The sequence below is a fragment of the Astyanax mexicanus genome, chromosome 7, assembly GCF_023375975.1.
Source record: "Astyanax mexicanus isolate ESR-SI-001 chromosome 7, AstMex3_surface, whole genome shotgun sequence".
In the NCBI taxonomy this organism is placed as follows: domain Eukaryota; kingdom Metazoa; phylum Chordata; class Actinopteri; order Characiformes; family Acestrorhamphidae; genus Astyanax; species Astyanax mexicanus.
The window spans coordinates 52,989,817-53,133,995 of record NC_064414.1 but is presented as its reverse complement, the minus strand read 5'-3'; the positions used below and the strand labels follow the sequence as shown (position 1 = coordinate 53,133,995).

The following is a 144,179-nucleotide window of genomic DNA, read 5'->3' as shown; positions in this document are numbered from 1 at the left end:
CTCGAGCTACAGTATCTACAGCTAGTTTAGATCACTCCCAGAACATGTGCGTGGAAATTACACTGGGAGAAGAGTATTGCACAATTATTGTGCAATGTTTTCACTGATGAGCTCATAATTTAGATGATCCAGGTAATATATACACAGGATTATTCACATCAGATTAATGTTTTGTTTACCACAGGCTGAGGAGGAGTTTCCCTATAATAAAGTTCAGTAGGGTGGGAATCATGCTGAACACAATCCGGGGCACGACTTCAGAGACTTGTTTAAAATGTTTCTCATCGTTTAGCACACTGCCAAACTATTACTGATGATTTATTGAGGAGATTTTAAGATTTTCTTTTTCTTTTTAATCAAATTTAATTAAGAAACAGCTCTAGACTGAAGGAGAGTGAGCCTTAACCTTTTAAAGACCATTTTTTAAAGTTTTCTAATCAGAAATACTGATTTTTCTGCCCACAATACAATGTGTGATGGTCCATTATCCCTTCCAGACTTTTCTGTGTGGTTGGTGTGGTGTAGTGGATAACACCACTGCCTGCTAGTGCGCTGCCACATCACTGGGGTTCAATTCCTGCTCTAGGTGACTATACTGCTCTACAGTCCCTGGGCAAGACTCCTAACACTCATTTTCAATGCAGACGAGCATTTACAACTTAAAGGGACTGAAAAATAAATAAAAATTAAAATCTAGTATTTAATCAGGTGGGCTAAAATAACGAACTTCATAAACAAAACAATAATAACTGAAATTCATTTTGGCCAGAGCTTTAGAAAATCAAGCAAAAAATACAAGATTTAAATAATAATAAATCAAATAATTCAGAATAAAATGATAAGTGGACAGGCTAAAATGTAAAGGAATAAAGAGATAAACAATTAGCATAATAAAACATATACACATAAATAAAAGAAAGAGGAATGAAAAATTAAGTAGCTAAAATAACACCAAGATTATAAAGAAAGGGATGGAAATAAAACACAAAGATAAAGGAGAGGATAGAATTAGTATTTACCTTGTTTTTGTTTGATGGATCAGGATTTAAAGAGTTAAAGAAACTTCACGTCACTTTGTCATCAGGGAATCGGCCTGAACCACTTCTTTTAACTCTCCGATTGCTGAGTATAATATATTATTCGGCCCAAGCCACTTGTGCCAACACCCCGGTTGCAGAGTATAATAAGGAAATCGGACCGGACCATTTATGTTAACTCTCCGGTGGCGAAGTATAATATATGAATCAGCCCATGCACCTTGTGCCAACACCCCGGTTGCGGAGTATAATAAGGGAATCGGGCCAAACCACTTTTGCCAACTATCCGGTTGGCAAGTATTATATATGATTTGGCCCAAGCCCTTTGTGCCAACACCCCGGTTGCGGAGTATAATAAGGGAATCGACCTGAACCACTTCTGCCAACTCTCCAGTTGCGGAGTATAATATATGATTTGGCCCAAGCCCCTTGTGCCAACTCTCTGGTTGCAGAGTATAATAAAGGAATCGGCCCAAACCACTTCTGCCAACTCTATGGTTGCCAAGTATTATATTTGATTTGGCCCAAGCCCCTAGTGCTAACACCCTGTTTGCACCGTATAATGAGAGAATTGGCCCGAACCACTTCTGCCAACTCTCCGGTTGCCAAGTTTTACATTACATTACATTACATTTGGCAGACGCTTTTGTCCAAAGCGACTTACAATAGTCAAGTACAATGTAAAATAAGTTTAAAGGAAAAACATCTTTGGATAGGGATAAAAGGAGGACAAAGGGGAATAATAGGATAGAGGAGTGAAGGAGGGGAAGAAGGAAATGAGGTTAGAAGTACTTAGTGTGTTAGAGGTGTTAAGAGAGTAAGTGCTCTTTGAAGAGCTCTGTCTTCAGGAGTTTCTTAAAGATAGCGAGAGATTCTCCTGATCTGCTAGTGGAGGGTAGTTTGTTCCACCATTGGGGAACTCTGTATGAGAACAGTCTGGATTGCTTTGTGTGAATGTTTGGCCAAGTATTATATATGATTTGGCCCAAGCCCCTAGAGCTAACACCCCGTTTGTACAGTATAATGAGAGAATTGGCCCGAACCACTTCTGCCAACTTTCCGGTTGCAGAGTGTTATATATGATTATACTCTGTTTCCTGAGTATAATCACTTTGTCACATGGCACAAAAATGTATGCAATGCGTTTGGTCCGACCCGAGGTGGTCCGAACCCCCCGGGCTTGGATTTCAGAATTTCAGGATCTTTAGGATCGCGCTTGTTGTGAGAGGAGCAGGAGCTTCACATGCTCGTCCACCAACACCAACAAACAGCACTCCGGCCATTCAGCACCGAGCCTTACACACACAAACACACTGAAACCCGAGCAGAAAGACCCTCGGCCCGAAGCGGCGGCCGCAGCAGAGGGATGCGCTAACGGTCGCCGTGCTTTATCCTGACGGGCCCCGCGGGCCACAGCGCTGTTTATGAGCCGGGGTTATTCATGCGTGCTGAAAATGAAGAGCAGATGCTTGGAGGAAAGATGCAGAATGAGGGTGAATGTGAAGAATGCCGGCGCACTGGTTAAGAGCTCCCAAAAGGAGCTTTATTCTGAAACTGCAAAGTTTCCGCCGCTCTTCAAAACACCTCGGGACAATGGAGGACAACACGCAGGCATGCTCAGTATTACACTGACGCATTGTTTATAAAAGCGCAGCAAGGCCAGTGACTCGCTTAAAGAATGCAAGGAATTATTTCTCTTTTTTAACGTTTGCTTTGTTTGTTTTCACCAGTGGTCACAATGCAGAGTGAAGTGAGTGTGTTTTCGGTTTATCCAAGCAGTGTGTATCCAAGCTTTTCATAATAGTAACGGTTGCTATGTAAGTGACACATGGATTTAAGAGCAGAAGTATGACATTTACAGAGAATGGGCTTTTCTGGTAGAGAGTTTGTGTGTGTTGGGGGGGGAGGGGGAGGGGGGGGGGTGCATTTTTTAGACCCCTGTTAAGAAACAGCCAAAGCCAATTTAGTCTGGTTAAGATGGTTAACAAGTGTAGCTTCTGATTAGTGTAGGATAGGTTTTTGTTTTAGCTAGATGATTTAGGTGGTCTACAAAAACCTGGGTTTCTTAGTATAGTATGACAATCGTACGAAGTGATGTGAAAATAGGCCCGAACTGCTTTTGTAAACTCTCTCCAGTTGCTGAGTGTAATATATCAAATAGCCCAAGTCACCTGTGCCAACACCCCGGCTGCAGAGTGTAATATATGATCTGACTCAAGCCGTTTGTGCCATCACCCTGCCTTCTGAGAATAATTTTGGAATTAGCCCGAAATGCTTTTACCAACTCTTCATTTGTGTAGTATATGAAATCTCCCACGTCACCTGTGCTAACACCCCGGCTCCTGAAGACTGAGCTCTTCAAAGAGCACTTACTCTCCTAACACCTCTAACTAACTACCTTCCACTACCAGATCAGGAGAATCTCTCACTATCTTTAATAAACTCCTGAAGACAGAGCTCTTCAAAGAGCACTTACTCTCCTAACACCTCTAACTAACTACCTTCCACTACCAGATCAGAAGAATATCTCACTATCTTTAATAAACTCCTGAAGACAGAGCTCTTCAAAGAGCACTTACTCTCCTAACACCTCTAACTAACTACCTTCCACTACCAGATCAGGAGAATCTCTCACTATCTTTAATAAACTCCTGAAGACAGAGCTCTTCAAAGAGCACTTACTCTCCTAACACCTCTAACTAACTACCTTCTACAACCAGATCAGGAGCGTCTCTCGCTATCTTTAATAAAGTCCTGAAGACTGAGCTCTTCAAAGAGCACTTACTCTCCTAACACCTCTAACTAACTACCTTCTACTACCAGATCAGGAGAATCTCTCACTATCTTTAATAAACTCCTGAAGACAGAGCTCTTCAAAGAGCACTTACTCTCCTAACACCTCTAACTAACTACCTTCTACTACCAGATCAGAAGAATATCTCACTATCTTTAATAAACTCCTGAAGACAGAGCTCTTCAAAGAGCACTTACTCTCCTAACACCTCTAACACACTAACTACTTCTAACCTCATTTCCTTCTTCCCCTCCTTCACTTCTCTATCCCCTTATTTCCCTTCGACCTCCTTTAGGCCCTATCTAAAAAATGTTTTACCTTTAACTTCTATTACTTTTGTACTTCACTAATGTAAGTCGCTTTGGACAAAAGCGTCTGCCAAATGTAATGTAATATCAAATTGCCCAAGTCACCTGTGCCAACACCCCAGCTGCAGAGTGTAATATATGATCTGACTCAAGCCGTTTGTGCCATCACCCTGCATTCTGAAAATAAAATTGGAATAAAATCAGCCTGAAACACTTTTACCAACTCTCCAATTGTTTAGTATATGAAATCGCTCAAGTCACCTGTGCTAACATCCCAGCTGCAGAGTATAATATATTATTTGACTCCCTGCATTCTGCACATAATATGGAAATCAGCCCAAACCACTTTTGCCAACACCCCGGTTGCCAAGTGTAATATATTGTTCGACCCAAGCCATTTGTGCAATCCTCCTGCATTCTGAGTATAATATATGAATCAGCCTGAGCCACTTGTGCCAACTCTCCAATTGCTGAGTATAATATACGAAATCACCAAACTCACCTGTGCCAACACCCCGGTTGCCAAGTATAATGTATTTTTTTTTTTTTTATCTAAGCCGCTTGTGCAAACACTCTTGCTAAGTATAATATGGGAACCAGCCCGAACTGCTTTTTTGCTAACTCTCCAATTGTCAAGTATATTATATGACTCACCCAAGTTACCTGTGCCAACACCCCGGTTGCCAGGTATAAAATATTGTTCGACCAAAGCCATTTGTGCAATTCCCCTGCATTCGGAGTAAAATATAAGACATGAATCAGCCTGAGCCACTTGTGCCAACTCTCCAGTTCCTGAGTACAATATACGAAATCACCAAACTCACCTGTGCCAACACCCCGGTTGCCAAGTATAATGTATAATTTAAACCAAGCCGCTTGTGCAAACACTCTACTTGCTGAGTATAATATATGAAATCACCAAATTCACCTGTGCCGACACACCGGTTGCCAAGTATTATGTATAATTTGAACCAAGTCGCTTGTGCAAACACTCTACTTGCTGAGTATAATATATGAAATCACCAAATTCACCTGTGCCGACACACCGGTTGCCAAGTATTATGTATAATTTGAACCAAGTCGCTTGTGCAAACACGCTACTTGCTGAGTATAATATGGGAACTGGCCCGTAACGCTTTTGCAAACTCTCCATTTGCTGAGTATAATACTGTAGATGAAATCGCCCAAGTCACCTGTGCCAATACCCCGGTTGCCAGGTATAATATATCATTCGAGATATATTATAGATTTACCTGTAAAAAAATATATATATGCACGCGTTAATCTGTGGGAGGCGCCAATAACCAAGGTAAGACAGATAAACACTTCAGAAATGAGTAGCGTTTTGAGATATTTTAGATTAAAAGATGTAAATTCGCGATTACCCCACTTTGAAAATCGCATTAAAAACGAATTAGAATTAACCAAATTACACTACCAGCTTACACTAGTATGACCAAACTGGTTGGCATGACCAGCATAATCTGAAACCAGCTACCAGAAAAGGCTGGTGTTCATATATGTCACATTTTACTATTATTTCCTTCACAAATGTATTTAAAATAACTCACAATAGTAAAGAAAATTACAGAAATGTATTAAAAGAGAAAAATGGATAGAACAGTATGACCAGCTGGCTGAACGCACTGGATGATTCAGCGATAAACGCTCTGAAAGGAATGATTTGTCACTGTAAATGAAAACACGCTAATCTGAAACATATCCAAATCCCAAAGCAGATTCCATAACACATAAAATCTGTTCTACTGTGGGAGCATTATGGATCATATTAACATACACACACACACACACACACACACACACACACAGCTACAAACACTAAACACTGCAGTCATAAAGAACATATGTAATACGTTATTTCCACATTCATCCCAGTAATCAAACTCTGAACCACTGCACAGGATTTACAGCTCAGACTCATACAGACAATGTACAAATTATTTCTCCTGACTTACAGAATAAAACATGTTTTACAGAGTTCAAGCAGAAGCATAAAAATCGCTGCTGTGTAATATCTGATAACCTGGCCTAGATAGGAGCTTTTTTTAATGTCTGTGCTGTAAATAATTTAAAAAAAAACACGTATACAACACTGATTTTGATATTTATAGGTTTATATTTGAGTAAAATAAACATTGTTGTTTTATTCTATAAACTACAGACAACATTTCTCTTAAATTTCAAATAAAAAATATTGTCATTTAGAGCATTTATTTGCAGAAAATGAGAAATGGCTGAAATAACAAAAAAGATGCAGAGCTTTCAGACCTCAAATAATGCAAAGAAAACAAACAAGTTCATATTCATAAAGTTTTAAGTTTTAAGAGTTCAGAAATCAATATTTGGTGGAATAACCCTGGTGGTTTTTAATCAGAGTTTTTTTTTCATGCATCTTGGCATCATGTTCTCCTCCACCAGTCTTACACACTGCTTTTGGATAACTTTATGCTGCTTTACCTCTGGTGCACAAATTCAAGCAGTTCAGCTTGGTTGGTTTGATTTAATTATTTGATTTAATTATATTACAGAGGTTTTCAATTTGGTAAAATTAAAGAAACTCATCATTTTCAGGTGGTCTTTTACTTTTTTTCAGAGCTGTATATTACTAGGTATATCAGGTTCTTCAGCGTGAATTGTGGCGCCTCTGTTGATGATGTATGATGTGAAGTTTTGACGGTTCCACTAAAGCTAGAGCACCACGGTTCTTATAAACCAGGACGGAACTGGTTTAAGAACCAAAGTTCTTTTAGTGGAAAAGCGCCAAAGGAGAACATGGAAACACACACACACACACTCAGCGCAGAGCACAAATCAGAAGGAGTTTAATGTCATGTTGGAATAAAAGGAAAGCTGCAGTGAAACCATGCCAAATATATACCTGTTCCATATGTTGGAGATATGCTGGGACAGCTTTCCCAGGTCTGAAGCGAATTTGGCCACTGTGAGTATTAATGCTGTTAGCTCACTACCCAATAATCCCCAGGGTGATACAGGAACTGGTTTCAGTCAATCAATCAATTAACTAATTAAGCAATCAATCAATCAACCTACCTTCATTTCCACTCATAAATTCTACAGAAAATTCAACACAGTTAAAATGAAGTATTTAATCAGGTAAAGCTACAATAAGGAACTTTATCAACAAAATAAAAAAATAAAATAAAAAAAATCGCAAAAGCATTAGAAACATTAAGAAGAAATAAAATTATTCAGAATGAAAGGATAAGTGGACAGGCTAAAATAAAATAAAAAAGCAGTCAAATAAAGAGAAAATTTATTATAATAATAAAACTAATAATAACTACTAAAAAATAAGTCGCTAAAAACATAGATTATAATGTAGAACAGTAAAAACTAAATAAAAAGGGAAAACAGAAAATAAAACAGTAAAAAGTTATAACATCACTGGAGGCTTTAGTATATAAAATAAAAATATCTACATCTCATATGTAGATAAACATTTAATATCTAACCACCTTCAGACAGCCTGTACCTGTTTTACTTAATCTTATTTATTCTTAACCTTCATTTTTAGTTCTTTTAGTTTTTTATTTCCTTATTTTATTATTATTATTATTATTATTATTATTATTATTATTATTATTATTATTATTATTATTATTATCATCATTTTTAATAGTTTTGTATTATTGCTTTTTAACTTTTTTATTTTCTTTTACTATTATTACTATTATTTTAATTATTATTATTGCTTTTATTTATTTTTTTTAGCTTATTTATTTATTTGTATTTTTATTGTATTATGTAAATGTTCGTTTTAGCTAATTTTAACTCATTTTTGTTGTATTAGTCTTATTTTCTTTTGATCTTAATTTTTTATCAATTAAACCATACTTTAGTATAATCATTAATTTTATTTTTATTCTAATTCTATTTTTATTTTTTAGCTATTTTTATATTTGATTTACTGCTATTTTACAATCATTAAATTTAGCTATTATTTTCTCTGTCATGTTAATCCCTCTTTTTGTAAATGCTCGGCGACATTGAAAATGAGGGTTGCCCTCAATGTATATCCGAGTCAAAATAAAGGTTGATTGATTGATTGATTGATTGATTGATTGAGATCATATATATCTGAACAGAGTTATCTTGCACTGTATGTCCAGATGTTTGTGGACATCCTGATATAAGGTTCTTACTGGTTCTGCCAATATACAGATTTTGTTTAATACTTCTTATTATTAGATATACAGTATATTCTAAAAACATATTTCATAATGTATTACCAAAACTTTTGTTTTGTTGTTACTATGAATGACAAAAAACACAAATGTTGTGGTCCAATTTTCAATTTCCTTCTGTTCTATGGAGAAGAAGCCAGAAATATCTGTAAAAAAAATGTCTCAGACTGCCTTCATTGAGTTTATAGCATAGCCTAAAGGTTAATGTAAGTTCCACAACAACTCAAATCCTCTGCGTAATGTTGAAAATAGTCACTAGAGATTAAAAAAACAGTTTGGAGTAGAAATATATGATTGAAAATCAACGTCACTGAAACATATGCGGCTCAGCGGAGCTACACATTATACTGCAACCAGCCAGCAGAGGCGCTAGACCTGTATGGTGCTTCATCTGTAAGAAATGTTTCATTGTCTGAGTAGTGATGAATCAGGATTAATGAACATGGAGAAACATGATCCAACACTACGTGAATCAGAACCTGATGTTGAGCTGATGTTTCCAGTAGGGTTGTCACGATTCTCTAAATCCTCGATTCGATTTTATTTCCGATTTTAGGGTCACGATTCGATTCGATTCTCGATTTTATTTATTTATTTATTTTTTTACAGCAGAGAGGCCTATGCCAGTTTTAGATTAGTCTTTGGTCATTCATTGGTTTGATTAATAAAATTTAAAATATCTTATTTCAAAAGGTGGGCTTGATATAAGTGATGCAAAGTGATACAAGTGATCTGTAATACACCACATTAGGCACTAATGGTCAAATTTAAATAATTTAATTAACATATATATGTAATGCCATCTAGTGGCTTTTTTGGTAGCAGTAGTGCGCACTATTAAAACAGCAATGTGCAACATAACAAAATAAATAATAAAAAAAATACAGGAACAGTCATGTACAAAATAATAGAACAATTAGAGCCTTTTTTTCTTAACAAAGATATATTATTAACTTTATCTGAGAGAAAGATGCTCCTTAATGTACCAAAACTATTAACATATTTGAGGCTAGACAAAACAACTGTTATTTTTATATTTTCAAGTTTTTCTTTAAGAAGATGAAATTGTCCACATTCTCTGGAGTAGGGGTGGGCAATATTATATCGTATACAATATATCGTGACACAGAAATATCATGATATTAAAAATCCATATCGTGATAATAGGGCTGTTCTGTCTTAAAAGTAGTCTATTATTTACTGTGATAATTATACTGTGTATAATATTATTTGCTGCATTATATTATTTTATCCTATATTATTTATTTTGCCACATTATGATTATTCTGTTATACTATTATACTATATTCCTGAAATGAATTAATTATTTTAGTTTTCCTATATCGCCAAGTATATCGTTATCACAAAAATACCCTGAAATATCGTGATATTATTTTAGAGCCATATCGCCCACCCCTACTCTGGAGAAAGAGCTGCTCTTTGAGCAGTCACAATGTCCACGGCGTTGGCTACAGTGTGCTGCGCCATTTGCGTAGCGTGTGTGCTTACTTAGCTTAGAGGGAGGGATTGTCGATCCTCTTTTGGACTTCGAGGCTCGAGACCATGACAATTTCGATTGATTTCAATGAAATATCGAAATCGTGACACCCCTAGTTTCCAGACCACAGATCTCTGTAAAACAAGGTCCTGACAGCTCGCTACTGCACCTTCTCTCATCATACAGTCTACGATTTATGAGAAATCACTGTGAACGGCATTTTTATAAACTCACACGTACACACTGACGACACACCAGCATGATAAATCACTCACCTCTCACAAAACAGGTAGGAGCTTCAGCCACTGCTATTTACATTATCACACACTGGCTTTAGATAGGTCTGCCTGCAGAGATATGCACACTATACACTGTAAAACTTGACAAGTTAAATAAACTCAAACGATTTGAGGAAACCGACTGCTACAAACCATTTAAGTTTAATAACTCAAACAATTTGAGCAAATAATTGTTTATTTAAATGGAGTATGCGAAAAAAGTGTTTGCCAGGAGCCAATGGAAAAGAAGCTGTTAATGGCAGCAGACTAAACTCAGTTATTATAAGTTCAACTCAAAGTTCTCCGTTTGGATGTATATAATAGTTGTGCCGACTTAACAGCTTAAATTCACTGTTTTTACACAACTCCAGCAAATCAAGTTGAGCTAACTCATTTACAACTAATAAAGTAATATAAACACGCAAAACTTCCTATCAAACAACTTATTTCATTTGAGGAAACCGATTGCCTTAAATGATTTAAGTTACACTCAAAACTCAAATCAAACACTTAAACACTTTTTTTAAAGAGCAGCTATAAATGCAAGAAGGCAACACATACTTTTTGAGTTAGTTTGACTTTAGCAGCATAAGTGATGCCAAGTTTCTGTAATATTTAAGTTATGTTAACTTAATTAGTTCAGTAAGAAATGCAGTTAGTTTTTACAGAGTTCAGACAAGAGTATATTCACTGAGTATGAGGTTCATCCTTCTTTTATTAGAGTAACTGTTTCTACTTTCCAGAACTATTCTAGCCTACTAACTGTCATTAGGATCCCTAGCATCCTTAACTAAACCTTACCACTGTATAGTTATTTAATATTAATAATTTTAAGTGAACATAATAAAATATCAGTGGTAAATTTAGTGTGCTCCGTCAAAACATGATAAATATTGCAATTTGGACTCACCTAAAATTATTATTTATCTTTTTTCATCTTTTGTTTTGAAGCAATAGAAAACACTAGAAATCATTAACTAATTGATTAATTGGAAAAATAATCATAAGATTGGTTGACTACCAAAATAATCATTAGTTGCAGCCTCAGTAATAACTAGAAAAACACTATAATTATACTTATGAGCAGTCATAATAAATTAATCATATAATCAGTTTCTCAGTTTAGGAAAAACACACCGAAACAGGCTGAAACACAACCACATTTACATATGATTAGCACAAGGGTATGTGCAACAGAGCTAAATAAACTCAATCACATTGAAACAAATCAATAAGGAACCACCAATCACAGTTTACAGGTTCTTTAAACCAAATAAAGTCCAGATATATATCACAACAAAAACAGCCATGTAAAGTGTCCCAACTGTTTTGACACGACCCCTAATCCTGTTTGACTCGTGTGCGTTTTGTAGGCATTTCACAGAGATTAGATTTCCTTGTGTTTCATTAAGTTCATTAAAGGGTCAAAAGGGGTTCAAGTGCTGAAGCCAGTTGATCCCTGCTGATAAGTCTGCATTTCTGAGTTACAACAGCCTTAACATCAACCAAACACAGCATCAACCGAACACAGCATCAACCGAACACAGCATCAAGCAACCTAACACAGTATCAAGCAAACAAAGTATCAACTGAACACAGAATTAAGCAAACACAGCATCATCCAAGCACAAAATCAATTGAACATTGAATTGACCAAACACAGAATCAATCAAACACAGCATTAAGCAAAACATAGCATCAACCAAACACAGCATCACCCGAACAAAGAATTAAGCAAACACAGCATCAACCAAACACAGGATCAATTAAAAACAGAATTAACCAAACACAGGATCAAACGAACACAGCATCAACTGAACACAGAATCAAGCAAACATAGCATTAACTAAATATAGCATGAGCCGAACACAGCATGAACCAAACACATGAACCGAACATAGAATAGCAATCAAACACAGCGTCAACTGAACATAGCATTAACCAAATTCATAATCATTCGAATACACAATTAAGCAAATACAGCATTAACCAAACACAGCATCAGTCAAAAACAGAAATAACCAAACACAGCATCAATCAAAAACAGAAATAACCAAACACAGCATCAATCAAAAACAGAAATAACCAAACACAGCAGCAGCCAAACACAAAAGCACACTGTTTGTACCATTAGTAATAAAAAGAGCCCTATTACTTAAAACATCACAATAATCCAGATGAAATGAAAGAACCAATATTAGACTACCTTGAAGGACCAGTGCAAAACTACATCCTTTCAAATCAGTAAAAGCAGCCCCATCAAAATGAAATGTGCTTTATGATATTTTAAGAAACCAGCTTTAAGAAAATAACCTAGCCATGTCACTCACCAACTGAAGAGCTGCTTGAAGATGAAATCCATCCTTCAGTCGTTCTTTGTGGAGTGATTGATAGCAGCATCACACAGTCTGTCTTTTGAGTTTTTTTTTCAGTTGCTGTGATTGTGATGATCACAGTGTTGGTATCAAGACTTCTGTCATAATCAGCCAAAACTCAAGCATCTCATGGTAGTTCTGATTATTCTCTGAATCTGTGCTTCATCCTGTGTTCGGAAGGCTGGTTCTCACTTTAACAATACACAGAAAAGTTTATAAAACGCTGCACAGTCTCTCTGTTCTGCCGCACTTTGTGCGCTGGTTGTGCGGCAGTTTGGTTATAACGCTGGTCTTTGAGCTGCGGGTATTTTGCGGTATTTGCGGCTGTTTTCACAAGGTTTTGAGCTCACCTTACCTTGCAGGTACGCTGTGGAGTGTTGGAGAGGTGTGGCTGATTTAGATAAATTGGTAAAGCTAATAAATAATCCATCACTGCTCCAGAAATGCAAACAATTCCAACAATACAGCTTAATTGCGTTTAATTGCGTCCAGTTATCCAGGTGTAGCGCTGATAGTTTTCTCTGTTTTTAAATGCATTTCCACACTTTTCACCTTTTTCCACCAGTTCCAGAGCTGCTGTTAGCATAAAACTCTAAATAATTCACTGCTTTTCACTGAAAGTCCGTCGTAAATAAGGTAAAACTAGTAACTTAGCCACCAAATCGCTTGTATCTGCCGCTGCTGCTGCTTCAGATTGAGTAAAATAAAAACACAGCTGCTATTAATTAACAGCCTGCTTACCTCTATGTTAACCCCTCCCCCATGAAATAAGCCGCGCCCACTGCAAGTTAAACAGTGATTGGTCAATTCCACTGTCACTTTGTAATTGTTTATAACTACGTTTTTTGGATAAATAGGCTGTTAGGGGTGCCGACATGGGAATTGGTACTCAAATATAACTTCTCACCTCATGGGTATTTATTTAATTTGTAATAATAAAGACATATTATTAAAAAAAAACGAATCCCTGTTTTATCATGGGTTGGGTTGATGCTGGAATTCTTCTGGTGGGAAGAAATTAATGTAAATTGTTAATTGTTATCATAGTCTGAGTTTTTTATTTTTTTTCAGACACCAGTAGAACCACAAGCATTTTTATATTATACATATTTTTGTTGTTTAAAATGTTAAAAATGTTGAACAAAATATGAATTCACTGATAAGGTAAATATAAATGTTCTTTGTGATGTGATATTCCTTGCTGCATTGTCATTATTTGATAACATACAATAAAAAAGGATAGAAAATCACAAGTTCTGTATTAATAATAGGGTGAAAGAAGTGTAAGTGTTTAAGGTAATACACATCATTTATCCAGTTAAACATGTTTTAGAAAAAAAAATAATGTACCTTATTTTTTGAACCGTTAACTTATTTTAATAATGTTTTGGGGGAAAACTTGAGAGTGTCATATGGATTTATATATTTGATATTCTTAAAATTGTTTGATAATGGTTAAAATTGAGGTAATACTTTTTATAATCTTTATAATTCTATTGTTTCTGATATTAAGGAAATTTCATATATATTAACAAACTGAAATGGTTTCCTCAAAACTGAATTTCATATATATATATATATATATATATATATATATATATATATATATATATATATATATATATATATTTTTTTTTTTTTTTTTTATTACATCCTGTTAATAAAATATTCAATTAAAGGCAATAAAACAATCAATATGATGAAAGAATTTAATAAAATGAAATGAAAATATATTTTTTCTCTTATATCGCTCTTATACACGTTTTTTATACGTGCCCCTGTGATGAGTATGTATCTTTGATTCCTAAGTTAAAGACAAATAAAGGCTGTTCAATCTAGAACCTGAAAGCTCAACCAATCAGAAAGCATTAGCCGCTAACTGCAGTTCCTGTTCTGGTAACCCAGGGTGCTATCAGTCAACGGTTCCTCCACATAGCAAACATGCAGACTATAGTCTAATGTACTTACCTCTAAACAGTAATAGAGCTAGTGCTGCGGTTAGCCATTAATGCTAATGCTGCTGCTTTTAGCCTTAGTGCTGGAGAAACTTCACTGAAAACTCACTCTTATAACGTTGTACTTCAGCCCTTTAGTGGTTTTACTTCTCCTTCCGGATTATAAGGCACACTGTCAATTTTTTAATAATCTGGTGTGCCTTATGTATGAATTCTACTGCTGCTGCATCCAGCCTTAGTGCTGGAGAAACTTCACTGAAAACTCACCCTTACACAAAATGTGGGAAATTTTAGCTTTCTGTAAATAAACAGAAGTTTTTTACTCACCCAAATAAACAGTTTTCAGGACAGAAAAAGTGGCATTACTATTGTAACAAGTTTGGTATAACTGTGTAACCACTTCTGGGGACTTTGAGGCAGAGCCTGGCTGCTGCTGGATTAGCCCCTGTCTGGATTCCAGCCAGATCAGCTCCTTCTGTAGGCCTTTACTGAACTGCACTGACATCATCTGACTAAGATCAGTGATTAATTGTGTGCTAATGTGTGTAAATCGTATGGAATACTCGACTGAGACAGACGCTGCCCATCCTGATAAAAAAACATTAGAATAAAAATATATATCAATAAAGAAAAGTAAAAAAAAAATAAATAAAAAGAAAGAAAATGATAAGAAATGATAAAATGAATAATAGAACTAAGAACAAGGATGAAAATATAAAACAATAGAATAAAAAACATATATAAATAAATAAAAGTAATAATAAATAAATAAATAAGAAAAAAATAAGAATGATAAGAAATGATAAAATGAATAATAATAGAGCTAAGAACAAGAATGAAAATATAAAACATTAGAATAAAAAACATATATAAATAAATAAGGGTAATAATAAATAAAGAAAGAAAGAAAAAAAAGAATGATAAGAAATGATACAATTAATAATAGAACTAAGAACAAGATTGAAAATATAAAACATTAGAATAAAAAAAATCTATAAATAAATAAAAATAATAATAAATAAATACAAATAAAAAAAGGACGATAAGAAATGATAAAATGAATAATAGAACTAAGAACAAGAATAAAAAAACATTAGAATAAAAACCTTTATTAATAAATAAAAGTAATAAGAAATAAATAAATAAGAAATATATATATATATAAATAAATAAAAGTAATTAAAAAATGATAAGAAATGATAAAATGAATAATGGAACTAAGAACAAGAATGAAAATATAAAACATTAGAATACAAAGTACATAAATAAATAAAAGCAATAATAAATAAATAAAAATAAAAGAGAATGGTAAGAAATGAGAAAATGAATAATGGAACTAAGAACAAGAATGAACATATAAAACATTCGAATAAAAAAATATATAAATAAATAAAAGTAAGAATAATAAATACAAATAAATAAAATAAATTCAAAATTAAAATAAGAAAAAGATAAACTAATAAAAAAATTATAATTTAAAACAATCACAGGCTTTCTGATGGTGATTAGAAAGTAAAAACTAAAAAGGGTTCCAGGCCAGAATTCCTCGTTACTTAAGCAGAGCTCTGAAACACACTGGGCCTGTTTCTCCCACAGGATTAAACCCACAGAACCTGGCAAACGTTCATGGGAAATGGCCTACATACCTCCTCCCTCCCTCCCGCCCTCTCTCTCTCTCCATCTCTCTCTCTCCCTCTTTCGCTCATTCGCTCATTCCCTCGCTCTCCTCAGTCATTCTGGTGGGGTCACTTTCCCCCCATTCACACGGGCGCTGCTGCAGGACCAGACCAGCACTTTGAACAGCACCAGTTGTTTTGTATGTGCCTCTGAGTGTGTGTGTGTGTGTGTGTGTGTGTGTGTGTGTGTGTGTGTGCCTGGCAGGACACAACCACCTCCCAAGAGTTCGCTCATAATGATATGCAGTCCATTAAAGCTTCAGTGTGGCTAATGAGACATTGCCTAACTCTCAGTGTGGACTTTATGTGGTCCTGAGAGACTCGTGAAAACACACATTGGCCCTCTGAGCTCCGTACTGTAGCATATGGTCCTACCCGCCACGCACGAGGACCTCGCACGGCCAGCCCAGGTCCGCCCAGGCTCCAGCTCTCCATCCACTGAACTCTGAGGAAGGCTGAATCCCAGAGCAGCACTGAAATTTAAAGACTAGAGCCCGTCACACACCAAACACTACACAAATAAACAGCAGGGCAATAGAAAAGTGTCATAAATTACAACAAACTACATAAAAAGATGATTCATGGGCGCTCTGAGTGGCCGAGAAGACTGAGGTGCTGTCATTGTGATTGATTGTGACCGAACACAGCATCAACCGAACACAGCATCAAACAAACACAGCATTAATTAAACACAGCATTAACCAAACACAGCCTTAATACAACACAGCATTAATCAAATAGAGCAGCAATCAAATAGAGCATCAATCAAACAGAGCATCAATTAAACACAGCATCAACCAAACACAGCATCAATCAAACAGAAAATCAATCCAACAGAGCATCAACCAAAAAAACACAGCATCAATAAAACACAGCATCAGCCAAAGACAACACAAACCAAACACAGCATCAAGCAACCACAGCACCAACCAATCATAGCATCAAACAAAAACAGCATGAAACAAACTCAATAATGACAACATATAGCACCAACCAAATACAGCATCAACCAAATAAACACAGCTTTAATACAACACAGCATCGACCAAACAGAGCATCAATCAAAAACAGCATCAATAAAACACAGCATCAATAAAACACAGCATCAATAAAACACAGCATCAATACAACACATTGCCAACCACACACAGTATCAATCAAATACAGCATCAGTAAAAAACAGAACCAAAAAACAGCATCAACCAAACACAGCACTAACTAAACCCAATAACAACTAAACCCAGCATCAGCAAAAAAAAAAACAGCATTAAAAGTGCACAGCATCAACAAGAGCATCAGTAAAACACAGCATCCATCAAGCACAGCATCATTTAAACAAAACACCGCTCAGTTTTGGGCAACCCTGCTAACAAATGTTACTTTTTCAGGAGAAGATGAAAAATTAATTTGGACATTTTTCAAACTGCGTTGATCAGTAAATTGATCAGTAAGATGTAAAAGGTATAAAAATATGAACTTCATAAAGATATCTATAAGAAATAAAGAGAGGTTTTTCAGGATTTGATGTAACAGCAGTAAATCTTTGGTTTCTGTGTTTCTGCAACATATGCAGACCATACTCTCTGTCACCATATGTTTAAAGCCAGTATTAAATGTATTAAAACAATATTTATTATTATTAGAATTATGGTTCCGGTTTGGTGAAGCTTATGTTCTTCGGTGTCCATTAGTGGCTAAAATAACAGTATTTAAAGGATTTTAACTCCTATCAAATTCTAAAATAGATAACAAACCCCGTCCATTTCCTTCCTCAAACAGAAAGATATTCATACAAATATATATGTTAATATAAATAAATAAATGCAGCTTTCTGGGGGCGTGTTCACCGCGCCACCACAGGGAGCTGTCAATCACGCGGCAGTGAGGAGTAGCAGTGCTGATACAGCTGTGGAGCTGAGGATTATCTGAAGCTCGGCTGTTTTACAGAAGGTTCAGGCGTGAATCGATGCTCTGATGCTGTACTGAGATCTGTCCTGTGGTGCGGAATCGGGTTTAATGGTTTTCTTTGGCAGGAGTTGGTCTGATTTCACTGGATATTTCCTAAATATTTCTAAACCCTGCTTTCTCAACTTTTATATAAAGTGATGACGCCACAGTTTCTCCCCCCGAGAACATTCCCGCCGTCCCTCTCTCTGCTGTACAGTGGTGAAACTTCTGGCACTGGAGGTGGAGCAGCTGAACTGGGGCCTGTAGACCTGTGACCAATACTACAAATAGTGCAGGGGTGTCCAAACTTTTTTGTTGGGGGCCAGAAGGAGAACTATATTTTAAGTCAAGGGCCACAGACTCTATAATAAAACAAATAATAAAATATACCACTTTAAATATTACATTTTCCTGATTACTTTCATTTACACACCATTTTACTTGACTTACTATCTTTATCTTTGACAGTGTTGTGTAAACAAAATTTTTTCAAATTGATGTTTAATTTCATGATGTCTCTTAATATAAAACATCTTAATTACGGCAACTTTTAGACTCGTTGGCCAGTTTTCTGCGCTAGAAATGCGCACTCTCTCCGCTTTTAGACTTTTTGGCCCGTATTTCTGTGCTAGAAATATGCACTCTCTCCGCTTTTAGACTCTTTGGCCCAGTTTTCTGCGCTAGAAATGTGCACTCTCTCCGCTTTTAGACTCTTTGGCCCGTATTTCTGTGCTAGAAATATGCACTCTCTCCGCTTTTAGACTCTTTGGCCCAGTTTTCTGCGCTAGAAATGTGCACTCTCTCCGCTTTTAGACTCTTTGCCCCTTTTTTCTGCGCTAGAAATGCGCACTCTCTCCGCTTTTAGACTCTTTGGCCCGTTTTTCTGCGCTAGAAATGCGCACTCTCTCCGCTTTTAGACTCTTTGGCCCGTATTTCTGTGCTAGAAATATGCACTCTCTCCGCTTTTAGACTCTTTGGCCCAGTTTTCTGCGCTAGAAATGTGCACTCTCTCCGCTTTTAGACTCTTTGGCCCGTTTTTCTGCGCTAGAAATGCGCACCCTCTCCGCTTTTAGACTCTTTGGCCCGTTTCTGACACCTAGCTTTCAAACTTTGAATCTCACATTATAAAAACCTGCTTAACAGCGGGCCAACTTTCATTGTATTTCTAAAATACCTCGCCGTAGTTTGGACACCCCTGCAATAGTGGAATCAAGTAGTTTTAGGCCCAATTCAATTTGACCCCTTGACCCTACCACTTACCACTACCCCTTTTTTCAAGTTTTTGAGTGTAACCCTTCCAGTTGAAACTGATTTACAAGGAAAAAGGGTTAAAATTCTCCATCTAAGAATTGGGAAACTCTTCAAGAACCCAATACGTCATCAGAAGCACTTCAGTAAAGTTCAGTAACCTAACTGCTGCTGGTTAACCCTTTGAACTCTAGGCTGTTTTGGTGTGTTTTCTCTCTGTTTTTGTTTTCAGTTCCTCTTTCAGGTCTTATAACACAGTAATTATATCAGACAGAGAAATGCCCTGATCTCTTTTACTCCAGAAGACATACGGCTGCTCAAAAATATAATCATTTAAAATGTAAAATGTAAAATTTTCCTTGAATTGGCCATTTTTTTTGCATATTTTTGAATATATGGACTTTAAATATATCCACACCTAAGATATATTTTCAAAAATGTTTAGACTAGAGTGTTTATGAGTTGAAAGCGTGAGAATGTTGATGATTTGAGTTCATTACATGGTTTATTAATTATTACTTTGATAAAATACATGGAGAAACAGCATCAGGCGGAATTATTTATTTTTCTTGATAATCAATAATCACACCTCTAGGATACATGTAGATACTAAAAACCACCTGACACTCAGAGCAGCCTATACCTTTCAGTATTTTAATCAGGAAACACAAATAAAACTAAACGCAAAAATGTACTCTTTGGTAAAATAAAATAAAAATGTTTAGTGTAAAATAACTACTTAGTAAAAATGTGCAAGTAAAATAAAAACTACATGAAGTAGTGCGCACAATATACCTAGCATTAGTTTGAGTAAAGCAGGTAGTTTCACACTTTTTCTGTGGATGCTTTTGAGTCTTTATTTACTGATATTATTTGGTTTGAAACATCATATAAATATGTTTGAAGCACTAAAGGTAAATAATATTGGTTGGGGAAGGAGATTTCACTTTTTTAGGTGTTTTTCTCAATGGGTAGATGCTTTTGCTCTTGTAGATTTAGCTTTATTGCACTATGTTGTGAGTGAAAGAGTAAGTTCCGCTCTTTTAGATCATATATGGATTATGTTTATGTGTGAAGCGATTCCTGAGTAATTAAGTTGAGAACACAAGGTGCGATTTTGGACGGAAAATCTGTCCGTTGGAATCTTTAATTAGCTTTTATTTTATATTATTTTTCCATTTCTGGTTTTCCTTAAATGCTGCAGCCCCTGATAACTGTTGTACCATTTAAGGTGGAACGGGAAAGTTAGCTAGCTAGTTATCTACTGAAACTGAGGAAGTACTAGAGATCTTTTTTTATGCTTGTTATGAAGAATTTAGCCATAAAACATTGAAGCTACTTATTAAACTTTGGTAATACAGTGATAATCATCACTTTTAACAAGGAAAATACTTTTTTTACATTTGTGGGTTTCTTTGGTCAGTTATTACACTTCATCTTACCAGTGATTCTCAATTACCTCGGTTTTAAGTGTGCCTCTATAAAAATGTCTGTCAAATAAAATAGACACTAAACAAGGTCAGCAGGGTAAGATCACAGTTTTGCTCAAAATACTGCAATGCACACAACATTAAGGGCGACATACCAGAGTTCAAAAGAGGACAAATTGTTGGTGCACGTCTTGCTGGAGCATCTGTGACCAAGACAGCAAGTCTTTGTGATGCATCAAGAGCCACGGTATCCAGGGTAATGTCAGCATTAACCACCAAGAAGGACCAACCACATCTAACAGGATTAACTGTGGACGCTGTAAGAGGAAGCTGTCTGAAAGGGATGTTCGGGTGCTAACCCGGATTGTATCCAAAAAACATAAAACCACGGCTGATCAAATCACGCAGAATTCAATGTACACCTCAACTCTCCTGTTTCCACCAGAACTGTCCGTCACCACAATTATTAATAATTATTGTGCTCTAAAACCAGGTGTTTCAGTTTCATTGTCCAACCCCTGTAGGTGTTTGGTGTAATCCAATATGGGTTTGATTCGGCTTTTTAGCATTCTTTAATCCTCCAGAACTCATCTTTACCTGCTCTTTTCTCTTTTTTGCACTTTTTTTCTTAGCAATGCCTCTTTTAGTTTTTGCTCAGTGATCACACTTCTAATCCAGCCCAACTTTAATAAGCCCAGCCTCTGAAAACCAGGCTTAATGTCAGGACGTCTGGTTCAGGCAGCAGTCTGGAGTCAGTGTGTCATTAGATGTGTAATTCTTGTGTGCACCATTATGTAGGCTTTAGTGATATAATGGTGCAAATCCAGCGACACGCCGTGTTGGCTTCTGACCCAATGAGCTATTGCTAAGATCTCCTGCTGGACAGGAATGTCCTCTGTGAAATCTGCAAGTCACCATCACTGCAGGGACGGCCTGGTTGCTGCCACTGCAGTTTCATAAGATCTGGGTATTGTTAACTGTTGAGTTAACAATTATTTTATAGAAATTTAAAACTTGAGTACACTAAAACCTACACCCAGACTTCTGCAGAACTCAACATTATACAATTATATCTCAGGCAGGGATGTAAATGATTACAGGTGTGGTTAGATATATGATTTATGTCTGATTAGACACTGGGGGCTCTATCTTAGACCCAGCACAAAGCATGCCTTGATGCTCATTGCTATCTTACACCCCGCCAACAGTCTATTGGCACATCTTTCTTTTTTGTTATCTTTGCAACAGAAAACACAGGTTTACCATTGACTGTCGCCAACAGTCAGAAATTCATTGCTATCTTGGCAGTGCACAAACCCTTAGTGTCTCGTAGCATACCTGTTATGCGTACCATATCAACAAATAACAAAATGAACGAGTGTAAACGAGCAGGTCAGTTTTCTCTGCTGAGAAGCATTGGACACATCCAGGTAGCTGCACCGTTAAAATAGCAATCTGCCAAAGCCAGAGCCAGAATCAGAGCACACCTGCTTCTTAAAGGGAATGGCAAGTGAAACACTGATTGGTTTAATTTACACTACACCCAAAACACACCCATGATTAATTGAGAGAATTAATACATGCCTTTTCTGTTTTTTAAGCCGCGCAAGGCGAAATTTTCCTGTTGTTACAATAGCAAAGACATTCTCACGTGCCCTAAATCAAGCTGCATGGTGCACTGTTGGTGCACATGGTGCATGCCTACTAGAACTAAGATCGTGCTCAAAAAATACAGCCTGGCCCGAGCCCAACTCGCCCCCTAAACTGTCATTATCATTACATTTATTTTTTGTAAGTAGAAAGTTAAAACTGAGCTTTTGAAAAATGTTTTTGGGCTGTCTGTATGAGCGAAATCTGTTCAGAATGATGTTTATTAACATTGCAACACTGTAGAAGCATAGACCAATTATTTAATAAAAAAGTATTTATTAAGAACAGATCTCTGAAGTATTAAAACTCAAATAATGTGAACAATGATCTACAGCCATAAACATCAGTAAATTTGGCTACAAAGGAATGATGTCTGAATGACTTTCTTTAATCAAATAAAAATATTATTTAACATGGTTTAAAAATATAAAATACTTTCTAAACTCTATTGAGCTTTTAGCCTAAGTGCATAAACATAAAAAAACAGCAATACTCTAAACTCTAATGCCTATAGATCAGAAGTGTCCAAACTACGGCCCGCGGGCCATTTGCGGCCCGTTTTCTTTTTTGGAGCGGCCCGTGAGCTATTTTAGAAATAGAAAGAAAGTTGGCCTGCTGTTAAGCAGGTTTTTATAATGTGAGATTCAAAGTTATGTGTCAGAAACGGGCCAAAGAGTCAAAAGTAGAGAGGGTGCGCATTTCTACCGCAGAAAAAGGGGGCAAAAGAGTCTAAAAGCGGAGAGGGTGCGCATTTCTAGTGCAGAAAACGGGGCAAAGAGTCTTAAAGCAGAGAGAGTGCACATTTCTAGCGCAGAAAAACATGCCAAAGAGTCTAAAAGCGGAGAGAGTGCGCATTTCTAGCGCAGAAAAACGGGCCAAAGAGTCTAAAGGCGGAGAGAGTGCGCATTTCTAGCCCAGAAAAATGGGCCAAAGAGTCTAAAAGTTGAGTTTAAGTTGAGTTAAGGAGTTTAATATTAAGAGACATCATGAAACGAAACATCAATTCGAAAAATCTTAGTTTACACAACACTGTCAAAGATAAAGATAGTAAGTCACGTAAAATGGTGTGTAAATGAAAGTAATCAGGAAAATATATTATTTAAAGTGGTATATTTCATTTTTTGTTTTATTACAGAGTCTGTGGCCCGTGACTTCAAATATATTTCTCCTTCTGGCCCCCAACAAAAAAAGTTTGGACACCCCTGATGTAGATCATAAAAATAGGGCCATGGGTTTTATCTATAATCAAGCATTTATGCTTCATCTTCAGCAACCAGCAACAAGTGTACTGAATACATATGAACGTAGTCTCAGGATCTGGCACATTCCTCCTGTTCTGTTCCTCTGAAGGCAGTAATAATCAGGTTTGGATCAGGTTTGGGGTGGATTAGGACTGGATCCAGCATCTGCTGAAAGGTACAGTATCTCTCTCTCTCTCTCTTTATACAGGGTAGAGTCTGGAAACCGCTGCTGTAACTCAGGAGGCAGGTGTGATTATCCTGCATCACACTCATATAACTGCAGATCAGTAGAGCAGCAGCTGCAGGCTGGGGTTTCAGGCCGGATGGGAGTTTTTTATGGGATATATATCGTGTGCTTACTTGCACATTCAGTGTATGGCAGGCAGCTTCCAGTCCTGCCAGCTGAGCTACCAGAAACTGCTTAGTCAGATAATTGGAGGAGGAAATCAGCTGCAGACAGTTAACAGGGTGGTATTATGTGGGGAAAGTAAAGCATTTTCTTTTCTTCTTTTTAGTTTAAGAGTTTGGGGTTTCGACACATGTGTTGCGCTGGCTGTCCTGAGAAGTTTTGAGGTTATATTGAGGAAAGTAACAAGGAAAATGGTTATTAATTAAGTTAAACACCAGTGTAAACACATATAGCTTACTAAATGTTGGGGAGTCCAACAAGGTTCTATTTTAGGGCCAATTAAACTCATGTAAATACGGACAGAGATTGAGAGGTTGAACAGGACAGGTTTCAGGGGTTAAAGAATGGTTTTATAGAAACAGAACACTAAATCGGATTAGATTAGATTAAAATTCACTTTCAATATGTGGACATAAAGGTTGTGATGCTCATAACTTCTTAATGAGCATCGCTGTGAGGATTTGATTGCATTCAGTGACAAGAACAGGTCAGGATATTGGATCATCCACATGCCACATCATCCCCAACTCTAATGAAGGCATTTAAATACATTAGGTTGCACCCATTGCTGACAAAGACGTGCAAATACACACGAACGTCCAGTCCCTGTAGAGTCCCATTAAGCGATTGGCACCTAATGTCTAATGCCAGGTGCGATTGGTATAGAGGGGTGTAAAACTCCAAGGTAAAATCCTTCCTTGGTTCTCTGTAGTGATGGAGCTCCATCCAATACTTTTGCATTATGGATGTATTGGGATGTACGGAGCCCCTAAGGTGACATCATATTAAAAATATATATATATATATATATATAAGGCGTGGCCATGACTTATTAAGACGTGTGAATGAGATAATTAAGTTGTGGCCACAACTTATTAAGGCGATGTAATGAAATTATTATGTCATAGCCAGAAAATAATAATATCTTCAAGATAATAAAGATAGTAATATCTTAAACATAATAATATCTTTTCCTAAATTTCCTTTGGGATAAATAAAGTATCTATCTAATAAAAGATCTATCTATCTATCTGTCTGTCTGTCTGTCTGTCTGTCTGTCTGTCTAAAGCTTGTTTTTTTGTAAATTAATGTACATGATGTTTCCACACCTTAATTAGCTTGTCCCTGAGGTTCTCATAAGGTTCTCATTCCCACATCTTAATAAGTCATATCCATATCTTCGGATCTCATTCCCACCCTATAATAAGTCATGGCCATGCCTTAGGATCTGATCTCCACACCTTATTAAGTCATAGCCATGCCTTAGAATCTCTTTTCCTTGCCTTAATTATATTGTTCCCAAGCATTAGAATCTTGTTGTAATGTCTTAATTATTTTGTTCCCACACATTAAAATCTCGTTCCCACATCCTTAATTATCTCGTTCCCAGCATTAGAATAATAACCTTAATAAGTTGTAGGCCATGCCTTAGGATCTCATTCCCACACCCTAATTGTCTTGTTCCTATGCATAAGGTTCTTAATCCTATGCCTTAATAAATTGTGGCCAGGCCTAGGATCTCATTCCCACATCTTAATAAGTCTTGCTTCGACTTTGGATCTCATACCCATGCCTTAATAAGTCTTGGCCACTCCTTAGGATCTCGCTCCCATGTCTTAATTATCTTGTTCCCACACATAAGGATCTCGTTCCCACACCCTTAATTATCTCGTTCCCGAGCTTTAGAATAATAACCTTAATAAGTTGTAGGCCACGCCTTAGGATCTCATTCCCACGCCCTAATTATCTTGTTCCTATGCATAAGGTTCTTAATCCCATGCCTTAATAAATTGTGGCCAGGCCTAGGATCTCATTCCCACTTCTTAATACGTCTTGCTACGACTTCGGGTCTCATTCCCTTGCCTTATTAAGTCGTGGCCACGCCTTAGGAACTGATTTCCATACCTAAATAAGTCATGGCCATGCCTTAGAATCTTAATTATCTTGTTCCCGAACATTAGAATCTCGTTCCCATGTTTTAATTATCTTGTTCCCACACATTAGGATCTCGTTCCCACACCCTTAATTATCTCGTTCCCGAGCATTACAATAATAACCTTAATAAGTTGTGGGCCACGCCTTAGGATCTCATTCCCACACCCTTATTATCTTGTTCCTATGCATAAGGTTCTTAATCCTATGCCTTAATAAATTGTGGCCAGGCCTAGGATCTCATTCCCACATCTTAATAAGTCTTGCTACGACTTCGGATCTCATTCCCATGCCTTAATAAGTCGTGGCCACGCCTTAGGATCTTATTCCCATGTCTTAATTATCTTGTTCCCACACATTAGGATCTCGTTCCCACACCCTTAATTATCTTGTTCCCGAGCATTAGAATAATAACCTTAATAAGTTGTGGGCCACGCCTTAGGATCTCATTCCCACGCCCTAATTATCTTGTTCCTATGCATAAGGTTCTTAATCCTATGCCTTAATAAATTGTGGCCAGGCCTAGGATCTCATTCCCACATCTTAATAAGTCTTGCTTCGACTTTGGATCTCATACCCATGCCTTAATAAGTCTTGGCCACTCCTTAGGATCTCGCTCCCATGTCTTAATTATCTTGTTCCCACACATTAGGATCTCGTTCTCACACCCTTAATTATCTCGTTCCCGAGCATTAGAATAATAACCTTAATAAGTTGTAGGCCACGCCTTAGGATCTCATTCCCACGCCCTAATTATCTTGTTCCTATGCATAAGGTTCTTAATCCTATGCCTTAATAAATTGTGGCCAGGCCTAGGATCACATTCCCACATCTTAATACGTCTTGCTACGACTTCGGATCTCATTCCCATGCCTTAATTGGTCATGGCCATGCCTTAGGATCTGATTTTCATACCTAAATAAGTCATGGCCATGCCTTAGAATCTTAATTATCTTGTTCCCGAATATTAGAACCTCGTTCCCATATCTTAATTATCTTGTTCCCTCACATTAGGATCTCATTCCCACACCCTTAATTATCTCGTTCCCGAGCATTACAATAATAACCTTAATAAGTTGTGGGCCACGCCTTAGGATCTCATTCCCACGCCCTAATTATCTTGTTCCTATGCATAAGGTTCTTAATCCTATGCCTTATTAAATTGTGGCCAGGCCTAGGATCTCATTCCCACATCTTAATAAGTCTTGCTTCGACTTTGGATCTCATACCCATGCCTTAATAAGTCGTGGCCACGCCTTAGGATCTTATTCCCATGTCTTAATTATCTTGTTCCCACACATTAGGATCTCGTTCCCACACCCTTAGTTATCTCGTTCCCGAGCATTAGAATAATAACCTTAATAAGTTGTGGGCCACGCCTTAGGATCTCATTCCCACGCCCTAATTATCTTGTTCCTATGCATAAGGTTCTTAATCCTATGCCTTAATAAATTGTGGCCAGGCCTAGGATCTCATTCCCACATCTTAATAAGTCTTGCTACGACTTCGGATCTCATTCCCATGCCTTAATAAGTCGTGGCCACGCCTTAGGATCTTATTCCCATGTCTTAATTATCTTGTTACCACGCATTAGGTTCTCATTACGACACCATAATAGGTCGTGGTCACGCCTTTTTTTTTTTTTTTACATTGTCATTTTAGGGGCTCAGTTTTACTATATTTTTTACAAAATATAGTAAAAAGAAAAACAGGATGAACTCTCTTTTAAAATATCCTTTATTTTGGGATAAACAATATATGAGCAATGTATCAGAAAGTGTTCCGACACTTTTGTAGCACAGAAGTGGAAAAAGATTGGTTTTATGGAGAGGAACCTGAGAGGAATCTGCTGTGATTTGCTCTGATTGGTTCCTGGCTCTGGAAGAAGGTGGGTGGGAGGGTGGGGGAGCACCAGCGATTTCTTTTTATAGCTATAATATTTATGCTAATGAGGAAATTCTATGAAAACCAAATGTAATGAAATACTCCAGAACTCATAATCCAAAAATAAGACATGCTTCATCCATTTAGAACAAAAGAACAAAAGAAACTGAATATCAGAACCATCATGTAGATGGACTGTCTGGCAGATGACACACTGATTGGTGCAGAAAGTACAAACAGTTCTTTTTAATTGAATAAAGAAAGCATTGTATGATAATGGGGGGTGGGGGAATGTTGGTTCTGAAGGGCTTCATTACTGCACGGTTTTGTGCTTGTCCTGCTCAAACTGCTTAAATACACCTGACTCAGGTATTTTTATGATGCCAGGTAGACAAGGTGTGTTTTGCTTTTTCAATGCGTTTTCTTTATTTCCATGACTATTTACATTGTAGATTCTCACTGAAGCATCAAAACTATGAATGAACACGTGTGGAGTTTTATACTTAACAAAAAATGAGCTGAACCTCCACAGTCACCGGACCTGAACCCAATCCAGATTTGAGGTTTGGGGTGAGCTGGAGCACAAAGTGAAGAAGACAAAAAGGAGCAACAAGTGCTAATAAACACCTCTGGGAACTCCTTCCTTCCTTCAAGACTGTTGGAAAACTTTTCATTTCAGGTGGCCACCTCTTGAAGCTCATTGAGAGAATGATGCCAAAAGTGTGCAAAGCAGTAATCAGAGCAAAGGGGGGCTATTTTGAAGAAACTAGAATATTAAGTTATGTTTTTTAGTTATTCCACCTTTATTTGTTAAGTATAAAACTCCACATGTGTTCATTCATAGTTTTGATGCTTCAGTGAGAATCTACAATGTAAATAATCATGAAAATAAAGAAAACACATTGAGAAAGAGAAGGTGTGTCCAAACTTTTGGCCTGTACTGTATGTTATAAATATAAATATTAAATATATTTACAATTGCTGTAAAGAGTAAGTGCAATTGGTAGAATACAGTAGAAGTTATCAGTAGTATGTACTTATCTAACTTTTTTTTTTCATGTAGATTAGTGTAAACCATAAAAAATAAATCACAGTTGTTGGTATGTATAGATGTACAGCTCTGGACAAAAATAAGATATCACTTAAAAATTATGAGTTTCTTTGATTTTATCAAATTAAAAAACTCTGGAATATAATCAAGAGGAAGGTGGATGATCACAAGCCATCAAACCACCAAACTGAACTGCTTGAATTAATTTTTGCACCAGGAGTGAAGCAGCATAAAGTTATCCAAAAGCAGTGTGTAAGACTGGTGGAGAAAGAGAACATGATGCCAAGAAGCATGAAAACTGTGATTAAAAACCATATATATATATATATATATATATATATATATATATATATATATATATATATATATATATATTTCTGATCTCTTAAAACTTTGACAATGGATGGATGGATTAGTTTACTGACATTTTACACTTTTTTGTATCTACAACCCCAAATCAAAAAAGTTGGGACTGTATAGATAGTGTGTAAACAATAATGAAAACACAATGATTCATATATTTCCTTTGGCTTTTATTTGATGGCAGTATTAACCCAATATATACTATGTTTTTTTCTGCTCAGCTTCATTTTATTTACTAGTATACATCCATTTCTGTATTTTCCTGTTGGAGTTGGGGTTGTATATTAAACACTATATGCTCTAAAAATGATCAAAATTGCAAATGAATATGCTGAAACTGAAACACATGCCACAATTCCAATAACATTGTATATAAATGCCAAAAATGTGCACAGAAAAATCATATTTGAATTTGTGCAATGGATTCATTGTTTGAATTGAATTATTATTAAATCTACATGAAAGCAAACCAGAAATAATGAGTCCCTCCCTCAGATGCCTGCATAATCAACCCTTCAAGTGGACGTATGTATTCAGGGCAAGTGTGAAAACACCCCTAAGCTATATTAGTCATTAAACCCAGCAGGATTCATAGTATTCAATTCATAAATCCAAAGCTTCTCCTGCTGGGGGTACTTTTGCAATATACTGGCCCCTCGATCTGGGGTTGACCCATGCTCCAACAAGCTCCAACAACTGGCTTTAACTATACTGGTTTCTGCAGGAGCGCAGAGGTCACCCAGTTGGTTCTGGCTGTGATGAAGGCCAAGTGTGCAGAAATGATAATTGCATTGAACAAGTTCAGTTCAGTTCAGTAAGGCTCTTTATCCTGGTGTAGTATAAACACCGGGCTACAGAGCGGTGTAGCTGCAGGCTAATGCCCTCTAGGCCAAGGTCCTCCACATGGAATTCAGCTGAGTTCAGCCCTACATTCATATTTAGAGCTGTTTAACCAAATGCAGTGAACATTGTTGTTTTATTCTATAAACTACAGACAGAATTTATCAAATTCCAAATAAAAATATTCCCATTTAGAGCATTAATTTGTAGAAAATGAGAAATGTCTGAAATAGCAAAAAAGAAGCAGAGCTTTCATACCTCAAACAATGCAAAGAAAACAAGATCAAGTTCAGAAATCAATATTTGGTGGAATAACCCTGTGTGTTTTAATCACATTTTTTTTTCATGCATCTTCACATCATGTTCTCCTCCTCCACCAGTCTTACACACTGCTTTTGGATAACTTTATGTTGCTTTACTCCTGGTACAAAAATTCAAGCAGGTTCAGTATATGAAATAATGACTTAAACCTATACAAACATGGACAAAGCAATGTCTCTCGAAAGTGAAGACACCACAGGTCTAGTGCCTCTGCTGGCTGGTTGCAGCATGACATTTTGCACCATTTATGTTTCATTGACATTTATCTCATTTTTCTCTTCTATACTGTCTTTCCATCTCTAATAGTGATCTAGTGATCTATTTTATGCATTTTTTTCTTTTATTGATGATGATTATGGCTTACAGCCAATGAAAACCCAAAAATCAGTATATCAGAAAATGAGAATATTATATAAGACCAATTGGTACTTTTGGCAGTGTGGGCAGTGTGCCAAGTCCTGCTGGAAAATGAAATTTGCATCTCCATAAAACAGATTTTGTGGGAAAACAAAACTGCACTGACTTTAGACTTGATAATATAACACAGTGGATCAACACCAGCAGATGACAGACATGTCTCTCCAAACCATCACTGATCATCAGTAAACTTTACATTTCATTTTAAAGGAAATCAAGGAACCAGAGTCTGGAGGAAGAGTGGAGAGACACAGTCCAAACTGCTTGAGGTCTACTGTGAAGTTTCCACCAATCAGTGATGGTTTGGAGAGACATGTCATCTGGATTTCATTTTCCAGCAGGATTTGGCACACTGCCCACACCGCCACTGCTGAAACTGGTCCCTTTTACAGATCTGCACCAACAAAAAAAGATTTAAAAGTGGTTTATATTAGCAAAATCATTATATCATTATTAAATCAGTTTTACCAATACACCGTATATGTGTTTTGAGTTTGTGAATTAACACAGTAATTAGGGCCATTGACAGCTACTTCACCTAGGTTTGGATCAACTCCATCAAAACCATATAAACTCTAACATTGGTGGAAAATGTATTTTGAAACTATGGTCCTATAGGCTGCACTAAAAACTCAATAAAGGCAGTCTGAGACAAAGAGTTTGATCTGGATAAAGTAAGTGAGTCTGGTTCTACCACTTGTCTTTACTCCACTTTACTGCACATAGTCTGAATACAAATGTGTTAATGATAACATGGCAGAAGTTTTTTGCTTCATTTTGGTCTATAGAAAAGAAGGCAATGGAACCACAGTGACTATACTTACATTATTACACACTATAGCCATTGCACCGACCAATCACTGGCCAGTCAAATAGTTTAGTTCTTTCCTTTTACTTCTTTTAACGTTTGTTGAATCTTTATAAACAGTATTTGTGTCTTTTCTGCAGCTCAGAGTGAATGCTACTGAAGTTTCAGCCAATCCATGTGTGAAATCCCCTGACCTGAATGGATTTGGGGGCTGTAAGCTGAATCACTGATTGGGCCTGAGCCAGAAATCCCGGCTGATGTGTGTATGTGTGTGTGTGTGTGTGTGTGTGTGGTTGTGTTCAGACGGTATATATTTACTCAGACTGTCGGTCGGGGGGAGATGGATGCTCTGTAATCGCAGTGTTTAGATACAGGGGGAGTCACTATTCAGGAGCTTCAACATAAACTTCCCAGGAGCACTAATTACCATACGAATGCAGGCCGTACACACACACACACACACACACACACAGCCAACGAAGGGAAACCAGCCAGATAGAGAGAGTGTGTGTGTGTGTGTGTGTGTGTGTGTGTGTAAAAGAAGTAAAGGAATGGAATGGAGCCTGTTGAAGTGACAGGGTCACGTCAGCTGCCACACACACTGGGAACCCACTCAGTGAGAGTAATTTGCTGGGCAAATATGTCAATGGTGTGCGGGTCAAATACCCAGCAGCCCCTGACCCCCTGCCCAACTCTTTAGAAGCCTTTGATGAAGTTTTACCACACAAACACCCTCACAAACACCCTCAAACTCGCACTTACTAGTGCTGAAAGATCTCCTCCTTCAGCAAAATATGATTTACTGCAGTATATGGATTTAAAGTTCATCCAAATTTTGTATTTTCAAGCATCTATTTATCCAATCAATAATAATTTTCAGACAAAATGAGTTGTTACTGATGTTGTATCAGAATTTCATAATAAATTAACCAATAGAAATGATCCAAAATGGCATGAGATACAAATCCTTTTAAACTGATTTCCAATAAAAAGATAAGTAAGATTTTTTTTTCTGCCCTACTGTAAAGTTGCAACAATGTATACTATATATAATTTACTTACTTATTTACTTATAGAAACTGGCCATATAAATATCAAATATAAGACTTATACGTGATATACTTCAGCTCTATATAAAGATGTGTGTAGCTTAACAGCAGATAGAAAAAATAGATAACATTATTCATCATGACAGTATCAGAATGATCAAATTATTATCAAAAAATGATAAAAATTGCAAATTGAGATACTTACACAGTATATATACAGTATAAAGCTCTGGAAACCATTTAAGAGACCACTTCAACTTCTGAATCTAGTATATTTATAGATATATGTTTAAGTAAAATGAACATTGTGTTTTTTTCTATAAAACTACGGACATTTCTCCCAAATTTCAAATAAAAATATTCTCATTTAGAGCATTTATTTGCAGAAAATGAGAAATGGCTGAAATAAGAAAAAAGATGCAGAGCTTTCAGACCTCAAATAATGCAAAGAAAAAAGTTTATATTCATAAAGTTTTAAGAGTTTAGAAGTCAATATTTGGTGGAATAACCCTGGTTTTCAATCACAGTTTTCATGCATCTTGGCAGCATGTTCTCCTCCACCAGTCTTACACACTGCTTTTGGATAACTTTTTGCCTTTAACTCCTGGCGCAAAAATGTATGCAGTTCAGCTTAGTTTGATGGCACTAATCCAGGTGACATATTCTGTTAGTTTTTTTGTTGTTTTTTTTTACATTTTTTTACAGAATAATGTTGTGTGTTCCCGTTTAGCTTTAATATTAATATTAATAGTCTTTAATATTAAATTTACAATGTAAAAAAAAAAAAACATTAAAAAGAAAGAAAAACACACTGAATGAGAAGAGTTGTGTCCAAACTTTTGACTGGTTTTATACATATTGTTGAATATATGCCTATTCCTTCACGATGTATGTACATAAATATACATGTATCAGATTTCTGTATGGGTTCGTCTCCATTAGAAACAGCACCTGGCTCATATTCCCAAACCTCCAGCTTTTTACATGTTTTGACTGGGCTGAGATGATATGGAGGGAACATTGTTTTAGATGAAAGTGATGTTTTGCTGTGTGTGTTTCATGGGATTATGGTATTAGTGCTGGAATTAGATTAGGGATTGTGGAGCACTCTGAGAGGCAGTTTCAGCAGGTGTCTTGGCAGAAATTTCTAAACAGCGTTTATGAAATCATCCCACTCTCTTTCCCATACGTCCATTATAGACGGGTTCTGAACAGTCTGTTGACAGGCTTATATATGCACCATTACCTCGTATTAACAAACTGGATTTGTGAGGGGTCAGCTGGACGTGTGGGGAGGTTTAGAACCTTTGAGGAACTCTCAGATTAGGTTTTATATTACAGACTGAGCTCTGAAAAACAGGCCGGTTTCCTGGCCTTCTGTCAGGCCTGTGAGGTAATGATAAACCTGTGAATGAATTAAATGGCCACCAGAGAAAGAGGCTGGCCCAGTACACTCGGACCTGTGGAAATCCAAGACTTCCAATATCTAGGGAGGCCTGGATATAGTATAGGCTGGCATTGGGCAGGTAGGAAGTATTATGTCCCTGCTGTATTGTTACAGTGAGGTTTACAAGTACCAACTACTAGCCTACAGCTTCTGTTACAAGAATTGGGGAAAAATAACTATATGGACAAAAACATTGGGACACCTGTTCATTTATTGTTTTTTATGCTGTGTTAAGAGTTAATTTAATGTACTACCAAACCCATCCAACCTTTTCAGATGGATACTGGTGAAGTTACAAGCCTGTAACCAGTGTCTGAAGAGGAGGAACCCTGGAATACATCCGCATACAGCTGTTTTCCAAAAGCCCTGGGCGAGGAAATGCTTCCACTGGTGCAATAACTAAGTCCAAAAGATCATAGCGAACACCATCAGTGGAATTGGCCACTATAGGAGAGAAGAACAACATTGTTTTTGTCCAGGGTGTGGAGATGCGGACAGAATTAGTATCTCAGGGGGTTCTGGGGTAATTTTCTTAACTTTTATTAACATTTATGAGGGGTTTTTATCCTCAGTGATTTTATTTCTGTCCAGAACGACCATGTACGTGTTTTTCTCAGATATCCTCTGAAAAAATTACAGGCTGAATTGTCTACTGTTTTTTGCTGAACTCCGTGGTCCACTGCCGCACACCATAATTGCAGTTTGGGCATGAGTTTTCATGGAGATCCATGTAAACACAACAGCGAGTGGAAATGGAGGAGCTACTGAACGTGAGGTCATGTGACCAAGAAAGCCAAAAAACTCACTGGTCCTCTTGTTTTTTTTAATTGCAGTCCGGATGCAGGAGTTTTATCACTGAGTAGAAGTGTGAAATATTTTTCACAAACGTCCCCCTGAGAAACGAATCCCGTCCAGTTAGGGCTATTGTTTATCTGGGGAAGCAACTCTCCTGGAACTCTCCATACCCTGGGAGGAACATATCAAGGAGGCCAATGAGAAAAAGTGGGCAAAGTACACTGTGCTAGTGGAGGAGTGGCAGAAGTTGCCTCAAGGCTGACTGTGAGGATAAGGACAGGAGAACTTTAGGTAGGGCTGAGTATTGTTTTTCAAGTTTTCGATATGATACGATACTTTGAATTCAGTAACGATACTCAAACAATAACTTTTTTTGATACCCTTTTCTAAATTGTAGCCAAAAAATACAAAAAATAATCATTATTCTCACACAACAAAATATTGAAAACCGAAACCAACTTTATTTTTTTTACACCTTTCAGTTCTCGGTAGTATCAAGACATTTCAGTCCCTGCATATTTGGTATCGAATTTCGATATCCAGATGTAATCGTGGGTGTGTACGATGATTAAAACCAATGCTTAAAACAATATTACCGGGATGGCTGTTATGCTGCCTGAGGCTAGCTGCTAGTAGGCTATTACTACTTACACAGCTAACAGACTGCTAGCTAATGGTGTGAAGGATTTACAATAGCTGCACAGTCATTTAAGGTTCCTCACTGAAGCATTGGTGGGCTGGATAAAGACATATTTCAACAGAGTTTGTCAATAATTCAGTCAATAAACAAGGACAATAGCCTCTTCTAGTTTGGCCTACTAGTGATTCCTGCAAAAAGATAGATAGAAGTGCTCAGTTAATTACATGTAGTAACATTTTATTGGCATTGAATGACTTTTTGGAGCACCATTTGCTAACAACCTTTACACACTCACTAATACACACACACACACACACACACATAGCACTCACACACTCTGGCGCTGTTTACACAGTACTTTCTTGGTTAGTTAAAGGGGAAACATGCTGTGAGAGTGAGATAACAGCCTTTTAGCACTCCTTTGTTTCACGATTGACACTCAGACGTAATTAAATGTTCAAGAGTGAACTGCCCACAGGTCACTACATCTCAATGTACATTCAAAATGTGAAACTCATTTATTATATACAGAGTGATCTATTTTAAACACTTATTTATTTTATTGTTGATGATTATGTTTTACAGCCAATGAAAACCCAAAAATCATTGTCTCAGAAAATTAGAATATTATATACTGTAAGACCAACTGGTACTTTTGGCTACAGTGTGGGCAGTGTGCCAAGTCCTGCTGGAAAATGAAATCTGCATCTCCATAAAAGCTGTCAGTAGCAGAGGGAAGCTGTAAGATATGAAGTGCTGTAAGATTTTGTGGGAAAACAAAACTGCACTGACTTTAGACTTGATAATAAAACACAGTGGATCAACACCAGCAGATGACAGACATGACTCTCCAAACCATCACTGATCATCAGTAAATTTTACATTTTATTTAAAGTAAATTAAGGGAGCAGAGTCTGGAGGAAGAGTGGAGAGACACACAGTCCATAATTCAAAAGTCCATAATTAGAGCTAAAGGCAATCCAACCAAATATTATAGTGTGTATTATAGTGTTTTGTCCAGGTAGTGTATATTCGTCTTATAGGCACAGTAACTAAAACAACAGACTGCTTAATTTAAAGGAATAATAAGAGGTTTTTGATAGATTATATGATGTTATCAGTGATGGTACAGTTACTTTGAAAAAGTAATCTGATTACTGATTACTCCTTTAAAAAGTAACTTAGTTACTTTATGGATTACTTGATTTTAGTTACTTTACAAGTTATTTTATTAGTTACTTTCGCAGCTGCAAAGGCCACCTCCCGCCACCTTAACATAAAAATTATAACCAGTTTTGCAAATACTCCCTTTATTGGAACATGCATTTTTAACAGCAACAATGTGTCTCTAGACATTTAAAGTTGAACTATTTCCTGATTGTTTTTTATATATTTATAAAAATAAAATACCATTTCTCTTGAATTAACTTAACATAAATATTTTTTTAATAAAAAATTAAAATATGGTCTTTCTTGATTTCACTTTACTTGTTTTTATAAAATAAAGAAAGTCTTTCTTGACCTGGCATATTTAACACTGTAAAACTGAACATTGAACCTGCCGCTGCCCTGGCTAGTGAATTGGGACGCGGCCGGGAAAAAACGGCTCTAAAAAAAGGGATTGTGGTGTTTGCGGTGTGTGTGTGTGTGTGTGTGTGAGTGTGAGGTGGAGAGAGAGAGAGAGAGAGAGAGTAACGCACAGTGACTTGGATAAGTAACTTTAATCTGATTACTGGATTAGAAATAGTAACGCGTTAGATTACTCCTTACTGAAAAAAAGGGTCAGAATAGAGTAACGCGTTACTAAGAAAGGAAAAAAAAACATAAGAAAAGTGAGTTAAGGCCCTGGATGTATAGGTTATCACAGACCTGGGGTGTGTAACAGGTGTCAGTTCATCTATGATTCACACATCGTCCTCAAACTCAAGAGACCCAACAGACCAAACTCAACACTTCGAGCATCATCAAACACAGCAGCGGAGAAAAGATGCTGAGCGCTGCTGGAAAGCAGCGAGCTCCAGGCTGACCTCTGTGACCCCTCAATCTTATCCCCATCAATCTGCCCGGCCTGCTGTTATCTGAAGCGAAAGGACACCACAAATTCCAGCTTTAGCAGGGGCCAGCGCTTCCCAAAGCAGCCGCTCCGCACTCCACATTGTTCCCAGTTCCGGCAAGAGCAATTGCCCCCCATGTGGGAACAAGCTGTACACACACGGGTGGGCGAGAGGGAGTGCTGCACAGAGCCGGGTCAGCGGGCCGCGAGGACCCCTCGTAAATTCCTGCCGGGGGGCTCTTTCCTTTTAGATTCAAGTGCTTCTAGTTAACGGCACATGAAGAAGTCAATGGATGTGGAGGTTGAGTATATAGACATTAATGATAAACAATGATGATGTGTACAGTGTCTTTGAAAAAATCAAGAGAACGCTTCAGTTTCTGAATCAGTTTCTCTGATTTTGCTATTTATAGGTTTATGTTTGAGTAAAATGAAAATTGTTGTTTTATTCTATAAACTACAGAAAACATTTCTCCCAAATTCCAAATAAAAATATTGTCATTTAGATCATTTATTTGCAGAAAATGAGAAATGGCTGAAATAACAAAATAACAAAAAAGATGCAGAGCTTTCAGACCTCAAATAATTATAAAGTTCATATACATAAAGTTTTAAGAGTTCAAAGTTTTAAATTACAGTTTTTGATGCATCTTGGCATGTTTTCCTCCACCAGTCTTACACAGTGCTTTTGGATAACATTATGCTGCTTTTCTCCTGGTGCAAAACTTCAATCAGTTCAGTTTGGTTTGATGGCTTGTGATCATCCATCTTCCTCTTGATTGATTTCAGAGGTTTCTAATTTGGTAAAATCTAAGAAACTCATCATTTCTCTTATTTTGTTCCAGAGCTTTATACATCACCCAAAAGAAGAAGACTTGCTAGAGTTGAGCTGCAGTTGAGTTAAGGTCGCTTTATCTTGATCATCTTGATCAAAGTTTAAATTAAGTCTTTTTCGTGTCTGGGTGCTCCGATAAAATCAACCATGCCCTGGATTCGAACCAGCAATCTCTCGATCATAGTGGCAGCACTTTAGACCACTGGACCACTCTGTGTCCATTCAAAAGGCATTCTAAACAAGGCTATTTAGGGCTCCGGTAGCCAATGGAAAGCTACACAAAGAGGATTCAAACCGGCGTAAAATGCATTTTCATCACAAATAATTTTCATTAAAGCTATGTTATGAATATAATTAAAATATTTGTGAAAAATACATGGTGTGATGAATTTAAACATGGTTTACTTGTTTATTACCATTACTAACATTAGGTAAACTAGCTGATTAGCTGTTAAGAAGCTACTGTACTCTATCCACTCCATTCAATGTATGTTATATTACGGTAGTGAGTACAGATTTACATTTTAAAAATATTACTTTAGCCAAACAAACAGTCGAAAAGTATACTAATATTTGTTTAATGACTGAAACTGTGAATGATTGAGTCATCTAGTGTAAAATATCCTGCAGCACAGACCACAACTGGACCACACTTCAGGCAGACAGCCTAAAATGAGAGAGGCAGAAGGTAACATAGACATGAAGGCACCTCAAAAAACACTGGCATCCCTTCACTCTACTGTATTCAGAGGTGAACCCATGTAGGGAATTTTACATTTTACATTATTATCATACACTGTAAAAAAAACTAAACTTAAAATTGTTCTGCTTAATGTCATTTTTAAGTCAGCTAAATGAGAAATATTGAATTGCACTCTAAAATATAGCAAACTAATCACCCCAACTTACGTTATTAAGTTTCTTGTTAAAAGTTGGTCCAAATAAATAATCTGTGTTGACAAAATTGACTAATTGTAGTTGAACCCTATTCGAGGCCATGCCAACTTACTCTGCACATGCTCAGTTTGACCCTTTATTTGATTGGGGCCTATTGAGCAATGTTAATCACACTATTTGCATATTGGGCGTGTCCTTCCACCTCTCACTCACCATCAGTGTGTAAGCATTCCCCACAAGCTGCCTTCTCTTGGAATTTGCATATCTGTTATATAATAGTAACTGCCTGGCAAGTCTGGTCACATTGGCATTAATTGCAATAGTTTTACATAACTGACATTACGGTGGATATGTGATAGTCATAAATTCCAATTACCCAGTTGCTATGTTAAATTAACAAAAGTATAGCGTTGCACCACTAAATTATTTTGATTCATGTAAAACATTTTATTGGCGCAACTTATTTTTTTAGTTGGTCCTAAAAGATGGTCAGCAAAACTTGCAATACACATTTTGTAGAATTTAAATCAGGCCAACAAAAGACAAAAAGACAAAAATTACATTTTTTAAGTTGGTGAGATTTAATATTTAAAGTTTTAATACATATGATCTGGGCTAAAGATTTCTGGTTGGCACAACTGCATGTTTTTGAGTTTTCTTAACTTTTTTATTTTTACAGTGTAGAAACTTCATGAACTTAAGCTCCAGAGTGTCAATCAAAGAAAATATCAACATCACCCAATAACTATGTAAAACTAGAGAGATTTTCATCAAGCTAAGCCATCATACCTGGGTAGATTACGTTATGAGCAGCAGGAATGGAATGAAAAATATTGCAACATCATTGTAATAGTGGAGGAAATGAGTCAGACCCATAACCAGACCCGTACTGCCAGGTAGGATCACCCAGGAGACTCCCTGGGGGCGTGCCCCGGCAGTTGGCCTGGATATTCAGAGGAAATGCAGAGATTAACTGAAGTAGAAAAAATTATAAAAGCTCCATCCCTGCTTCTCTGCAAGACTTTGGGAAGTGGGTGTACAACTGAGAAAGCATTGAACCCTAATTAACCCCCTTAAAAATAAAAGTTAATAATTTTGTATGCATATCTATTATGTCTATGTATACTGCATATATGTATATACACACATCCAAATGTTACCAAGTGCCTCTTACAGTCATTAATAACGTTTGCTTTTGGGTTCGTGGGTCACAAACACTAAAAAACCCTATCCTTCACCTTAGGTAATCCTTACCACTTTGTTAAAGTAGAATAAGATAAATAGGATGTTTTTACTTCTGAAGGGAACAAACAGACAGAACTGCGACAGTAGAAGAAAAGCAGGGGTGTAGTTTAGTACCATAGTTTAAGGGTTTTATTAAAAAGAATAATTATCTTACTCTAATAAGGAGGATGTAGTCTAGCAATAAAAAACTGCTACTAAAATATACCCCAGAACTTTCAGAAAAAAAACAGCTGTAGTCTGTATGCACTTTAATTTCCATGTATTTATCTTAATCCCGCATCCCCCATTTATCCACGTGTGGCACTAGGAAACATCTGTGTTAAAAAGGTGTGTGTTGGTGGAGTTTTTATAAAACTCAACAGAGCATCAGGTTGTAATAATAACTAGTAAATATATTTGGGGAAATTTAAATGGTTTAGCAAACTTGTCTGGTTCCTCACTTTTCTTTAAAGACAGGTGTCATGACCGGTTGTGCTACCATAGCGTATATTTCAATGTAGAAATAAGCTTTTTGAAACTTTTAGAAATATGCTTCCAACAGGATATTTGAATAAGCTAGCTAACTAAATCACTGTATCATAAAGTAAAGTTAAGTCAAGTCAAGTCAAGTCAAGAGGCTTTTATTGTCATTACATCTGAGTACAGGTACACAGTGTGATGAAATTACGTTCCTCCGGAACCATGGTGCAACATAGAACCACAAGCAATAGACAACATAAAGTGCAGGAGTGACGACAGTGCAACATAAAATTATAAAATGATAACACTAAATAACAATAAATACAATAAATAGAAGGACGAGACAATTTAAAGACAGGACAGTGCAGTACCGATACGGTATAATAAGTGTATAGTGGGGATAAGGTGCAGAGATGTGTGACATACTGTAACATATAGAACATATATAATCACAGCAGTTACTGAGGTAGAGTTTATAGTTTTTAAGAGTGCAGCAAATAAAGTCATGTCAGCCTCTGTGTGCTGACTGGGTGTGTGTGTGTGTGAAGTTCAGTTCTTTGTGAGTGTAAAGGGGGGGGGGTGTACAGTTTAGTTTTGTGTAAAGGGGGGGGTGTACAGTTTAGTTTTGTGCGAGTGTGTTGGGTGAGTGGTGGGTGGGGTGGGGGTTCAGTTCTGTCTCTGTGTGTTGAGAAGTCTGACTGCCTGGTGGATGAAGCTGTTGCAGAGTCTAGTAGTGGAGGCTCGGATGCTCCTGTATCTTCTGCCGGACGGCATCAGAGCGAAGAGTCCGTGTGAGGGATGGGTGGGGTCGTCCACAATGCTGGTGGCTTTGCGGATGCAGCGTGTGGTGTAGATCTCAGTGATGGATAAGTTAAGGTAATGATACGAGATTAGATATATTTTGTATATATATATTTTTTTGTATTTTTAATGCTTACATGCAAACAATAGACAACATAAAGTGCAGGATTAACGACTATCCGCCGTTTACGACTATTAATTGATATTTACACGTGTGTATCACTCAGACAAAGAATTACAGTGAGTTGTAGATGAAGATGAACTGAAGGCGCACTGGTGGAAAGAAGCATATATTGGATGGGTAGCACAACTCGATGGAACACCGGTAGCACCTAGCCCCTACACGGATCTCCTTATCTACAATATTGGACACCTATAATAGTATAATAAATTATATGCTTTATTTAACAATAAGATAAACAAACAGTCTAATGAAGGCTTAAATGATAGAAGGTTAAGTCAGCACGGAGCTAAGGCGCTAACTTGGCTAGCCTAAACTACAGAACTGTAGATTTTTGGTCATTTACCTTCATAATCAAAAATAAACTGCTCGAAAAAGAACTTATATGCCTTAATGAGTTTCACTCGTTTGTTCCTTGATAGGTCCCTGACGGTTCTGGCAACATCGTCCTGCTTAAAGTGCGGAAAAAGAATAAAGAGGAATAATAAAACTCTTCATTTTTGTAGCGGTGCTTCAAACCGGAAATAGGTTTACCCATCAGCTCGTCCAGAACTTGACCCCTCTAATTGCTAACGACAGGGTTGGCATGCAGAGCCCAAATCATGCACATTACGTCACTGTCCAAATAATTATGGGCCTAAACTGTATGTGCTTAACTCACATGTAGAGTTTTCTGCCAGTCACAATAGTGCATAATAGTGCTTTAGTGTATCAGATAAGCCAAACATCCAGCATTAGCCAGGCTACCGTGATCATAAACAGTGATTTTACAGCTCGTGGTCCGACGTCACTTCTCCTCACTGCATGATATTCTGTACTGCACTGCTCTCCTGCCATGTGTCTTCTATTATCAGATGTTTTATGTAAGCTTTTCATGGAAAATTCTTCCCGGTGTTCCGCAGAGGGATACCGTTATTTGGCTGCTCAGCTACGCCAGAGGAGCAGGTGAATTACACTGATGACCGAAGTCTAAAAAACAAGCTCTCCTGCTCAATTAGGCCATTAGTCTGAGTACATAATGTGCTTGACACCGCATGGCCGCTCTTTTCCTCCAGCCGGCCTCGCGTTGACCACGGAGTTAAGAGCCTCAGACAGCTGTGAAAGAAACACTATGGTAGGAAAATCCCTCACAGCGGACCTGCATTCCTCTGCATTACAAGAGCCCTCGGTGAACTTCAGCTCTGACGGCTGAGAGACCCCCTGTAGAGAAGCGGCCCTCCAAACCAATTATTTACCCACCTCTCAGAGCTGGAGCTCCGTCCGGCTCCTCCATCCCCACCAGAGACACATCACACACACACACACACACACACACACGTCTGTCATCGGTTCGTAGCGTGAAGTTCAGCAGCGCTTGATGATGCAGAGCGTGTACTACACTTCACTTGGGGGCAGTTGAATTTTAAGAGCCTACTGTGTTGTTTTGCCTCGGTGGGAGTTGAGGTTCGTAGCGATGCTATGAACACTATAAATATGAATGCTTTATGAATGTATTATTACGTATACATTATTTTAGACTACATAATCGACTATACTTGTGAAAATAAAGGTGCTTTAATTCTTCTGTTACATTAGGCTTTAGGGAACATCAGTGACCTTTCTCGGTCAGATTGTCCTGTGTTTAACCATGTTTAACAATCCAAACATAAACATCCTATTTAGCTTAACTAATATTGTGTATAGTAAATGTTTGCACACCATACAGATTATGTTTCACCTATGATACATAAGTACGTAATCAAATAAAAAAAAAATCAGTTTTGGTGTATTTATTAAACTATAACATACGATATAACTGGTTCTTTAAACAATGCCATAGAGGAACCAGTTTTGGCTCCCTGAAGAACCACACAGGAAATTTGGCAGTGTTAAATCAACACTGTTAGTGTTAAATTAACACTGAGAGTGTAAAGTTTAACACTAATAAGTAAGTAAGTGTTGATTTAACACTAACAGTGTTGTTTTAACACTGCCAAATTTCCTGTGCATGATTTTATTCAAGATGTTTAAGTAAGAGTACATTTTAAATTAATTAAGACACATCAAGTGAAAGCTCTTTAGAGTGTTTATTTGTTTTTGGAGTGTAATTAAGAAACTGGTGTAGGGTTAAACTAACCAAAATGCCCTGTGAAGCAATTAGGTGCTCTTATCTTGACTGCTGTTTTTAACTTGCAAATTTTGCGGCTGGTAACTCTGATTAACTTATCCTGTGCAACAGAGGAAACTCTTGCTCTTCCTTTCCTGGGGTGGTCCTGATGAGGGCCAGTTTAATCATTATACAGTTTTTGATGGTCTTTTTTGCGACTGCACTTGCTATCAATACTATCAATGTCTCGAATTGACTGACCTTCTTTTCTGTACTTCTGAACTGTAGTTGTTGCTTCTCATAATATGTATTAGAACATTACTCAAATATTCACTATTCACTGTATACCTGTAACTCTACCTCTTCACTACTTTACTTTAATTGATGCTCTCAAACACATTAAAGCCCTATCAAGATGGGATTATTTTCTCAGGGGGACATGTGTTATATTTCACACTTCTACTCAGTAATAAAACTGTTATCCAGCTCGAAGTAGCTCAACACCTCCTTGCTAGAATCCATATATACATAGATTCCGCATAGCCTACCTCCTGGCGCTGCTGGCTGCTACGCTTTGTGGAGTCTATGTGTATATACAGTATATATATATATATATGTGTGTGTCTGTTATTATCAGTACAGTGATGGCAGAGTTCAGAGCTGAAGCTAGTGTTATAGGATGTAAACAAAGGTTTTTAATAAGCTTCTTGTTGAGGTGTGGGGCTACTTTGAGCTGGATAACGGTGGAAAAAGTGATTTATCAGGGAAAATTATGCCCCGTGTCACGCAATCTGAAGGGTGTTTGGACAAACTGTTAACATTTCTGTTAACATCTCGGAACGCTGTGGGAGAACAGAGGTGTGCTATTCATCAAAGTACTTGTACTTGTATCATGTTTTATCATGATATGAGAGTTCTCCTTTAACTGAAAGCCATTTCAGATTACAGACTACCTCGCTGACAGAGAAAAGTCTGAGATGTACAAAGCTATCATATATTGCAGGTTCTAATGCTTGCTCTAGTAATCTTGACCTCCACAGTTCCCCTGAACTTCCATATGTAACAACAGTGCACACTGTAAAGATATGGATGAAGTGAGATAAACTATTAACCCAAGCCAAACTTACTTTAGGCTAAACTATAGTAGAACTAGTAGAATGTATTGACTGATAATGCTGTGTACAAATACAGTGTGTGTAAAAAATCCTGTGCAAAAAAAGTCTTGTGTGTGTGTATATGTGTGTGTGTATTTGTGTGTGTATGGGGGGGTGGGGTGATGTTCAGGAGGGAGGAGGGAGGAGGAGGAGGAGGGTGCGCGTGCCTCCTCCACTCCTACTGCTCTGAGCCAGACGGCTCGCGCTGTGTGTGAAAGTTGCATCAATTCCAGTCTGAGGAGAAAAAAGAGAAGCAGAAAAAAAGAGAAGAGGAGAGGAGAGGCGGAGGGGGAGGAGAGGCAGAGCCGCAGTGTGACAGCCTGAACCCGCGCTCAACATGCCATTCAGCCCGCCGAGCACATCCAGCTCCGCCGCTGCAGCTCCAGCCGCTCCCGCGCAACTTTCCCGCGAGCGCCGCGCGTGAGAGCGATTCAAACGATTAAAAAAGTAACGGTCAGTAACGGTTTTTAACGGTCAGCGCAGCGCGCGGACGCGTTTCTGGAGCTTTCTGCTGCTAAAATACTGGATATTCTCACTGATTTCTCCTGAAAAAGAGCCGCAGACTGAGGAGAAAGAGGAGGAAGAGGAGGAGGAGGAGAAGTGTAGACCTGCTGCTGAGACAGTGGTCGGTTTCCCGTCCGGACTTTGTGAGATCTCCCGCTTTAAAAAATGAACTTTTTTGGATTAAGTGTGTTGCTCGCCTATTCGCCTTTCCTCTACACCAACCTCGCCTTCCAGTCCAGCCAAGATTACTACGATTACGACCCGGACCAAGGAGATGCCCTGGTAAGTTTCAGCTGAAGAACTAACTGCATGATCTGAAGCTCTCAGGAGGAAACCCTGTAAAGAAGCCAATGACAACATCTTTCAACGTGTGTTTTTAACCTAAACGTCATGTATCTAATGCAATGTGTAGTAAGTAGAAGGCAGGTTAAAACAGTAAACACCAGGATAAAACTAGTGTAATGTCTGATGTCAGGTTAAACTTGGTAGATAAAAGGCATGTTAATAGAGTAAAAAACATGATAAAAGTTGTTCTTTGCTCAGTCTGGTTGTAATAAATTAGTAGGGAAAAAACGTGGATGTTGGGTTTGGAGACAGTTTGGTGTAACAGGTGTGAATATTTAGGAAGCATAAGAAAAGGTCTGCGGAGGAAACCAGTGAACAAGTCAATGGCAACATCTTTCAATGTTTGTTTTCAACCAAAACTTCATATTTCAGGTTTAACTAACATGTAACACCAGGGTAAAAAGTAGTGCTTTGGTGCTCTGGTTGTACTCAGCTTGTGGCAAAATAGCTTGGACGTTGGGGTTTGGAGACTGGCTGGTTTGACAGGTGTGAATGTTAGGAAGCATAAGAAAAGGTCTGAGGAAGAAACCAAGTGAAAAAGTCAATGACAACATCTTTCAATGTTTGTCATCTTTCATGTAATACACTGTGTGGTAAGTAGTAGGCAGGTTAAATAGTAAACACCAGGATTAGCATATGTATTATATGTAATATCACTTGGTATAATAACAATAGCAACATCATTCTCTTTCACTGTTTAATCAAATAAACTACAATAATAATTATTATTATTAAATAACAAGCATTGCTTGGAATATAAATGTTATGTTAACATAGTAAAAACAATTGCAAAAGTAGTTTCTGTGCAGTCTAGTTGTGTTAAATTAGTAGGAAAAAAAGCTTGGATGTTGGGTTTGGAGACTCTTTGGTTTGACAGGTGTGAATATGAGGAATAATTTTTAGAAAAGGTCTCAGGAAAGTAGGAGTTATTAATTTAGTGTAAAATCTCTTTGACAGGTTTTAAAGAAGACTGGTGGGTTTGGCAGTTGGCATGATAACCCAAACTCATCCTCTTTTATTTTTCATTCCATTGTGCAATAATCCATAATTCAGATTAAATGTTTGCATTGTTTGGCAAGTGAACATATTAACGTGGTAATCTCCAGGATGAAAGTAGTTTTTGTGCAGTCTGGGGATATCAAATAAGTGGGAGAATAGGTTGGACATTGGGATTGCTGACTGTTTGGTTTGACAGGTGTGAATATGAGAAGGAATTATTAGAAAAAGTCTAAGGAGAAACCCAGTGAACAAGTCAATGGCAACATCTTTTAATGTCTGTTTTCAGGTTTCAGGTTGATCCAATATAATTTAATGCATGACCTGTTAAGTAGAAGGCAGGTTAGGGCAGTCAGCGCCAGGGTAATTATTTTGGAAAGAAAACTGTTTTGGGCAGTCGGGTGGTTTTACATTAGTGAGAGAAATGGCTTACACTTTGGTTTTGGAGACTGTAGGGTTTGACTGTATAATTGGGAAAGCTCTGAGGAGGAAGGCTAGTTTTTATTCCAAACCAGTTGAAGAAAAATGTCAAATGTAATGTAAAAGGAGTGTCAAGGGTTAGAGGAATGATTGGGAAATGGAAGAAAAGAAAGACCAACAAGGATTACAATGTCAGCTTGTCTTAGTACATGTGTTTCTTTGGTAAATGGAAGGCAGGTTAGAACAGTAAAATAATTATATGAGCAGTCTGGATATATTAACTTTGGTTTTAAAGAATGTTGTGTTTAAAAGATTGGAAAAGGTGTAAGAAGGAAGGTCAATGGCAGTCCCAAAAGCATTTTTTTTACTATCTAATATAATTGCATGTATTGTCTGGTAAACAGAAGACAGGCAGTCTGTTGGTATACATTCTGTGGAAAAAATGCCTTTGGCTTTGGCTTTGGAAACTATTGGGTTTGACTGGGGTGAATATGACTGCATGAGTGTTTGGAGATTTGGAGATGAGATCGGTACACATTAGGACGTTTAGCTGACTTTGGGTTTTGGTCACCAAACTGCAAAACTAAATGTTGGTATTTTATTTTAGTATGACATTAGCATGTAATGTTTAGAATACTTAAAACCAACTGTCATCACTCTTGTTAGTAAATTTGACATTTAATTTTGGTCATCCTGTGTCACAAACTACATTTGGCCAGATGACAAGATCTATCCATGCTTTTGTTTAACTACGGTGGTGTAAATTTAATGAGAAGAGGCTTTTGTTTTGGAGAGTGTTGGAAACTTGAAGGAATATGTGACTAGTTCAGTGTAGCCATTAAAGCAGATGTCATTGGGTCACAAAGTATGAGGATGTGTGTGTGTGTGTGTGTGAGTTAGGGGGATTATGAGCTGCTCAGCAGTAAAATGACAGATAATCTCAAACACGTGGCCATTTGATCATGCGATACTCTTAATTGGCTGGATTAAAGTTGCTACCAGGGTATTGTATTATATTAGAACTAAAACCCAGCCATACAAAGAGTATGAGGAGGCCAAAGTTTTTGTCCTAACCTCAATACACACACAAGTACACACACACATACACTGGTGCACAGTGTAATCTCAGAGTTGCTTTTGGCTTTCAGATTCCACAGCATTACCAAATGGGCCCGCTGTCAACTGTACAGTCATTGAAAAAAGTTCACTAGTGCTGGGGAATATCACCAAAACTTATATCACTGTATATAAGGTTTATGATGGTATTTTATTATTTTATTTTAGTTATTTATTTATTTTTTGCATGACTGGGCTTTAATATAGATCTGTGACTTTCTGTACTATTAGGAATACATATAATATAAAACATTAAGGCTTTAAATGTAGGCTTTGGTTACTATTGGGTTTACTTTGTCCCACAAAATTACACAATATATGAAAAAATCAGACTTAGTTATCAGAAAAACAGCTGAAAAATGTAGTTAAACAATAGACCCTTAAAAGAGTTTAACTGTAACACTCTAAAAACATCCATTAACACTATAAATGGTCCTAAAATACTCCAAATGTAAATATACAAATAGATATTTCTCAAAAACTCTATTGTACAAGTAATTCACAGGTTTAATATCAATTTACATTACATTATGTTATTATTGAAGCCATTAGAGGCATTATCACTTTTTTTTATCACTTTACTCACTGTACTCAGGACCAATTCTAGGCTCATCTGGGGGATGAGAGGAACTTTTCCCTTAGCTGAGGATGGATTGCCTGATTCCATTTGTGTCTTTCTGAGTGAATAATTGCTGTTTCCTGTTGTTTTTCTATTTTACTCGGATAAAAAACGCTTGTACAGTAGGGAACAGCAGCAGGAGCTCCTCAGATAAAGCTACCATTAGTGTGTTAGCATGTTTTGCAAGCTGTATCTGCTACTTTGTCTGTGCTGTTCTACACAGTTCCCCAGCACTAATATCCAGCAATGTAAAGTGGATCTGTGAAAGTGGTGTAAGCGTGGTGCACAGTGTATAAATGATACCATATGCCTTGCATGGCAAGGTGGAAGTCTTGACAACGACTTGAAGCACTTCCCACAAGTAATGTGTGGTACAGGCCGAGCACTAATCGTGATTGCCTAAAATTAGAGCCGTTCTCGTTTTTGTTTTCATAGCTCTCCCGAAGTCCCTGGGGTCTATGTAAAATTCAAAGCTTATTAAGATTCATTTCGCTGGAATTTAGCAGCACCGGGGGTGGGGGGGGGGGTGGGGGGGGGGGGGTTTGCGGCTGTTGGGGGGTGCAAGAAGTTCTCCTGCCCAACGACAACAAGAGAGAAACTTTTGAATTTCTAATAGTTTATTTTATATCCATTCGGGGGATATTTGTCTTGTGCTCGAGCCTCGGAGGTGAATAGTTGTTGTATAATTGCACATGTGGCTGTGAAAGCCTGAGCCGTGAAGGATCTGATACCCTTCTGGGCTTCCATAAGTCATGGGACATCACTCATCATCAGGCTTGTACGCTGACCTTATTCCTCAGTGCTGTAACAGTTCGGCTGTGACCGTCTCTCGTCAGGCCGGTGAAAGCTCTCCGCTCGGGTATCAGCAGCAGTGGGCTAAGTCGAGAATGACTTACGCTCTGTAGGTTTTTCTCGTTGAGAAGGTTCGCAGCAGATGTGAAGAGGTCCCTGTTGGACGGCTGTAATGTGTTGGTTATTATTGTTATTGTTGAGTCACCAGAGGTCTTGAAGCATGTGATGAGTTGGCTCTGTACGGGCTGTGTATCGTCACTGTCATTCAGAAACCTTGTATCTCTATTTTTGTTATTTTTGACAAAAGGCTAATCTGCCAGTTGTTGTTAATATTGTTTTAGAAGAATTTTACAATAGACCAATAGAATTGCTTTAAAATAACGTGGAATTTGAGCTGCACAATATTGAAAAAAAATAATAATAATAACATTGTGATATACTAGTGCATCTCAAACAATTAGAAAACCAATGAAAAGTTACTTTATTTCAGTAATCCAGTTCAAAATGTGAAACTCTATAAGACCAATGGATCCTTTTGGCAGTGTGGGCAGTGTGCCAAGTCCTGCTGGAAAATGAAATCGAATCTGCATCTCCATAAAAGTTGTCAGTAGCAGAGGGAAGCATGAAGTGCTGTAAGATTTTGTGGGAAAACAAAACTGCACTGACTTTAGACTTGATAATAAAACACAGTGGATCAACACCAGCAGATGACAGACATGACTCTCCAAACCATCACTGATCATCAGTAAATTTTATATTTCATTTAAAGTAAATCAAAGGATCAGAGTCTGGAGGAAGAGTGTGGTGTGAAGTTTCCACCAATCAGTGATGGTTTGGAGAGACATGTCATCTACTGGTGCTGGTTAGAGGTGCAGATTTCATTTTCCAGCAGGATTTGGCCCACTGCCTAAAGTAAGTACCAATTGGTCTTATATAAATTTCTTACTTTCTGAGACACTGATTTTTGAGTTTTCATTGTCTGTAAGACATAATCATCAACAATAAAAGAAATAATCACTTAAAATAGATCACTCTGTGTTTAATACATCTATATAATATATGAGTGTCACATTTTGAACTGAATCACTGAAATAAAGTAACTTTTCAATGATTTTCTAATTGCTAATGTGGTTTTTGTTCCATTCACAGATAACACATCTTTATCACAGGTTATGAAAAGTGCGTAGACAGTAAATTGGTTTGATGTTGCTGGTACACCATGACAAATTTAAAGGGCTCTCTGAGGCCTCCAGAGTAAAGGTTGTAGATGCAGATGCAGAGTCTGTAAATGGGTCTAAAAGATCTCAGGTAGGTGGACCTATCTCACCATAACCAATGTACCTTATAAACTTCAGCATCTACCATCAAAAATACCTCATAATTTGGTTCCTGCTGGAACGTTTTCTCTGTTCACTATGACTATTCCCTCAATGAATAGTGAATAACACAGGGGTTCTCTCCTGTGTGGGTTTTATACAGGTGGGGGAGGTTAAGTTGATGTGTTTTCTCCTTATCTGTACTTTAATAAGCAGCGCACCTGCCAGCCGCTCTGCTCTGTAGTCTTATCAGCCCAGGTTTTCAGCACTTTCACAGCTTTCAGTGCATATCTGTGAGGGGGCGGGGCCAGTCGCTCGTACTAGGTGCTGACATAAGCACGAGGAGGACTCGGGAGGATCCACTGGGACTCCACAGCTTCAGCTGCCCCTCAGCATTGGGCAACCATTGCGAATGTGCTATTTCATCTGTATTACATTCATAAGCAAGTTTTAATAGCAGTTGTGAAACGAGAGCTATGCACGACAGAGACGTATGTGACATTTGTACGTGACAAATTTGCTGCCAGCCAGACAGACCCCTCCCCACCCCACCCAACCCTCCCCGGGAAAGTGGCTTTTTGAGTTTCTGAGAGATCCTGCGGAGTGCATTGTTGAAGAATTGACTGAGCTGTCAATCATGTGCAGTGTTTATAGAGTCTCTGTTTCTATAGAATTGTTGAAGTTGGCATAACAATAGAAACTGTACACGCTGTTGTTTTGAGTGTTGGCATCCCTCTCTGGTTTTTGGCCTTCTCGCAAATTTGTTAAAATAATTCAAGCCCACCCTATAGTGACAACGTTTGAGGAAGTACAGTTAATCACAAAAAACAAAATAATTTTTTTTCTGTACTTTCTGTGTTTATTATTAAGTTAAATCCAACTAAAAGTCACTTTACAACCTAAACATGTTACTCCCCATTACATTTACTGCCGTTAGAAAAAAAAAATATGCATGCAATGTCTGAATTATACACATATATGACAAAAACTGATCACTTATCATTAGGCCTGTCACTAGGGGTGGGCGATATGGCCCTAAAATAATTTTCAAGAATACACTACTGCTCAATACTAATAATGCACTCCATATTTCTCCATATATCCAGTACTGCATTAAAATAAATGATACTGTACAAATATAATCTGTCTCTAGTAGATATGTAATGGGGAAATGAGAACAGTGTGATTTTTTCTTTTGATAAAACAGTAAAAAAGTAGAACCCTGATGTTATAATTAGGGGTGGGTGATATGGCACAATATTTCAGGGTATAATATCGTTCACAATATTCAAAAATGTTGGCAATATTATTGCATACGATATGATATTGCACACCCCTGCCTGTCACAATAATTACATTATCTATTTATTGCTCAATTTATTGCTCACCCTCAATAATAAAAATAAAAAATTTAGGTGAGAATCCATTAATGTGAAACTGCATGTTAACATGTTTTTAAACGCGATATTTGTTCTATTTGATTTTATTTATATAAGATTTATATAAAGTTGCGCTACTGCAGGAGAGACGGGTACTGATTGGATGAGTACCTCGTTTGTCCCGCCTCTCCACCTTCGTTAAAGTAGTAGTGATTGGATCTCTTCCTAACTGGTCCCTACCTTTCACAGAACTAAATCAGTTCTGATTGGATTTCGTCTCTGCCAAACATGTTCGTATCGTTTTTATTCGTTGACGAAAATGTCTCGTTTTTATTTTTTTAATGCTGTTTTTATTTAGTTATCGTCTCGTTTTCGTCTTGAAAAAAAGCTTAGTTGACGATAACTATGACGAAAATGATTTGTCAACGAAATTAACACTGATGAGTTGAAGCTTCATTGTTGTCATTGTTGTTGAACTAAATAAATCCAGAGCAGAAAACTCTGGGTTTTAGTCTGAATGCCCCAGAATTTGCCAGGATTTTCATGTTAAAAACAGACATTCTTTCCATTATTTGTTCTAGGCCTGTCAATGTTAAAGTGTAAATGCATTTAATTAATTACTTGAACTTAATCCACCCTGCCTAACGTGCAGATTTTTTGTCTGGAGCGGTTCGCTTGTGGTGAGGACGTGATCTGGTCCCGATCAGACCCAGCTATCAAATATACATCTTTTTAACTGAGCTAAACTGTTGATAAGGTGCAGTTTAGTCTGATATATTAGCTAGACAATATTTTGCTATGAACAAACGCTGTCTCTGCTGCTCCATTCTGTTTACACACTAAGAGCGCAGCATGTGCAGCGTTCACTGCTCACAGCCGCGTGGACATCTGTGCTGCAAGTCCCATTGAATAACACTGTCTGAAAATTGCATTTTAGGCTACATTTCTTACATTGATTATTTTATTTATATTTAACCCTTGTGTGGTGTTCATATTTTTGTTACTCGTTTACTTTGTTACTTGAATTTAATTCAGCAAAATGAAGCAATTTTACATTAAAATGCTTTACACATGCTTGCTTCACCTAAATTGCAAGCAATATAAACAGCTTACATGGTTAATATTTGCCCTTTACCTTTCTTATGTTACATTTCTTTCAAAAAGTGCTACTCTTTTTTTATTAGTTTTTTAATAAAATGTAAAAGAAAATGAATTAAAATCAAGATATGAGTAGAAAATTTGTTTAGTTTCAAATTTACAAATGAAGCAATGTTTATTAGCCCTTGGCCAAACATACTGTATGTAATATAAATGTGTGTGTGGGGGGGGGGGTGTACAGTGTGTGTTTATCGAAAATGAGTTTGAGTTAGAAAAAAAAAATGTTTAGTATCATTTGATGAAAAATGAAAACGGGTCCCACAGACCCGAACACCACACAAGGGTTAAATATACAGTATAAAAACTTGTGTCCTAAGAAGAATAAGTGCCATTAATCACAGTTAATCACATAATATTGTTGTGATTAATCAGCTTAAATGTTTTAATCGAATGACACCACTAGTTTATTCCTGATGCTTTAATTACTGCTGTGAATGGAATACACTGATGTACTGTATGTACTGTACACTCAGAAAGGGCTGGTTGAGTTCAGGGTTTTTGTTCAGGTGTATTGTTTAATTTAAGCTACACGCTGTTGTACTTTTCTCATTACTGTATAAAGAACTGTTATTCTACAGTCTTGTTGAGTATGTTAATATTTCCCTTTCAGTGATCCAAGCACAATGTTTGCCTGTGAAATGGAGGCAATAAAAGGAGAAAATTGAATGACATCTGCCCTCGTTAGCTGTAATAGTCCTCCCCTTTTCCTCTCCAGGTGTCTGGATAGTCTCTGAAAGCTGGCTTTGTCGCTGTGTTGTGTATAATCCTAGCAGAAGCATAGTTGGCTGAAATCCTGCACTATAATCTGCTTCTATCACTTCATTTCCCTGGCAGAGCAGAAAAGAGCAGAGGAACTGAACCTCATTGTTTAGGGTGTGGAACAAAAGGGGTGTTTTCTGTTGTTTCTCAAGAAGTTCAGGTTTAAAACGTAAGAAATGTGGGTAACGCTTTATAATACAGCCCTTGTTTTAGAGCGTAAGTTTCCTTTACTTCTTTACTTCTCTGGATGAACCAGTGCATTCAAAATACTTACTGGATCCTACAGTTATAAATAAAGTACAACCAGGAACACGAGTGTAATTACTAGGTAACTTTCTGAAACTTACCTTGTGTAACTGTTCTCTATGAATTAATCAAAACAAAATACTTATGGGGTCCTACTCATTCTTAAATGTAGGTACATATAAAGCACAGAAGAACCAGCCATTTCCCTGAACACCATCTACTGTACCCTCCCAGAGAGAGCAAGACCAACTGTGCTCTCTCAGGGCTCTGACAGCTCATGGCAAGCTGCATGACCAGGATTCGAACCAGCGTTCTCCCGATCATAGTGGCAGCACTTTAGACTACTGGACCACTTTATATTTACATACTGCAGGACTGTCAAAAGGACACAGGACAGCATTCTCATTATAAAACCTTTCTTTATTTCCTGTGGTGGTTATTGTTCAAGTCTTGAACTTTACCAAATTGAAAACCTCAGGAATATAGTTAAGAGGAAGATGGATGATCAAAAACAAGCCATCAAACCACCAAACTGAACTGCTTGAATTTTTGCACCAGGAGTAAAGCAGCATAAAGTTATCCAAAAGCAGTGTGTAAGACTGGTGGAGGAGAACATGTCAAGATGCATAAAACTGTGATTTAAAACCAGGGTTGAACTCTGAAACGTAATAAATATAAACTTCAATGAATATGTTTTCTTCTGAAATCTCGGCATCTTTTTTATTTCTCATTATCTGCAAATAAATGCCCTAAATTACAATATTTTTATTTGGAATTTGAGAGAAATGTTGTCTGTAAATAAAATAAAACAATAAAACAACAATGTTCATTTTACTCAAACATTTACCTATAAAGAGCAAAATCAGAGAAACTGATTCAGAAACTGAAGTACTGTCTTAATTTTTACAGAGCTGTACAGCCTAAAACATATTTTTTCCTGGGTTACACTAAAATCAGGTATCATGTCTCACACTAGGTATAAACTGCAATAATAAAAGCACTACTGAACAGTATATAAACTCTTCTCACACATATAGTAGTGTGAATCTCTGTCGGTGTTCTGAATAGAGTGCTCTTCTCCTGGAAGAGGGAAGATCAGCAGTGTGAGTGTGCAGTAGTGGTGCTTCAGTAGCTGTTTGAACTGGGATTGAGCTGGCTGTAGAAGAGAGCTGGAGAACTGGCTTTAGCTCTCGTCTCAGGGCTTTGAGAGAACGAGTGAAGCTGTCTGAAAGTAAAACTGGCTGATGCTTCATGTTTCCGCAGGGCTGCAGGGAAGAGATAAAGCGAATCCTGCCAGTCCAGCTCTGTGGTGTGTTCTGCAGTCACGTGTTCTAGTGTTTATAGTGTGCTATAACTGTGCATCCTACACAGAACGGACGGTTGAGACTGTTAGAACTTTTTAGCGTTTAAAGACCAAAACACTCATCCCACATTCTGTTGCTATTTTGGTGGTGGAAAACACAGGAGCTCCACTGACTGATTAAAACCCTGACAACAGTCAGTCATCAGAGTTCATTCTTATAGGTGCTCCCAGCGCTTATACACACACAAAATTAGTACATGACTTTTGCGTGTTTTGAGCTTTGCAAGGTGTATTTTTGAGCCTCACGATACCAAAGAGACACTGACGCCCTAAATCCAGCTGTGTGAGCCACAATTGACTCCTATAGATCACTAAAATAGGGCCCTTAATCACTACATATCAGCATTTTCCAGATTTACATGTCTTGTGGGCATTGAAATCCCATAATAAACAAAATCCCAGCTGTTTCTGTACTTTTAAAGGGACAGAGAAAGCTAGGAACAGAATCAGAGATAGATAGTGCTAGAAAAATATAGAGATAGAGAAATAATCATTAACTAATCAACTATTCAGAAAAATTATGTACAGATTAGCGACTACCAAATTAATCATTACTGTATTTTTCATACATAAAGTGCACCAGATTATAAGGCACATTAAGCTACACTAGTAAGGATGCTACATTGAAGTGAGCAAGGGTGTCTCCATGATTCCCTTCTAATGTCTATGTAATCAACACTGTAATTCTTAAAAAAAAACATTTTAATCTACAGAGATTTCCCTCCTGAAAACTGTTTATTTGGATGAGTAAAACACTTCCGTTTATTTACAATGAGCTCAGATTTCTAGTATTTTGTCTAAGGGTGAGTTTTCAGTGAAGTTTCTCCATCACTAAGAGTAGGTGCAGCAGCATTAGCATTAGATGCTAACCGCAGCGCTAGCGGAACATAAATGCTGCACGATAGCACTACACTGAGGAACCCTAAGTGTTCTGGTAAGCCAGGGCAGACTACAGTCCAATATACTCACCTCTGAACGGCGAAAGAGCTAGCGCTGTGGTTCGAGGCTAATGCTCATGCTAATGCTGCTGCACCCAGCCTTAGTGCTGGAGAAACTTCACTGAAACCTCACCCTTATAATGCTGTACTTCAGTGAAGTGGCTTTTACTGCTCCTTAATACCTAACTGGTTGTATTCATACATAAAGTGCACCAGATTATAAGGCGGACTATCGATTTTTGGGGAAATATAAGGATTTTAAGTGCATCTTACAGTACAAAAAATATGGTAGTTGCAGCCCTACTGTTAGTATCTTCAAATTAAAGTGGCAGTCTGTATGATTTAGTTTCTAAACAGAAAGCAGAAGCATTTCTGAGTGGAGAAGAATATGGATAAAATATTGTGTTTAATGGTACCAGTGTGCTGAAATGACCATTCCTGCTAATCCTAATATATATTTCTATAAAAACTGGGGTGTCGGGTCACTTTTTGTTGGAGATTTTCTGGCTACGTCACGCATCTTTACGTACTTATGTCACACGTACAGCCTCTAAAAGAGGATCCGGCTCAGTTTTACTGAACGCGAGCGGCTGGTGGAGCAGTGGAGACTTCAGAAGAGGAAACTCAGAGCTCAGTAGCTCATTCACTCATAGTGTTAGGAATTAGTTAGGTGCATTAAGACTAGACACTACACTTCCACAATATACACTCCAGCCACTGGGGGGGGTCTCTCTCTTCTTGAGATCCTGAAGTGGAATCTGTAAAAGGAAGGCCTCTGGTATGGGATCGAGGCCTGGTGCAGGAGTGAGTCCTGGGAGGTGGTATCAAGATGGTGGACCTAAGAAGGTGGTGAATCCCTCTCCTACCAAACTATAAGCTGTGGCCGTTTTTGTTTTCTTTGTTACCTACCCTTTTGAACTAGTGATGGGCAGATGAAGCCTCATTGGGTGTATGGCACATTTCCCAAACTGTATCGACACTGTGTTGAAACTGTGTTGCTGTATCACTTAATGGCGACATCTGCTGGACTAAGAAAGTCATTGCAAGCAACTGCGCGAAGAAATGCATCGGTCACGTGGTTTTCCTTAAAATGATACGCGGTCTGACACAGGGGTTCGCCTTGTTTGCTCGGTGCATGCGCTGAAGTTTCAGTGTCGTCAGACCCATCGCTACCAAACGATACAGGAAGTGTATCGGTCACGTGGTTTTCCTTAACTTGATACGCGCACCGACACGGGGTTTCGCCTTGACAGCTCGGCGCATGTGTCGAGGTTTCAGGGTCGTCAGACCCATCACTATTTTGAACTCTATGCCTACTGGGGCTGGCCGGCTATGGAGTCAGTGCTTGGGCTTTTCAAGGATTTTCAGGTAAGATGAGAGAACTTCCCCCAGTTCCTACGCACTCACCTTAGTCTCATACACCCTACTTTCACATTGGGTAACAGCAACACATAGTCACCAGGCTAGGGATCCTAGCTAACCCACCGTTAACTCCTCTAGACATTGGGTTTGGGCCAAGGGGGAAGCTAGTGGTTCGTAGTGGTTCGTAGCAATAGTAAAACCAAAGAAATGAAGGAGTGAAGTTTATGACTAAGTTCTCTCTCTTTCTCTCTCTCTCTCTCTCTGACTGAACATAATCTGGAATCAGATTCAGTAACATGTAATTGAATGAAATGCAGTTTTAATAGACTGTGGGGTGGTATTGTGTTGTAAGTCTCTGTTAAATCTGTATCTAATTAAATATCCAGAAGGCATGGCTGGCTGGACACCTGTTATTCCAGAGCCTCACCTCTTCACTGGGGTAGTGGGGTCGCTGGGCAGTGGTGTGAAGATAATTTCACAGTGTTGGTGATTTCTGTGTGGCCCTCACTATTTCCACTGTGCTCTCCTTAATCTCTTCCAGAGGAGGCTTCAGTCTGGGTCAGAGCACAGTTCAGAATGCCTGAGTCTGTGACCTCTGACCCCTGCAACACTGAGCGTGCTCAGAGCTTCAGACGGAGCTCAGCGGAGCGCGGCCGCTGCCACTGCTGCTCCCAACAGATTGTTTTAACACGTTGCTGACCGCAGTGCTCTAACGCTCTGAGTACCACGGAAAGGGGAAGAGGACCAAACTGCATCCTGTGTCAGAGCTGAACCACAGGGATGATTCATATTAGAGTTTCATCGTTTCATCATTTTGTTTTTTAATGATATTGGCCTTATCAGATCCTGAAACGGGAGTCAGCACTTGTACAGACAGCATGTACAGATTCTTTATTTTTATTTAATTCAGTTCAAATCGTGAAACTCACATATTAAATAGATGTATTAAACACACAGAGTGATCTATTTTAAGCATTTCTTTCTTTTATTGTTGATGATTATGCCTTACAGCTAGTTAAAACCCAAAAATCAGTGTCTTAGAAAAAATTAAATATTATATAAGAAGATTATTTAAGGTATTTTTGGCAGTGTCCTGCTGGAAAATGAAATCCGCATCTCCATAAAAGTTGTCAGTAGCAGAGGAAAGCATGAAGTGCTGTAAGATTTTGTGGGAAAACAAAACTGCACTGACTTTAGACTAAAACACAGTGGATCAACACCAGCAGATGACAGACATGACTCTCCAAACCATCACTGATCATCAGTAAATTTTACATTTCATTTAAAGTAAATCAAGGGAGCAGAGTCTGGAGGAAGAGTAACACTTCATGATCAGTTTGTATACTGCTGTCCCATGACTTTTGGCACATCAGCGTCCCTCTCTGTAAATGTAACTGCAGTCAGAATCGTGTTTCTTTATTACACTGTAAAAAGGGAAAAGTTTAGAAAACTCAATATTTCAAAGCAACTTATGCACTAAATTGTTTTACTTTAGATAATTCATTTTTCATATACATAAAACATTTTTTATTATTTATTATTAAGTCTCACCAACTTAAAAATTCATTTTGGGTTGTTAATTGGCCTCATTTAGCTTCTATGAAGTTCCGCTGACTATCCTTTTCTTAATTTACATAAGCTTCTGCGAACTTATGACTCTTAGTATCAGTCATATAAGCTTGCAGTAATGCAGTTATGACCGACTGAACCCAGACAGCATATAATCTATATATAATCCCAAGAATAGCAGCAGCCTGTGGGGATGACTACACACTGATGGTGAATGAGAGATGGGAGGACACATACACCTAATATGCAAATAGCGAGACCAACATCACGTGAAAGCCCCTGCATAATTGCTCAATAGACCCTGTTTTACTAAAGAGTCAAACTGAGCATGTGCAGTACGGCGGAGTATTTAGCTTGGCCTCAACTAGGGTTCAACTACATTTTGTAAATTTTGCTAACAGTCTATTTATTTAAGCGAACTTAAATATGTTAGTTGAGGCAATTAGTTTGCTATAGTTTACGATGCAATTCTATATTTCTAGTTTGACTTAAAAATCACATTAAATTTCTATTATTGACCTCAGTACAGGAAAGTTTTGACCTGGTCGTCTGTGGATCTCTACAGGCTTTTGAGCTGAAATTTCTCTTTTTGAGCTCTACCAGCACATCTCAATGAGGTTAACGTCTGGTATTAGGCTGTTCTCAGACCGTTCCTTTGCTAGTTCCTCTTATTGAATCTGCTGTTGTTCTTTTCCGCGGTCGCTCTCGTGTGTTTTGGGTCGTTGTCTTGGTGCAGAACCCAGCTGTGAGTCCCGCTGCAGTGCGCTGGCAGATGGAGAAGGATCTTGTTTTGGATTTTCTCTTCGTGGGTGATTTTCCTTCATGTTGTTGGACAGATTTTAGACTGTTCCTGAAAAGATTCATGACTTGCTATCTTTCCTCTATTGTAGGAATCCTGGCTCGTAACTGACTGTGATTCAGTGCAGCCGGAGGGTGCTGGTGACTCTTTCTATGCTGATCAGCAGTATTTTTGCAGAACTCCTCAGTAATTTCTAGTCTGTGGGTTTTTCTGCCTATATAAGCTTTAGGCTGCAGATTTAGGAGTAGATTGAGTAGTTTGTTCTTTTTTCTTTCTTTTAAACTCACTGTGTTTACTATGGGTTTGAATCAGAGTGAGTCTCGATACAAAAATACAATATTATCACAATACCAATACAAGGAATTATGGACTTATATGCATGCGCAGTAGTCACATCCCAGGACACAACACATCATGTTGCAATATTTTGATTCTTGACACAAGAAGTAGATACACAGCGTTGTCTCTGTGTCTGTGTGAGTGACAGGCTGCTGCTGCCTGAGAAGCGCAGATATTTCCAGTTACAGCTGAATTCACGCTTTTAATTCCAGAAAAATTTTCTTATTTACCCATTTAAATGCCTGATTAAAGGGCCGATTACTGTCGTTTTGCTGTTTTCCTCGGGTTTTGAGAGTTTGGCGCTGACTCAGCTCAGATTTTATCCAATATCGTGCAGACTTTGTGCACACACTGACTTTGTTCACCTCTATAGTCACATGAGTGCTAGAACAAAATGCACTGTGGGATTTAAACTATATTTGTATGGATAATCATATATCAACCATTTCTTGATTATTTTCTTTACCATTGTAAGTTATTTTATGTTAGGTGATCTTACAAATAAAGCAAATTTTATTTAGTTTATTTTGATATAACAAAGTATAGAAAATGGGAAAAAAAGGTATCTCCAAAAAGAGAAGGAATAGATGATTTAGGTTTAGATTTATACATGCATCCCTTAAGAAGGGCTCAATTGTTCACAGTAATCTTATCTTAGCTAAAATGCTGTTGGCCTCTAGTGAAACTTCACTTGTTTTATGAAGCCTGTGCCAAATTGTGATGTATATAAATCAGAAATCTTCGTAGGTGGTCTTCCTTCCTAAAGACCGTGATGCACTTTTGTCTTTTATTGTGAGTGTATTTTTAATGGACTGCAAATCTGTTTAAGCTCCAGTAAGATTATTATTTGGAAGAAGCTTCTTAAACTTCTCAAATTTCTCAAATACTCTAATAGTTGAACTATGGTGCAGTTTGGCCTGATATCAAGGGAAGAGGTGAGGCACGTCCTGTCAGTGAACTGGAAAAGAAAACGAGACATAATTTTAAGTTCTTTTGAACTTCTTTTAGTGTGACTCAGTCAAACTGACTATGTGCTTTTCTATTTTTGTTGTTGTCATTATTTCATTATTCCAGAGCTAAAGGATACGGCGCATCAGCACGCAGTATTTTCATCAGCAGCACTTTTTTAAAGCAGGGTTTATTGTTTCTCTCTTTGGACTGGGTATTTATGAGCCGGGGTATTTATTATGATATCTGGAGAGTTCAGCAGCTGGGTTTCAGACCATTGAGCTTAATATCCCTGCGGCATCATTTAGCACAATTTCATATTCCAGCCTAATAACTTTATTGCACCACAGAAACCATAACCAAATAAACGTCTGGAGTCATCGTTTCTAATCGCGTGCTTCATCAGCCACAGCTCAATCCAGGGGATTACAGTCAATATCAGGGGAAATATAGTCCTGGTGAAAATACCGTAGCTACTGTCACTGAACTTTAGTAAGCAATGAAGCAGGATTGGTGCAGGATGGCGTTCCTATCTGGGTTTTTAAGAACTTTTCCAGCCACTGTTGAAGTTGACCTGCTTTTTGGAGGTTTGAATTCTTTGTGGATAATGCCTAAATGAATTCCATGTCGTATCATATTTGTTGTGACAACTAGAAAAAAAATAATTCGAAAAAAATAAGAGATCACTTTAAAATTACGAGTTTCTTTGATTTTACCAAATTGAAAACCTCGGATATTAATTTATATTAACCTCTATATTCAAGAGTAGGGCTGCAACGATTAGTCGATTAAACGATTAATGTCGATTATTAAAATTTGTTGACTACAAATTACATTGTCGACTAATTGTTAATGTCTCCAAAAGTGCCCAAACACAACAGATTACATATTTATTCACTAAATATCAGTACTCTCCATGTTTAATCAACATGTGGACATTTAAATGCACTTTAAATCTCATGTTTAGCTGTTTTTTCTGTTGTTTCTAGTGATGGAGGACATGGCAGAAATAATCGTTGACTAATCGAAAAATCGACTAATCGGAAAAATGGTCATCATATTAGTGGACTACCAAAATTATCATTAGTTGCAGCCCTACTCAAGAGGAAGATGGATGATCACAAGCCATCAAACCAAACTGAACTGCTGCCTAAATTGTTGCACCAGGAATGAGTAGCATAAAGTTATCCAAAAGCAGTGTGTAAGACTGGTGGAGGAGAACATGATGCCAAGATGCATGAAAAAAACTGTAATTAAAAAACAAAAGGGTTATTCCACCAAATACTGATTTCTGAACTCTTAAAACTTTATGAATATGAACTTGTTTTCTTTGCATTATTTGAGGTCTGAAAGCTCTGCATCTTTTTTGTTATTTCAGCCATTTCTCATTTTCTGCAAATAAATATATATATTTTTGGGGAATTTGGGAGAAATGTTGTCTGTAGTTTATAGAATAAAACAACAATGTTCATTTTACTCAAACAGAAACCTATATATAGCAAAATTGATCTCGTCAAAGTGTTTTTTAGAGAGCCGTAGATTTGGACAATCATATGGAAGATGGGAGTAAAACGATTAATATTTGGCACATATGATTTGCTCCTGGTGGAGAGTTTATTAAAAATATACTAGTGTATCAAGGAAATATGTAGCACAACATGTGCATTGTAAGCCTGTTGAATAAAGTTGAATTGAAAGGGAATTTACATAAATAACACATAAAAAAATACTTAAATAATACATATATAATACGTGTCTCTAATAGCTGTGTAGTAAATTCATTGTAAGGCTGTAAAACTTAAAAAAATAATTTATGCACATTGTTATTATATAGTTTTGAAATTAGATGTGAAATTCAGTGTGTGATTTAATGTGCGTTACTTAACATTGCACGTCTTTTTGACATTGTGATAATCATTATATTATGCAGCCATAGTAATATATATATATATATATATAACAACTGTGAGTTTACGAAATAGTTTTTAAAATGTGGAAATCTTATATAAAGTTTATATAAAGTTATATAAAGTCTTATAAAACTGAATATTGATGCTGGCAGTGCCATTCCTCAGCACAAGACTGGCCAGCCTTCATTTATACTGAAGCTGCCGGCTTTACTAATGGATCCAGCAGGTATTTCTTAAGACTGGAAAAACCATTTCCATTTGTAATATTCAGATCTGTGTGTGTGTGTGTGTGTGTGTGTGTGTGTAGGTGATGGAGGACACTGCAGGGTCAGCTCAGTGGTTCAGAATCATATTATGGGCTGTATCGTAACATTTAATGGACTCGTATTTTGCACTCTTGGCCTCTGGAGAGGATCTCAGTTGGAAAGTAAAAAGAGGGATTAGGTGTTTAAAGAACAGAGAGAGAGATGAGTCGGAATATCCCATCATGCTTTAGTTCTGCTCTCTACATCTACAGATTACAGGTTTCCTCTAGATCATCTCAACGCAGAGTCTCATTACATTAAAGACGCAATAAGATTAAAAAAACGTTGGTTTGGAAACAGAAACTAAACAAAATAAAGCATTAAATCATTCTAATCATACATTTACTTCAGTAGTGCTATTTTATCCATACATTTACCTCAGTTATGATATTAAAATCATGCATTGACCTCTGTAGTACTATTTAAATCATACATTTACCTCTGCAGTGCTATTCTGATTATATTCTAATCAAAAATTTTCCTCAGCAGCCTATTCAAATCATACGTTTATCTTAGTGGTGCTATTCTATCCACACATTTACCACAGTAGTGCTAGTAGTTTATTGCAATATATATTTTCCACTTAAATCTTATTGTGACTCTGCACGGCCTATCAGCAGTGCAGTTTTAGTCGTAGATTTACCTCAGTAGTGCTATTCTAATCATACATGTACCTGAGTAATGCTATTCTAATCAAACATTTACCTTGGTAGTGCTTTTCAAATCATGCATTTACCTCAGTAGTGCTATTCAAATCATACATTTACCTCAGTAGTGCTATTTCAACCATATGTTTACCTCAATAGTGCTATCACCCTACATTTACATCAGTAGTGCTGTTTATCCTATATTTATCTCGGTAGTGCTATTCAAATCATACATTTATCTCAATATGGCTCTTCTAATCCTACATTTACCTTATTAGAGATATTCTAATCACACATTTACCTCAGTAGTGCTATTCTAATCATACATTTAGCTTAGTAGTGCTATTCTAATCATACATTTACATCAGTAGTGCTATCCTAATCATACATTTACCTAGGCAGTGCTATTTAAATCATACACTGACCTCTATAGTGCTACTCAAATCATATATTTACATCAGTAGTGCTGTGTTATGCAATTACATTATCATTATGTCAGTGGCATTAAAATGTTTTAAAATGATAGTAATATAGTCCACTAAAAAATCTTATTGTGAATTTGGCCTATCAACAGTGCAGTTTCAGTCATACATTTACCTTAGTAGTGTTATTCTAATCGTACATTTACCTTAGCAGTTCTACTCAAGTCACATGTGAGTTAAATTCACACAGAGAAAGCAATTAAAACTGACAAATTCCAAGGCTATTATCTCTATTTATGTAACGTTACTATCCTAGCCCTGTTCAGCTCGTATCATTCAGATAGGAAGCTGAGTAAGCCTAATTGTACCCGATATCTCATTTCTAACCTCCGTGTCTCAGGTCTCTGGCCTTTCTTCTGCACTGTGTAGCTCCATCATTCAGAGCATTAGAGTTCATGCTGTCAGAAACTCAGTGTACTGGGTCTTGGTCTCTGGAGCCTCATTCAGGATGAAAGTGATGTCTGGAGAAGATCCTGTGTGTGCTTCTCCAATCCTGCAGACGTGTGACTGTGAGCAGTGGAGAATTCAGTATTCCAGTGTTTTCTTGGCTTTAAAAAGGTTCTCTGTGGTGATGATGTGTTTGGAGATGTGCAGACAAAACCCTGAATTTATTTAACCTTTTGAAAAGTAGATTTATCTTTCTGTTATTTGTTGTAGAATTGCAGAAACTTCTCAACTAATCATTTTGTGGTGCCCCCCAGGGTTATGTTGTAGGGCCTTTAAAATTAGAATATCATTGAAAAGTTACTTTGTTTCAGTAATTCAGTTCAAACACACACACACATATATATATATATATATATATATATATATATATATATATATATATATATATATATATATATATATAACACAGTGGATCAACACCAGCAGATGACATGTCTCTCCAAACCATCACTGATCATCAGTAAATTTTTACATTTAGTTTAAAGTAAATCAAGGGAGCAGAGTGTGGAGGAAGAGTGGAGAGACACACAGTCCAAACTGCTCGAGGTCTAGTGTGAAGTTTCTACCAATCAGTGATGGTTTGGAGAGACATTCTCCTTCTTCTCTCTGCTGACAACTTTTATGGAGATGTGGATTTCATTTTCCAGCAGGACTTGGCACACTGTCCAAACTGCCAAAAGTACCAATTGGTCTTAAATAATACTCTAATTTTCTGAGATACATTGATGATTTTTGGGTTTTCACTGGCTGTAATAGGCCTGGACAATAATTCGATATTGGAAATTATCGCAATAAGAAATGTTTCAATAATGATGATATCATTTTTGTGGTATATCGATATGTATTATTTACAGAATCTGTCAGAAACAGGCGTTTTTTTTACTGCCGTCTTTTCACTACAGAGCTGAACACAATCAGCCTCCTTAGCCGAGCTACGTCAGTGCGTGATGACTCAGGCACATAGCCAGAAAGGCTAGGCTAGGCTAGGCTAGGCTAGGCTAAGCTAATCTAAGCTAGGCTCTGCACAGGTCATGTTTTGCTGAGCTAATAAACACTTAGTGCCCAGATAAGACACTACTTTACTGAAATTCCCACAGGTGCCTAAAACATTTGCACAATATTGTACACTTAAAGTATTACACAGTTTTTGTGAGAGGAGGTTTCAAAAGACTTAATGCCTAACTTTTCAGACAGTAGTAGGTTCAGATTTCCATTGCAGGGATTCTTAGCAGTTTTTCTGAGGCCTTTAAAGTATTTATATTGATATCAAAATGATATCGTATCGACCGAAATTATGGATTATATCGTGATATAGATTTTGGCCATACCGTCCAGCACTTTTATAATTATGAAAGAAATTAGCTTCTAAAATAGATCACTCTGTGTGTAATAAGTCTATGAAAGCGCAGCGTAAGTTCTACTATAGACTCCAATGCTACGTCACCTAATTACCTATCCAATCAGATTTTCTCTTCTGCTTTAAATAACGATCACTCATTCAGTACCTTGCTGCATTTCAGACGCTGTTGGTCGCTCTTCCTGACGTTGTCCGCAGTTCTCTCGCTTATGTCCCGTTCTCGCTTCTAGTGTGTCCGACCGGCGTCTCGTGTTGGCCTCCTGTTGCTAACCTCCTACTGCTGGCCGCTTTGTCGTCGGACGCCTCCCGCTCCTACTGACGGCTGCTGCTCCCCACGTCCGGTCGGCTGTGCACGGAAGACGCAATCTGCTTGCCACGCGCCGCGCCGTTGGCTGGCGGCCCGCTACTCTACCCCCTCCTGCTCTGTCCCGCCGCCGCCCCAGCCCACTGTCGGAGATAAGCCCCGGCTGTCCCGGTCCTTCTGGCGGTCGCTGTCTCGGCGTGGAGTTCGGACTCTGGTTTGGTCGCTGTCGAAGAGCACTGTGGATCTGCTTCCGGGTTGCCTCTCCCTGTAACGCAGTGTTCTGTCGTATTGTGCAACCCGTCGTGATGTGCTTCTCGACGCCAGTGCCCATGCGCGGGGCCTTTGTTTGTTTTCTTATTTCGTGGTTTTCTGTTAAGTTGTGGTCTCCCCTCCTTACTCTTAACTGTCCTCCGATATTTTGTTTCGGCTTTATTGTATTCCTGCTGAAGCATGTTTGACTATGGGGCTTTTTCTAGCGTTTTTACTTTATTTGTGTACTAGAATAGCGCGGTTCGATAGGGTGGCAAGTTGTAACTGAGCACCGGTTCACCCGGCCCCTCTGCCTTCGCTCCGCCTCCCCTGGCCTCTGCTGCTGCTGCGGCTGGCGCGGACCTGCCCGTATCTTTCTCCTCTGGCGCGCTCTCCCTGGAACTTTGACTTTTGCTGAGCTGACTGGCGCGCTCCTGCCTGGATCTTCTAATGTTGCTGTGCTGCCTAGCACGCTCCTGGTTCGTTCGCCGCTACTGCGCTGCTGGTGCGCTTCTGTCGGATCTGCTGCTGCTGCTACTGCGCTGCTGGTGCGCTTCTATCGGATCTGCTGCTGCTGCTGCTGCTACTGCCCTACCTGGAGCTTCTGCCGGATCTGCTGCTGCTGCTGCTACTGCCCTACCTGGAGCTTCTGCCGGATCTGCTGCTGCTGCTGCTACTGCCCTACCTGGCGCTTCTGCCAGCTCTGCTGCTACTGCCCTACCTGGCGCTTCTGCTGGATCTGCTGCTGCGCTGCCGCGTGTGTTTCTGCCTGGGTCCTCTGCTGCTTGGCCTCTTCCTCCTCCTGTTTAGCTACTGCCGTGCCTGGCCCGGCTTTTGGTAGGCCGTTTGTTTCTGCTGATGCTGCTATGGTTTTCCCCGCGCTTGCGTGCTGTCATCCTACAAGGTAAGGTTCTTCTTTTGCCTTCCTTCCGAAGCCCGTTTGCCCCCGGCGCGTGGATGGTCCTCTTCGCGGTCTTTTGACCTTATGGCTGGCCGCTCTTCTACCTCTTTTCTTTTTCTTTTTTCTGTTCTGTCTTCTGTTCGCTGTTCTGTTGATTTTCCGGACTTTTGACTACATTCTAACATTCTACCGCTCACTGCTTCCTTCTTCCGTCGTCTCTTCCCCGACCTCGCCTCCCTTACTGTCACGTGCAGTTACTCATGATTGGGTTTTCACGTATTCGCTTCTTCGTCGTATTTTGTATCATGTGCATGTTTGTGTTTCTCAGTGCTTTCAGTCTCTTGCGTTCCATGTCATTGCTCCTTGCACTTTGCTCCGTAAATTATTGATGGCAGTTGGCAACATCTACTGCTCTGCCTAGTTTACGGTATTCATAATGGTAATAATATTGATAGTACTAATAGTGGTAATGGTAGTAATCTTAGTACTAATAATAGTGATATTGATAATAATGATGCCGATGTTACTCTTTATTTTGTAGCACCTTCATACGTTTCAATGCAGCTCATCGTGTGCTGTACATGGAATAAGCACGAAAAATAAATATGTAATGGTTCATAATAATGCTAGTGGTGCTCGTACTAATTAGACATAATGCTAGCATACGAACTGACGTACAATGAATTGTCCAACTGTAGTATATTATTTATTGGTATATTTATTTATATAAACCATACATAATGATAATAATAATAATGGTACTGCTGATACTCTTACGAATTATTGTACCTGTAAAATGGATTAGTTGTTAAAGCTTAGTTACAGGAATATGTCTTCCTCTGCGTTTTAAAACTGTTTGCTGCTGACCTGCTTCCCGGCTTATCTTCTTCTTACCTTTTCTTTTCTATTTAATCTTCTTATCTTTTCTGTTCTTCTGTGTTTTGATCCGTATATAGTGTGTTTCTTTATTCTTACTGTTCTTTATTTCTTATGAATCGTGCTGTTGCTGCTGGATGTCTACATTTCCTTAGGGCTATTTCATATCTATGTATCTGTATCTTTATCTGTCTCTGGGTTCGCGATTTCGCTTGGGTGCTTTTCGTGTGTTCTCTGTTTGCTGTGTCGTTCGTGGCTTTTCTAGTCTCGCTTTCTTGGTTGTGGTCCGGTATTTCTCATTGTTCTCCTCGGCGCCGTTTCTTCGGCTGCGCTCGGTGCGAGCGCCGCTCTGTTTGTCGGTTTTGGGTATTTATTTCCAAGGGCGATAGTTTGCCGACTGTTGGCTATTAATTTTGACCCTCGCCCCTGGATCTGCCTCTCAGTTCTGTACGAAATGATCGGTGGTGATCGCGTGCGTTTCATTACTTTTTATTTTCTCTGAAATTATTAATAAAATACGTTGTGACCGCGAAGCTGTGATCACGATCCTCATTTAAGTTGTTCTTTCTGCACTCCGATTATGTCATTGCTCAATTTAATTACATGGGACTCAGTAATTATAAATTAATTTCATAATTGGTAACAAACTTTCTCTCTACAAAATTATTGATGCCAATTAATAAGGAACGTCGTAATAGTCAGATTATCCGAGTTCGTTTTCTAATCCAGCTATATGCTTACTCCTCAAAGGCATTGCAAAAATCCTCTTCCTCAATTTAATATAGCTTGCCATTTACAGAAATAAATCTAATTTACAAGTCTTATATATTCTCCCTATGTTTCCACTGCATACGGCAGCTTTTATGGATTTAAGCGCACAGGCATTTCACGAGCGTGCGCCGACAATATTTATTTGATCAGTTCAATGCCTCACGCTGTCTGATTTAAGCTCTACTCCTTCCTTCATTTCTGTTTGCGCGAAACATTCTGTTGCAGATAACAGGGCCCTGTTTTACAATTAAAATACTAGAAGTGCACTTCTATTTCTGTCTTCACTTCTGGGGCAGCTATCTGCTTTCACGCTCTTCTAAACTTTATGCGCCTCTGTTTGGTTTCACCTAATAGCTACCCTATGGCGAAACAGTGGTCAGAATTCACCTGTCAAATGTCAATTAGGAAACGCTGACCATCTCCATCCTGCTACGCTGGTCGCTCTCTTTAGGAACGACGCAGCCACATCCTCAGCGAAGCTGACGTCACCATTTGCTACTTGAAGAAGACGGGTAATTTCAGCACACCTGTCACACACTTAGACCAGAACTGGACCTACTGCTGAACGCTCAGCAAGCTCATTCAACACTGTCTAAGTAAGTATTATTTATAAGCAAACACTGGAGGCGGTGGAAGTACTACATACTTTAGAGTATGTTAATTTGTGCATCAATCCGGCGATTTAAATGATCTATTATACATCAACATTTGCTTTTGTTTCAATGCTTCACTAACAGTATTAACCAGTATTAAAACGATCTGTGATGCTCTCCCAACACTGCTGATTATCACATGTCTATACCTATAGCTTAATGCATTATGGCCCGTGGTCATTTACATCAACACATGCCAGGAGACAATCTCCTCTTTATCTTGGGCTCACAGCCCAGACGACATGACATGAGGATTATTGCATGTTACTAACAGCATGTTTTTTCAGGGGTCGAACCCCGCGCTCAGCGTTTTACAGGGCGCGCAGCCCGTTACTAACAGCAACGCATGCTTTGGGGGCGGTCCCCGCGCATGAGGGCTCAACGCCCAACCTAGATGCATGTTTTGGCCCTTGGCCCTCACTAACAGCAATGCATGCTTTTCGGGCTCGACGCCCAAGTGTATGAATGTAGAGCCCGTGGCTCGACTGCTCGAGGGCGCACCCCTCGCATAACCTCTTCTCTTTCTTTCTAACCTCATTTTCCTTCTCTCCTCCTTCGCTCCTCTATCCCGTTGTTTCCCTCTGACCTCCTTTAGGCCCTATTGTATAATGTTTTCCTTCTACTATTTCTGTATTTATCTTATAACATATTTGTGCTGTATCTTAGTCGCTTCAGACAAAAAGTCGGCTAAACGTAATTTAATGCAAGGTAATATTATGATCGATGAATACAGAATGAACAAATGAACGAAATAAATAAAAGAATGAGGTAGGCACGCAGCCTACATATTTGTGGCATTCCCCGCGTATGATCGGATGAATACAATGAATGAACGAAAGACTGAAAGAAGGCATGCTACCGTATGTCTTTTGGGGACGTCCTCTACGCATAAAAGAATAACGAAAGATGAAATGAATGAATTATAAGGGCTCACGCCCTCGGGGGCGCACCCCGCTCGAGCTAGTATCTAGAGTATGGAAGAGGGCTCGCGCCCTTGCGCTTCGGGGGCGCTGCCCGCTCAAGGCTCGCAGCAAGCGCATGTATGAACGAGGGCATCGGCCCATACTAACAGCATGGAAAGTTGGCGCGATCAAGCGCATCACTGGGCACTACACTCATGTTAACTCTGCTTGTTATTGCACAGAACACCCACATTTAGATGCATCCAGCATGTGCTCACATTACGCAATTCACAAGTTAAATGATAAATAAACTCACTCATGCATGGGGATATTCATGGTATAAATAAAACACACCACTGTCCACAATCTCGGTGCAACATAAAATCGTAACATTGTATTATGCTATTATTAATTAAACATTTTTTTTTCTATTACAGGAAGTAGAAACCAGGTAAAGATCTGCGGTGGGTATATTTATAATTTATACTTTTGGGGTTGGCTCCGCCCTGTCTTCAGTGTACGACAGGATCTGCAGAGCCCAGATGTATCAAGCCCTGGGCCGATGACGGGCCTACGCCAAAGACTCTAATACATGAAATTGTTTCTATACGACTTTCACGAACATATACGTGTACTTGTTTCGCCTACAAATATTTTGTTCAAACATTAAATAATTCAACTAACTAAATTTGCTTCCGGAGTCGTAATAGTAGAAATGAAAGCGCAGCGTAAGTTCTACTATAGACTCCAATGCTACGTCACCTAATTACCTATCCAATCAGATTTTCTCTTCTGCTTTAAATAACGATCACTCATTCAGTACCTTGCTGCATTTCAGACGCTGTTGGTCGCTCTTCCCCTCCTCCCTCCCCGCCGCCTCCAGGTTGGTCCCGTTTGGTTGCCCGGGGGTTGGCTCCGCCCTGTCTTCAGTGTACGACAGGATCTGCAGAGCCCAGATGTATCAAGCCCTGGGCCGATGACGGGCCTACGCCAAAGACTCTAATACATGAAAATGTTTCTATACGACTTTCACGAACATATACGTGTACTTGTTTCGCCTACAAATATTTTGTTCAAACATTAAATAATTCAACTAACTAAATTTGCTTCCGGAGTCGTAATAGTAGAAATGAAAGCGCAGCGTAAGTTCTACTATAGACTCCAATGCTACGTCACCTAATTACCTATCCAATCAGATTTTCTCTTCTGCTTTAAATAACGATCACTCATTCAGTACCTTGCTGCATTTCAGACGCTGTTGGTCGCTCTTCCCCTCCTCCCTCCCCGCCGCCTCCAGGTTGGTCCCGTTTGGTTGCCCGGGGGTTGGCTCCGCCCTGTCTTCAGTGTACGACAGGATCTGCAGAGCCCAGATGTATCAAGCCCTGGGCCGATGACGGGCCTACGCCAAAGACTCTAATACATGAAATTGTTTCTATACGACTTTCACGAACATATACGTGTACTTGTTTCGCCTACAAATATTTTGTTCAAACATTAAATAATTCAACTAACTAAATTTGCTTCCGGAGTCGTAATAGTAGAAATATACTTAAGCAATAGAACACGAGAGGGAGTGTGTTTTATCGCGAAATAACATCACGAGCCGAAGGCGAGTGCCGTAGGTCATCACAGCCGTGATGTTATTCGCGATAACACACGACCTCGAGTGTTCTATTGCTTTTATACAACAGTTTCTTTTTTTACTAAATAAATAAAGAAAATAAATCGAAGAACTTTAAGCTTTATGCTTTAATATGGACTGAGCCTTCCGCCAAAAAGTAGTTCCACCACAACTTAACTACATACAGTGTATGGTTCAGGCAGACTAACACCACGAAAGTTAGCTTGAAATCAAAATTGGGAATAAGTGAAGATGGTAACGTTAGGAGCGTGAAATAACGCTAAAACTCTCCTCTCCTGCTCCGTGGAGTCGTCTTCAGGTGAAAACCGCGAATTTTAGCATTTCTGCTTGTTTTGCTGGGTGGTGTTGGTTTTAGCTAGCTGGCTGGACTGTGGTTAGGTTAGCGTAGCTTGCTTTAGCTCAGCATTAACTTAGCTTAGCCTAGCCTGGCTGGTTTGCGTTCTGGCTGTCAGACAGCATTAACCGAGCGATTTTCTTTCCCTTTTTTCCACGAAAGACGAGCCAGCACTGCGGGCGAGCGTGCCGCGGCTGAGCGCTAGTCTGTGCTAAGCTAACGCTGCTGCGGGTGTCCTGTGTTTATACGCCGTTACTCGGCAACGCGTCGGCGGAGTGAAGTTTAGTGTGAGAAGGCCGTGATGTTATCACGAAATATCATCACGGCTACATCACTTCTCAACCAATCAGATTGTGAGGTCGGAACTAACTGTTGTATAATAAACAATATAACATATTTGTAGCATTTCTATTGGCCTAATCACCGTGAAACATATAAGGAACAACTACCACTTTAAACTTTGAAGCCAAAATGTGAAAAATAGCAAAATTGGTTATACTATAAATATAGAGTAAGTTTGTACATGACAGTGACAACACAGTGCTTTCTCTAGAGGCTTGTTATGTGCTGCTGCTGCTGCTCTTCTGTTGCTGTTATTATTATTATTATTATTATAAGTACAGTTGTGTGTCTGGGCCTCAATCCCTCCTGCAGAGACTCCCCTCAGTGTAGCTTCAGAGATCAATCTCTGTCACTGGTTTGGAGAGAAATGAAGTAATACAGGCCTCTTGTTTTGTCTTTTTCTGTCTCTTTTCCATGGCCTTGCTCTTTTTGTGTTGCGGTTTGGCTTTTTCAGTCTTTTGAAAGGATGAGTAATCTCAACGAGGAGTGAATTTCATACTTTTTCCATCATTAAATGGGTTTTGGCGATGCTTCTCGATGATATAACTCAGAAATCAGGGTTACAGCATGTCCATTACAACATTGTTTTCTGGTTATTTTGGCCAGCATGTTTACACACCCCGTGAACTCGATGATGATATTTTGAGTTTGTTTCGAGACATTTCTGTCATTTTCTATTAGAATCTGTAGTAAATTTTTTAGTATGTTGAGATTTAAAAAATCTGAAACAAATGTGAGGCTGTTTAAAGCCAGTAAACAGTGCGAGTTCAGGGTTTCGAGTCGTTTAGGGAGGAATGTGTTGAAACTGTGTGGAAATTGCAGCATCCTGAAGCTGGCGCGAGTGTTTGTGATGAAGGTTGTGAGGAATTCCCTTCTTGGAAGCGTGGTCCAGCTCAGCTGTACGCTCCAGAACGGCTCAGGAGGCTGGCAGCGCGCAGATATACACAAAGCTCTCGCTCCAAATCAGCGTCTTGGCTTTACCTCCAGGTTGGCCTCGCGCTTCGGTGAATCTCGGCCAGAGGAAACGCGATCGTGAGCCACGGAACAGGAACGCGTTTCTTCAGTTTAGGAAATCCGAAACATCCTCTCGCGATCCTCTTAGAAAATCTCCTCATCCCTGAGTCAGAAATTCAGCTTAGACTGACGTGGTGCTGAAAGCTGCAGGGGCAGTTTAGTTCAGTTTACTGTTGTGTTGAATTTGTTGGTGTGCTTTACTTCCTTCGCTGTGAGTATTTCCATTATGATTCACTCTTTAGACGTCTGAGATACACGCTGCTGTAGGAAAACTCACAGTACAGTTTATCAGCAGGATATTGTGGTTTCTTTGTAATGTAATTATTAATACAGGTCTTCCTGTGTCTCATCCCACTCCCGATGCCACTCGTATCATTTAGTACAGTGTCATTCACATTACGAGTCTATAAAACACTCATGAGAGAGAGTAATTAAAGGAGAAATTAGTACAGATCAAAGCTCTGTGATGGTATTTAGTGAAGTAGTAGTGGTGGTGTCATTTTACCAAAGTATTTAAGAATACATTTTATTAGAAAATAACCTGATTAAGACCCCAAGGCTAATCCACAATACAGCTCTAAAAGAAACATAAGAGAGCACTTAAAAATGATAAGTTTCTTTGATTTTACCAAATTGAAAACCTCTGGAATATAATCAAGAGGAAGATGGATGATCACAAACCATCAAACCACCAAACTGAACTGCTTGACTTTTTACATTTTTGCACCAGGAGTAAAGCAGCATAAAGTTATCCAAAAGCAGTGTGTAAGACTGGTGGAGGAGTACATGCCAAAACTGTGATCAAAAACCAGGGTTATTTCATTAAATATTGATTTCTGAACTCTTTTAAAACGTTATGAATATAAACTTGTTTTCTTTGCATTATGAATTTGTATTTGTATTGTATTTTATTTGAGGTCTGAAAACTCTGAATCTTTTTTGTTATTTCAGCCATTTCACTGGCACACCTCTAGACCTGCCTTATGTTTTGACCCAGTCATTGTCTAGAACATCACAGTTTGGTTTTTAATAAAGTGTCTCAAATTCTTAACCTTGTCTGTCCCACCATGAGAAAATCAAAGCGATTCATTTTCTGCTATTGAATAATGTAAATCCCAACAACTTATTTATTTTATTTTACCTCTGCAGTTTGTCGTGAAACTGTTCCTATACACATTATATGGACAGAACTGTTTTTGTTGGAGTAACTGCCTCTACTGTTTCTTTTATGTTTTTTTGTTTAAGCGCTGCTGTTAGGATTTGATTGTATGCAACGGCGTGAACGACAGAATTACATTTACAGAATTTACAGCTGGATTTCAGTGTTGACGCGTTGTTAATGTGTGATGGAAGGATGAGCGTAGAAGACACACACATAGTGAGAGAGTGAACATCCTGATTGGCCTCTCCTCATGCTTAATTGACCAATAAGGTTTCAGCGTGGTTGGGACTTGCAGCATGCTAGTGGTAATAGCAGCTCTGTGTCCATTAAACACAAATAAATACACTCCACACACAATACTCTACAGCAGGGGTGTCCAAACTTTTTTGTTGGGGGCCAGAAGGAGAAATATATTTGAAGTCACGGGCCACAGACTCTATAATAAAACAAATAATGAAATATACCACTTTAAATAATACATTTTCCTGATTATTTTATTTACACACCATTTTACTTGACTTACTATCTTTATCTATTATTAACAGTGTTGTGTAAACTAAGATTTTTCAAATTTTTTTAGACTCATTTGACCTTTTTCTGCGCTAAAACTGCACACTCTCTACGCTTTTAGACTCTTTGGCCTGTTTTTTTGCGCTAGAACTGTGCACCCTCTCCGCTTTTAGACTCTTTGGCCTGTTTTTCTGCGCTAGAAATGCGCACTCTCTCCGCTTTTAGACTTTTTGGCCTGTTTTTCTGCGCTAGAAATGCACACTCTCTCCATTTTTAGACTCTTTGGCCCGTTTTTCTGCACTAGAAATGCGCACTCTTTCCACTTTTAGACTCTTTGGCCCGTTTTTCTGCACTAGAAATGCGCACTCTTTCCACTTTTAGACTCTTTGGCCTGTTTTTCTGCACTAGAAATGCGCACTCTTTCCACTTTTAGACTCTTTGGCCCGTTTTTCTGCACTAGAAATGCGCACTCTTTCCACTTTTAGACTCTTTGGCCTGTTTTTTTGCACTAGAACTATCAAAATGTCCTGCAAAACTGGCCTTGGGACCTAAATATTTAGCTGTCCTTACCAGTAGGAAGTACAAATGGAGGCCGTGGCAATAAATAATCGTGACTAATCGACTAATTGACTAATTGAACAAAAAATCTGCAGATTAGTTGACTACTAAAATAGACTTTACTTGCAGCACTAACCTCACCATCCCCACCTCTCTATTGCCTCTAAAAATATTGAACTGAGTGCCATAATTCCATTGAACATAGTTCCACTGCTCCACAGTGTTCTCAATACTGGGGGCTTTAAGCCCCTTTATGACGCCATGTCTGGTATTAGAAATGGTGCCAATAGGTTCATGTTCATTTATCTGCTCTGAGAGGTACAGTAGTACCAGTAGTTGATTTGTTGGTAAATGGATTTTTCTTGTATCGAATTGGAGGATGAGGACAGGGAGATATTTCACTAGTGATTAAATATCTTTGGCCGTGGATAAGTGAAGTGAGATGAGAAGTAAAGGAGGACACGGGGAGGATGATCATGGTGGGTGGCTGCTGGACTGCTGACTGTCCGAACTGTTCCTCAGAGACAGAGTCTGAACGCTCTGTTAAACATTCATTATAAATAACTGCGTGAAACACTGACTCCTCACGCATTGCTTTCCCAGATTAAAGCGCTTCTACTGGAGATTCACCACCGACACAAAAACAGCAATTAGAAAGACCAGCTTACAGATAATTAAATGGACACGGCAGCACACAGAGAACACAGACACGGGGAGTAAATGAAACTCAAAACATACCTTTATTCGGCTTTTAAACGCCCTCCACCACACCCAAAACAACTCAAAACATAATGGCTCTAGAGTCTGTAGAATTACTTTTAGTTTAGTTTTTAAGGTTTTAAGGTCCGTGCAGCCACAGCCCTCTGCTCCCCAGTGTAAGTTCTCCCAAATGATGGCTGAGGCTGAGTATATATGCCTGTCTCAACTGGCGGCTCAATCAGCCCTCATGCGGGCCAGCTGCTCCCCCGCCTCCTCACGCCACAATGTTAAATCTTTAATTTCCCCTAATTAAAGTATGGATGCTAGAAAATATTGATATATTGAAGTATGCTCCAAATACAGTATTAATTTTTGATAAATATTTGCATGTAAAATTTGATCCCACTGCTCTGATTGGACAATGATTGCAAACTTTTCTTTTACTTTAGTTTTACGAATGTGATTGTGTGTTTTTATATTTTTTGGCATTTATGCTAAATCTGGATATTTCTTTAGTTTGATATTGTAGATAAAATTAATTTTTGGTTCATATTATAGAGCCCTTTTGGTAGGTACTGACCATGGCATACTTGGAACAGCCCACATTAGGGATGTGCCATATCATATTACACGTGGTGATATAGGCAAAAATACAATAAAACACAATAAAAAACTCTATATTGGGATATTGTGATATTTGCAGTTTATATGCATGCACTAAATATGCTGCACTTTTTTGTGGTAGATGTTTGTTGTTACTTTTCTTCATCTGTGTTTTATTCTATACTTAATCAGGATATTGATAGATTACAGATTTGAAAATAGATAAATAATATACATTGTTGTCGTAGTATATTCTTTAAATTATTATTTTTTTTAAATGTTAACGTTATATCATATCGCCCAAAATATCACTAAAGAAATGCCCTGAAATATTGTGATTTCCATTAATATCTAAAATGTGTTCATTTGAAGTAAACATATAGTGAAACATATCAGTCCTGCTTAAATTTGTATAAAAAAAACCCCAATCTTTAAAAAATAGCTTTTATTGTGGTCATTTCTGCCTTTGAAAATTAAAAAATAAAATTAATAAAAGAATGAGAGACACTAAATACAATACAACAAGGTCACAGATATAGAAATATATGAGACAAAAGGCACAAGACAATAGTGCAATATAAGAGTGAGAGTGTACCAGTTAGAAATGATGGAGGGATTAAAGAGGGAAAGACACTACCAGTATAAACAGAACCTGCATAAACATTAGTGCAAATACAGCGGAAAAAAAGATTAAGGCTGGAAAATTTTATGAGTGCATACAGTTCTTAAACCCCTTAACAGGGCAGCATTTTTGTTGATTTTCTGCCTGATATTACACACCTAAATCTTAAAGATTTCTATTCAAGCATTCAAGCATAAAAGCTTTCATGTTTGATAATAAACGTTACTGCAAATTCTACTTGTAATTGTAATAGAAATTATAAAAAAAGTAAATCTGCAACGTTTAAATATAATTAATAAGAATTATAAAATTGTCACGTTCCTAAAAACTAATTTTTAAATCAGTATTTTTCTGAATACAAATCAAACAGTTCATGTATCAAAACCTTTAGTTTCGTTATGTTTGTCTATTTTTTTTAATTTTCGAACAGAGCTTTGGGTTATTTTCTTTTTTTTTAGAATAAACTCCCTGAGAGGTAATATCAGCTCATTTTAAGTGTATATGTGTGACCACCGAATAAACTCTATAACAGAGTTAAAGAAACTCTTTTTTTAGGAGTTTTTGGCCTTTTAACCCTTGTGTGGTGTTCATATTTTTGTTACTTGTTTTCTTTGTTACTTGTATTTAATTCAGCAAAATTAAGCAATTTTACATTAAAATGCTTTACTCATGCTTGCTTCACCTAAATTGCAAGCAATATAAACAGCTTACATGGTTAATACTTGCCCTTTACCTTTCTTATGTTACATTTCTTTTAAAAAGTGCTACTCTTTTTTTATTAGTTTTTTAATAAAATGTAAAAGAAAATGAATTAAACTCAAGATATGAGTAGAAAATTTGTTTAGTTTCAAATTTACAAATGAAGCAATGTTTATTAGCCCTTGGCCAAACATACTATATGTAATATAAATGTGTTTTGATATATGTTTTTCACAAAAAATGAGCCAATGCCAATGAGTTTGAGTTAGAAAAAATATTTTTTTAGTATCATTTGATGAAAAATGAAAACATCACACAAGGGTTAACTCAGGAGTTCAGGAGTTAAATCTGAACTGCTGTGGGAGTTAAAATATTTATCCTATTTACAGTAAAATACAGCTCTCTGCTACTAGAGTTAATTTTACCATAAACTCCTTCACTGTGTAAACAGTTAATTCAAAAATGTGTGTTATTAAACTAATATAATTAAAAAAACATTGTAATATTTTAAAACCCTGGAATATTTAGGAGAAAATGACAACAAAAAGCATCATTACTGATTACAATAACAATTCCAAAGTGTATGCCAGTGTATTTTTTTCTATTGTATTGCAGTTTTCAATGCATTGCCAGCACTTTACCAGACTTATGGTAAAGAATATGGTAACTTGCTCTTATAGCCAACAACACATTGGCTAGGCAAACAACCATGGTGGGCAAGACTACACACTGATGGTGAGCTGGGATTGGGGGTGTAGAGAGTGTCCTGTAGAAGGGGTTAAATATCTTATAAAGAGTTTATCCTGCTTTTGTTGGAGTAACTGTCTCTATCGTTGGAGGACGGCTGTATAATTAAATTTTGGTTGTATTTCTGTAGAGATTTGATTGCATAAGGTGCACTTGAACCTGCGATCCGTTTGACGCTCAGCTGCTCACAGACTCCACGCCTCCCAGTCTACTCTCCAGTTCCTGCCCTATTAATGACGACCTCACAGACGTGTAAAAATAGAGCATTGTACCGGCAGGTTTTTACAGTTACTAATCCTGGGCTTTCAGACGCAGTAACGTGTGAATGCCTCTGTGTCGTTGGCACACAAACAAACACAAACGTTTCACACAGTTCCCATTGTTTTGCATAGGAAACAGACTGGCACTTTATCTCATAGATCACCGTAAACAAAGGCATGGACGACGCCAAGTACAATGGGCCAGTTCAGGCTCTTTCGGTGGTGTTCGGGTTCCCTGAGTAAATATGAAGGAGTCAATGTGGGAAGAAACGGCCAGATCCTACTGAGAATTATAGGAAATTATATACAGCGACTTTTGTAGTACGATTAGGGGTGAAACGATTAATAGAGTAATTGGAGTTACTCGATAAAAAAAAAAATTACACTTTTAATTTTCTGTGCCTCAAGGAATTGTGTAATTAATTTTAAAACCCAGAGCACAGAATTTAGCGGGGACTTTTAATTTGAAACAGTGCACTTAGCATTACGTCTGACACGCCCAGAAAGCAGGTGAAGGAGGCGGAGGCTTTTAGAGAGGTGGAGCCGAGTCTTGGTGGGAAAATGAAAGAATGCAGCGTCTTTATCCAAGAAGCTAAGATGCACAACATAATAAAGCCATTTTTATGCCTTTATTATTGATTAATGCCCTATATTTAATACTTACAAGAAATCTTAAGTTGAAATAATTTAACTTAATTTATTGAATCATTAATTATAAAATTATTACTTGTGGTATTTATGTCTATTTTGTGTTTGCAATGTGAAAATGTATGTTTTGAATTAAAAAAAATTAAACCAATTGGTAATTCATTATTAAGTGAAATTTCTTTTTTTCTCTTTTGTATTTTTAATTGTTTTTTAGGCAAGCAGATATATCTTATCCGATTACTCGATTAATCGAATCGATTTTTCAGTAGAGAACTCGATTACTAAAATAATCGATAGCTGCAGCCCTAAGTACGATGCAAACTTTTGTCCTTATAACACCTAGCCCAGTGTCTCTTTAGGTAGAACAAAAAGAGCCAATCAGCTTGCTAGTTATGCTGAGAGCAAGGAAGGGAGGGAAGCCCCCTAAATATGGAGATCTTAGCAAGTGCAGTAGCCAGGACAAGCTGAGAAAATGATGTTTTGTGCATTATTGATACAAAGGCTTTCTTTTACACTAAAAACAGTTGTGTTCCTGAAGGAATGAGAAGGCAAAATATAATAGTAAATGGCATCAATGTGCATCTGCTGCAATTCCTGCAAAGCCATATATATATTAATTCTAAAAACAGGGTATCTGGGGTATCTGGTAGGTCCTGGGACCTCTTTTCTTGGTATATCAGAATGGTATACTCAGTCTTTATTTGCCCATTTATGCTTTGTTAAAACAAATAAATGCAGAATTAGAATTAAATAGAGCTGATGAATTAAATGAGAGCACAACAGAGATCTTATTTTGATTAAGGGGATTTGGAGCACTGTGCAAAGTCTTCTCCAGCACATCCCTAAGTTTCTCAATGGGGTTCAGGTCACGCTCCCTAAACCCTGCACTAGTGCTGGGTTGTATGAACAAAAATGTATATCACTGTATTTTTCAAGATTCTGAAGATTTTACTGTATATCACACTATTTTTATTATTTTATTTTATTCATTTATTTATTTTGTTGCATGACTGGGCTTTTATATAAGTTTGTGACTTTCTCTACTGTTAGGTGTACATATAATATGAAACACTAATGATTTTAAATAAGGATTTGACTACTATTGGGTTTACTTTGTCCCACAAAATTACATTATCAGAAAAACAGCTGAACAAGAATGTGAACAATAGACCTTAAAACTTTAACGTGCATTCCTTAACAAAACTAAATATTTTAAATAGATCCATAAATAATATACCTGGACCTTAAATACTAAAAATGTAAGGATTCAAAGAGATATTTCCACCACAGTTCCCTTCTTTCTCCAGTTAACAAATAAATTAAATTCAATGTGCATTAAAATTATCCTTCAAGCTACAATATTTATATATTTAAAAGGGCTCTAGTTCCTGTTCTTGAGAATTTTTTTTCACCTTATTTCCAGAGTTTTAGGGAGTTTTATCACTTTCTGGGTTTGTCTGGGGGACAAGATACAAGCTGTGTATCAATTGAACAATTCCATTCCTCTGTTTCTGATTGAAGAATTGCTGTTTGCTGTTGTTTTTCATTTCAATGTTCAGAAAGTGAGCAACAGCAGCAGGAGCTCCTCAGATAAAATGCTGTTTTTATTTCTCTTCAGGTAGGACTCCACAGAACTGAGCTACCATTACTTCAGTGTATAAGCTTGTTATGCTAACTGGTTAGCATTAGTTAGCAACCTGGATCAGTATGCTTTTTGGCGGTGGTGTTCTAGCGGTATGGCGGTATGTGAAAAATTCATACTGGTTTTAAATTCCCCTTAAGTACACCAGATGAACTGGTTTAGTGCCCAGCACTATTAGCTGCTGGTTTGAGTAGTGGCGAGAATTTTGGGCCTGGTTTCACTTTGCATACAGTGATGGATATTCGTTTTAATTTGTAGAGAAGTGCATTATGCGTATAATTATGTGCAGATCTAGAAAATGCATTCCGTTGATGTTTTGTTGGACTAGATCTGTGTTTGACCACCACTGAATGTGATTTAACTGGAATCTGATCACACGACATCTTTGATGCGAGCATTACTGGCTTTATGTGTGGTCAAGAAATCCAAACATCATCCAGCCACTGAAAACACGTGTTTATGCAATGTGCAAACAGCATATCACCAATATCTGACACAATCTTGGCATCTTTACAGTAGAAAAAAGAAAAGAAAGGAAAAATCATTGAAGTTTCAATGTATGTCAATATATACAGAGTGTATTCCAAGTTTTTGGAGCATTTATATTGGTCAATACATAATAACATTTTGGCACAACATAAAAGAACAATGTCCAGAAAAGGAGTGTCAGAAAAGATTGATATATCAAAGTATTGATATATTTTGTTTTGCAATACTGTAAAGATGAATCGTTATTTAATTATTAGCTTAGATGTAAAGATTGGTGTCAGAAGTGGTTAATGTTGTGTTGTGATTAAACCATTACCGCTAGTTACCATTAGATAGCAGTGTTGTAGTTAGATCTCTAGACTGTTCTGACTAGATCAAAAAGTAAAATCTTCTTTTATTCAGATTTTGTAAATATGTGTTTTTTATTCTATAACAGTTCTAAATAGGCCTGTCTCAATAAGATTTTTTTTTTGCGATTATTGCAATAAACAATATTGTTGGTATTTTAGACCACTAATTTGGCACTAATAAAATAAAAACATGATATGATAACAAAGGAATTAAACTTTTTAAAGACAATAAACGTTCCGTTTCTGTTTACACACCTAATTTTGGAACCGCACCTAATTTTGCAAAGTGTAGAGGCAGAGGAACCGTAGGCCTGCCCCACACCATGACGTACAGCCCCGGTCTGTCCCAGCTGGCTTGTGTTGAACCGCCTCAGCCTTGACTCTAGAGATATGCTGATGGTGAGAGGTAGGCTGAGGCAATCTGAACCTAAGACAGTAAAATTAAGTGACTAATAAAGGTATGTTTTGAGCTAATTTGCTCCCTGTGTACTATCAAATCTCTGCAGCCACGCCCACAAACACAAAATATGTAAGTGCAAACACAATGGACGATATCACGATTATTAAAATGATTGAAGTCATGTCAATTTGTTGAACAATAAGTCGATAATGTAGTTATTGTGACAGGCCTAGTTCTAAACAGTTTTAAATAATTGCAATATATTGTGTTACTTACAGTATTGCAATATGTTGCAGTATATCGAATTGTAATCCTTGTATTATTGTGATATACATTGTATCGTGAAGGTTTTGCCAATACACAAAATACAGAGAATAATATTATGGCAAAGTGAAAATAAACTGCAAAAATGAGCTCATGTATTTTCAGTTTCTTTATTTTTGTTGTTTTTCTATTTTCTAAAAATTAAACATCATGGCCAGAGAACATTAAAACAAAGATTGTATAATTATACCATTACTTTACCGCCCTGGGAAATTGAAAACCTCTGGAATATAATCAAGAGGAAGATGGATGATCACAAGCCATCAAACCACCAAACTGAACTGCTTGATTTTTTGCACCAGGAGTAAAGCAGCATAAAGTTATCCAAAAGCAGTGTGTAAGACTGGTGGAGGAGAACCAAAATGCCAAGATGCATGAAAACTGTGATTAAAAACCAGAGTTATTCCACCAAATATTGATTTCTGAACTCTTAAAGCTTGGATATTAATATGAACTTGTTTTCTTTGAATTATTTGAGGTCTGAAAGCTCTGCATCTTTTATTTGTTTTCAGCTATTTCTCATTTTCTGCAAATAAATGTTCTAATTTACAATATTTTTATTTGGAACGTTGGATAAATATTGTCTGTAGTTTATAGAATAAAACAACAATGTTCGTTTTACTCAAACATAAACCTATACATTGCAGAGAAATCAGAGAAACTGATTCAGAAACTGAAGTGGTTTCATATTTTTTTCCAGAGCTGTATACTGGTTGTATAGTGTGGGCACTAAGCCTCCAAAACTTCAATTAAAGACTCAGTTCATGCCAGTAGTCTATTTAGAAGGCTTGGGGATAAGTGATCCTCTTTAGTTTGGTAAACATCACTGCGACTATGATTTGAACCAGGTTCTTTGGTCAGATAAGAAAAAGAAAATTTTATTTTTTTAGCAGAGAACACCAGCAGATAGGCATAAAACATCATAGTCATGTATATATTTAATTTATAGAATGAAGAAAGGTGTTTCATTGGCTCTAATACAGCCAAGTTCTTTAATACAGCCAATTTCATAATTCTTTGACATAACACTGGTCTAGTTTTCCCTTTACCTGAATGGGCTTTATGAGCTGATGCACTATGTGCCCTATCTTACACCCTGTTCGAGGCGTGTCACAATGTTCATTGCTACCTTAAACTCCGCCAACAGTCTATTTTCACGTCTGCCGCCTGCGTCGTTTAAATAGCAATAGTGTTTCTGAATATATCTGCACTGATGTATTGCGTGTTGATCTGGAAATGAGGTGTGTTCAGGTAAATTTTCTGGTGTATTGCTATTTCAGCAACGAAAAACACAGGTGCTCCACTGACTGATTACAACCTAGATAGACACCAACAATCAGACGTTCATTGCTATCTTGGCAACCCAATGCACCTGCCTGTTGGCAGCTATGCAAACATTTACATTACCAATAAATAGGCCAGCTCCCTCTGCTGGGAAACACTAGATACTGCCAAAAGAATAGGACTATCTGGAACAGATAAACAGAGATGAACTTGTTGGTACCAAACCTAACGGAGCAGTGAAACTGTGTTGGGATGATGCATCATTATCTGCTTAGTATTCCTGCTTTTTGGCTGCATGCCTTCTCCATTCATTAGTTATTACCAATTATTATTAGCTAGTGATTATATATATCGTCTGATTCTGCTTATCATTGGTACATTTTATCTCTAATCTTACATCCATGGTAAACATATTCTTCTCTATCTATCTATCTATCTATCTATCTATCTATCTATCTATCTATCTATCTATCTATCTATCTATCTATCTATCTATCTATCTATCTATCTATCTATCTATCTATCTATTCTCCCTCTGCTTTGGTATACCTCAAGGACTAGTCTTTGGTCCTCTATTCTTCATCATATGCATGCATGCTTCCCCTTGGCTGGATTATTTGGCAACCACTGTTATGCAGGTGTCATTCAGAGGTCCAGGTACTGAATATACAGTAAATAATATATTGTATTATTATGATTTATTATTTATTATTAATCGTATCAGGCAGCAGTGAATACTGAATTCATTTCTATTGTTCTGTATTATTATATTTTTCTCTTTTTGACACCTCTGAGATGCGTCAGGGTGGGGGGTTGCACATGTTATCAGAGCTGGTGATCCGTCACGCCGGTGAGCTGGGCACGCTTCCTGGAATGTCCCAGACAGCGGTATCGTTTTCCATCACGGAGCGCCGGCCGCCTGCAGACGCCGCTTATGTTTTCACGCTCTGCCAGACGGCAGCTCCCCCGGGGCGGTGAGAGGTCAGGGTTCTGTGGGGTTTAGAAGTGTGCGCTGGGTATTCTTTCCTCAGACAGACACGGTTTCATCTCCCCAGACGGACCTGTAACTCCCGCCTCGGCTTACTGAATAAGCAGCGCTGGACCCCCGAGTAATGACAGTCCAGTCTATTATAGAGTGATTCACAGTCTTTATATTTTATTGAGGAAAGGAAAGCGTGTCCAAATTGTACAGTTCATGTTTGAATACATTCTGTGATTTGCTGTATTTCGAGATTAGATCCTTAGGGTCCTATTTTAGTTGTTTTAGTTGTGCTATTTTAGCTATTTTTTGTGTCTTTGGCAAAAAAAAATAGTATTAAGATACTAATTATCTTAATTAATTAATCATGGGTGTGGTTAATTTTGGGCGTAGCATAAAATAAAACAATCAGTGTGTCAGTCGCAATTCTCTTTAAGAATCAGGTGAGCTCTGACTTTGGCGCGTTCGTATCTTAACAGCGTGGTGCTTTTGTGCAAAGGTACTCAAGTAGCTCATTTAAGGGAACAGTAATGATATATTTTATTCCTTATTCTGTTTATTGTTGAGTTAAAAGTCGGGTTTGTGCTCTGCATCGCATCCGTGTGTGTGTGAGTGTAATAATTGCGCTGGGAGCGCCTATAGGAATGGACTCTGGTGATTAACTGTTGTCTAGGTTAATTTCAGTCAGTGGAGCTCCTGTGTTTTTTTACCAAGAAAAAATATATAGAAACACACCAGAAATGTACCAGAACACACCTCACTTCCAGACCACCAGCTGTTTTAACGGTGCGGGTGCAAGGTGTGAAAATAGGCTGTTGATCGTGTGTAGTAAGATAGCAATGAGCATCACAACATGCCTTGCACAGGGTGTACCTTAGGGCCCTTAATGTGTGAAATAGAGCTCTGAAAAAAAAGAAACCACTTAAAAATGATGAGTTTCTTTGATTTTACCAAATTGAAAACCTCTGGAATATAATATCAAGAGGAAGATGGATGATCACAAACCATCAAACCACCAAACTGAACTGCTTAAATTTGTGCACCAGGAGTAAAGCAGCATAAAGTTATCCAAAAGCAGTGTGTAAGACTGGTGGAGGAGAACATGATGCCAAGAAAACTGTGATTAAAAACCAGGATTATTCCACCAAATATTGATTTCTGGACTCGTAAAACAAAGAAATGTTGTCTGTAGTTTATAGAATAAAACAACAATGTTCATTTTACTCAAACATAAACCTATAAATAGCAAAATCAGAGGAACTGATTCAGAAACTGAAATACTCTGTACAAGTATTGGACATATTCTCACTGTCTGTCTGTCTATCTAACTGTCTGTCTCTCTGTCTGTGTGTTGTGTCAGGAGTCGTCAGAGCCCGATCTGGAGGAGCAGTTGCGTTCGGCGGGCAGCGTGGACGAGCTGATGAGGTTACTGTACCCGAGCTACTGGAACACGCTGAAATGCCGCTCCAAACTGGGGGCCGTCCCCCATTTCTCCTCCAGAGAACACAGAGAGCATCCGTCTGCAGAATCCCGCATGGAGGAGATGACCTTCGCTGCAGCGTACATCAACCTCGACATGTTTAAAAGTGAGTAACCTTCTGCAGTCTGAGTTACACTGCGTTACAGTGATGCTCTTAAAAAAATGGGTTCTTTCATGGCTTCTGTTGCAAAATGGGCAGTAATTACAATAAGTAACATTAGGAAAGATTTATTTAAACCTAAGGAGAAATTGTAGCAAACATTATAGGATTAAAAATTATAACTTAAATTAAATTATATTTATTGTGCATGAATGTAGAAGCTCACAGTGTTGGCTGAAAGCTGAATTATTAGTTACTGAGTCATAGGTTGTTGAAAATTAGCAGCAGATATAGGGTATTGTGTAGTGCATTTTGGAAATTTAGCAAGCCGGCAACATTTTAACCAGCTGTGAGCAAATAACTCTATTTTTGTATTAGAATTTAGTGTATATTTTAGTCTTTTTATTTAGTTAATTTGTGTTTTTTTATCTTTTCAAATTTGTTATTTAATTTAGATATTAATTTTCCATTTGATTGTTTTATCTTTTTTTGCTTTTTTATTCAGTTTATTTTTTATTAAGTTTATTTTTTTATTATTATTTACTTTTGTCATTTTTATTACCTATAGATTTTTTTTTTTAGCTAAATTCATGTTAATTAAATACATTTTATGTCTGAATCTTAACAAGCTAAATTTTCTAATTTTAAGGCAATAAATCTTTATTTTTCTATGTCTTACTAAGCATTGTGTGAGTGTTATTTTATATGGTATAAATTATTTGAATCAGTTTTGCTTTGGATTTTCACTTTACTTTAAGTATTTTGAATAAAAATCAGCAATCAAGTTGTTCTGATCCTTTTTTTTTTTCAAATATAAGGCAAAAAAAATCAGATTTTTGCTTGATTTAAGTCTTTCTTCACTCATTTTGAGACTTGATTGATATAATACTTAATATAAACATAAATGTATTTATTTACACATATTTTGTCTAGTTTGTGCCAATTGATTTTTGCTACAATTTCTTATTAACTAGAATTCTGTAGTTTTCTGTAAATTTTCTTAAATTTGATTTGATTTGTATGAAGCTGTGAAAGAATGCGTTTTTTGAGGTAGTTAAATCCTATTGAGAATTTAATACACACAATATAAATTTTTTTATTGTTCAGTCTCTTTAAGATGTAAATGCTGAAATGCATTGAAAATGAGGGTCACCCTTAGTGTTTAGTATTGAGTGAAAACAAAGGTTGATTAATTGGTTAATTGGTTAATTGATTAATTGATTAATTCAAATGTAGACCTTCGTAGTCCTTGTTTTTTTAGAGTGTGTCGCACTGAGTTTGTAGGGTTAGAGCTTAGAATTTCAGAAGATCTCCAGCGTAGCTCCCCATCAGCAGCAGCGTGTCTGGAGTTTCCAACCCCTAAACCCCCCCAACAGCCCAGAGCCCGTCAGCCTCCAGTCAGATGAATAAGACGGATCAGGCAGAGTGTGAAAGATTTTCACTGATTTTCACTACTGCTCCCCTCTAATGCTTCTCGTCTTCCTGTCTGGCTCTCTCATCGTGTAACAGGTATTGAGGCAGAGTGGAGAAAGACCCTGTGCATGCCACGAGAAGTTTGTTTAGATGTGGGGAAAGAGTTTGGGGCAGCCACAAACACCTTCTATAAACCACCCTGCGTGTCTGTCTACAGATGTGGAGGCTGCTGCAACAGCGAGGAGCACCAGTGCATGAACATCACCACCTCCTACATCAGCAAGACGGTGAGTCTCACCCTCTGCAGCTCTGCTCTGCTTTATTACGCTTCGTTTGCTTTGCCTGACCATGTTAGTTTTGGTCTCCATAGTGGCAGAATTACAGTTTTCTGCTTAATGTGGAAATAAAAGAAAAGTCATCATTAAAAAGTTACTTTATTTCAGTAATTCAGTTCAAAATGTGAAGCTCATATATTATATAGATGTATTGATGATTACACATTGATGATTATGGCTTACAGCCAATGAAAACGCAAAAATCAGTGTCTCAGAAAATTAGAATATTATTATGTACCGTAAGACCATTTGGTACTTTTAGCAATGTGGGCAGTGTCCCAAGTCCTGCTGGAAAATGAAATCCACATCTCTATAAAAGTGTAACGCCAGACAGAGTGGAGTGACGCTAGCCGAGTCAAATGAACAGACTGGTTTATTAACTGGCTGATAACCAGATATTACAGATACAAAAGCCAAACAAACAATAATCTCACCGAATACTGGAGCCGTAGTAGTTTAAAAAGTCTGTGTTCGAAACCAAAAGACAGTCCAACCAAGCATTAAATCCAAAAGGGGCAAAACAAGAGACTTAAACCGCTAAACCAAAAAAAGGGGCCTTAACGAGAAGGCACTAGAAAAAATACATGGAAAGAAAGCTAAGCAAACCAAAGTCGACAATACCTCGCAAAGATATGTCACATAATGCAGTGTAAGGGAGGCGACAACAGGCCTATGCCTTGTCCTCCTAATGCGTATTCCGTCTAACCGGTACTTTTAGATGAGACTTAGGTGAGACACTAATTTAAACTAATCTGACTCCATTTATAATTATCAACTAGGTAAAGATTAACTGTTAACTATTAATAGTAGCACATCTACTAAGATTAGAGTCTATCTAATGAAACTAGGTCTTGTTAAATAGTTCAGTGATAGGAGATATGGGCATAAAAGCTAGACACCAATACTACATAACATGTGAGAACAGCCTGATACCTGGGTTGAGATGTTCAGCGGTCCAGAACTTAGTCTACACTAGCGGTTACAGAACATAACACTCAATCTTATCTATTTCCCTCAGAGGTTAGAGTGTGGCATAGCCAACAAAACTACATAACATGTGAAAACAGCCCGGCACCTAGGTTGAGATGTTCAGCGGTCCAGAACTTAATCTAAATTAATAGTTACAGGACATAACACTCAAACTTCATATTCCCCTCAGCGGTTAAGAGCTTAGTATAGCACCCAGTGAAACTCACTATATAACTATGAAAGTCTAGAAACTTAAAGAATCTCAGACTACAGACCTCTTTGGCTCCTAGGCTTACTAGGAAAAAGACTCAACAAAGTAATTGCTACAGATTAACAGTTAGTGGTTTATTGTGACCTTAATTGACATATGTAACAATGTAACAATATTCCTAAAGTAATCTAAAGACAGATCTAAAGATAACAGTTAAGAATAGTGCACAGTACATTTGAAATACAATGTTGTATGGTATATTTGAAGTGATGGTTACATGCAGAGCATGGGAGGTCTCATACTACCAGACAAACTCAGCGAGTAGGTCTTTGTGCTTTCCTTAAATATCCAACCAGAACATTACACCTCAAATTTACATTGAGATTGGAATTTGGCACTATTTACCGACTATCACCACCATTTGTTCATCATGGCCTTTGATCATCACGGGGCAATCCTAAACCCATCAGGAGCAGGAAGGGGAGTGTCTCTCCAGAATGGAGACATTTCTCCCAAAGTTCAGAGATGTTTTATTAAGGTTATCTTTAACATTTCTTCATTGAGACCATTGTACTTCTCACACTGAGACCATTAAAATGATACCAAACACAAAGACATTCACATTTCATATTAACAAGATACATTTCAGATCCAGCATTTAAAAAGATTCTTCAGCTCAGTAGACATCCTCAAGCAAGATGGTCAGTTGCCCTTTGGCCCCATCTTCAAGCAAGAGGTGTCAACTGCCCTTTTGGCCAGGCTTCATGATTTTCATTTGATTAACAACACAATGCCCGAGGTGAGGAGCGGAGGTGTGCAAGGTGAGGAGCGGAGGTGTGCAAAGACAATTAGGGTACCCCATGGAATAGCCTTACAGATTCCCCCCTTTTGGCCCCTGAGAGCCAATCAAAGATCACGGGGGTCAATTCCAATTCAGTCCATACCCCATCCCAGGTCTACTCCTGCAGTCTTTGTGAAGTTGACAGCTGCAGGGGCTGGGCACGAAGTGTGTGGCTTTGCAGAGTGAACGAAGAGCACATCGGACATAGCAACACTGGATCAGGGTGACAGTGAATGTGACCATACTTGCAAATACACATCCTCTGAACACCCAATCCCACCCAGAGTAAGTGTACTGAGCCGAGTGTGTAGATGAACTGGGCAGGATCTCAGCAGTCTTCTTGGTCAGGTTCGTCTGTACCTATGCTTGGGTGATGTGATAATCCACATTTAGAATGGTCTGTTCAACTAAGTCCATTGTTTCTGTCAGGGCACAAGTGTTTTCCTCATAAAAGGTGTCGTTCCACCAGGGAGAAACATCCAAGTGATCTCTAGGCAGAAGCTGTGATTTGCCTGACAGGTCAGACCACTGTAGGTGAAAAAGTTCATTTCCATGCAGAGATTGGATGCTGATCAGCCTTGAGTTGTTCTGTGAAAAAGTTTTAAGAATGTTACAAGTACAAAGAATGTAACTAGTAGTCTCATGACAGCAAATGCAAGAAGTGAACAAGGTCTCAGTGTTTTCTAAAGTCATATGCCCCACAATGTGGTCCCATTTTATTACTTGATTCTTCACCACAACCTCTATGGAGTTAATTGTAGTGGAATTTCAAAAAAATCTGTTCTGGGTGGATAAATGAGAAAGTTACAAAGAATCCAATACAAACAGTGCACTTAGTGCTAATATACATTGTAAAAGAGGATAACAATTCAGCATAATTAATATCCTTCATATATATAAACCGCCTGTGTAGGTCCAAAGTTTCAATCTAATTATTTAGGACATGCTTAGGGTTCTTTTGCAGACGAAAGTTCCGGATTTCTTGGCTGGGTTGGTCTTCTGTGAAAGAAGTAAGGGTTAAAGAGCATGTCTGTGTACACTATATGTGTGAGATTGTATGTGTGCATCTATATGTGGCTATTTCTAGATCCTGTGTAGTAAGACTTTTTAGGATCCAGTCCATTATGCAAACTGATACACCAAATTCAAAATGCCAATTTTGGAATGTGGTGTGTTTTTTGGACATGTTGTAAGATTTTGGAAATTTGGTGGTTATATTCTGAGTGGGGAGATGGGTGGATCCCTCTCTATAACAATTTCTGTTGTTACAAATTGGTTCCGGAGCTACTCCGGGGAGCCATATCACTGACTGCATTATTGGAAGTGTGATGTGAGGTGTGAATGGCTCCTTGTAATATTTCCATACCCATCTCCCACACTTGACATTACAAGTGAGAAAGGCTCGCCGGCCCAGGTAACTGTTTTCTGGTCCGGACACTCTCCTGGCATCTGGATCCATGGAATGGCAGTGTGAAAACCTGGGTACATACAACAAAGACAACAGAGAGATTTGAGATCAATGTACAGTCTGGTTTGGCCTGGCACATTGCCAAGCACAGAACTTTCAGTCTCTGACTTTGGTTCACAAAAATGGGGCTGGCCGTGTACTTCTTTTGGCTGGTGTGGTAAGATTCTGTCATTAACTGTTGTAATGTCACAAATGTTAATGTCAGTAAGCCACTGCACAAGCTTCTGTGCTGAAACCCCTTTGATTTTTCTTTGTAGCAACATTTGAACTGGCATATGCACCCTGTGCACTGCAACAGACTGGAAACCAACAACAGGCTCCGTTGTGGTCAACATCCAATGAACTGCCAGGACTTGCTGTGTGCATAGATCAAATTCAGTTTCTATCACAGACTTTCTTTGACTGTAGTACACTACTGGTCTAAGCTTTCCCCCATGTTCTTGAGCTAATATACTGCCATGGGTATTCTTGTGTGTGTCAATTTGAATGTGGAATGTTTTGGATGGACTGGGCAGGCCTAAAGCTGGCACAACACATAAAGGCTCTTGTAGTTCAGTGAAGGCATTTTCATGTTCAACAGTCCAGTCTTGGACTTCAGAGGGTTTCAATTTGCCTTTTGACAATGCATATAAAGGTGTTACGACACCTGAAAAATTTGGGATGAACTCGCGAAGAAAATTAGCAGTTCCTAACACCTTTTGGAGCGAGTTAAGTGTGTCTGGTCTTGGCAGTTTAGCAATGCATTTGTGTCTATCCTCTGTCAGTGCACAGTGGTTTTGGGGTAACGTGTCTCCTAAGTATTGAGCCTCATTTAGTTGAAAACTCACAGCTCCCCAAGTCTGAATGACATTATCCACAAGGTTTAAATGGTCATACAACGGACCTTTTGTCTCAGGTAGGATTTCACCTACATAGCTAGTTACCTCTTCTGTGCTATCACACGGACTGAGAATTTCTGAAGCATCCTTGTGGAATGCTTCTGGACTAATGTGTTGTTCTTGACACTTTCTTTGCCATGTAAATTGAGTTTGGTTTATGGGAAACGCAAGTTTCCCTGGGTCTTTTGGGTAAAGGGACAAGAAACCATTTTTGATATCCAAACCTGAAGACAAGGCATCAGGTAATTGAATTAAAATTGTGGCTGGGTTGGCTACATTTGGCGTTGCTTGAGATAGCCCTTTTGGCACTGGTAAACGTGGTGAATTTGTGACTGGGCCGCATTTTCTGACTATACTCCTAGTTTCTAGCTCTTTGACAGTGCCGTGTTCAGAAGCTTCTGCTTCTGGTTTGATTTTGTACTGTTTCTGTGGGGGAGGTGAATTTCCTTCAATGCTGACCTCAAAGTCAGTTAGGTCACAATCATGCTCATGATTGGTCCTTGTGTCACTTTGTTTTTGGATCAGCTGTTGCACTGGGTCAGTTGTGGAAATGGACATAATGCTAGCACAGGACTTGTTCTTTGAAGTCTTATCTGTGCAAATCTCAATCTCTTTTTCCAAGCAATGAATAATAAAGCCATGCTTTTGCATTATGTCCATGCCCAACACTGTGCCCTCCCTGTTTTCTGGTAAATACCAAAATTGTTCAGTCAACACTATTGAGCCTAAGTCGAGTCGAGTTGGTTTTGTACGGGTGGCTGTCATTAGCTCCTTGCCTATCCCTTTGATTTGGATGGTTTCATTAGCTAATGGAAGTGGTATGTTTGTGCAGGAGCAAACTGCACCGGTATCAATCAAAATGTTCACTAATCGGCCTCCAAGATTAGATTTTATCTTAACGCGATTGTCACTAGGACTGACACTCCCAGCTTCAATGGAGGCCACGCACCCCTATGGTTTACCCATCCGATCTATAGCAGTTAGCACCTCTTTGTAAGGACTGTCCTGCACCTCTGTGTAAGGACTGCCCCTCCTTGTGTTTTTTGCCTTGCTTGACTTTGGACAGTATTTTGAGTTTGGGCAAAATGCTCCCCTAAACTTAGATATTCCCGATTGACTGATTGGCTGAGTTTCATCGCGCAGTTTAAAACAGTGTTTTCTGTCATGCCCATGTCTCTTACAGTAGCTACACACGATAGCATCACTATTCCCTTCAGCTTTCCAATGGGCTGCAGCTATGGGTTGTGTTTTGTAAACTTTTGATCTTTGTTCTATTTTTGTGGCCCATTCAATCAGTGCATTGTATGTGTTGTGTGGTGGGTCTCCACCTAGAGCTAATGCATTCTGAATTTGTGGCCCAGCATTGCTTCGCAGCATCTGCAGTAAAATTTCATGGTCACGGTCACACTCAGGGACTCCACTATATTCTCTAAATGTTACCCACATGCGCTCTGCAAACGTCTCAAATGTTTCCATGTTGGTCTGTTTGTTGTCAATAATTCTGTGCCATTCGGCTTTTGTTGGCCCTCGCAATTCAAGCAAGTTTTCTTTTATTCTGTTATAGATGTCACTGGTAGTTTCTCCTGGGAGACGAATTAGAATGTTTCCTGTTCTAAGATCATGTGACATTTTTGGTTGTAGCTCTTGGGGAATGGTGAGCAAGATTATTTGCCATACGTCGCGGGGTTCTAGGTTGTAAACGGACGCCTGTAGCATTATCCTGTCCCAGTAACTCTGAAATGGGCCTCGACGAGGCATCATGCCAACTACTTCTTTGTGTTTGGAACATTCATCACACGAAAGGGCTCGAGTGATGGTGGTAACGTCATTATTTGTATCCCTCACAGTTTTGACAACGGACACTTTAACGGTAGAATTTCTAGATGTGCCTGTTTTTGAACGGGTGATAATTGGGCTTTGGTACACGTGAGTTTTATTACGCTTTCTCAATTGAGAATTGCATTGGGGTCTATCTTCATCGTCCTCTTCATCTAATGGATATCGCAGACTTGCTTCACACATTTTGTTGTTAGAGATCTGACCGGTTTTAGAGAGCTTTGTAACAACTGCAATATCCTCATCCTCACTATCATCTGTGGTCCTACTCATGCCAGTTGAGCTAACTGCAGCTTCTCTAATGGCTGCTACGGGGAAGCCTGCATTGTTGCAGTAATCTTCCAGTGTGGAAGTGTAGCGCTTGTCTAAGTTCAGTTTTTGTCTGAGTTGTTTGATTTCAGATTCCATTACCTCACTTTGTCTTGCCCAGCTATGTTTTTCATAATCAAATGCGTCAATTTGTGCCCTCAGCTTTTCGATTTCTGTTGAGCGCATTGTCTCTAAGCTTTGGATGTTGTTTAAAACACGCTCACCTTCGGCTATTGTTTTTAAATCATTGCGTCTAAGCAACCATACAATTGCGGCAGGGAGATCACGAAATTTACTTTTATGTTTTAGTTTGACGCCTTCTGTGCAATACCAGTCAAGGATTTCGCTGTTATCCAACCTTAAATTTACACCATGGTCGCGCAAACGAACTAGGGTCTGGTGTAGTTGATCGCCACATGTTTCCATTAATTCCTCATCTACACTCTCATATCCCTGTCTTAAGTGTTTCTTGACTGAAAGTTTTCCCCCCATCGGATTTCTACGGTCTCCGATCTACCAATGGATATACCGATCCGTTCTACTGTATGTGTCTATATGGGGTGCAATTAAACTCTCCCTGAAGCTGAGAAAAGAAAAAGGTTGTACTCACCAGAACAGCTTGAAGAAAAGAACCAGTTCAAACCTCATCGCGGGTTGTGCCGGAATAACGTTGATCACTTGCAGTCCTTGCAATTCTTGTGATATCACGTCGGGGTCACCACTTTGTAAGGGAGGCGACAACAGGCCTATGCCTTGTCCTCCTAATGCGTATTCCGTCTAACCGGTACTTTTAGATGAGACTTAGGTGAGACACTAATTTAAACTAATCTGACTCCATTTATAATTATCAACTAGGTAAAGATTAACTGTTAACTATTAATAGTAGCACATCTACTAAGATTAGAGTCTATCTAATGAAACTAGGTCTTGTTAAATAGTTCAGTGATAGGAGATATGGGCATAAAAGCTAGACACCAATACTACATAACATGTGAGAACAGCCTGATACCTGGGTTGAGATGTTCAGCGGTCCAGAACTTAGTCTACACTAGCGGTTACAGAACATAACACTCAATCTTATCTATTTCCCTCAGAGGTTAGAGTGTGGCATAGCCAACAAAACTACATAACATGTGAAAACAGCCCGGCACCTAGGTTGAGATGTTCAGCGGTCCAGAACTTAATCTAAATTAATAGTTACAGGACATAACACTCAAACTTCATATTCCCCTCAGCGGTTAAGAGCTTAGTATAGCACCCAGTGAAACTCACTATATAACTATGAAAGTCTAGAAACTTAAAGAATCTCAGACTACAGACCTCTTTGGCTCCTAGGCTTACTAGGAAAAAGACTCAACAAAGTAATTGCTACAGATTAACAGTTAGTGGTTTATTGTGACCTTAATTGACATATGTAACAATGTAACAATATTCCTAAAGTAATCTAAAGACAGATCTAAAGATAACAGTTAAGAATAGTGCACAGTACATTTGAAATACAATGTTGTATGGTATATTTGAAGTGATGGTTACATGCAGAGCATGGGAGGTCTCATACTACCAGACAAACTCAGCGAGTAGGTCTTTGTGCTTTCCTTAAATATCCAACCAGAACATTACACCTCAAATTTACATTGAGATTGGAATTTGGCACTATTTACCGACTATCACCACCATTTGTTCATCATGGCCTTTGATCATCACGGGGCAATCCTAAACCCATCAGGAGCAGGAAGGGGAGTGTCTCTCCAGAATGGAGACATTTCTCCCAAAGTTCAGAGATGTTTTATTAAGGTTATCTTTAACATTTCTTCATTGAGACCATTGTACTTCTCACACTGAGACCATTAAAATGATACCAAACACAAAGACATTCACATTTCATATTAACAAGATACATTTCAGATCCAGCATTTAAAAAGATTCTTCAGCTCAGTAGACATCCTCAAGCAAGATGGTCAGTTGCCCTTTGGCCCCATCTTCAAGCAAGAGGTGTCAACTGCCCTTTTGGCCAGGCTTCATGATTTTCATTTGATTAACAACACAATGCCCGAGGTGAGGAGCGGAGGTGTGCAAGGTGAGGAGCGGAGGTGTGCAAAGACAATTAGGGTACCCCATGGAATAGCCTTACAGCAGCCTTAAATACAAAATACATGATGAGCATAACCCGGAACTTCCTCAGAACACAGGTGAATCTGAGCGTCGGAGCGTAACGTGATTGGGCGAAGGAGAGCGACTGACGGTGACGTCATAAATCATAGGATTCTGGGAAATGGAGTCCGGTAGTGTGAAAGGAGAGCGCGGCGGCATGACAAAAAGCTGTCAGTAAGATATGAAGTGCTGTAAGATTTTGTGTTTGATAATAAAACACAGTGGATCAACACCAGCAGATGATTAGCATGTCTCTCCAAACCATCACTGATCATCAGTAAATTTTACATTTCATTTAAAGTAAATCAAGGGAGCAGAGTCTGGAGGAAGAGTGGAGAGACGCACAGTCCAAACTGCTCGAGTTCTAGTGTGAAGTTTCCACCAATCAGTGATGGTTTGGAGAGACATGTCTGTCATCTGCTGGTGTTAATCCACTGTGTTTTAGTATGTATGTATGTATGCTGACTTGATATAACTCTTATGGAGGTGTGGATTTTATTTTCCAGCAGGACTTGGCACACTGTCCACACTGCCAAAGGTACCAATTGGTCTTATAGTCCTGAATTTCCTGAGATACAGATTGTTTAAAGTTTTTCATTGGCTGTAAGCCATAATCATCAACAATAAAAGAAATAAATGCTTAATGTAGATCACTCTGATTTTTTTTAGATGCACCTGTAGTTGTTGTGATGTTCGCATTGTTCTACTGATTTTCAGAAGGAGTTTGACACTTTGCAAGCTAAAGTGCTGACCACACTTACATATGAACATAAACTTTAGTTGAGCAGCGTGTAGAAATAGACGCAATATCACTTACAATACAACTTAAACTGGATATACTATACATACTCCACTTTTGTGTGCTTTTGTATTTCCACTTGGGTCTAGACTGCCCCTATAAAACACACCAAGCATGATATGAATCCGTCCATCCGTTTTCTGTGTATCACCTAAAAGAGTTTGTTGTCAGAAATCGTTTGCTTCTATGAGCCGTTTGTATGCTCCTCCCTTATTCTGACATCACAATAAGGGAACCTGCATAGAACCACCCTGGCATCACCGCTCACTCAGATCACACAGTAAACAGCAGGATTAGCCACCAGACTTCGTCTGAGGGAGGGATCTGTACCTACTGTCCATGGTAAATATCTAATTTTGGGGCCTTATTTATTTGGTGCAGGCTCGATATTTAATTTTATTGTATCTTTTTCTTCCGTTTCTTAAATTAAAAACTTTAGATAAATATGTATGTTTAAATGGGTTTTTGAAGGATTTTTTTTTCCAAATTTGTTTAGTTTCTATTCTAAAAAATGTGGGTTGTTTAAGATTTCTGTTGAAAGCTAAGAATGCTGCTTGAAGCTGCTATTTTGGAGATACCAGACTTGAGTGTTTAGCTCAGTTCATCAGGATTAAATTCCATTCCTGCAAACCAGTGCAATAAGAGCAGAACTCCTGAATTTGTGATTATTTTTATATCAGACTGAACTCATCTCTGCAGTTGCAGCAAGTTCAAACACGGCTCTGCAGCTCCCTGTGTCCTCCCTCTGACTCCTGCTGCCCCTCGCTCAGAAACGCTGGAGGAAAAGCAGACCGCACAGGCATTAGCGCACCGCACACGGGTCTGTCCGTGTGTTAAACTCTGATTTACAGCACACAGACACATCAGCAGGTCAGATACGAGGTCACAGCACTGAATTATTAGTGGGTACCTCCCCCCTTTAATTGCCCAATCATTTGGGTGGGCTGACCCCAGAGGTTACGTAGGTTCCTCAAGTGAAGAATGGAAGTCAATCTGTCACTCACACTCTTTTTATTTATTATATAAATTAAAGCACTTAAAAATGATTTAGGATAGATTCATGCACTGCAAAAAAATCCATTGGCAAAAATCAATGTAAATTAAGACATGTAAATATGTGCTTATATTAAGCAAAAGATCTGCTAATAGGGTGAGCAATTTTTTCTTTGTAAGATTTCTTTAAAAATATAAAAATGTAATCAAGCAAAAATCCCCCCTAAATTGGACGTAATAATCAGAATAACTTGATTGCACATTTTTTTGAGCTTATTTTAGTTCAAGTTACTTAAAATAAGGTGAAAATTCCAAGTTAAAATAAGAAAAAATAAAAAAAATCTAACAGTGCTTAGCAAGATAAAAATAAGATTTATTGCTTTAAAATTAGAAAGTTAGTTTTTTGCAGTGTGGAAGTAGGTGTAAATACTTTTGATGTTCAGATTTAGATGTTAGTATGTTAATATACATACTAAATAAACACCATATATACATTCTTTATATAACTAACATTTACACCAGCGTGCTAAAAGCAATGTGATAGCAGTGTACAAATTGATCAGGAAGAGTTACTACAGGGGACGACGTGGTTTGGGATAACTTAGAAATGTAAAGTTACGTTTTTCTAGTAAGTGAGGCTGAACACTGACCAACATGCTCATGACAAGGCAGAGTGAATTATAGGAGTTAGAGCAACAAGCCCTAATAAGGTCTAAAAGGGTATAGCTGCTTTGTTATGCTATACTATTATCATTAAGTCAGTGACATTTAAATTTTAATTGTCTTAAATGACAATATTATCGTATATCCCAATTATTTCTGAGATGACATATCGTCCACAAAAAATGCTACCGTGACAGGCCTAGTCCAAACATTTTGACATTCTAATAAATTCTTTTTTTTTTTTCAATTTGTGTAAAAACATTACATCCTTACTCTTAGTAAATCTATCTTAATATAAAAGTGTGTAATAGTCCAGCGAGCTCCCCGTTTTAATTTCTTCTCCCTGTATCTCTGTGAGTCAGATGTTCGACACTTGCCAGACACCTGTGTCAGGTTAAGCAGTTCCCTGTGTTACAGCGCCAGTGAAGAGAGAACGGACAGTTTAAATGCAGCTCCGGTTTCATCTGAGCCTCCATCTGCATCTGCTCCAGACGATCTGCAGACCCAGCAGACTGTAAATACAGAGCCAGGCTCTTTTATTACCACGAGACGTGCAGGACTGCTTTTACTGAGGGAGCCGGTGAAGACCTGTCTCTGTAAAACTGTTACAAGTGGATACTGTGAAGTGTGTGTGTGTGTGTGTGTGTGTGAGAGAGAGAGAGAGAGAGAGAGAGAGAGAGAGAGTGTATGATATGAATAAACAGTCCGATGTGTGATAGTACTGTCGAATATCCTGATATTGATGCAAAACATGATTAAAATTAAAATCTTGAATTAGTTTAAGCTTCTTGAAGCATTTTTAGCACTTGGTTTAACTGCAGTCATTTTTTCCAGGATTAGAAATACTTGGTGTGAGCGTTCACTGTGGACCTCTACCTCACTCTGCCTCACTCTACTTCACTCTGCCTTGCTCTACCTCACTCTAACTCTCTTTACATCACTCTATCCCTCACTCTACCTCACTCTACCGTACACTGTAAAAAATAAAAACGTAAAAAAACGGTCAAATTACTGGCAGCAGCGGCTGCCAAACAAAAACCCTAAAATTAAAGTAAAATACTTTCATTCATATGAAGTGCAAAACCAGTAGATTCACATGCATTTTCATTAAAGGTTTCACATACATACACCAGTATTTTACAGTTTTTCAGAGCATATTTACAATTAAATTTCTTCAATAAAGTGATTTTGATTAACGTTCTGCAGGGAAACACTGTTATTTTACCTTATTTTTTAACTAACTATTGTCTTTCAAGTTGTGAGCTTTATGATTAACAAATTAATGTGTATTTGACTCATTCAGTGACATTCAGTGACATACTGTATGATCTTTTCAGAATGTCTTTATTAACAGGCTCTCTGCTCATTTAAAGCAATAAAAAGTGCTCAGAGAGTGAAACCACTTATATTAGCACAGTCTAAAACCCAGCCAGGTGGATAAAACTGCTATGAAACTACATCATGGTGAGCCCTCTAAACTGAACATCTAATTAACATAGCCACGCCCCACAGACAGTTGTTTTTTTTAGGTATATTTTCTTTTACATAAAAGAAAGAAAAAAACGTTTTATTTCTATGGTTATTTTCTGTATTTTTTTTAACAATGAATAAAAAATAAATAAATAAATAAACCTTACAATTATGAAGAAAAACACTGAGTTGTTGGGAAAGAAATAAACCTTTAAATAATAACACACACATATAATTACATATAATAATAAGTAATTTTACATACATATCTATATAACTTAAGAACATGGAAAAATACCATAAAAATAATATAGCAATATAGCCCTAAAAATAAGAGTTTTAACCGTAATCTCTCATTAATGTCATAATATGTAAAATTAGAACAGGGGCTTGTAATTAACAGAAAATGTCTGTAATTTGACAGAATTAGACTGCAGTAAAAGAAAAGGGATAAATAGTGTAAACATTTAGAGTTATTTTCTGTAAAAATAGGATTTTTTTTTACAGTGACCTCACTGTACCTCACTCTGCCTTGAGCTACATCACTCTTACTGTCTCTACTTCACTCTATCCCTCACTCTGCCTTGCTGTACCTTACTCTACCTCACTTTACCTTACTCTACCTCACTTTACCTTACTCTACCTCACTTTATCCCTTCCTCTGCCATAATTTACCTCGCTTTACTCTTTCTTGCTGTACATCATTCTTAACTCTCTATACCTTACTCTACCTCACTTTGCCTTGCTTTACCTCACTCTACCTCACTTTATCACTCATTCTCCCACACTATATCTCTCCCTGCCTCACTCTAGTCCTTGCTCTGCCTCAGTTTTTTCTCTCTCTGTCTTGCTTTACCTAAGTTCATCTAATTTGATCTCATTTTACCTTGTATCCTTTACTCTACCTCACTCTACCTCGCTCTGCCTTACTCTACCCCTCACTCTATCTCACCTTACCTCGCTCTGTCTTGCCCTCTAACGCACTCTACTTCGTTTTACTTTGCTCTAGCTCACTCTAGTTTGCTTATTTTAAGTCTCACTCTACCACACTATACCTCACTTTACCTCCTTCTACCTCACTATACCTCACTTTACCTCCTTCTACCTCACTATACCTCTTTCTACCTCACTCAAATCTTCACTTTACCTCTCCCTGCCTCACTCTATCCCTCAGTCTGCTTTACTCTATCCCTCACTCGCTCACTCGACCTCGCTCTGTCTTGCCTTCTAACACACTCTTCTTCATTTTAATTTGCTCTGTCTCACTCTCGTTTGCTCCACCATACTCTACCATGCTTTACCATACTCTACCTCACTCTGCCTCACTTTTCCTCTATGCTACCGCCCTCTACGTTGCTCTTAATATAGCAGCTCTTTTTTCTTGCAATAATGATAAAATTAAACACAAATGTATCGCACAGCCCTAGTGTGTGTGTGTGTGTGTGTGAGTTGGTTAAGTGTGTGTAAAATTAAGTGCTTCCCAGTAGCAGAGCCCTTCTAACTCACTCCCTTGTCCACTCAGATGACCTCATGTGTTTGTGTTTCTATTGTTCTTGATTAGCAGTAGGAGCTAATGGGCCTTTAGAGAGCACTCCTCGCCTCCACATTGTCAGCCTGGCCTGTTTAATTGGGGTTGGCTGCAGCCCGTTTCTTCTGACATTGTATACCTGTTGTCAATAGTTCAGTGTGTGTGTGTGTGTGTGTGTCTGTGTGTGTGAGAGCCCAGCTCTTTGACGTAGGGGAAATGCAATGACAGCCCCCCCCCACAGAAAGACATGGAAGAACTGGGTGTTAAGGTCAGCATAGAACATCCTATAATAGGAATAAGAGTGTGTGTATGTGTGTGTGTGTGTGTGTGTGTGTAAAGGATTTGTCCAGAGCTAAAATGGAGATTTTGGACATTGTGGAGGTTTTGAGGCTCTTTGCAGGTTGAAGAATTTGTTGTGCTGCCAAATCCATTTGGAGATGCTGAGCCTCTCCTGCCTTGGTACTAAGCCTTCCAGACAAAGGCCTCATTACGCTGGCAGTGCTGGTGTAGGCGATAAGGGAAATACATGCATTCATTTCTCATATTTAATGCTCACTGGTTTAAGATTTTGATATTTCTCTTCCCACTGGATTCAAAGCCTCACATCCTATCCTTACATGAAGTCAGAGATGAGGGAGGAGTGACTGTCAAAGCGCATCTCTTTTTTTAATAATTACATTTTTTTCCCATTTTCTCACCAATTTACACGGCCAATTACCCAACCCAATCATTAGGACTCCCCCTATCACTAGTAGTGCCCCAACACACCACGAGGGTTAAGAAGACATGCACATGCTTCCTCTGATACATGTAAAGTCAGCCACCGCTTCTTTTCGAGCTGCTGCTGATGCAGCTTTGCCGAGCAGCATTACAGCGCTAACGCTCGGAGGAAAGCGCAGCAACTCGGTTCTGATACATCAGCTCACAGATGCCCTGTGCTGCAGACATCACCCTAGGAGTGATGTGGGGAGAGAGCGCCATCATTGACTATCCACCAAGTTTTATTACTGTCCATTGATTCATTATGGGTGCAACTATTTTTTTGATGGCTAACATAATCTCATTGCTATCTTACACCCAATCAACAGTCTATTTACACGCCTTGCACCTGTGCTGTTAAAACAGCCTTGGAGTTTTAACTCAACAATAAACAGAATAAAGAATAAAATATCATTACTGTGTATTTTCACAGTGTGAACGAGCAGGTCAGTTTCCTCACAAAGCGCTGCACTGTTTAGATACGAACGCGCCAAAGTCAGAGCTCACCTGCCTCTTAAAGGGAATGACAACTGGCACACTGATTGGTTTATATTTAACATTACGTCCCAAAACACACCCATGATTAATTAACACCCCACTTTTCAAAATATCCAAAATTCTTGTTTGTTTGTGTCACACTTGTTGTTGATTTTTCACAAAAAAAAAAAAATACAATTTTATTTCTTTATATTTGAAGCCTGAAATGTGTCGAAAGGTTGAAAAGTTCAAGGGCTGAATACTTTTGCAAGGCACTGTACATCGCTAAAATAGGGCCCTTAATCATGATACACATTTTAGTTCATATTGTCTGACCTGGGCTGACATCTCCCACAGTCCTTGAATGATCCACAACCTTGAAAAAAAGGTTTTAGATTCTTTTTTAGAACGTTTGTCATAACTGGACGTCCTCTTGTCTTTATTTGGTCAAATAGCATTAGCTTTCCTGCACATTTCCATGTTTGTCCTCACATTGCTTCCCTCGTTCCTCCGCTGTGGAGCTCTGTAGCTCTGCAGATCTGTATCCAGCTCTTTAGCAGCAGTAGTAGTAGCAGCTGATGGTCTCTGTGTTTGAGTTTGTATCTGTATCGAGTATCAAGTGTTTATTAAACACATCTATTCTGATGATAAACTGAAAAAGCACATTACATCAGAGTTCACTTATTTGTTGTTATCAGTGGGGGGTTATGCATCATATAGTGGCATGCAATAGATTCGAGACCTCTGGCTTAAATACACAGAATGTCCAAATGTTTGTGGACAACCAGCCTAATTAATGCATTCAGCTACTTTTAGTTGCACCCTTTGCTGACACAGATGTTTAAATATTTGTCTGATCACGGGATATAGAGGGGTATGAAGTTCCCCAGTCCTGAGCTGTGGAGCACTGGAACTCAACCGTGTTCTCTGGAATGATTGATGGTGCTTCATCCAATACCTTTGTCATTCTCATGACAGAATGCAATAAAATCCTCACAGCAATGCTCCAGAATCTTGTAGAGGTATGACAGAATAAACGAAAACAGGATTAATTTTCCATATTACTCTTGATTTCAGAAGAAACAATCAACGAACAAGCGTCCCAATACTTTTGTTCATATGACTTTATTTCCAAAAGGTTTAAGGGTAAAGACTAAACATTTTATTAATATTTTAAGCAAGATAACTTTTTTTATTCTAACTTTAAACAGCTTCAATAAAACAAGAAATAAAAGATGGCTAAAGCAAAATGTGTACGTGTTAGTGGTTTTAGAGCATGTTTAGAGGTCTAGTTTTTCTAGGGATATTTTTCCTCCATTTTTTCTGTAAAGACCACAGCAAAACCCTTCAGTGTGCACCTGTTGAGGTAGTCCATAGTGGATTTTGAGCTGTTTTTAGGATCCAATATTCTGTAAGATCCAGTACGCTCTTTATATTTAGCTTTTTGTTGCCTGCTATTTTAAATTCACCAATCCACAACACTTTCTGTGAAAAATTACTCTTTGGAGGTTAGTCTTGTTAGCATTGTTTGTTAGCTTTGCTGTGTTCTGATACTCACTGTACTGGGCTGAGTGATGCACTTTTAAAAGGGTTATCTGGTTATTTTTTTTTGATACTCACTATACTGGGCTGAGTGATGGACTTTCTTGAGAGAGGGGTATCCGGTTAGTGTTCCGATGATACTCACTATACTGGGCTGAGTGATGGACTCTCTCTTGAGAGGGGTATCTGGTTAGTGCTCTGATACTTTACTGGTCTGAGTGATAGACCCTCAATTGGGAAATCTGATTAGTGTTCTGATGACACTGTACTGGGTAGAATGATGTACTCTCGAAATCTGGTTAGGGTTGTAATACTCACAGTGTTGGGCTGCGTAATGGACTCTCAAGAAGGTTGTCTGGTTAGTGTTCTGATGATACTCACTCTACTGGGCTGAGTAATGGACTCTCGAGAGGAAAGTCTGGTTAGTGATCTGATGATACACACTGTTCTAGGCTAGGCTGAGTGATGGCCTCTCTTAAGAGAGGGGCATCTGGTTAGTGTTCTAATACTCACTTTACTGGGCGAATTAATGTACTCTTGAGAGGGGTATCCAGTTAATGTTCTGAACTCTTAATAAAGTTTTCCAGTTAGTGTTGCCTACAGAGCAAAGATAATTGTACACGTTTTGCAGATATAAGTCAGATTTGGTAAAAATTGCCAGACTGGCTCAATACATGCAGCAACGTTCCACGCTGGCATTAATGGGCTTCAACAACTGTGAAGAAATATTGCCATCTAGCAGTTGAATGTTAAATTGGCCAATGCTAAAACAAAGCAGATCAATACTTTCACCTCTAGAAGAGAACAAAAATATGACACTAGTCTTGCTTGACATTTTCAGAACAGTAGTTTTAGTTTTACCCATTTGTCTCTCTTTTCACTTTTTACACTAATTTACAGTCTTTCTTTTTTTTCACCAGTTGTTCGAGATCACAGTTCCAGTGAAACAGCCGCCGAAACCAGTCACTATCAGCTTCGCCAACCACACCTCCTGCAACTGCCTGTCCAAGCTGGATGTGTACAGACAGCGGCACTCCATCATCCGACGAGCACTGCCAGAGTAAGATTCATCCTCTCTTTTATCTTCTTCTTCTTCTCTTTGTCTTGTCTTGTCCAGGCTGTATCACTATCACCTTGTTTCATTATGAGAATAATAAATCAGACCGGAGTGTACTGGCACAACTTATCAGATATCTGCACTATGGTTTTTGAAGTGATGGTTGAAACAGTTCCAGTTTTTTTATTAGTGTAAGTGTTGATAATGGATGAAGATGGATGAGGCTGCAGGTTGTGATGGATCCACTGTAGGGTAATATCAGCAGAAGGTCAGATCTCACACTTAGACTCTGCGTATTTACTCTACACTTCTGAAGTGTGCTTTGGCTCCTGGAGCTCGGCTTGGAGTCTAAAGGAGGAGATTGATGTGTGTGTTTTGGAAGTGGAAGGGCTGAATGGCGTACAGTAGCACTCACACACACAATAGACTTTTAAATTGGCTTGCTTGGTGTGGCCACCCATTGTTGTATCCTCTGGAGAGCTTCCTGTTCATGTGTTACTTCTGGAACGCAGTAAAGAGTGGAGAACTCCCAATAGACCGGTGTGATGAAGTTACCATATAGAGCTCAAACTTAATGAAGTGAAAGACGGTCATTAATGTGTTTAGTCACTGCTTTCCAGATGATGAAGTGCAGATTTTTTACTTAATGATTTTGGCTTACATTGATTGTTTTAAATGTCATTGCTTCAAAAAAGTGCTGGGTAGTATTTACAATGAATGTGTTGAATTACACAGAATTTCAGTAAATAGAGTGGTCCAGCGGTTTAAAGTGCTGCCACCTTGATCGGGAGATTGCTGGTTCGAATCCCGGTCATGTAGCTTGCCCTGAAAGAACACAGTTATCCTTGCTCTCTCTGGGTGGGTAGAGTAGATGGCGCTCTCTCTTTCCCCTCATCACTCCTAGGGTGATGTGGATCAGCACAAGGCTGCATCTGTGAGCTGATGTATCATAACCAAGTCGCTGTGTTTTTCTCCAAAGCGTTAGCGCTGTGATGCTACTCGGTAATGCTGCATCAGCTGAGTAGTTCAGGTAGTACAGAGCATTGTTGTGCTCTGTTGTTAGATTCCATTGTGCACTGATTGGATAAAAGTAAACTTTTCCTTCACTCAGAATTTATAAAAATAAGAAAGTGTTTTTTACATTATGAGAGTTGTTCTAAAATTGGATTTGACCAAATCACAATATACTAGTGCATCTCAAAAAATTAGGGCATCATTGAAAAGGTACTTTATTTCAGTATGGTTTACAGCCAATTAATTAACCCAAAAATCAGTACCTCAGAAAATTAGAATATTATATAAGAACAATTGTTACTTTTGGCAGAGTGGGCAGTGTGCCAAGTCGTGCTGGAAAATGAAATCTGCATCTCCATAAAAGTTGTCAGTAGCAGAGGGAAGCATGACGTGCTGTAAGATTTTGTGGGAAAATAAAACTGCACTGACTTTAGACTTGATAATAAAACACAGTGGATCAACACCAGCAGATGACATGTCTCTATCCAAACCATCACTGATCATCAGTAAATTGATTTGATTACATTTCATTTAAAGTAAATCAAGGGAGCAGAGTCTGGAGGAAGAGTGGAGAGACACACAGTCCAAACTGCTCGAGGTCTAGATTGAAGTTTCCACCAATCAGTGATGGTTTGTGTTAAATCTAATGTTAAATCTTCTCTAAATGCTGTAGATTATATGGTCTTGCCATGAGCAACTTGGCGAGTGGTCAACCTCCCTCACAAGGTAACACCTCATTCCCCAGCTTTTGTCATGTCTTTGCTAAATGCTAAACAGGTGAAAGTTCAAATAATCAGACAGGCATGAAAAGCCAGTACTGTGATAACAGTTAATATATTGTGAAATACATTGTAAGGGCCACACTGCTGCATATTTTACAGTTATTACTCATCTGTAAGCGATCAGGAATTGTTTAAAGATGACGATACGTCAGAACAGAATGAACTAGACGCCGTTCTTCATTCCTATAGAGTCTGATGATCAGAGAACATCTGTAAGACTATAGAACATTAATGCTCCGACCTAAAGCTGTGGAAATCACAACCACAATCTGAAGGAGATTACGCTGAGGGTATGTAGCTTCATTTACTGGGTTTGTGGATCTTGGAACAGCTTGGCAGTTCTGAGCACATGCGAATGTGGAGAAGATGTAAATCTCTGTGGCCACCTCAAGTACTGTCTGGAGTTCTGAGCCAAACTGCTCTTACTGTTATTCTTTAAAAAGAGCTTAGTGGTTGAGGTTGAGGTGAGGTTATCATCAGTCTCCCAAAACATGTTGGCTCACAGAAAATACTGAGAGCATGCTTTAAATATATATATATATATATATATATATATATATATATATATATATATATATATATATATATATATATATATATATATATATATATATGTGTTATTTAGTCCTAAAATTAACCAGTCTGGACAAAAAAAATCAATCTAATTTTTAAATGTCAGGGTAGGGTGGCCAAAATGAAAAAACAAAGTGATGGGAATAAATGTTGTGTTTTGTCAGGATGTGTATTGGAAAGAAATTGGTGGTTACAGGAGTTTCGCAATATATAACAATACTGTCAGCAGGGTTTAAAGATATACATATTAGGGCTGCACAATATATATCGTTTAAGCATAGTCATCGCAATGTGTGCATGCTCAATAATCACATCACAGGACGTGCCATGTCACATAAGGCAATAAATCAAACACGTCATGTTGCAATGTTTTGATTCTTGACAATAGAAGTAGATACACAGTTCTGTCTCTGTGTGACAGTGTGTGACAGTGTGTGACAGGCTGCTGCTGCCTGAGAAGCAGGAGTGGGCGGGGGGTTGGGCCTCCATCTACATGGTTGGGCACATAATTGTAAACACACGTGTCGAACACTGTGCACCTTAGTCCAGTTACAGCTAAATTCACACTTTTAATCCCAGAAAAACACTTATTTACCTTTTAAAAAGCCACTGATTAAACGGCCAATTGCTGTTGTTTTGCTGTTTTCCTCGAGTTTTGAGTGCTTGGCTCTGACTCAGCTCTTGATTGGTCCGGACATGAGACAGAGCGCGGTTGGTGGCGGGGCTGGTGATGCCATGGGCCCTGCATTGTTTAATATTGGGATAATATTTTGCCGAAAAAAAACCATTTGCAATATAAATGTTTTCCAATATCGTGCAGCCCTAATACATATACTAGTGCATCTCAAACAATTGTCTCTTTAAACCATCACTAATTGGTGGAAACTTCACACTAGACCTCAAGGAGCTTGGACTGTGAGTTTCCTCACAGCACTTCATGCTTCCCTCTGCTGATAACTTTTATGGAGATGTGGATTTTATTTTCCAGCAGGAAGTGGCACACTGCCCACACTGCCAAAAGTACCAATTGATCTTATATAATATTCAAATGTTCTGAGATACTGACTTTTTTTTGCCACTGCTGATGCATTCTGTCTGTGTCAAAATTTGATAAATACTGTGTATCGTGAAAATGTGTTTTATATTTTAACCATTTCACCCAGCTCTATCAGCATCCATTTCTCCTCCCACTTTTATCCAACTATTCCCCTTTGACCTCCTTTAGGGTCTGTCAAAAAATGTTTTGCTTTCCATGTCCTCAATTGCTTGTATACCTCATTTTTTGTAAGTCCCTTTGGATGAAAGCATTCGCTAAATGCTATATAATGTTATGTAACATGCCACAATTAAAAAATATATTGTGATATATATTTTGTCCATATCGTCCAGCACTGCAAACAAGTGTAATTCTCAGCGCACTTTTCTGTGCTGCGTTTCATGGCGATCCGTGCAAACACAAACACAGAGGCACAGTAATGCAGTTTGACATTACGCACGCTGAGTTTAAAGACTGTAAAATAGACTGAGAAACAGTAATGATCTGTTTTACATCAGCGACTCTCTGAAGCTCGGCCTCCTCTTCATCGCCGCGCTGTTCCTCAGCACGCGCTCTGTAAATGTTTATCAGCATGCATTTACAGTTTGCGTTATAGCGTGGACACGACACGTCAGCGAGCGCTGAAACGTCTCAGAGCCACAAACACGGAGAAAAGTCTGCTTTTCAGTCTGAATGCTGCTGCGTGCTGAAGAACGTAACAGAACCAGGCGGAGAGCGATGGATCCCACATGGGCTTCAGTGCAGCCAGCTTCTCCCCGCACTACTCTGAGACCTGGCAGAGGTGGAGATGTTGATGTTTGTGCTGATAGATAGTGATGAGTATCTCAAGGATAAGGAGCCCAGACAAACCCGGGAGAAGAGGAGAAGACAAGAGAAGAGTGTTTACAGGGTCTTATTTCAGCTCGTCATCACTACTTGTTTTTTTGTGTTTCGTAGCTTCGTGCTTTTTTATGTACATGTTGTTGATTGTAGTGTGTGTGTGTGTGTGTGTGTGTGTGTGTGTGTGTGTTACATCACTGATGAAGCATGCACTCGCTAAGAGCTTCCAGAAGCTATAAACCTGAATCTGAGAGCACAGCTAAACAGCTACTGACTGCGGATCAGATATTAGCATGTAGCGTCTTTAGCTTGTTGTGTCTCCCACAGAATTCAGAATGATAATCAATACAAGCCAAATGCAGGACTTGAGTGGATTAAGTATTTTAATGTACATGTAACAGCTAGGGCTGCAGCGATTATTCGATATATCGTCATTAATCGTCAATTAGTGGCACTACACAAATTACTGGGGACAAAAACACAGCCTGCATCTCCAAAAGTGCCGAATCACAGCAAAAATGTACATTTCCTCACTAAATATTAGCACCTTCCACATTCAAATGACAATGTTAAAGACATTTAAATGGCATTTAAATCCCACATTAAGCTATCTCCTATTGTTTTGAACCAACAGTGAAAGCTAGAAACAGGAGCCGCACCCACAGCAAGCAGAGAGGGAGGGCATGGCAGAAATAATCGCTGACTAATCGGTTAATCTGAAAAATAATCGGCAGATTAGTTGACTACTAAAATTAGTATTAGTAGCAGCCCTAATAGCAGCAAATTGCAGCATTGCAGTGATTAGCATGGTGGTGGTGTATGAGGTGTTAGTGAGGGTTGAGCTGGTGGTACAGTGAGTGGATCAGATACAGCAGTGATTAGCAGTGATTAGCATGGTGGTGGTGTATGAGGTGTTAGTGAGTGTTGAGCTGGTGGTACAGTGAGTGGATCAGATACAGCAGTGATTAGCAGTGATTAGCATGGTGGTGGTGTATGAGGTGTTAGTGTGTGTTGAGCTGGTGGTACAGTGAGTGGATCAGATACAGCAGTGATTAGCAGTGTTTAGCATGGTGGTGGTGTATGAGGTGTTAGTGAGGGTTGAGCTGGTGGTACAGTGAGTGGATCAGATACAGCAGTGATTAGCAGTGATTAGCATGTTAATAATATTGTCAATAATAGTCATAAATCGACTTGATTTATTCCTCCCAGCATCATTCCCAACAAACCACAGGCCTGCCCAAACAATGACCCCCCTCCCTGAGTCTGTCTGATCTGTTTAGAGCTGTATATTCCAGCATTCCAGCATTCCTCTCAGTTATACTGCACATCAGAGAGCGAGAGAGTGAAGAGGAGAGTAAAAGAAAGAGAGAGAGAGAGAGAGAGAGAGAGAGAGAGAGAGTAAGAAGAGGCATGGTCCCTCTGTGAGGTGTCCCGTATCTGCGCTGAGCTTAAGAAGAAGCAGATGTGATTTTGGGGGGTGTTGAGCAGTGAGTGTGTGGAAGTGTGTTATATGTTGTTTTGCTTTGCTGGACACACACAGGCTTCACTTCCCCCATTCCTATCATACCATCACACCACTGGGGACAGCATGCTATGCAAGTGTGTTTGTATGTGTGTGTGTGTGTGTGTGTGTGTGTTTGTGTGCCAATGTCTGTTTGTGTGTGCTAGCCTTCAGATGCTATTATAATTATTGAATACTGTGATCATTAACATTTGACCTGCAAAAGTCATTTAAGCCTAGGACCCTTCTAGGACCATCTAGGACCCTTTCTGGCCCAAATGCTTGGCTTACATATGGGGCGAATGCTGCATGTGCCAACACCCTGGTTGCCAACTATAATATGGTTATTGATCCATGCCACTTGTGTTAACACCCCGGTTGCTGAGTATAATATGGGAATCTACTCGAGCTACTTGTGCCATCACCCCAGTTGCTGAGTATAATATGGGAATAGACCCAAACCATTTGTGCCAACACCCCTGTTGTTGAGCATTATTTGGAAATTGGCCTAAGCTGCTTGTGCCAACACCCTGGTTGCTGGCTATAATATGGGAATCAGCCCAAGCCACTTGTGCCAACACCCCAGTTGCTGAGTATTATATGGAAATTGGCCTAAGCTGCTTGTGCCAACACCCCGGTTGCTGGCTATAATATGGGAATCAGCCCAAGCCACTTGTGCCAACACCCCAGTTGCTGAGTATTATATGGAAATTGGCCTAAGCTGCTTGTGCCAACACCCCGGTTGCTGGCTATAATATGAGAATTGACTTGAATTGTTTGTGCTAACACAGTGGTTGCTAAGTATAATATGGGAATAGACCCCAACCACTTGTGCCAACACCCCGGTTGCTGAGTATTATATGGAAATTGGCCTAAGCTGCTTGTGCCAACACCATGGTTGCTGGGTATAATATGAGAATCGACTCGAATTGTTTGTGTTAACACAGTGGTTGCTGAGTATAATATAGGAATCGATGTGAGCTGATTGTGTCAACAACCAGGTTGGTGAGTATAATATAGGAATCAACCCCATCCACTTGTGCCCACACCCTTGTTGAAAAGTATTATATGAGCTGCACTGTAAACTCAAAGAAGGCGGTCTGAGACACATTTGGTCTGGGAGACAAAGGCAGAATCACAATTAAAAACTGTTTATTTGTTACAGGACCCACTGCAGCTTTCTACTGCAATGCTGCAATAAAAATTACTAAACAACCTCCCTCCAACTGCGGTGCTAAATGATCTATATGAGCAGAATCAGCCTGGAGGAGAAAGAGGCCCAGACCACGCTCTGCACCTCACCAGCACGTCGCTTTCACTTTCTACTGTTGATTCCTTGCTTTTAAAAACAACAGATTCAGTACTTTGTTATTGGCGCCCAGGCTGCTTTCACATTCCTGCTGATTCCTATCTGTTCTACTAGAAACGTCTCTGCTGCAGTCTGTGCTGTGTGCTAACGGCTCAGGCACCTCAAGGTGCCAGCAGTGCCTTCCAGTGAAGATTACGGGTCATCAGAGCGGTTATCAGCACAGGGAGAAACACTGTGTGTGAGCCACGCTCTGAACACCGTGTGTGTATGTGTGTGTGTGTGTGGTGCTACGTGGTAATGTCACATATCAAAGTGCTGGGCTGTTATCACGGCTTTTGCAATGCAACGAGAGAGGACTGGGAGCAATTACGGGGAGCTGGCAGGGGTTCTGGCACTTTCACTCTCTCTTTTTTCTCTCTCTCTCTCTTTCTGACTTTCTCTCTCACTTCATTGTTTGGACTGAGAGGCAGTGAGTCACTACCTTTGGAAAATAACGCTTTTCCATGAGGATAAACAGTTAGTAGGCAGGGTAGGGGATCTGAACAGCCTCTAGCTCTCACCTAAAATGACATCTGTCTCAAAGATTTGATTGACAGACAAGCTTCAACCTTTTATTTGTGTCTCTTTCAAATTTTACCTTTTAATAAAGTGTTAATGCAATAATATTACAGTCCTCACATATGGCAAAAAAGAACTTTAAGTACTCATCTAAAGAAGTAAAAAAACAAAAAAAACGAATTTGTTTGGATTGTAAGACGCACTGGATTATAAGGTGCATTAAGTGACATTAGTAAGGATGCCTACTTCGAAGTGAGCAAGGGTGTCACCATGTTTCCCTTTTAATGGTGAAGCTGGGGGAAGCGCCTAAATAAACAAAACGGTTATTCTTAAAAACTAATTTTCTTTCAAAGTCTATCAAGCGATGGATGTTAATCTATACAGATTTATCTCCTAAAAACTATTTATTATTAGAGTTGAGCTGCAGTCGAGTTGCGGTTGCGTCATCTCGGTGGTTCAGTGTAAGGTGGTTACAACTGAAAGTTTTAGTCAGTTGGGTGTTTAGTATCATCGCAAGTCTTGAGACTCGGCTCACGCAAATACTGATGAGAAAAATGTCAACAACCAATAGGAGGAGAGCTACGGGAAGCCACAAGGCAAGCACAGGAACGTTTCCAATCACTCAACCAGGGTCGTGTCCACAGTCTACAATGTCTTTTTTTTTTCTTGAACTGCGCACACCAAGGGAGCTGTGTACACACCAAGTGCTACTGTTTCTGCTCCACTGTTAAACAGCTTCTCTTTCTGTTAAACTACACCAGAAGCATAATGGGAAATAAGTTCCAAGTCTTGTAAATAGTGACCCCCAAAATCTTAGCCTGTGAGTAAAAAGTCTGTGACTAGTCTTTAGATCTGAGAGGGAGTCAGACTTTAGTCTGTTAAAAATCTTTTCAGAGACTTTTCAAAAGTTGTGTAGTGTATGGACAGCTTAAGGGTGAGTTTTCAGTGAAGTTTCTCCAGCACTAAGGCTGGGTGCAGCAGCATTAGCATTAGATAGTGCTAGAATTCTGAGTGCTCTGGTAACCCAGGGCGCTATCAGCTAGCAGTACATCCCATGTAGCATGTTTTAACACAGCAAACACACATAATACAGTTCCATATACTCACCTCTGAATGGCAAAAGAGATAGCGCTGCGGTTAACGGCTAATGCTAATGCTGCTGCATCCAGCCTTAGTGCTGGAGAAACTGCACTAAAAAAACTCACCCTTATAACTCTGTACTTCAGCAGAGTGGCTTTACTGCTCCTTAATAACTGACTGGTAGAATTCATGTTGAATTTTGGGAAAATTAAAGGATCATAAAGGATCAATTAAAGGATAGTCAGAAAACGGCAGGTTTAAGTTCATTTTTGCACTTGCAGAAATCAGTATATACATATTTAGGGCAATTAACTAATTCAATGGTTAAAAAAAAAAATGTCTTCTGTTCCACACCATAATACACCTGTTAGTTGGAAGAGTGGGACAAAATAACACTGGAATAAAATTTAAACCATCTTCAATGCTAAAACTTTTAAAATTTTTAAACAAACATTAAATAATCGTGCTTGGGTTTACAATGTCGGCAATCAAAAAAAAAAAAAAAAAGTTAGTGTACAAACCTTTTCTGATTTGGGGTTGAAGATGTAATATAGTGGTTGTGTAGTAGGATATCCACAAATGCTTTAAATTGTTCTTTAACCACTTTACCTTTTTTTTTTTTTTTTTTTTTTACACATATCTTAAGCTTTATTTTTTTGTGAGTGTTATGTAGTCATTTATGCTGAGGGGCTTCCACACTGAGCCCACCGCCCCTGTGTGCACCTGGGGAGTCATTTACATTTAGCATATGGAAAGTGGACATGCTTATACTATACCCTCAGCTCTGCAGATGTAAATCAGAGTGTAGGTATGGTGTAGGTGAGAACCCGTGAGCAGCTCTAATATCTAACAGATGAGCCGTCTGAACAGAACCGCGCGGCCGCGGGAGCGACGCTGCTGCTGATGCTGCAGATTCTGCTGCAGATTCTGCTGCGATGCTCAGCAGTAGAACAGCATTAACAACAACATGCGCTGCAAATTAGCCAGGCTTATAGATCTTCTCTCGGACGCCTCGCCGCTCTAAACGGACGCGCCTGGTTCGCGTTAGGTAAGGTGGAAGTGCACGTGTTACTCATCAGATCAGTTGTCCGTCACCTCCCGTAGCCCGTGTCATAAGTTCCTCTCGCTACGTAGGAATGTGTTGTCTGATTAAGTCAGTGAGTGTGCGGTAATTGGAAACACATTGGGGATCTCGCCCACGTGTAGCCCACCGCTGAACCGTTCCGGGGAGACGCTGGCAATTTGTTTTATTTTATGGTGCAGTTTGCAGACTGCCTGGATGTGTTTTTCCAGATTGATGAGTTGAAATCATCAAGTAATCATCCCCACGTTTATACTTTTACATTAGGAGTAAATGCAGTTAGAAAAGTCAGAATGGACTCTGCGCTTTACAGTGCATTGCACAATATAATGGATTTCTGACTCGGTCCAAGGAAATGGAGAAATGTTATTGTTGCCACATATTTGTAGCCCCAAGCAGGGCTGCATGAAATGGGCAGAGTACCATGTTGCAATCATATTGTATTACATGTATTGCATGCAGCAGTATGGGACTTGTCATTGGGCCAGTGCCATTACCCAGTATTTCTTGCAGAAGATGATGATTTCAACTCCCTTAAACGTCATCACGTTCCTCTAGAAATAATCCTCAAATTACATTTAATTTAATGTAATGTAAATGAATACTGAAGTCAGAAGCCAGACTATGAAGGAACACATAAGGAATCATGCAGTAACTTCAAAAGGTTAAACAAAGCAAAAAAAAAAAAAAAAAAAAGCTTTTGTCTGGGGCTGGTAACTCTGATGAATTACCTGAATATCCTGTACAGCAGAGGAAACTCTTGCTCTTTCTTTCCTGGGGCAGTCCTGATGAATGCAAGTTTCATCATCATAGCGTTTTTGATGGTATTTGCGACTGCATTTGAGGATACATCCATAGTTCTTGAACATGCCAAAACGCTTTTTAAAGAAACAAAAAATATCTTGGGTTTACAATGTCTGTAAACAAATAAAGGTCAAATAAAGTATTTGTAGGTGTAATGTAGTGTGTAGTAGGATATCCACTCTAATGCTTAAAATTATTCTTTAAGGGATGCCATAGTACATCCACTTGAACTTATGAACTTATCCTGTGCAACATAGAAAACGCTTTACAATTAATGTTTTAAAGTTTTAAAAGCACCTTTTCTGGATAAAATACCACAATTATTTAAGTAGAATTGGTCAAAATCTGATAGAAAAACTGTGCAAAGTCCAGGGTATTCCAGTGCTGTCATAACTACACAGCATCATTTAAAACTTGGCCTGTCACAATAATAATAATAATGTTTTCAGTATTACTGTACAATACGTGGCCATAACCATTTTTGCTGATCTCAGGGTTGTCCATTGTGTTTCCTATTCCAAGCTGGTCTATGTCTTATCTAAAATGCGCACAGCATTTTAGTGGATAAATTGGAGCAGCCTGGTGGCCAATCTTCATTAATTGCACATTGCACAAGTAAGAGCAGAGTGTGAAGGTTCAATTAGCAGAGTAAGAGCACAGTTCTGCTCTAAATATTGCAATGCACACAACATTATGGGTGACATACCAGAGTTCAAAAGAGGACAAATTGTTGGTGCACGTCTTGCTGGAGCATCTGTGACCAAGACAGCAAGTCTTTGTGATGCATCAAGAGCCACGGTGTCCAGGGGAATGTCAGCATACCACCAAGAAGGACCAACCACATCCAACAGGATTAACTGTGGATGCTGTAAGAGGAAGCTGTCTGAAAGGGATGTTCGGGTGCTAACCCGGATTGTATCCAAAAAACATAAAACCACGGCTGATCAAATCACGCAGAATTCAATGTGCACCTCAACTCTCCTGTTTCCACCAGAACTGTCCGTCACCACAATCAATTATTGTGCTCTAAAACCAGGTGTTTCAACAACCCCTGTACACTTTATATATTAGTATTATTATTGGCTGCTCTGTATTTAACTGTGTAATTTGACTTGCTTGAAGCAGGGCTTGAACCAGTAACCTTGTCAGTGCTAGGTGAACCCTTTAGGACAGGCAGTAGTTGGAATTATACTCCCTAAATCAAGAAAGGGAAAAAGGCGGGAAAGGAAAGCAAAGTAGACACCAAAAATGGTGTGACTCAAACAAAAAATCAGGTAGAACTAATAGAAATAAAACGACTAAATGAACAGACCTCTGCAGCAAAAGGAAAACAAGAAGAACTTAGGTTTTGTTTGTTTTATGTGATCTTTTCTTTTTTTGCTTTCTTTCGAGATCTCTCACTTCACTTTTTTGTTTTCCTTTCTTTTGGGAGCTCTTTTTACTTTTTTTGCTTTATTTTCAGTTATTTTCGTGTATTTTCTTTTCTTTTTTATCTTCTTTTTAAATCTCACTCTTTATTTTTTTTTTGCTTTCTTTGGGTTCTTTTCTTTTTTCACTCTTTTTATTATTTATATATATATATATATATATTTTTTCCTCTCTTCAAGACACACCATACCTTACCGGTCACCCCTCTACCAAGGTGTGACAGGTTGTGCTGTCTACCATGACCTTATATACCAGTTCCTACAGGTGTGCCTGGTTTGCACTGATTGCCCCTTGGAATTCTGGGATTTGTAGTTTCCTTGAGTAACAGTGAATCTCTATCTTTGCCTTTTGTGCTGGCAGCTGGCATTACAGGCCAACCCCTTACAATACAGGGATTTTATTATGTGTTTCGATAAAAAATACATTGTCAATCTAGTGTAGGCCTGCAATAATGATCTCTTTTTGTAGGTAGTCGACTAACCTGTCGATTATTGTTCTGATTAATCAGCTAATCACTGATTATTTCTGCCATATCTTCTTGTTTCTGAGGGTATGGCTCCTGTTCTTAACCTTTTTTATCACTTTAAAATGATAGAAACACCAAAACTGGACTTTAAATGTGGAATGCGCTTCCATTTATTATGTAAATATATTTATTCTAACGAATAGGAAATGAGTGAACAGCCCTTCCCTGTTTTGTTTTCTGTCCCCAGCACTTTGTGTAGTGAATTGCAGTTATAAATTAAAGATTAGTCGATTTTTAAATAAAATTGTCTATTTTGTTAACTAATCATTGCATCCCTAATAGTAATAGTGCAGTCATTTTAAAAAGTGTTATTTTATATGTTGTACTTTGTTTTACTGTTTAATTTAATTTGTTTCTTTAATTTAAGCATTTTATATTCAAATTCCAGTGGCTAAATATGCTTTAAAGCTGGGCAACTGTGTTATTTTGCTATTATTATATTATGTCATCATTGTATCAATGGTAGAAATAGTGTTTATCACATTTTTTTAGGGGAAATACATTGTCCTAAAAAAATGTGCTTTCATGATAGCCCTATTTAAAACTCAAAGCAAGCAGGAGACTTGTAAGTAAGGCCAACAATCACTCTGAAGGAGCTGCAGAGATCATTAGCATTAAGGAAAAGGAAAGTCATCATATTATAAAAGGGTATGAAGACAATCATTCTCATTTATATCAAATCCTTCAGCATCTCACCCATTCTTCAAAAGCCTTCATGATGTGACCCCACATGACTGCCTGGTCCTCTCTGGTCGTACATCACCCGCTGAGTTAGGTGCTGAGTGCAGAGCGGGGCGGGGCGAGGACGGACAGGACTGAAGAGAAAGTTACACATGAAGACGCCGTCCTTTAGAAGTCTGCCCCAGGTCATGCCAACTGCCCCTGACCTCTGACCTCATGGTGAAGGGAGATTAATGAGGGTGAACCTGTAACTCGAGCTGTTACATCCGATCATGTTCTCCGCCGGGTGTGAACGCTTCCTGCACACACACACACACACACACAGTCTCACACACACACACACACACACAGTCTCACACACACATACATTCCAGTGTTCATTTTGACAGGTGATTTTGATTTCTAGTCTTTTAACTAAAATGTATAACATATTACTCACATTTAACTCATTTACTTTTTACCATTTTTGTGGTTTAACTATTTCATTTTGTTATTTTGACATTAATATTTATTGGTAACTTGTATGAAATAAATAGTTTTAGGTTTTCCTATATATTTAAGTTATGCTGACTTTAAAATGTTTAAATGCAACTAAGCTATAAAAAAGTGAGACAATTAAAACCAATAAAGTTTTATTAATTGCACTGAAGGAGAAATCTGGTGTAAAATGGTATCTGTGGTGCTCTGGTGTCTGCATGGGTTGCTGTGGTATCTACATGGGTTTCTGTGGTATCTATATGGGTTTCTGTGATATCTATATGGGTTGCTGTGGTATCTGCATGCCTGGGATGTTGTGGTATCTGTATAGGTTTCTGTGGTATCTGCATGGGTTGCTGTGGTATTGTCATGGCTAGGTTGCTAAGGTATATATATGCCTGGGTTGCTGTGGTATCTGTGTGGGTTGCTGTGGTATCTGCATGCTTGGATTGCTGTTGTATCTGTATGCCTGGGCTGCTGTGGTATCTGTATAGGTTGCTGTGGTATTCGTGTGTTGCTATGGCATCTGCATTGATTGCTGTGGTATCTGTATGGGTTGCTATGGTATATGCACAAGTTGCTGTGGTATCTAAGTGCCTGTGTTGGTGAGGTATCTGCATTCCTGGGATGTTGTGGTATCTGTATGAATTGTTGTGGTATCTGCATGCCTAGGTTGCTGTGGTATCTGTATGGGTTTCTGTGCTATCTTCATGTCTGGGTTAATGTGGTATCTGCATACGTTGCAGTGATATCTGTATGGATTTCTGTGGTATCTGCATGATTGGGTTGCTGTGGTATCTGTAAGGATTGCTGTGGTATATGCATGCCTGGGTTGCTTTGGTTTCTGTGTGGGTTGCTGTGGTATCTGCATGATTGGGTTGCTGTGCTATCTGCATGTCTGGGTTAATGTGGTATCTGCAGGAGTTGCTGTGGTATCTGTATGGATTTCTGTGGTATCTGCATGATTGGGTTGCTGTGGTATCTTCATGCCTGGGTTGCTGTGGTATCTGTAAGGATTTATGTGGTATCTGCATGCCTGGGTTGCTTTGGTTTCTGTGTGGGTTCCTGTGGTATCTGCATGATTGGGTTGCTGTAGTATCTGTAAGGATTTATGTGGTATCTGCATGCCTGGGTTGCTTTGGTTTCTGTGTGGGTTGCTGTGGTATCTTTATGCGTGGCTTTCCCGTGGTATATTCATACCTGGCTTGTTGTGGTATCTTCATGCCTGGGTTGCTGTGAATTTCTGGGGTATCTGTAGGCGTTAATGTGGTATCTGCATGAGTTGCTGTGGTATCTACGTGCCTGAGATGCTGTGTTATCTATATGGGTTAATGTGGCTCAGTGTAAGGGGCAGTTTGTCTGTTCACATTATGTAGTAACACTGTGTGCAGTGTTTAATTTGTACATTGTTCAGTTTCTGTCCTCTTTGTTTTTACTGTACTCTTTAGATTAGAGATCATGTGTAGAAAGGAAAACGGCAGGAAACACTGCACCTTTTCTAATTTCATTCTTTCTTTTTCCTGTTTGAAAGAAAAGGCTTGTTTGCTCTGAGCTTTTTGGGGATGAACTCAGAGGGGGGATTACCACTGGAGCGCTGTGAAGACAGAGCATCATTAATCTCTACTGGAGCTGAGCTGGGTTCCTGTTTTAGCGCCTTGAGTGAGGAAATACCAGTGGCTTTAGAGTGTTTGAGTGCATGTTTATGTGGTTGGTGTAGTTTAATGGGTGAAAGCACTGCCTTCCGTAATGGCAAACTGGGGTTTGGTTCTTCTGCTGGACGAGCCCACCATAATACACCAATAAATGAGAGTCCTTGGGCAAGATTCTTAACTCTGCATCCTTCTACCTGTGTAGCATGATTTACATGTATGCTACATATGTCTCAAAGATGTTTGAAGATGTTCATTGTAAAGGAAACTATTGCTACCTGTAGGTCTGTCATGATATTTTAGCATTTTGTATGAATGTTTTAACTCTTATCATATTGGTCAGTTTTTCCACTTGAAAATGATTTCTAGAGGTGGCAGCAGTGCATAAATCAAGTAGTCGCTCCCATCCCAGTCATTTAGGCCATGATTTCTTATCCTGTTCTTTTCCTGAAAATCAAACTTAAAACTTAATTTTCACTACAGTACCAGTCAAAAGTTTGGACAAACCTCTTTTCATTCAGTGTGTTTTTTTTTATGATTTTTTTTTACATTGTACAAGGAATATTGAAGACTATATTAAAGCTAAACAGGAACACAATGCAGACTTATTCTGTAAACAAACCATAATATGTTTTATACTTAGATTCTAGATTCTAGATATATAGATAGATTATTCTATATAAGTAACACATTTATCTTTGAGGGCAGATCTGCAGTGTCTTCATGAGGGAGAGTCACCAGGAATTCATAGTTTTCTCAGCGTCTTGAAGGAAGGAGTTTCTGGAGGTGCTGAACAATAGCTGCTGCTTTTCCTTCACACTGTAAAGCTCCAGCTCATCCCAATTAAATCACCTCAAATCACCATCTCAGTTCATCAGATTTAGATCACTACATAAAACCATATGTGACAGGGTTCCTGCAGGTCCTTAAAAGTCTTAAAATGTCTTAAATTAAATAATTACTGTCTTAAATTGTGTTAAATTTACTGTAAATTTGCAGTAGGTATTACATTTTTAGGCGGTGCATTTAATGCAGGTGGGAAAACACAGTGCCATATTGAAAACATCTAATCTGGGGAGAGAACTAAGATTAACGGAGAACTAGCTAATATTAGCAGCCAGTTAGCTAACATACTACTTTTCCTTGCTAAAGCAAGCTAGCTAACGTTAACAGGGATAGAACTAAGGTTAGCGGGAACCTAGCTAACATTAGCAGCGAGTTAGCTAACATATATTAAATTAAGCAGCAAACTAGCTAACAAATTAACTTTAGCAGTGAGCTAGCTAACATACTAACTTTTGCTAGCTTAAGCGAACTAGCTAACGTTACCAGGGAAAGAACTAAGGTTAGCGGAAACTAGCTAACATTAGCGGTGAATTAGCTAAATACTAATGTTAGCAGCAAGCTAGCTAACATACTAACTTTTGCTAGCTAAAGTGAGCAAGCTAACTTTACCAGGGATAGAACTAAGGTTAGCAGAATGCTAGCCAACATTAGCAGTGAGTTAGCTAACATACTCATTTTTCCCGGGAGAGAACTAAAGAAATTATGAGTACATTTTTGGGTCTTAAAAAGCATAAAATTGGACTTTTAAAATGCTTTAAAGAAAAATCTGTGTGCTTTTTAATTGTTTTCATGTCTTTAAAGTTAATCTACAATGTAGAAAATAAATTAAATAAAGAAATAAAGAGAAACACTGAATAAAAACAGGTCTGATGTGTTTTTCTCGCAGTGTCATTTACTATAGAAGAACCCATAGCTCAACCTTTTGTGAATGCAGCCCCTTCAGCAGCAAACGCTGTGATTAATTATATATACTTAAATATTCATTAGTCTGAAGTCGTCACTTCTGCCATCCTCTGTGCAGTTTTCTCTGAATTCCACCCAGCAGCTCCCTGTAGAACTGCAGTAAATCAGAGCTGTGCTCTCGTACTGGAGGTCTGCAGGAGTATTGCTCTTTAACGTTGGTTTTTATTGGCTGAGATGAATGAAGTGTTGGAGGTATACAGCAGCGTGTGGAATATACCGAGCGTATTTCAGCGGTGTGGTTAAGACCTGCGGTTCAGCAAGAGCTTAAAGGAAATGTTATACCCTAATGCTTTTTGTATTTAATAAATAATGAAATACTGCATAATTCCATATGTCCCTCAATTGTTTTCATACCTTTAGTATTGATCTACAATGTAGAAAAGGAATTAAATAGAGAAATAAAGAAAAACATTGAATGAGAAGGTGTGTCCAAACTTTAGATTGGTAGTGTACATCAATGGGGAAAAGATAAAATAGCTATATATATAAGTCTGTCCAGAAACTCATATAGTGGACATATATGGCCCTATTTTAGCAATCTTTAGCACAGTGGTCAATTGCGCATTGAGGCTGGATTTAGGGCGTTTTTAATCTTAAAAATACCTTACCAACCACCAAAGATAACTCAGCAACCACCTGGAAACACTGTACCAGCCACTTTATCAACACCATAGCATCAACTTAGCAACCACTTAGAGCAATACCTTACCAACCACCAGGGATAACACACCACCAGCAACCACCTGAACACACTTTAACAACAACTTCAGCAACACCATAGCATCCACTAAGCAACCACTTAGAAATACCTTACTAACCGCCATGGATAACACCACTAGCAACCACCTGGAAACATTGTACCACCCACTTCAGCAACATCATCACATCAACTTAGCAACCACTTAGAAATACCTTACTAACCACCATGGATAACACCACTAGCAACCACCTGGAAACACTGTACTAACCAGCAACATCATCGCATCAACTTAGCAACCACTTAGCAACCACTTAGAAATACCTTACCAACCACCAGGGATAACACCACTAGCAACCACCTGGAAACACTTTACCAACAACTTTAGCAACACCAAAGCATCCACTTAGCAACCACCTTACCAACCACCAGGGATAACACTACTAGCAACCACCTGGAAACACTTTACCAACCACTTTAGCAGCACCATAGAATGCACTTGGAATACTATAGCAGCCAATTAAGATCATAACAACCAGCTGTGCCACACCATAGCAGCCACCAACTGTGTCAAACTATTTTTTCACATTTCATTACAAATAATCTTCTTTTTCTTTCCTTTCCTTTTTTCCGTTCCGTTTCTTTTCCTATTAATCGTGCTCAGCAATAGCTTATTTGCATAAAAGTGACAGAGCCCTTAAACGGCTCATTCTGAAAGAAACTGAAATGGGTAAGAATGAGTGGTGAGAAAGAATAAGCTAGTGAGAAAGAACTTCATAAACATGTTTTGTACAGCCCATAGACCTATTCTAACTTGTGTAAGAAAAGGTGTAATACAGCTCTGGAAAAAATAAGAGACCACTTAAAAATGATGAGTTTCTTTGATTTTACCAAATTGAAGAGGGAGATGGATGATCACAAGCCATCAAAACTTGGTATGAAGTTATCCAAAAGCAGTGTGTAAGACTGGTGGAGGAAAACTGTGATTAAAAACCATATAAATATTAATTTCTGAACTCTTAAAACTAAAAAAATATATGAACTTGTTTTTTCTTAGCATTAATTGAGGTCTGAAAGCTCTGCATCTTTTTTTTTGTTGTTGTTATTTCAGTCATTTCTCATTTTCCGCAAATAAATGCTCTAAATGAGAATATTTTTATTTGGAATTTGGGAGAAATGTTGTCTGTAGTTTATAGAATAAAATAACAATGTTTATTTTACTCAAACATAAACCTATAAATAGTAAAATCAGAGAAACTGATTGAGTTCTCTGTGCTCTCTTCGTTTTTTGTTTTTTTTTTCAGAGCTGGATGTCCCCTTTAAACAGTTTAAAGCGGTTTAAAAATGACTCGAGTGGGTTTCGCTCTATATTTCTTAATTCTCCAGTTGAACCCACTCAGAGTTCAGTGAACACTGAGGGTTTTTCAGTCTACTGATGCCGCCTTGTTCCCTCTGCGGTAAATTCCTCCCCGCGCTGCCGGCCGGGTCGATCTGTGTCGGGCTGAAAGTGAATTGGCAGCTCCAGGAGGAGTTGTTGTTGTGAGGGACAGTGAGGGTCTGTGATAGCATCACTCCCTCTTCCTTTCCTACTAAATCTGCTCCTCTGAGACCGGCGCTGACAGACCCCGCCGAGGCTCGCCAAACCAACATGTGTTTCTTTCAGGCTCGAGCCCAGCGCAGAGTTTCATATATTTCACAAGGCATGAAAACTGCGCGGCCGACGCCAGCGGAGCAGTGTTTGTGTTCACATCAAACTTTAATCAGAATCCTGTTTGTTTATCCACTGGCTGAGTGAGGTCTTCTGAGGACTCGCTTTTAGAGACGCTGCTTAGCTTTAGCTTCTGATGAGAGCTTCGGTGGCTAATTTACCTTCAGATTCAGATCGGGATTCGCCGGCTGAGCTTTCACGTGCAAAAACATATAATATCTGAAGAAGATTATAAATCAACATCTAAAGGGACAAAAGAATGTGTTTTTCTCTTAATTCTTTGTTCCATGCTACTACCGTCTGTCTCATGGCTAATCACTTATTTCCCCTGCAGATGCCACGCAGCGAATAAAACATGCTCGAAGAACCAGAGCTGGAGCAATAGCTTATGCAGATGTGTGTCCCACAGCTCACTCTTCCCCCAGCACTACTCAGGTAAGAGCAACAGTGAACATACAACATGCACGATATGTCTAATGCACGCATTAAGCTACTTTAACTTGAGTTTGAGTAAAATTAACATTGTTGTTTGATTCTATGAGTCACGGACAACATTTCTCCCAAAATTCCAAATGAACATAGTGTCATTTAGAGCAATTATTTGCAGAAAATGAAAAATGTTGCAGAGATTTCAGACCTCAAACAAGTTCATATTCATAAAGTTTTAAGAGTTCAGAAATCCATATTTAGTGGAATAACCCTGGTGGTTTTTAATCACAACAGTTTTTTTTCATGCATCTTGGCATCATGTTCTCCTCCACCAGTCTTACACACTGCTTTTGGATAACTGTATGCTGCTTTACTCCTGGTGCAAAGCGTCAAGCAGTTCAGTTTGGTGGTTTGATGGTTTGTGATCATCCATCTTCCTCTTGATTATATTCCAGAGGTTTTCAATTTGGTAAAATCAAAGAAACTCATCATTTTTAAGTGATCTCTTATTTGTTTGAGAGCTGTATATGTATGTATATTAGTGCATCTAAAAAAAAAAAAAATATATATATATATATATATATATATATATATATATATCATATTGAAAAGTTACTTTATTTCAGTAATTCAGTTGAAAATGTAAAACTCATAATATATAGATGTATTACACACAGAGTATTGTTGATGATTATGGCTAACAGACAATGAGAACCCAAAAATTTAAATTAGAATATTATATAAGACCAGTTGGTACTTTTGGCTACAGTGTGGGCAGTGTGCCAAGTCCTGCTGGAAAATGAAATCTGCATCACCATAAAAGTTGTCGTTTTGCTGTTATACTCTAGTGGTATATTTGCTTCATGCTGCAACGTGTTTCACCATATAGGTTTTATTTGATATGTTAAAATGTGTAAATGTGTCATTTTCACTGTGGTGTTTAAACAGTTCCATTCAGCTCACATATGTATCTGCTACACTGTGTCTGGACTAAAGCAGAAACATGTTAGTTGAAGCTCGAGGGACGTGACTGGTGCAGTCTCTGTGTCAACAAAGCAGACCTAAAATAATCCTGATCTGAGAAGGCTGAATTCCTGTCTGTCCAGACTGATGCTTTATAAACCATAATATTTAGCGAGGCCTGTAACCCAGCAGTAAACCCACACACTCACTATTGTGATGCAGCACTCTCGCCCTCGAGCTCACCTTTCACCAATCCTCCAACCCACACAAAAACATCACCCCGAGACCCAAAGACCCCCAGACCCCTGTTACAGTCAGCACACTCTCTCCAGCTGTCTGACTCTCTTCTACTGATTACCACATGTGTCATTCCTCTCTCTCTTCATTTCTCTCTCTCGCTTAAGAATCAAGATTCTCTCTAGTGCTCTCCTGATTTCAGCATGTCTCTCTCCAGTTCTCTTTCATTCTCTCTCTCTCTCTTCAATTCTCTCTCTCTCTCTCTGTGGGGAAGCAGTAATTTCAATAACAAAGAGAAATGCTTTAATTCTATTTATTTATTTATTTATTTATTTATTAAGCATCTCTGTTGTATTAAATGATGATTTTAATGGCTGAGAAGCAAAAAGTCTCTCTCTTTCTCTCTCTTCCTTTGTCTCTTCATTATTCTCTCTCTCTGTCTCTCTCTCCATTTCTCTCATTTCTCTCTCTCTCTCTTCATTTCTCCCTCTCTCCATCTCTTTCTCTGTCTCTCTTGCTCTGTCTCTTCAGTTCTCTCTCTCTCCATCTCTCTCTCTCTCTCTCTCTCTTAATTTCTGTCTCCTCATTTCTGTCTCTTCATTCCTCTCTCTCTTCATTTCTCTCTCTCGCTTAAGAATCAAGATTCTCTCTAGTGCTCTCCTGATTTCTGCATGTCTTTCTCCATTTCTCTTTCATTTTCTCTCTTTTCAATTATCTCTCTCTTTAATTCTCTCTCTCTCTCTGTGGGGAAGCAGTAATTTCAAAAAACATATAGAAATGGTTTAATTCTATTTATTTATTTATTTATTTATTAAGCATCTCTGTATGATTATATGATGTTTAGTTCTTAAAAGATGATTTTAATGGTCGAGATGCTTGAAAGTGACTTTTAAATATTATAACATGATTGGGTTATAATGAAGTGTTGTTAAAAGTTAAAAAAGTCTCTCTCTTTCTCTCTTCATTTTTTCTCTCTCTGTCTCTCTCCATTTCTCTCATTTCTTTCTCTTCATTTTTCTCACTCTCTTCATTTCTCGCTGTCTTCATCTCTTGCTCTGTCTCTTCATTTCTCTCTCTCCATCTCTCTCTTCATTTCTCTCATTTTTCTCTCTTCATTTTTTTCGCTCTCTGTCTCTTTCTCTCCATTGCCCTCTCTTCATTTCTCTCTCTCTTAATTTTTCCTTCTCTCTCTTCATTTCTCGCTGTATTCATCTCTTACTCTGTCTCTCTTGCTCTGTCTCTTCATTTCTCTCTCTTCATTTCTGTCTCTTCATTTCTCTCTCTCCTCATTTCTGTCTCTTCATCTCTTTCTCTTCATCTCTCTCTCTATCTTCTCATTTCTCTCTCTCTCTCTCTCTCTCTCTCTCTCTCTCTCTCTCTCTCTCTCTCTCTCTCTATCTCTCTCTCAGTATAGAGCAGATGTAAGTTCATGTTAAAGGCGTTTGGTGTTAGGTGTGTTTTAGTGCAGACGGCAGTGCCGGAGGTGTATATACTCGTGATCAGAGTGGATTCAGGCACCCAGGGGTCAGTTAGAACCGATAGACCCAAATCTTTGAATAGTTAAAAGTGAAGACCACCGGAATATGATCACACTAACTTACATAATGGTCAAAAGTTATATAATGCTAAAAGTATTTGATAATGACATTGTGATGTTGGCAGACATGTCTACAGTAGCTTTATAAAGTTGCTTGTGAGTTCACCAATCTGCCATTCTACCTCCCCCAGCTCTTCACCAAGGTCCCTCCTGATTGATAAGGGGGCAGATCCCACTTCTGACACCAATGTAGTGTTACCGTGGGCAGAGGAACACGTCTATAGTTTAGAGAATTTTTCTCAAAATATCAGATTTACTGATTTGGACAAATTATTTATCACTAAAATAAAGGAGATTTGGGTTGTGAGTGACCCCTGGGCAATGAGGGGTGTTAACTATATTACTTGTGTTTTTATTTAATAATGGTATAAGACTGGAAGTTTTTTTGGCTTCAGCTGCTGGAGCCCCAAAAGAGCACAACTGGCCTTGCTCTCTCTGGGTGGGCACAGTAAATGGCGCTCTCTCTTTCCCCTCATCACTCCTAGGGTGATGTGGATCAGCACAAGGCTGCGTCTGTGAGCTGATGTATCAGAACTGAGTCACTGCGCTTTCCTCCGAGCGTTAGCGCTGTGATGCTACAGCATCAGCAGCAGTTCAAAAAGAGGCGGAGTCTGACTTCACATGTGTGGGAGGAGGCATGTGCTATTCTTTATCCTTCTTAAGTAGCAGATAAATGGATGGGACAATTGGCAATCTATCCAAATTAGGAAAAAAACAAAAGTTATAAATGTTATAAATAAAAATAATAAATCTAAATCAAATTGCCATAAAATCACAGCTTTAAGATTCGCCTGTCCAATTTAGGTCACTGTTGACATAATAAAAAGCTTTTAATATTAAAAAAGACAGATATCTCAGATCACATCAGCACTTAGAACACATTTTTGAACACTGCTTGCACTTCAGTGAAAGATCACGGTTATCAGCAGTGCATTCCATTACAGTCATCATGGGAGGACTGGTGAAATTTATCTCCTTCAAAGCCTGGTCACCCTGGAGCTTGATCCTGGCCTTGGAGGGTTTCTGAACTCTCAGAAATATCAGATACCATCATATTCCTGGCTCACGACTTCAGCAGAGAGGCCTGACACTACACAGGCTGAAATATAGACAACACGACAGACGTGTAGCCAGAGCTCCTGCAACTGAACATCAGCTTACCTCCAGTGCTAATGGCTAGCGCTAGCATTCATCCATCATTCCAGTGGAGCTGTGAAGTTGTGTGTAAGTGTAGTCGTAAATAGAGACGATGGATACTCCCTCAGCACTTCAGATACAGCGGGGGGGGGGACTGGGTCTCTGGTGCTGTGGAGGATCAGATAAAGATACAAAGATCTACACCTCAGAGAGCGAGAGAGACACCTCAGAGAGACAGACAGCGCAGTGAAGGTGCTTTGGGGAGTCCTGCTGGGTCATATTCATCAATCATCACTCTATCTGTTTCTCTTTCTTTCTCAATCTTTATGGCGGGACTTCTGCACTTACAGAAGGACATATATGTCTGGAATGCTTTGAGGAAGTGTAGATGTTAGATGTGGAACCACTTAGGCCAGGGTTACTCTACGCCGAGATTTTAGCAGAATGGACTGTTGGAGAGAGAATTGAGTAGTGCTTTTAGGGGCAAAGAGTCGTGGTTCAGACAAGTCAGACCATATCCATTTTTTTGTATGTTTTTCCACACAACTCTAAGCATAGTGTAGTACAGGGATGGGCAACTTCCATGATGGAGAGGGCCACATTTTTTTCAGCATGACCATTGGAGGGCCACATGACCTCGCACTTCAAATAATTGAATATGAAAAACGCTACAAATGATTTTCAATAAGAACAAATTTTATATGAATTTATATCTGTATGTTTACAGCACCAACATTTATCAACAACTATTTTCTGCATATTAATGCATTTTAATACGGCAAAAGACAAACCGTTTGCTTAAAAAAAGTGCAAAAAGGAAGTCCTTCATATCAAAGAACAAAAAGTTTGCTTAAAAAACTGATTGCAAATACAGTAGTTTCTCTGTGTAAAATAAGTTCATTATAACAAGTCCTTCATAAGCAACAAGGACAAAACATTTGCTTATAAAAGTGCAAAAGGCATTTGAACTCATTTATAACAAAGAACAAAAAAGATTTAAAAACTGATTGCAAATAGCTCATTCAATAATAGCAGAAAACTAGACCACAGAGGCCCAACATTTATTGAAGCTAATGAGAGAGCTGTGGTTTGGCCTGCTGGCTCACAATGGACTGGATGTCAATGTCAATTTTCGTGGTTGTTTGGCAGCGCCCTCTAGCGGTCAAAAGTAGAATTACGTTTTTTTTGTTTTTTTTTTGTTTGTTTTTTTTTTTATTATGAAATTATGAAATTATTTTTGATCTATTCGCGGGCCGCACTGAGTGATGACGAGGGCCGTGTGCGGCCCCCGGGCCGACAGTTGCCCATCCCTGGTGTAGTATATATAGTGTAGTAGTGCATGTCTAAAAAATAGGACATCATTGAAAAGTTATTTAATAATAATTATTTAATGTAAAAGTTACTCATTATATAGATGTATTACACACAGAGTGATTTATTTTGTTGTTGTTGATGAAGTCCTGCTGGAAAATGAAATCTGCATGAAGGGAAAACACTGCACTGTGTGCCTTCCCACTCTTCCTCCAGACTCTGGCCCCTTAATTTCCGAATGAAATGTAAAATTTACTGATGATCAGTGATGGTTTGTAGAGACATGTCATCTGCTGGTGTTGATCCACTGTGTTTTATTATCAAGTCAATCACTTAAAATGAAATTATTGTGAGGGGAAAGTAATAAAAGTGTATTGTGGTTTAGGTCTGTCAGACAAGATTATTTTTACTATATTATATATAATATCTCAGAGAGAGAGAGAGAGAGAGACAGACGGCACGAGTAAATAGAGAGACAGACAGACAGAGCGAGACAAAGAGAGGCAGAGAGACAGAGAGATGACGCCAGTAAAAGAGAGAGAGAGACAGACAGACAGATAGCATGAGCGAAAGAAAGAGAATGTGAGAGAGACAGTACGAGCGCCTAACCCTGCGTTCCCACTGGAAAGCGACAGGCGACCATTCATTTTCATTTGCGTTTCTGCGTGTGCACTCTGATTGTGTGTTCCAGCCTGTGTACCGTGTATTCTGCGTGTGTTTACTCGAACTGAACCGTGAGCCCTGTACTGTGACGGTTCATAAAGAATACATCTACCGTTACACCCCACTTTCGAAGATATATAGCGTACCCAAGGCTTTTTTTAAGTGTAGTAGTGTAGTGTAAATGTGGTGGTCTCTGTGGATGGAGCTGTTGGTTTCACTCGTGACTGATCTTCTTTCCTCTTGTAACGTAAGTTGTCTCTGCTGACTCTGCAGAAGTGTGTTTTTTCACGCAGCATATTGTACAAAACACAGTGTGGGATTAAACGTGGTCGAGTTTAAAGCTGAAAGCCTGTGTTTAAGTCGACTGTGGAAAATCCCCGAACACTGCAGCAATGCCAGTATATCTGCCAGGCCACTCTTCATCCAGTAGCATTCACATAACAACACCCCCCCCCTCCCTATTCAAGCGTTTGATACACTCTGTTAGCGTGCTCCATCACTCAGACTCAGAGCTCTTTCCCAGGCCGGTGATCGAGCTGCTGGAGCTGGTAGTTATGGAGCTTTCAGACTGACTCTACTCTTACAGTTTTTGCATGAGAATATGGATTGATACAGTGCCTTCGGCCCAACTTTTCAGCTTTTTGTCACATTTCAGGCTTCAAACATAAAGATATGAAATTGTAATTCCACTGTAGATTTTGTTTTATGTTTTGGATCATTGTCTTGTCGGAAGATACATCTCCGTCCCAGTCTCAGGTCTTTTACAGACTCCAACAGGTTTTTTTTTTTTTTCCCAGAATGTTCCTGTATTTGGTTCAATGCATCTTCCCATCAATTTTAACCATCTTCTCAAATCTGTCCCTGCTGGAGAAAAGCAGGCCCAAACCATGATGCTGCCACCACCATGTTTCATAGTGGGGATGTGGGGTGTGTTCAGGGTGATGAGCTGTGTTGCTTTTATGCTAAACATAACATTTTGTATTATGGCCAAAAAGTTCGATTTTGGTTTCATCTGACCAGAGCACTTTCTTCCACATGTTTGGTGTGTCTCCCAGATGGCTTGTGGCTTTAACTTTAAACGAGACTTTTTATGGATATCTTTGAGAAATGGCTTTCGTTTTGCTACTCTTCCATAAAGGCCAGATTTGTTCAGTGTATGACTGATTGTTGTCCTGTCGACAGAGTCTCCAACCTCAGCTGTAGATCTCTGTAGTTAATCCAGAGTGATCATGGGCCTCTTGGCTGCATCTCTGATCAGTCTTCTCTTTGTTTAAGCTTGTTTAAGGGTCTTGGTAGATTTGCAGTGGTCTGATACTCCTTCCATTTTAATATGATATATATTTATCGCTTGCACAGGGCTGCTTGAGATGTTTAAAGCTTGGGAAATCTTTTTGTATCCAAATCCAGCATTAAACTTCTCCACAACAGTATCTCGGAGCTGCCTGGTGGGTTTTTCCTTGGTCTTCATGATGCTCTCTGAGCTTTAAACAGAGCTCTGAGACTCTGATCACAGATTAGGTGCATTTATACGGAGGCTTGATTACACACAGGTGAATTCTATTCATCACCATCAGTCATTTAGATCATTCATTCAGAGATCCCCACTGAACTTCTGTAGTGAGTTTGCTGCACTGAAAGTAAAGGGGCCGAATAATAATATTACACGCCCAACTTTTAATTTTTTTATTTCTTTAAAAAGTTTCAAATATCCAATAAATTTCATTCCACTTCACGATTATGTCCCACTTGTTGTTGATTCTTCACAAAAAATGCAATTTCATATTTTATGTGTGAAGCCTGAAATGTGGCAAAAGATATTGAGAAACCACTTAAAAATGATGAGTTTCTTTGATTTTACAAAATTGAAAACCTCTGGAATATAATCAGGAGGAAGATGGATGATCACAAACCATCAAACCACCAAACTGAACTGCTTGAATTTTTACACCAGGAGTAAAGCAGCATAAAGTTATCCAAAAGCAGTGTGTAAGACTGGTGGAGGAGAACATAATGCCAAGATGCATGATGATTAAAAACCAGGGTTATTCCACCAAATATTGATTTCTGAACTCTTAACACTTTATGAATATGAACTTGTTTTCTTTGCATTATTTGAGGTCTGAAAGCTCTGCATCTTTTTTGTTATTTCAGACATTTCTCATTTTCTGCAAATAAATGCTCTAAATGACAATATTTTTATTTGGAATTTGGAAGAAATGTTGTCTGCAGTTTATAGAATAAAACAACAATGTTCATTTTACTCAAACATAAACCTATAAATAGCAAAATCAGAGAAACTGAAGTGGTCTCTTCATTTTTTATATATACTGTGTAAATTGGGTGGTTTCTGTGGATGTAGCTGTTGGTCTCACTTGTAGTTGATCTTCTTTTCTCTTGTAATATAAGTTGAAAAGATCAAGGAGGCTGAATACTTTTGCAAGGCACTCTAAGTATGGTTCTGAATGTGGTCTAGCACCCAGAACCCCCTCAGCCCCCTGGTTTTTAGAGTCTGACTGTGGGTTAGATTGACCGTGAGACAGTTCTCTCTCTATTCTATTGTAAACAAGGGCCAGGGCACGTTTTATAAGTGGTTACTCTGTCAAACCAGACAAACACAGGTCTGGGCCAAAATCGCCCAGTACAGCCAATTACATTCTAAAAGCTCTGGCAGTTCCTGAGAGAAAACGCCAGATCACTGAAAACCACACTGCAGAAATAGTTTGTGCCCGCGGTTTCCACACATCAAGGTGGAAAACAGACTCATGTTACATTACGGTTTATTCACTTTAAACGCTTTCCCCCTCGCCTCAATAAAAGCTGAAATGTTTAGTCTAGACCGTTTAACCTTTCAGTCCGTTACTGGGAGGAAGGAGTCAACTTCTTTTTATTGTGTCGCCAATAAAATCTGATTATAGAGGCTTTTAAAAACATGACTGAATCCCAATAAATCGCAAAAAAAAGTAATATTTCGCTTTTTTCTTGAGATTCTTGAGAACGGTGGACATACCGGTACCACTTTAAAATAAGGCTTTTTATAAGTAGTTTACAAAGGAGTTTATTAATGGTTATTAATTAGTTTATAAACGACTAATAAGCAGTTTAAACACATAAATAGAAAATGCCGTGGACCAAATGTAGAAGTGATTCTACATTCATTTTTTTACAAAATTTATATTTAATAATAATAATATTTATTTATTTTATATTTATAAAATTACCAGAGGACCACGGAGTTCAAAGAAAAACAGTAGATAATTCAGTCTGTAAAACACATACATGGTCGTTCAGTACAGGAATAAAATCACAGAGGATAAAAAAAACCCATGAAAGAGAAAACTATCCCAGAACCCCCTGATAATCTAATTCTGTCCAGATAGGACTTTAGGTTTAGATAATACAGACTACTCTGCTGGTTTGCTGCACCTTATTCTCATTTTACACAGTTTAGTTATAATAATACACTGTGGGCTCATCCTCACTTTTTCCTCATTTCAATTAATTATGTTATTGTTTTAGTTATATTACTGTCATCTATCAGTATTTTTCAAATTAAGATGTTCCAATATGTTAAAAAAGCCAGAGAACCACCCTGCCACCAACCCACTCCAGACCTCCATCTACTAGATCATTTGAAGAAACTCCATCTCAGTCATTTTGGTTGAGATCCTCAGACAGTACACAGCAGGATTAGCCAGCAGACTTTTTCTGAGGGAGGGATCTGTACCTACTGTCCGTAGCAAGTCAGCAAACAGATGGAGGGAGAAGGTTATTTCTTCAGTTGTTTTACCTTCATCTCTCTTTTTTTTTAATATTAAGATGTTCCAAAATGTTACAAAAGCCAGAGGTTTTTAGTGGGTGTCCTAAATGTTTGCATGACTGTAACTAATTGGAGAAAGACATCAAGAGTTTTGGCATGCTTTATCCAAGTCCCTGCACTGTTTGATGAATATGTGGAGAAGGAAAGGGCAAGACTGTCATAGAACCACCCTAGCACCACCCCTCACCCATCAACCCACACAAGAGCACCACCCACTAGATCAGTTGGAGAAACCCCATCTCAGTCATTTTGGTTGAGAACCTCAGACAGTACACAGCAGGATTAGCCAGCAGACTTCTTCTGAGGGAGGGATCTGTACCTAATCTCTGTAGAAAATCAGACAGATAAGGGAGAAGGCTGTTTATTCTTTATATTATATTAAGATGTTTCAAAATGTTACAAAAGCCAGAGGTTTTTAATGGGTGTCCTAAATGTTTGCATGACTGTAACTAAGTCCCTGCACTGTTTGACGAATGTGTGGGGAAGGAAGAGGCAGGACTGTGTCATGTTTGCATGTTAGCTGTTGCGACTGGACTGAAGCCAAGCCTAAAAGACAAACATCTTTAAGTCAGAGGACGCGGGGCAGCGGGATCAGGCAGCGTCTCGCTGGAGGCTCTGCTGGAATGCACAGCGCTAAACAGTTTATTGTATCTGACAAAAATGTGTCCTGGACATCATTCTGTGCTTCAGGCCAAGAGCTCCCATTAGATTACCCAACACCCCTCCTAATCTAAAAATAGAGGAGCGTGTCACTCACTTCCTCTTCTTGTGCAATCCTGATGTTGGCCATGCTGACTCAGATTCTCTCTCTCTCTTTTTTTCTCTCTCTTTCTCTCTTTCAGATTCCTTCGATCAGGATTTCTGTGGTCCGAATAAAGAGCTGGACGAGGACACGTGTCAGTGCGTGTGCAGGAAGGACCTGAGGACGGCCGGCTGCGGGCCGAGACGATACCTGGACAAGAACACCTGCCAGTGCACCTGTAAAACACAGCCGTCGTCCTGCGGTCCTCACCAAACCTTCAACAAGGACACCTGCCAGTGCACCTGCAACAGGGCGTGTCCTGCCAATCAACCACTCAACCGCACCAAGTGCGTGTGCGAGTGCACGGAGTCGCCCAACAAGTGCTTCCTCAGAGGGAGGAGGTTCCAGCCAGCCACGTGCAGGTAAAGCAATAAATAAATCAGCTGCAGTTACATGTGCATGCCATAGACTGTATATAGAAGTATGGACAGGACATCCCCATTCACTCTCATTGATTTACAGCTGGTACATTTGGTCCAAAAATCAAGAGAACATTGTCTTATTAAATATGATTTATGTTTTACACAGTGGAGAATGCATCATGTACTATCTGCTAACTTTGGATAAAATGGCCAAAAATGGATTTATTCAGATTTTATCGTTAATCGTAACAGTGCGATTGTGTAAAGTGTAAAGTACACTGTGGTCAGTTGGTTTAGGTGTGATAAATCAGATTGCTGTGTCTGCACTGGTTACAAAATGTGCTTTACATGATGAATCAAAGGCGCTTTGTCAGTGATGCAACTGATTTCCATCAAAATCAGAGGAAAAGAAAGCACAAACCTTATTTAACAGAGAAGTGGTGGCTCAGTGAGTAAAGCTCTGAATAATTGATCACAGGGTTGTTTTTCAATTTTTTTTCCATTAATAGTTCAAATGTGTTCCTCTAAAGTAAAGGCACATACCAGTCCTGCTTAAGTTTTTATAAACAACATTTCATAACCTTTAAAAAATGCATTTATTGCAGTCATTTCCACCTCTGCAGCACAGAAAGATGACAGTGGTTGGTGCAGCATTCTTTATTTAACAGTACAAATGCAGTACAAATGCAACCAGCTTTTAATTTTAATCAAGAAAATGACCAAAGTATAAAACAAAGCTAAGACTAGATAGCAAACAACAGAAGATGAATTAGACAAGTTTGGAGTATCCTCCAAAAAAAGGGTAGAAGAACAAACAGAACAAAGAAAAACGTGGGTATAAGTAGAGCCGGGGAAACAAGGAACACATGGGGAAGATAATGAGGGGGCGGGGTAACAAACTAAACACGGGCTAGGATAGTGACAAGATAGCAAAAAAAGAGCCTTGTGCTAAAAAAACAAATGTTAGGGAAAATGAACAGTCTAAAAAGCCACACAAAAAACAAGTGTCTTTGCTTTCGTTACGATGGGAAAAGTACAAATGCATTACTGATGCTCTCAACTAATCATGGATGTTTTTTGGGCGTAACATAAAAGAAATCAATCAGGGTGTCACTTGCAATTCCCTTTAAGAGCCTGATGCACTCTGACTTTGGCGGATTGCTATTTTAAAAGTGCAGCTACCTGTACATGACCAATGCTTCCATTTCAAGCAAAGGTCTATGCGCATTGGGGATTCCAAGACAATGCCAAGATAGCATTGAACGTCTGACTGTTGACACCTGTCTAGGTTGTATTTAGTCAGTGAAGCTTCTGTGTTTTCTGTTGCCAAGATAGCGATAGCAATACTCCAGAAATTTACCTGAATCATTTCCACACCACCACGCCCCCAATCAGTGTAAATATATTCAGAAGCACTGTTGCTATTTAAATGATGCAGGTGGAAGGTGTGAAAATTGACTGTTGGCAGAGTGTAAGATAGCAATGAGCATCGCGACGTGCTTTGCTCAGGTTGTAAGTTGAAAATTAAATCTATACTTAATGCTTGTCCAGTAATTCCATTAAAGATAATAATTGCACATTATTATGACTTAATGAAAATAAATGAATCCCAGAGACTGTAAAAAAAGATGGACGCCGCGTCACCATTGCCATTCATTCAATGAAAATGAAGCCAAAATCTTCCGCCATGTTGGCGTTCCTGATACCCGAGTCTGTGCAGTAGAGACCAGAGGAGGGAGAAAGACTGTGGAGAGACCGCCTACTCATTTAAATAACCCCGCCCCTGAGGGCTGCCTCGAGGTCACAGGCCACAGACTGATGGTCTGTTGTTGAATAGAGCTGAATAACGTTTTAAAAAACGAATTCTGTGGGGATATAAAAATGTAACAATATAAGCAGAGGTTACACTAGCTGCTGCATTTAAATAATGGAGGTAGAATTACAGTATATTGGAAAAAAACGTGATTGAAAGTTGTTCTGTTTTGCCATTGAAACCTATGGGGATGGGTGGGGTTACACAGCTTTCTGCAACTGAACAGCAGGGGGCGCCCGACCTGTGGTGGCTTCACTTTTGAGAGATGATGCTCTGTCCAGCTACACACAGTCTATGATTATTCCAGAGTTTAAAGCTTGTGTTTTTGTTTTTTTTTCTCCATCAGTTGCTACAGGCTGCCGTGTCACGTGGACCCCAAGAGGCGGCGATGTGACGAGGGTCTTTTCTTCAGCGAGGAGGTCTGTCGCTGCGTCCCCAAGCACTGGGGGAGACTGGATTAAACAGCTGGAGCCGAGCAGCTAACAGAGCTAACAGAACACAGAGACGCTAACATTACGGAGCGGCCCTCGGGGGGCTGGATGGACTCCTCTCGCCCGTTCTGCAGGGAACAGTGACGCGTTACCGGGGGACTCGCTTAATAAAGCTCAGTAAAGACGTTGGATTTTAACCCCAAACATCAGACGAGTGAAAGGGGGGCGAGCTGACTATGAACTCGATCAGCGCGAGAGATTTTAAAGGCTGGAGCCGTTTAATTTTCTATATATTTTAATTGATTTGTTTACTCATTATTTGTCAGATATTGATTCTATAATTTATTGCCACTAAATGTTTTGAAACGTCTTTTTTTTGTTCATAGCGACTTCAGATCTTTGCAGAGGAAAATACACTGTGATCCATATTTTTGTATCATGTGAAGTCCCGTAAAATAAAGTATAAAGTTGTATTATATATTGTTAACTTATTTATGAGCTAGTCTAGCGTTCTGAAACAGTGCAGATCATGCAGATCATCCTTTCCAGCGTATTCAGTTATGACCTACACTGAAAAAAATGACGCATAAAATTTACTTAAAAAAATGTCCCAACTTTCTGCACTTAAATGTTACACAGAGTAAATAAGTGAACTGAACTTCAGTCAATCCTTTCTTTTAGTAAACTTTACTTCATTTATTTTTACTGAATCAATCCTTTCTTTTAGTAAACTTTACTTTTTTATTTTTACTGAATCAATCCTTTCTTTTAGTAAACTTTACTTCATTTATTTTTACTGAATCAATCCTTTCTTTTAGTAAACTTTACTTCATTTCTGCATACAATATTACCTAATTACAATTACTTAATTTATACAATATTCGTAATATATTATAATTCCTGAAATTTAAATATTTTTTTAGTTAAAACCCCCATATTACACTGTCTCAACACATGGATGGCATGTAATACATTTTTACTATACTTAAAAAATAAATCTATACAAAATAGTATACAAAATAAATTGGAGATTATGTAAATATTTGAATGTGTGTTTTAACCAAAATTATGTATAATAGCATTGTATAAATTAAGTAATTGTAATTAGGTAATATTTTATGCAGAAATGAAGTAAAGTTTACTAAAAGAAAGGATTGAGTCAGTAAAAATAAATGAAGTAAAGTTCACTAAAAGAAAGGGTTGATTCAGTAAAAATAAATGAAGTAAAGTTTACTAAAAGAAAGGATTGATTCAGTAAAAATAAATGAAGTAAAGTTCACTAAAATAAAGGATTGATTCAGCAAAAATAAATTAAAGTAAAGTTTACTAAAAGAAAGGATTGATTCAGTAAAAATAAATGAAGTAAAGTTTACTAAAAGAAAGAATTGATTCAGCAAAAATAAATTAAGTAAAGTTCACTAAAAGAAAGGATTGAGTCAGTAAAAATAAATTGAGTAAAGTTTACTAAAAGAAAGGATTGATTCAGTAAAAATAAATGAAGTAAAGTTCACTAAAAGAAAGGATTGATTCAGCAAAAATAAATTAAAGTAAAGTTTACTAAAAGAAAGGATTGAGTCAGTAAAAATAAATTAAGTAAAGTTTACTAAAAGAAAGGATTGAGTCAGTAAAAATAAATTGAGTAAAGTTTACTAAAAGAAAGGATTGATTCAGCAAAAATAAATTGAGTAAAGTTTACTAAAAGAAAGGATTGATTCAGCAAAAATAAATGAAGTAAAGTTCACTAAAAGAAAGGATTGATTCAGTAAAAATAAATGAAGTAAAGTTTACTAAAAGAAAGGATTGATTCAGTAAAAATAAATGAAGTAAAGTTTACTAAAAGAAAGAATTGATTCAGCAAAAATAAATTGAGTAAAGTTTAATAAAAGAAAGGATTGATTCAGCAAAAATAAATTGAGTAAAGTTTACTAAAAGAAAGGATTGATTCAGTAAAAATAAATGAAGTAAAGTTTACTAAAAGAAAGGATTGATTCAGCAAAAATAAATTGAGTAAAGTTTACTAAAAGAAAGGATTGATTCAGTAAAATAAATGAAGTAAAGTTTACTAAAAGAAAGGATTGACTAAAGTATAATTCACTTATTTTCTCTATGTAACATTTAAGTCTTGAAACCGAGTTGAAGTTACTTAAATTTATCTGAAATTAAATTAACTTAAAAAAAAGTTGTTTTAAGTAAATTTTACGCATCATTTTTTTCAGTGTAGCACTAGAGCTCGAGTATACCGTTCCAGCGTCTATCGGAGGATGTTTGACCTCTAAATATCTTATTGACAGTCCCGTTCATCACCGAGACACACAAACTCACGAGGAACACGCTTCTTCTGAACCTGCAGTTTGATGGTTTGTGACAGAAGTGCA

General features: G+C 38.5%; 1 protein-coding gene across 1 annotated transcript; it reads left to right on the top strand.

Moving 5' to 3' along the window:
- Window positions 1-45,503: 45,503 nt before the first annotated feature.
- vegfc (vascular endothelial growth factor c) lies at window positions 45,504-142,280 on the top strand. Its single transcript, XM_049481400.1, has 7 exons — window positions 45,504-46,116; window positions 88,771-88,996; window positions 90,500-90,690; window positions 108,553-108,692; window positions 128,577-128,677; window positions 139,239-139,560; window positions 141,720-142,280. Exons 1-7 carry the CDS (start codon window positions 46,000-46,002, stop codon window positions 141,832-141,834), a joined length of 1,212 nt encoding a protein of 403 aa, XP_049337357.1. The 5' UTR covers window positions 45,504-45,999; the 3' UTR covers window positions 141,835-142,280.
- Window positions 142,281-144,179: the final 1,899 nt, after the last annotated feature.

What these genes read in the sequence shown, in the direction of transcription:
- vegfc (XM_049481400.1), top strand. Translation starts at nt 46,000, where the DNA reads ATGAACTTTTTTGGATTAAGTGTGTTGCTCGCCTATTCGCCTTTCCTC. An exon ending in CCTCCTACATCAGCAAGACG is followed by an intron (nt 90,691 to 108,552) that starts GTGAGTCTCACC and finishes TTTTTTCACCAG; the next exon opens with TTGTTCGAGATCACAGTTCC. An exon ending in CTTCCCCCAGCACTACTCAG is followed by an intron (nt 128,678 to 139,238) that starts GTAAGAGCAACA and finishes TCTCTCTTTCAG; the next exon opens with ATTCCTTCGATCAGGATTTC.